Source organism: Dasypus novemcinctus, chromosome 7 (assembly GCF_030445035.2).
Source record: "Dasypus novemcinctus isolate mDasNov1 chromosome 7, mDasNov1.1.hap2, whole genome shotgun sequence".
Taxonomy (NCBI): domain Eukaryota; kingdom Metazoa; phylum Chordata; class Mammalia; order Cingulata; family Dasypodidae; genus Dasypus; species Dasypus novemcinctus.
This window is the reverse complement of record NC_080679.1, coordinates 87976641-88086037: the sequence shown is the minus strand read 5'-3', so window position 1 is coordinate 88086037 and position 109397 is coordinate 87976641. Positions and strand designations below refer to the sequence as shown.

The following is a 109397-nucleotide window of genomic DNA, read 5'->3' as shown; positions in this document are numbered from 1 at the left end:
ATAGCACATAGGCTATAAGCGAGAAGAGATGAATGCCCAAACAAAAATCTTGATACATTTAGGAGGAGGAAAGGGAACTGTGTTGCATGGACAAAAAAAAATGATCTTGCTTAAATTATTTCCCTCTGCAAATATCTTCAATACTTGTATGAATTTACATTTCATTTTATAGGGACAGTGAAGACAAATATACTCTCATGTAGTAGTCACCATGTGCCAGATGCTGTTTTAAAGCTTTACGTATATGAAGTCATTCAATCCTCATAATTACATATGAGTTAGGCAAGGAGCTAACAAAGGGCAGAGCCAGGATTTGGAATCTCAGCAATATGGCTCCAGTACCTGTGTCCTTAACCCTTCTGTTAGACCGCCTCTCAACAAACAGCCGGATTTTAATTCCTCTGGTGTGCTACAGAAATGCCATTGAGCTTGGTTCTGTGGCTCTCTCTCTCCCCAGCTGTGACCAACTGATGAATGAAGGAGCAATAAACAAGACACGGGTAGGTGTTCCTAGAGGGTTTTTTCCCCCTATTAAACAATACTTGAAATCTGAAACCCAATGACAAGGAAGAGATAAAGCATACAGGCCTTTCACCAATAGAGTACTTTTTAAAAAATTTCTCTGGTCACAACACACTCGGCCTCCAAATCTTAACATCATCCTCAAAGTGTAAAGTCAGAGATGATCAAGTATTAATACTTTGAAATTAAGACCTTTAATGCCAGTGGAAATCTGTCAACACCAACAATTAACTGTTTCATATTGAGTAAACCATGGTGTTTCAGTTTCCTCTCTTTGAAGTGTAGGGATTCAGGCAGTTTATCTAAAGAATAGCATGCACATACACACATACAATTATTCCTACACTTTTAGCACTACCTCAGTCTTTTCCCCTTCAAACAATAGTTTGTGGTTTTACTTGGAACCCATATTTCTTGAATCCTGCATCATAGTTCTGGCATCCCTCCAAATATGATCAAATTAAAAGGGAACTTAACTGATGAACCAAAGAATAAGTGACACACAAGGAACCTTGAAATCTCTCTGCCAGCTTTACTGTGTTAATCCCACCCCCCTAAAATCCTCCAAACTGAGAGTCTGTCTTATTTTATTAGGGTCATAGAAGAAAAACTGAGTTTGTGGATTATCTTTTCTCTCTCTCCCACATTTCTCTTCTTCTCTCAAATATCTCTTTCACTGTCATTGTGCCTGACATATTTTTTATCTATTCATTTATAGAATTATATTTATGAACTATTAATCCTACTAATATTAGAAACTGTTTCAGTACTAAATTGCTGTACTGTGCTGTATGCTCACAAAGAAAGTTATTGATGACCTTAGGCATCTGACAGCAATTTCAATTTCATGAATTTATAAATTCAAAGGAAATATACTTCAGATAAGGCAAATTTGTTTCCTACAATTTATAAATTCTCAACCACTGTGAGGGTGGCCAAGTAATTTCTTTCTTTTTTTCTTAACAGCTGAACCACTTTTCTGAGTTTTTCAGTTTAGTAAGAAAATGCCTGTGACACTCTTCTTTTGACTGGTTGTTTTCATTAACCTTAAGAGAAATCCTAGTACACAGATTTTTTTTAAAAAAAGGGGGAGGGTGGTGGTTTGGCAATGAAATAAATATATTGCTTCCTTGGCCACTTAAAGAGAAAGTAGAATGTATAACACCTGAAACAGACCTTTCCATGGTAAGGTACCTTCATCCCCTAATGAAATTCTATCAACTAATAGAGATTTTCATATGGCAACTTAGAGTTCACCTTGTACCCTATAGAAAGTATCATAGTTTTGTTTTGTTTTGTTTTTACTGATATATGCATAACAGATTAGAAAGGAAAAAACTGAAGGATGAGTAAATCTACAGAAATAAAATGTACCCTGTCATCTTTCCTTAACTAATGGCATTGAATCTACTCCAAGGTGCCCCATTTTCTGACATTGGTATTGGAAAAGAGGCAGCAAGTCTAATTCAGCCCTTCCACTTCCCAACAAGAGCATCCCCTCCCTTCTGCATAACTTTCCTATTCCTTTCCCACCCATTTGCTCTCCCCACCTATACCATTCTTATATGCCCATTTCAAGACCAAACTGGTAGAAGTTGAAGCAAGGATAGGAAGTGATATAGTCTCAGTTCATTAACTCTTACCAGGCTGGAAGCTTTCAAAATCATAAAAGAGTTTGAAGTGGTAGAGAAAACATCTGAATTTCTTCCACCTGCCCTAAAATTCCATGGATTCAGCAAATGAAAGAATCTGCACTAAATAAAGTACACTATAGTGGACATTCTAGTTGCACTATAGTAATAGTAAAATTGTTAAGAGCATAGACTTTGGAGTCAGATGCCTGAGTTTCTACTTACTAGCTTGGTGTCCTTGAGCTTTATACCTCAGTTTCTTCATAAGTGAGTATCTACTTCATTGAGTACTTAAAAGGATTAAATGAAGTAAAACATGTAAAGTGCTTAGAATTGTTCCAGGACCATAGAAAATGCTATATAGGCGTTAATAAATACTGTCTCGTCTGAGATTTCAATCCCCTTTCAATATCCCTAAACAGTGGCCATTAATCTTATGCTTGATTATTCCCAGGTACAGGGAATTCATTAACTCCCAAAACGACTTATCTTCTGACTATTGGAATGTTGATCTTTCTATAATGAACCAAAGTTCATTTTCCTTATAATTCCTACTCAATGGTTTGAGTTCTACTTTGGAGTTATATAGCAGAATTTCAACAATATTCAAAAACATTTTTTCCTTTCCTCTTTCTCCAAGATAAAAATCTTCCACTTCTACAATCATACATATGTAACATGAATGAACATTTAGTAACTGGTTTGTCTATGGTCTTCTTAAAGAATTCTTAAAGAATCTAAGAAGATCAGTCTAAAAGCAGGAGAAGGGCTTCCCACAGCCTAGAGGGAATTCTAAGACCCTATTAAATTTGCTATTTTTTTAGCATACCCATATTACCATCTCATGTAAAACTTCTAAGTTATTTTTTACCAACTGCTACTGAACTATATCTTATCATACTCTTTCTGAGTTATGTAATTTTTTTGGTTTGATTGCTTGATTTCACGTTTGTGGGATGGTGATGGGGATAGGGGCAGTAATTAGAGAACTTTATACTTACTCCAGTTAAATTTCATGTTGGTATATAACTTGAGTTCATGAAGATATTTTTAGATTTTGATTCCATCAATCTTCATTTTATCATACATCACGAGGTGTCCTCTTTCTTTTGAAAGGAACAATGCTGGGGAACTAAGGATCCTACATTTATTCCTAATCTCAAAAAGAATAGTCCTGGGAAGTGGATGTAGCTCAAGCAGTTGAGCGTCTGTTTCCCACATAGGAGATTCCAGGTTTGGTTCCTGGTGCCTCCTGAAAAAACAATCAAACAACAAACAACAGGCAAAACAAATTTTAAAAAAACAACTCAGGGAAGCTGATGTGGTTCAGCGGTTGAGTGCTGGGTTCCCACATACAAGGTCCTGGGTTCAATTCCCAGTCCCTGATAGCTCGAGAAAAAAAAGAATAGGGCTGAGTTGCTTCTTAATTGCACTATTTGTATACCTCACAGATTTATTTTTTAAGGATAGATGCCAAGAACACTAAAATGATATCTGTCTAATGATCATGAAGACTATAAATGATCCTCTACAATGTTAAAAAGCAATTTATGATTTTTAGAAAAATTTTCCTTATAAAGCTATGGGTATACAAATGTTCAAAGCAGCACTATTCACAAGATCCAAAAGTGTGGGGAGCCGCCCGGAGCTACGTGCATTTGCGATCTCCAGCAACATGGCGGTTTTCATAACTACGCCTACTCCACCCCTGTGCTCTGCCTTCTTCTTCCCCTTTCCCCAGTTTCCCGGGCAAAAAGTGTCGGGCCTGCGCAACAAGATGTTGAAGCCATGACCAGCATTGAAGACTTGCAACCTATAGCAAGTGGTGTAACAGCATTTTATTGCCTTATATGGAAGAGCCGCTTCATCAGCCTATCACCCCCTGCTAATACCCTCCCCTTAGTATATATTCTGATGCTCTACCCTCAATAAACGGAGACTTGATCAGAATCCTGTCTTGTCTCCGTTTCTCTCGCCTCTTGTCCCCCAATTCCCACTCCCTCTTTCAGGTGCCGGTTCGTTTGACCTGCGGGCCGGGTCACAAAAGGTGTAAATAACCCAATGTTCATCTATTGATGACTGGATAAACATACCTTGTATATACAACCATACAATGGGATATTATTCAGCCATAAAAAGGAATGAAGAACCAATACATGCTACAATGTGGATAAACCTCAAAAACATTACACTAAGTGAAAGAAGCTAAATACAAAAGGTTACAAACTACATGATTCCACTTACATAAAATAGCCATGAGGGAAACGGACTTTGGCCCAGTGGTTAGGGCATCCGTCTACCATATGGGAGGTCCGCGGTTCAAACCCCGAGCCTCCTTGACCCGTGTGGAGCTGGCCATGCGCAGTGCTGATGTGCGCAAGGAGTGCCGTGCCAAGCAAGGGTGTCCCCCGCGTGGGGGAGCCCCACGCGCAAGGAGTGCGCCCGTGAGGAAAGCCGCCCAGCGTGAAAAGAAAGAGCAGCCTGTCCAGGAATGGCGCCGCCCACACTTCCCGTGCCGCTGACGACAACAGAAGCGGACAAAGAAACAAGACGAAGCAAATAGACACCAAGAACAGACAACCAGGGGAGGGAGGAAAATTAAATAAATAAATAAATCTTTAAAAAATAATAATAATAAAAAAAATAAAATAGCCATGATAGGTAAAGCTGTACAGACAGAAAGCAAATTGGTAGTTGCCAGGGGCAAGAGGGATGGGAAATGATTATTAATGGGTATAGGGTTTCCATTTGGAATGATGAAAGGTTTTGAACCTAGATGATGGTGATGGCTGCACAACACTGTAAATGTACTAAACGCTACTGAATTGTACACTTTATGCTGGTTAATTTTATGTTATGTGAATTCCATCTCCATAAAATTAAATTAATTAATTAATCAAGTAAGTTATGGAAATTGGCAAAAGCCACACGCTTAGGCTAAAGGAAATCAGAGTGAATTTAATGAAATTCTGGACAAAGATATAAAATTAAATTTTAACCTTTTATCATTTTACTTGCTCAGTTCCTTTGAGTATCTAGTCATTTCTTCATGAGCAGCTCCAGCTCTGAGAACTGCTTCTCTGTCCACTTTGTATGCATCTATACCATCATCTTGATCAATGGGCAGAGTAGAATGTTGTTCACATGTCTCTTTGTAGTGGGTTGAATGGTGGTCCCCAAAAAGGTGTCCACGTCCTAAACACAAAACCTGTGAATGTGACCTTATTTTGGAAAAGGGGTCTTTGCAGATATAATTAAGTTAAAGAATTTGAGATGAGATCATCCTGGGTTATCAAGATGGTCCCTAAATCCAATGACAAGTGTCTTATAAGCAACACAAGAGGAGAAGACCATGTGAAGTCAAAGGCAGAGATTAGTTAAAGATCCACAAGCTGAGGAATGCCTGGAGGCACTAGAAGCTGGAAGAGTTTAGGAAGGATTTTCTCCTAGAGCCGCAAGAGGGTGCACTGCTCTGTAGAAACTTGATTTCAGGTACCTGGCCCCCAGAATTGTGAGAGAACAAACTTCTGTTGTTGTAAATCACCCAGTTTGTGGTAATTTTTTACAGCATCTCTGGGAAACTAATATACTCTTATGAAAGTACAAGAAAAGCACTTTCATAACCCCTGCGTCCAGAACAGAGCCTAGCACACAATAGATAATAAGCATTTAGATTTGATATTGAATAAACAAATGAATAAGCATGCTAACTTAATGTACCTACCAATATAAGGCCAGTCATCAATTTATGTGACAACTTAAGTATAAGAATTATAATGAGTAAGTACATTTCCCTGCCCCTCTCCCTGTTGTGGCAGAGAGAAGTCGAGTGAGTGCGGTATTGAAGGCCAGGATGTGAGAAGCTGAGAAGGAAGATTTAGTAATAGCAGCCAGGCTCAGCGGACTCCTGTCCTAATAAAAAACCGAGCCCCGAATAGGATTTTTGGGTCCCTTTTATACAGATGATGTAGGAGTGGGGAGTCAAATGGTGCTTTTATGCAAAAGGACTTTCTTTGTTAGTTTCTTAGAGTTTTAAGTGTTTTATCTGAGTACCAGATAGGTCTTGAATTAGCATGCATCCCCCACATTCCGGATAAATTTGAATTAACACATATCCCCCACATTCCAGGTAAGCACGAATTAACACATTTAGTTTGCATCCTTCCTGAATATCCAAAGCCTATAGAGCCTATATCTCTTAATTGGCTTTCTGGGAACTAGGCATACTTGGATATAGAATAAGTTTGAATTTATGCACAGGCTATATTATCCCTACTTCTACCAAATTTCCTTCACCCATTTATTGTGGCCAGAAAATCCACTAAATGGGGACACCTTTAATTCTACAACTCTCTAAGGCATAAAATGCAATAATACCTGCTGAAGAAGCAATATTTTAGCATAAATTTATGTTACATGCAAATTAGTGATCCGGTTAATCTCCCCAATACGCAGTTTTATAGAGATTAGGGTGGTAGAAAAGAATGAGTATCCATCATCCCTGCAGGTCCTAGCCTCCATTTATAATGAGATCTTGCATCTCAGGGTCAGCCCAGCCTCAGCTCCTGAGCCAATAAAATCCTGGAAGACCAGCCCCAGCAGTAAATAGAGGCTAGAAAATTCTGCTGCTCCCACAAATACCATGCCTGGAGCAGGGATTCATCCCTCAGGTACTATGTAATCATCAATTAAACACCTAACAAATGCCAGCAGGTAACCTAACTTGCTTCTTGACCAGATTCACAACTCCTGGGTCTCCCTCCAACTCCCTGAAGGAAGCAAGTTCATCCCTGAATTCCAGTCAGAAATTAAGGGGCTTGGTTTCTTGCCCTCCAGTTTCCCCTAGGAAGACTTTTCTTTCCAGGATTCTTCCTAAGGTGGCCTCTTGCCTAGACCAGCCCTGAGAGTCCTGCTGCCCCACAACTCCCTCAACCATTTGTCTCTATCTAAATAGGAACCTGAGTTTTGCCTTCCACTCTCTGGCTTGGGCTGGGAACCACTCTATCCCCTTCCTGCCCTGGTCATTGTATCCTAACCATCACCAAATCTGCTGGGTGCCAATTTGCTCCTTCCTCCCTGGCAAGAACTTTCTGCATTTCTATTTGCCCTGGTTACATGGTTAGTGACTCTGAAAGGAAAAAAAAAGGGGACCAGGATAAATAGGAAGGGGAACCACTAGACACAACAAAGACAAATACTTCCATCTGCCTCACGTATTTTGCCTCGGGTCAAAACAGGTCACTGGTGTAGGTTTTAAATTCCTGACACTCAGAATTTCCTTGAAAACGTGTCTCTAACTATAGCTTCTGTCTTTGCAGTGCACACCAGACTGAAGTAACATAAGCAGTTCTTCTGACACTTGGACATCAGGCAAGTTCACACGCCAAAGTAAATAGAAGAGGGAGGGTGCACAGCACAGGTAGATCAAAGAAAGGGGCATTTCTCAGTAAAGACAGGAATATTACGTTTTTTAAAAGCTATGTTTTTTAAAACCTGCTCATTCAAAAATGTAAATTATTGAGAAAGTTTTCCTTTCATTAGTGACAATCTCATTTTTTTAGTTGGGTTTATTTTACTATATGCACAATATTAGATAGATTTTATTTTTTCATTGTACTCAATAAAATTTTTTGATATTTCAACAGTAAGATACTTATAAAACATGGTGCTGAAGGAAATGAATTCTTCATTATATGTTAGATGAGTAATGGGATGTTTCTAATCATAAATTAATTTACCATTTAGTTACTTTTGAAATTATTTCCTTTTTATAGACTAATTCCATCATGAATAGCAATATCTCAGGTTTATTTAACATATAATTTGAGAGGGCAGTGTTTTAAAGCAAAAAAGAAGCTAGACTAAAAATTAAAAGCTCTATGAAGTATCACATACTGTTTTCTGTTGGCAGATTATAAAATGGCCAAAAATCCTTCCTTCTTTGTATACCCTTGCAATATAATTTTTCAGCTCCTCCCATCAAGAGGTGTAGTATATTTATTGCACCCCTTGAATCTAGGCTTGGCTGCGTGATCTGCTTTGGTCAAAGGTGTGTTAACAAATGTAATGCAAACAGAGGCTTGAGGAGTGTCTGCCTTGTCTTGCTGGGGGAATTCTTCTGTCACCATGTGAACAAGTCTGGGCTAGTCCTCTGAAGAATGAGGGACCACATGGAGAGAGACTCCAATTGTCCCAGTAATCCCAGTTAGATGCCAGATACATGAGAGAGATGGCAGATCAAAAGAACCGCCTCAGACAACCCATAGAACTGTGAGAATAAATGTTTTAAACCACACACACAAGCACACAAAGAATCAGAAGCTCTAAATTCTAGTCCTTTTACTGTCCTTTTACTAGCCAAGGAACTTTGGTGAAGGTTTCAGTCTCCTCATCTGTAAAATGCAGTTGAACAAGGAGACTGCTTGACTGCTAAAGTCTTTTCTGGTGCCATATTGGGACAAGCAGAGAGTACACTATAGTATGCAGTAAAAAAAGAAATGCACTCTGATTCAAGGGGCTCTCAGATTTTAATCTGTCTTATTTCTAACTTTCTTTGTGTCATTGGGCATTCGCCCTCTCCTGTTTCCTCATCAGGAGTAAAAAGGAAATGGAACAGATGGTGACTAAGGATATTTACAGGTCTCAATTTCTATTAACAAAGAAAAATTCCTGTGGTACATATGCTGCCTTCCATTTGCATGTAAAACTTGATATTTTACTCCAAGTAGCCTGAGAGAGAAATGCATGCATTTGTCCCAATGTGCTGGAATATACACTCACGCTTGCAAACAGAGAACCTCACTTCTTCAAAGCAGAAAGACTGTCTCAGAACCTTCAGGCCGAAGACAGCTAAGACCTTTGCTTAGCCCTGCTTCTAAGCACCTGAGGTCGGGCTCTGGAATCCAGCATAAACCTTATTATTGCTAGGCTTCATCCAAGAGACCACTTTAGTCCACGACGCAAAGACATGTTTAGGTCAAAATTTGACTTTTTAAAGCCTAGAGGGGCCATTTAGCAAATAAACTTACTTTAAAAGTTTTTTTTTTTTCATAAAAATATGCTTCCTCCAAAATATTTTTTATGTTTACAGTTTCTAAATTTTTGTTAAAATGTCCTAACTGTTCAAGTAAAGTACCTTTGCTTCGAAAGGAAGTCAGAACTAGTCACGGGTGGTTTACAGAATAGTTTCTGGTAGTCTTTGCTTCATTTCAATATCTTGCCATGATTGGCTGTTGATAGCAACAAATAAGGAAGTCTTCAAGTTAGGGGATTTCTCAGTGGAAGTTCCCAGTTCAACACAAGGGAGAGCTCAGGACATTTTGTTAGATGGCCTTGCTGCTACAGCCTGTGAATAAAGCTCCAAGACACTGTAACTGCCTAGATTTTAAAGAAAAATAGTCTACAAAGGAAGACTTCTAACCTGGAGAAGAGGTAATTCAGACCTTAGTAGTTCCTACCAATTCTCAACATAGCAAGGTGGCCTGTATGTTTTAAATGGGCATACTACAATTTTTTTCTACTCTTACTTTTGCTGGTAATTTATGACATGATTCAATAATGCCTTTTGATTTGTTGTCATAGTTGGAAATTTGGCCTTTAAAAAATGGGGTACATAATCTATATCCAAGAAAACTTAAAACACTATGATCTTGTTACTTTCCAACTTTTAAAATAGAATTTGTCTCTACTTGAAATTTCGTTGTTTTTTGTTGTTGTTGTTCATGTCTGGAATTTAAGCCTTCGCCAATGAGTGGCTGATAATAAAATACTATAAGACTGAAAGATACGTATTTGGCCTAAGTTAAGTTGTACATGGCTTACTAGGTTGTGGTGGAATTTTTTTGTTTGTTTCTGAAAAGTAAATTAATACTGTATGTATTCGTACTTTTTTGGTTATGTTTTTCAGAATTCAGTCTTACCCATCCTGTCCATTCAAACTTCAACTCAGGTTTAGAATTTTTCCATCTCATAGGAAACATATGCTAATGAATAGTTCTTTATACTAAAATATTTTCCTTATAGGACAACACTGCATGTCCTAGCTTAGAACATTTAAATTTATACAATTATAGTAATCGTCTTATCTGTTATCTATTGGTTGTTTTATTTTCACTATCAAAAGTGAACATTAAAGATTGTTTAGTATATTCTTAAAAATAGTCCTAGGGAAAGTTAATAATTCAGAAAAAGTAAACATCAAGAATTATGATCCCCATCGTTACTTTAATAGTTGCCTTTTACCTAGTACCTGCCAGGACAAGAAGATCACAAAATCTTCTAGCTAGTAAGCGGCAGAGCATGGGTTTAAACATAAACTCATATAAGTTACTTTCCATGATTCTCTGTTACCACTGGCCTGCCTTCATAGGTATTAAAACAGTTTTGGGGGGATTTCTTATCCAAACTGCAAGATGAGGGAGGAAAAAATGCAGGGTAAAAAAGGAAGATGACGTGCCCAAGATCACAGAGCAGCCCAGTCAGTCCCAGGAGCTAGGTCTCCCTTCTCACTCACCCACCCTGTCTCCACACTCCCTCTGGAGTCATTTCCACGTGCACACAGATACACACACTATTCCAACTCAATGCAGTCAGCTTCAGAGCCAGGGACCGACGGTGGAGCTATGTACCTGGTCCAACCTGTCAGAGGCTCCCAGCCAGCAGCCAAGTTAAGCATCTGGGTTTCAGTGCAGAACTGGGTCCCCAAAGCAACATCCATCGATTTCTCTAAAACACTTGTGACAATGAAAGAAAAGTCTAACTGGAAGATTTAAAATAAATGTATTAAATCCCCCAAAAAAAGTTCTGCTCAGAATTTCATTGAAATTTATACACTAATTTAAGGGAAATTATCATCCTCATAGCTTTACGCCTTTCCATCTGTGAACATTCTGTTTCTCCATGTGTTAATGCCCGGTAAACATGCAGGTTCTGTATGTTTATTGTAAAATGTATTCTAATACATTTTGTTTTGTCTTCTTGTTCTTCTATGTGGTGGGAGAGGGTAAGGGTGATTTTTTTCTGACAGATATTCTTTCTACTGTATTTTCTAATTACTGCTGGCATTTAGGAAAGTTATTGATTTCTATAATTTTATCTTGCATCTGACCATTTTATTAATGCCTTATTTGTTCTAAATAATTTTAAGTTGTTCATGTGTAGTGTCTAGAGAAAAAAACCATAATTTTATCCCCTCCTTTTTTCTTCTCACCATATTGGCCAGAGCTTCTAGAACAGTATTTAAAAATAGGAGCTAGCACTCAAACTTGTCTTGTTCCTGGTCTCATTGGGAATTTCCCTAGCGGTTAACATCAATAAAGACGTTGGCTGTTGATCTGAGATAAACACATTTATCATAAATACCAAATAAGTACCAAAGAGTTTTCCAGCCTTGTTTATTAGAAGTATATTTAAGAAAAAAAAATCTAGACTTCATGTTAAACTATATTCAATGTCTTTTCAGTATTCTTAGAGATGACTGGCTTTTCTACTTTAAACTACATAGAGGTCTGCTATCTTCCAAAACAGTAATTGCATTTTTAAAAAATTCCATGTTATCCAAAATCATGTTATTGCTATAATTACTTCAGTAATAAAGGTAGGGTTATAGTAATAAAGTATATTTTGTTGTTGCTCTGGTTAAAATAATAAATTGCTTAATCAAAATGAACCAACCCAAACTTACACATTTCCTCTTTTTTTTTTTTTTTCTTCAATTCACATGCTTAGATGCCTCTCTTTTATCATTTTGGCTTTATAATTCAGTCCATAACTCAAACTCACACCAAAGAACAAAAACAGTGTGGCACAAGCCAAGGAAACCTATCCAGGCAAAGCAACCAGATACTCCAACAAAGCAACCATTCTACGCTTTGTGCAAAAATACTCTTTTCCTATTGTAACAGCACATTCCTATTATAACAAGCCACAATTCAGTTACAACCAATAATGGTATGCAAAATGTGTGTCAAAAATTAATTTTGTATACAATTTATATTTTTTAATTGTATGCTGATAAAGAAATGCCTGAAATTCAGTGAGAATTTTTGCGTTCCTATTCATAAGTGAAATTAATCTGTATTTTTATTTTCTGGTACTATCATTGATAGGTCTTAGTATTAATTTTATGCCAGCTTCATAAAATAAAATTCCAAAAATTCCAAACTTTTCTATGTTCTGAAAAAAAATTTAACTTAATGGCAGTTATCTGCTCCTTGAAATTTTTGAAGAAAAAATCCGTAACAGTTTGTTGTTGGCACCTCTTCGGGAAGTAATACTTTAAAATCTTTTCCAATGTCTTCTATTGTTATTGGTCTATTCAGGTTTTACTCTATTTTTTCACCCAGTTTAGGCTTATTTTTTGTTTAGAAAAATTATCCTTTTTACCAATTTTTCCAAATTTAGTGCCCTTTTCTTTAGGTATTTTATTTTTCCTTTACTCAGTTTATGAGTTGAGTGCTAAGTTCATTTATTTTTATTCTTTTTTGTTTTACAAAGAAATTATTTAAGGTTAGAATTTTCTCAGATTACCGTTTTGATTACATTTTGCAAATTTTGATGTCACTTTTACATTAACCTTATTTTACACATTTAAATGGTAGTTTTCTTTCCTCTTTAATCCAAGGGTTATTTAGTAGAGTAAAATTTTTAAAGTTATTTTAAAAATTTTTATATTTTGAAATTGTTGGAACATAATTAAAAAAATAAAAAGGAATGCACATTATAAAATGAGTCTCCCTCCCATGCCTGTACCCCATCTTATAGTCCTCTCTCCCAAGGCAATCACTGTTATCAGCTTCTTGCCTTCCAGAGTGACTCTGTACTGTTTTACTTTTTCACTTAACAATGTATTTTTGAAATTGTTCCATATTGATACATGTTAGACTTGCCTTATTCTTTTAAACAGCTATACAGTACTCTTTTGTATGGGTGCCCAACATAATTTATTTAACTAGGTCCCAATTAATGGATATTTAAGCTGTTTACAATTCTTTGTTATTGCTATATGTTACAATAAATACCTATTTTATAGTGGCAAAAAACACACAACATAAAATTTACCATTATTGATATCTAGTACACTTATGATATTGTGCAACCATCACCATTATCTAATTTTAGAACAATTCCAACACCCCCAAAAGAAATCCTACATCCATTAGCAGTCACTCCCTATTCCCCTCTCCCCGCCAACCCTTGGCAATCTACTTTCTGTCTCTATGGATTTTCCTATTCTGGGCTTTTCATACAAATGGAATCATATAAGTGGTGGCCTTTTTGTCTGGCTTCTTTCACTTAGAATAAGGTTTTCAAGGTTCATCCACATTGCAGCATTATCAGTACTTCATTCTTCTTTATGACTGAATAATACTCCATTGTATGGATATACCATAATCTTTTATATCACTCCTCAGTTCACGGACATTTGGGCTGTTCCCACCTTTTGACTAGGAACATCTTTTTAAGAAAATAATTCTACACAAATGTATTTATAAACAAAAATATCATATTTAGTATTTGAGTGATAGTCCTCCATGTTGAATGAATCGGGCATACCAACCTCCCCTACATTTGAAACTTTTATGATTCATTTGAGGGATCTGGCTTTCTCTGCCTCCTCTGGCATGTGACTTCTTATTTTTGGAGCACACAACTTTTTATTTCTCGATATATCATAGTGTAAATGCTTATGGACATTTTATTTCCTGATACATCACAGTGTGAACATTTAAGAACATTTAAATTAAAATCAGCAGCATGCAGAACCATCCATTTAAGGGACAGAAATTAGGTATAATAGTTCCTCCCACAAGTCAGGCCGTATTCATAATATATCTTTTTTTTTTTTTAAGATTTATTTTACTTATTTATTCCCCCCTTGTTGTTTGCACTCCTGCCTGCTCTCTGTGTCTGCTCGTCTTTTTTTTAGGAGGAACTGAGAACCAAACCTAGGACCTCCCACATGGGAGAGAGGCTCACAATCACTTGGGCCATCTCCATTCCCTGCCTGTGTGTCTCTCATTGTGTCTCCTTGTTGTGTCATCTCTTTGTGTCAGCTCACTGCTCTAGCCATCATGTCAGCTCACTGTTTTGCTCATCTTCTTTAGGAGGTACCAGGAACTAAACCAGGACTTCCCAAGTGGAAGGAAAGCACACAATTACTTGAGCCACCTCTGCCCCTGTTTGTTGTCTCTCTCATTGTGTTTCCTCATTGTCTCCTTGTTACATTATCTCATTGTGTCATCTTATTGCATCAGCTTGCTCCACCAGCCCATCATGTCAGCTCTCTGTCTTCCTCATCTTCTTTAGGAGGCACCAGGAACTGAACCTAGGACCTCCCATGTGGTAGGCAGGCACCCAATGACTTGAGCCACATTCACTTCCCCATAATATATCATTTTACCCACATATATACACAACCTATGAGGCGAATACTATTAGTATCTGCATTTGACAGATGAAGAAACTGACGCACAGGGTTAGTAAATTTATATGATTCGTAAGTGGCAATGCCAGGATATGAATCAGGCAATTTTAATACAGAGCTTTCATTGATAGCATAGTTAGAATGAGAGCCTATCATTTCCTTACTTCTACATACAGAAAATAAGAAAATGAACAAATTAGCAGAACTCTTTCACTTCCTGCCACTACTTTCACATCCAACTGAGTTTTTATTACTATAATCAGGAAGATTACACCAAATTATTATTATTAAATTACTTATTTTTATTTGTACCTTGTCTCAAAACTTATAAAGAAGAATGAAGTACCGATATATGCTGCAATGTGGATGAACCTTGAAAACCTTATTTTATTTTATATTTGCAACAAGTTTTTACTTTTTCTAATATTATAATTATTTCAAATGTTAAACAATATTTCCTTTATATCAGAATTTCACCCTTCCTGAGTTTTAAATTTTGATTCCCTTCTTGACTACCTGGAGTATAACTTCAATTAAGTGTTTCAGGAAATTGGTGGTATGGCAGTTTGAAATTATTTTATGAATACCAAAAAGAAAAAGATTATGTTTGTAAAATAATCTATTCCTCTGGGTGTGATACTCTTTGATTGCATTGAATTCAGTTGAAGGGCCATTGATTAGGTTACTTGATGAGATTGTTCCAGGGCTTTTGATTGTAGTATGTCAGTGAGGCATGATTCAGGTTGCATCTCTGCCCCTTGTTGGGTCTAATATTAATGGACACTCACTCAAACAAAGAAAAAAGGAGCTGGCATATGTTTGATTCTGCCATGTCAGAGAAAAGAATCCAGTTTTGTCCACAGATGAGCTGCAAGGACAGCAGTCCTAAGAGACAAGCCCTATGCCAGGAAGAGTGAGAACTACAGGATCATTAAGCACAAAGCCGCAAGAGGCTTGGCCCACTGAGCAGCTCAAGAGGAAGGCAGAACCCTCACAGAGATAAGCCATCTTGCTTCATCATGTGGTAACACATCAGGAACTGACTTTGGTGAGAAAGCATCTCTGCTGCTGCCTCAATTTGGACATTTCATGGCCCCAAATAAATCCCCATTATAAAAGCCAACAGATTTTTGGTACTTGGCATTGGTACCCCTTTGGCAAACTAAAATATGCAGTATGATTTCTGAACCTTGAGATATCTGAGAATGTCTTTCTTTCGCCTTCCCATATGAATGATAATTGAATGGGTATAGATCTTCTAGGTCAGACCTTTCCCAGGCAACTACAGATGTTATTCTATTCTGCATCTGAAGTTAGAAACTATGTCTGAAAAATTAAAACCCCAGTGAATCAAACACACAGTTCAGTATCCTTAGTCCCTTTCATTGCTGGTTTTACAACCCTGGGTATGGAACATCACATCCATCCACTCATAATGGAGCCATGTTGGTATACTCCAAATCATAGCTCCAAAATGGATAATAGAGAGGTGATAATAGGGGACATGATGATGATGGGAACGAGTGTTGTTGGGGGGGGGGAGAGGGGGGGGGGGTGGGGTTGAATGGGACCTCACATATATATTTTTAATGTAATATTATTACAAAGTCAATAAAAAATAAAAAAATTAAAAAAAAAATAGGGGACATGGAGGCAAAGAGGTATAAACTACTACTGGTAGGTCTCACATAATAGTGAGGTAACTGTCAAGTAGTAGGAGCCATAAAGCAGGTAGCCTTCTTACTATCCTTCAGGTCATTAGGTTTGCTTGCTTCAAACAAAGTTCATGTCCATTTCAGTCCCACAGGTCTTGCAATTGGTAGAAAATCTGGTCAGATTCTGTTACAAGGCTGCTTATCAGCAGAGTTACAAGTACTCTTCTGGGGCCTTTGTATGAAATTCAAAAAAGGCATACCTCTAAGACAGAGGTTCTTAACCTTTTTTATTCCATAGACCACTCTGCCAGTCAGGTGAAAACCACAGACCCCTTACTAAGTCCACACTATACTCTGTATTATTTAATAAATATATCATACCCACACCAACACATCCCCACAAGAATAATGTTTTTTGAATTTCAGTTTCAAGCTCATAGACCCCTTGTTAAGAACCTCTACTCTAGGAAAACCTCAACTTAACAGGATATGGCTTGGCAAGTGAGCACCTCCCTCAGCTGGATGTTCTGTGCAGGGCATAGCCTATTCAACCATAAACAGTGGTCCAGGTTGTCAGTCTTGCCTTTTGATGCTATTATGATTTCCCATATTTTCTTCTTTTTCGTAGGCATTTTAGTTGGAGAGTCTGAGACACAAATAGCTACTCCCACACCATCTTCAGTTAGCAGTCAACCAGATTCTATTAATAGTTTTTTTTCACATGAAAGATTTAATTGAGGTTATTGATGCACATCTGACATTCCAAGTTGTCGTATTATACTGGAAGCTTTCCTTGTTCTCAGATTCATTTTGAGAACTCTCAATAAAATATTAAGCAGTTTTAGGTTCTAAAATACTTTTAATATTTCTCCATTTTAACCCCACCCTACGCCACCACCAATACCATAGTACTGCTTCCTAACAAGAAGTATATAATACCATGAGTGATGGAAAATTGGAGTAAAATTATATCATTCTTTTAAAGTATTATTCCTCAAATAAATGGCTCAGATAAATTCCTAACCTTAATAAAATATGCTGTATGTCAATTCTAAAATTTCATCATTATAGAAAAAGGTTTGACACCATTTTAATGCAAAATGCATCGATCTAAAATAAAGGGGCTAATGGCCTTAATATGTATTCCATATTTGGTAGAAGAATGTAGCCACTTTTCTTCATGGGAGTGCAGGGAGAGAAAAAATATATATATATACATATTTTTAAAATACATATATTTAATTTTTCTTTCCTTATTCAAAGTTTTTAGCAACTCCATATTTCAAAATGCTTATCCATTCAGTTTCAGATTCTAAATTTATTATTAAATTCTATTTTAATTAAGAAATCTTTAAAGCAGTTCCTTCAATTTATTCAAAAGCAGTGCTAGTGCTGTATTGTCATGTTTAAAACCCAATTATTTACTATATCTAACTGGTTAAAATGTTAGATATGAGAAGTTTCTGTTAAAAAAATAAATTTAGGGGGGCAGATGTGGCTCAAGCAGTTGAGTGCCTGATGGCAGGTTCTGGGTTCGGCCCCAGTGCCTTCCAAAGAAAAACCAAAAACAAAACAAACAACAAGCAAACAAAGGAAAAAACCAACTCAGGGGAGATTATGTGGCTCAGGGGTTGAGTGCTGCTTCCCACATATGAGGTCCTAGGTTCAATCTCTTGACCTGGTACCTGAAAAAAAAAATAATTGGAACTATGTTTTCGGCTTTGACTTTTAATAGTAAGCCCAATATTCAAGATAACCCATGTAGAATGCCTGCAACTTGGTAGTTTTTAAATTCTTAGACTTACTGGCCTAAGAAGTGTATAAAATCCACAGTTCTGAAGTATAGGGAGAAATTGGTGCAACCAGATCCTGATATTCCTGCTCTGACAGGAAAAAGTATTATCTTAGGGGAAATGGATATGGCTCAAGTGATAGAGCTTCCACCAACCATATGGGAGGATCTGGGTTCCATCCCTGTGGCCTCCTGGTAAAAAAGAAGAGAAAGCATGCCCACACGGGGCGCCAGTGCCCGCGTGAGTGGCCGTGTGGTGAGTGTGAGTGGCCATGCGGTGATCCAGTGCCTGTGCAAGTGAGTCACACAGCAAGATGATGATGCAACAAAAGAGAGACAAGGGGAGAGTCAAGGTGAAGCACAGCAGAAACCAGGAACTGAGGTGGCGCAATTGATAGGGAACCTCTCTCCACATCAGGAGTCTCCAGGATTGAGCCCTAGAGGAGAGAAAATGAGAAGACAACACAGCAAAAACAGCAGGGCGGGAGGAGGGGAAGGGGCGCAATAAGTAAATAAATAAATCTTTTAAAAAAGTAGTATCTTAGGAGCAGCAAAATGTTGGGCCTCATATGACCAAAAGAAAGAGAGTGCAAGAACTCTAAAGCTATGCTTTAGCCTTTTGGATTGAATAAAGAATCATGAACTGAAGACCTATTCAGGCATGGCTGGCCAAGAACTCACAGTCAGAAGAAGCATTTTCAACTTTGAAAATTTCATCAAGTATCTGGATTCAAAGCTATGCTCTAGAACAAGCGCTTCCTGCCAACAATAAATGGCATTCATGGTCATTTTAATATTGGCTATCAAACTGCTCCTTCAATGTCAATGTGCTGGTGCTTGTGATGAGGTACCAAATACCATTAACCCATGGTAGACCCTATGGGAGAAAATAGTGAGAAGAGTAAAAATAAAGAGATTGTGGTATGTAAACCTTTCGTCAATAAAGTTATTAGCATTAAAAAAATAGATCATCATCAAGGAAGCTTCTGAAAGTGCCAAATGCATTCAGTCAGAAGCCATCTTTCTCCGAAGTGCAGAGTACGGCTTTCAGGGCTCTCAGGAAGCTTCCACACATGCTGCAGATTTGACTGCTCCTTTTTCCTGAGAGGAATCTCAGGGACGACCTTGGCGGTGGGAAGGAGTCAGTGACAGGAGTGACTCTGGACAACACCTTTTCATTTGCACAGCAGTCTAAACTTTACAAAGAGCTTTTGCTTACCTTATCGAATTTGATCCTCTATACCATCCATCCAGTGAAGTACATTATCATGGTCCTCATTTATCAGACAAGAAAAGGAAGATTCATTTAGGTTAAGCAACTTGCCTGAGCTAAACTGTGAGTACTAACACGTTTTTTGCAGCAGCTATCTTTAAAATTTCTCTTGGAGAATATTCAGGCATGGCTAGAAATGGGGAATTTTTAATTCATGGAAATTTTCTAATAAAGGTTTACTTCCATAAGGTCATTTACTAACCACTCAACTTTAGTAAATTTGTTTAATAACAAGGTTAACTAGTTGGGGAAAATCTAAATGGGTGTGTGGGGTGGGGCTGTGTAAATACGTAGTGCTTCTCAGAGTGTTTTCCTTAACCACATTCACATGAGGATCTGTTAGAAACTGCTGGTGCCTGAATTTTGTCAGTTGTTCTGAACATGAATTTCTAGGGATGCGTTGGTGAACCTACATCTTTAACAGCCTCTCAGAAGATTCTTGTGTACTGACATACAGGAACCTAGCCAAGACCCTTAGGTGACCTTTAAACTTGACAAAGGATTCCTTTCAGTCGTAGCTGTTTTCAGTGAGAGGTGGCGAAACAAGATCGCGCGAGGCCCGAGAGGGCTTGCTCAGGCCTTGCTGAGAGCAGGGTAAAGGGTTAATAACTCCTCGCGCAAGCGCCGCCCTCCGAACTGGAACAGAAAGCAACTTCCGGCTGGAGTCACTCGGCCAGGCGTAGCCGACGTTTGGCGTGAGAGTCCGACGCTGAATCCCTCAGCTGTAAGTAAGAAACTTCGTGAGCGAGTTGGTGTGTTCAAATCCGTGTGGTACGGGGGCGGAAAGCTTGTCTGTGTGCGCGAGAGCGCCGACAGCACGGGCGCCGCGGGGAGAGAAGCCGAGGAGCTGTGGAGACAACCAGTTCTCAGAGTAGGAGGAGTTTTGTGCGAGAGAAGCTGCCCTTGGACCCGGTCCCAGAGCGAGCCCAGAGGGGTTTGCCCCGACTCCGGTGTCGGCGCAGCGACGTCGGCGCCTGCCCCTACGGCTGCAGGGGAGGGACCCGACCCAACGCTGCGTTAGCGGCTCTCGGTGACTGACCTCTTTGCCCGGGAAATGGGGGCGTCGGGGCCTGCGGGTCGGGGTGAGCACTGGACACCCTGTCAGGAGGGTCCCTTGCTTCCCTGTGGGACAGGGACTGCCTTTCAGAAGCAAGTACTATTGTGATTACTCTTTCGAAAACTTAAAAGGTTCTTTCTGTTGTTTTTCCTAAAGCCGTTGCACAATTTGGTTCTCTGCTTTCCTGTAGTGTGTCACTGAGAGGTTGGGTAACTTCTCAGAGGGTCGCGGTGGGATTGGATGGCCCAAGCGGAAAGAGCAGAAGCACATCCTCCTCCTGTGGGAACCCAGGCGTTAGGTAAAGTCCCCACCCCGGTGTAATTTAACGCTCATCGAATTACAGGCTATGTAAAATGCTTTGCTCGTGGAGTAGTCAAGAAAGAAGGGTAAAGATGCTCGAACCAAAAAGGATTCCGTCTCTTATTATGTAGTAATACGCGAAAGTAGAGAGCAGCCTTCCTATGTAAAGTACGCTTTATCCCACGGAGATGCTTTTGACAAGTTATGAAAAGGGAGAAATCGTAATAAAGGTCATACTTTCTATGAAAGGAAATGTCCTGCTTACCTAACACGATTGGAGTACATATTTCAAACGGGAGGTAGTAGAGAAGCAAGCACTGCTTTCTGTTGAGAAAAAAAGAAAATTGTCACCAGTATTTGGGAGGGGGGTAAAAAACTTCCTATGATCAAAAGATACAGCCATGAATAAAGCAGAAAGTGAAACCCCTTCCCAGCTATCTCCCCAATCATAAGTACTCCAAGGCCTTATACATCTCTCTTATATGTGCATAAACATCCTATTTCTCATTCTTATGAAAGTAGGATTATCTACACATACTATTCTATAATTTTTGCCTTTTTAGATAAGAAATATATGGTGGGGAGTGGAGGTGGCTAAAGCCATTAGCTCATTGGGTGCCTCCCTCCCACTTGAGAAGTCCCGGTTGGGTTCCTGGTGCCTCCTAAAAAGAAGACTACCAGACAGCTAGCGCAAAAAAAAAAAATGTGGGGGGGGAGGGGAGGGGTAAAAAATAAAATAAATCTTAAGTATATGGTGGAAATCTTGTGCTATGCCTAGCCCTACTTTTATCTTTTTAGTGTCTGAAGGGTATTTTCTGGATATACCATAGTGTAATTAACTGTTAATAGTTCTTAATATGCCCTGTCCAAATATTTTGCCTTTAGTCTTAAATTTACTTATCTATTTTTAATTAGAATACAGATGTAGTTATCCTTTGTGAAATATACAGCAAATATTTTCAAGAATTATCAGTCATTTCATTCATTTAAAATGCCCAGATTTTGTATCTTACTGAAGAATGCAGACCCCACTCAGAAATTAAAATGTTCTCCAGTATTTTCAGTTAATTCATTTTATAATTTTTATGTTTTACTCATTATACCTCTGATAATTATTTTTGTCCATTGTATAACATAGAAATTTAACTTTATTTCTTTTCACTGATTGGGTAGTCATTTTGTCTAAAATTTTTTGTTGAAATCTGTTCTTGCCGAACTAATTGGAAATGCCACCTTAATATATCTCATGTGTATTTAGGTCTCTCTTTGCACTTTATAGTTGCTTTGATCTATTTTTCACTTTCTCTACAAATACCAGTCTGTTTTGATTATGGTATTTTTTAGTAATTCATAGGGCAATCCTTCTTCGTTTTTCTTATTCAAACTTTTCTTGATTGATTCATTCTCTTTCAGATAAAACTTAGAACAAACTGTGTTCCATTAAAACAATCCCTTTGGGATCGTAGCCATTTTATTCCCTAATATTTTGTGGCTATTATGTAGATGAGTGTTTATATATCTGGCCAACTTTCTAAACTGATTAGTTTTAATAAATTGTTTCTCTTGAATTTTCTAGGAAAATAATCTTCTAAATATAATGATAATGTTATCTCTTCCTTTATAATTATTTCTTTGGCTTGATGAATTGCTGTCTTCTCCAGAACAATGATAACTAAAAACAGTGATGCTGACCACCCTTATCTTGTTTCTCTCTCACCATTAAATATGAGATTTGCTGTTAATTTTCCCCAAATGCTATTTATCAAGCTAAAGAAGTGCCTTTTAATATTTCTAGCTTACTAGAATTTTTACAGAGAGCAAATGTTTGAATTGTGTCCAAAGTCTTGTCTTTTTCTTTCTTTTTTTTTAAAGAGTTATTTATTTATTTATTTCTCTCCCCTTACCCCCACCCCACTTGTCTGTTCTCTGTGTCTATTTGCTGCGTCTTTGTCGGCTTCTGCTGTTGTCAGCAGCATGGGAATCTGTGTTTCTTTTTTGTTGTTGTTGAGTCATCTTGTGTCAGCTCTCCGTGTGGGCTGCGCCATTCCTGGGCAGGCTGCACTTTCTTTCACGCTGGGCGGCTCTCCTTAGGGGGCACACTCCTTGTGCGTGGGGCTCCCCTATGCGGGGGACACCCCTACGTGGCATGGCACTCCTTGCACGCATCAGGACTGCATACGGGCCAGCTCCACACAGGTCAAGGGGGCCGGGGGTTTGAACTGCGGACCTCCCATGTGGTAGACGGACGCCCTAACCACTGGGCCAAGTCTACCGCCCATGTCTTTTTTTTTCTTTCTTTCTTTCTCTTTCTTCTATTTGTTTTCTTTTTTGGGGGGGAAGGTTTGGGGGATTTGAACCTGGGACCTCATATATAGAAAACCATTGAACTGCACCCACTTCCCAACTTCTTGTCTATTTGAATTGGCTAACACTTTGAGAATAATATTAAATAATAGATGTTGGGTATCCATTTGATATATATTTCTTGTTATGGTAAGGCAATGTCCTTTCATTTATGCTTAACTAAACATGTTTTATCAGGAATGGAAGTTGAGTAGTGTTTTTTTTAAAGATTTATTTTATTTATTTCTATTTCTCTCCCCTACCCCTGCCTCTCGTCTGCTCTCTGTGTCCATTCACTGTGTGTTCTTCTGTGTCCGCTTGCATTGTCAAGTGGCACCAGGAAACTGGATCTCTTTTTTTCTTGTGTCATCTTGCAGTGTCAACTTTCTGTGTGTACAGTGCCACTCCTGGATGTGCTGTGCTTTACTCATACAGGGCAGCTCTCCTTGTGGGGCACACCCCCTACACGGGGGCGCCCCTGCATGGCATGACACTCCTTGCATGCAGCAGCACTGCGCATGGGCCAGCTTACCACACGGGTCAGGAGACCCTGGGTATCGAGCCCTGGAGCCTCCATATGGTAGGCAGACGCTCTATCAGTTGAGTCACATCCACTTCCTGGAAGTTGAGTTTTGCCACATAGCTTTTCAGCATCTATTATGACCTATTGTATGCATTTTTCTTCTTTGAGGTACGAGGATGGTGATTTTTTTTTTTTTTGTAGAAAGTGTGTGAACTAACCTTATACTTGGTCATTATGTAATATTTAAACATATTTTTTGTTTGATAATTCTATTTAAAATAAATGAGCTTCATCCATAGTCATCTTTTTCTATGCTGCCTTTGCCAGGCTTTAATATCAAGGTTATGCTGGCTTAATATAAAGAAATTGGGAAGAGTTCTTTCTTTCACTGCTCTGAAGTTTAAATAGCAGAAAAAATTGCTGTTTTTTGAAGATCTGAAAGATTTCACTCATAAAACCATCAGAGCCTGAGGTACATTGCTCATAGAACAGCAATATTATTCAGCAAAAAGGTCCAGAATACAGTGGCGGACTTGGCGCAGTGGTTAGGGCGTCCATCTACCACATGGGAGGTCTGCGGTTCAAACCCCAGGCCTCCTTGACCCATGTGGAGCTGGCCCATGCGCGGTGCTGATGCGCGCAAGGAGTGCCGTGCCACGCAGGGGTGTCCCAGCATAGGAGTGCGCCCCTTAAGGAGAGCCGCCCAGCGCGAAAGAAAGTGCAGCCTGCCCAGGAATGGTGTTGCACACACGGAGAGCTGACACAACAAAATGACGCAACGAAAAGATACACAGATTCCCGCGCAGCTGATGACAACAGAAGCGGGCACAGAAGATGCAGCAAACAGACACAGAGAACAGACAACTGGGGTAGGGGGGGAAGGGGAGGGAAGTAAGTAATAAGTAAGTAAGTAAATAAATAAATAAATAAATGATCAATGCACACACAAAAAAAAGGTCCCAGAATTAAAACAATCAAAAACTCCTCAGAGTAAATTTAAATAAATGAAAGGCTCTGAAACACCAGTAATGTTAAGAACAGAGAAGAAATGCAGTACTGAATCCAGCCATTTTTACCACCCCACTCCCCTTTTTTTTTCATGGCCAGGGAATATGCTGTAGGTAGACTAAGGCCTTACTGTTTTTCCTCTCCTGTACTCCAGTTACATTATTAAAAAAATAAATAAAAGGATGCTGCTTCCCCTAGGCAGGTTCTTCTATGACCTGAAAGAAACTCAAGAATGAAACTCAACTGGCAAAGCATCAGTTTCACTTTGTTGCCACTAGCTTCCCAATTTTACCTGGAAATTTTTTACTTTAGAGATAGTGAACAAGTGATACTCTATATACTATAGCAAGATCCCATAAGGGAGTTTCAAAATGAGTGTGTGAGAAAATACACAAGCTCAACATGCTTGTATTTGTTTAACATGAAGTGAAAACCATAACACAGTACAGGTATATGTGTGTGCTGTGTGCACAGGCATAGAGCAGGACTGACTGACTTCTACGGAATACAAAACTAGCCGTCTAGCCAAAACTCATCTTTTTACTTGACCAATAGTTTACTGTTAATATGTAGATAGTAGTGTAGTGTGTAATACTTGGTAGGATTAATTTTTATAGGTTATTGTTTCAAACACTTTTGGATCACTGTCAAGAATATGATCTTAGGTAGGTAATGTAATTTAGTAATAGACATCTGTGAACTGTGGAAGATGCCTCATGACACTCATAAATGTTATTTACAGTAGGATGCAGGCATATGAATGCTTGGGTAATAGTATTTTATTCTACGGTCCATTAGTCTGACAAAAAATAATTGTTAACATGATTTGGACAAGGACTTTGCATGTTTTTAGAAACCATACCCATTATTCAAAAGTAAATGGTAAAAACAGCATGTTAATGTAAAGGTTCACTATTCTAATGTGATGTTTTAGCTAATTAGCTGTTACTACTCTTTATCCTTTTACGTTTTCTAATTTTCTTGTAAGCATGGATCCCCTAGTTTATATGATTTATTAAAACTGATTTTTAATATTAAATAGCCATTCTTAAATTTCATAACTCTCTGTCCATCTCCAGATACTAACATTGTTGCTGCTCAGAGGAGAGGATATTCCTTTCACATCATTCAGGTGGCTGAGCACAGCTGACTCAGGGCTGCCATGTTTGTGTTTACCTCAGAGGGATAGAATATCACATGCCCAGTTTCCCTTGTGGCATTTCAGTTTACTTGTGCACTTGAATCCATTGCATTTGATAAACAGGCTGAGAGATCGGGGTACCACTGGAACCACTAGAGGAAAAAAGACAGTGAGGCAGCTGAGACTCCAGGGTGTGGTCTTCCTTCTTTTAACTCTAGGGAGGTAGCATAGAAAGTTTAACCAATGTCTAACATCCAGCAAAATGCAGAACTTGGGCTAAGGAGCTTTCAGTTTAATCAGTGATGTTGTCTTACCTTTGTTATCCTGAAGTGTTTGACTAACCAGCATATGGAAAAACCACAAAATCCAAATTATATCACTATTTAAATTCCTATTATATCAGCTGCCTGATTGGAGTACAGTAACAGTATAGTGCAATGCATATATCCATTAGTGAAGTTTACAACCTGGAAAATGAGAATAAAAATGCAAGCTGTCATTTTGGGAATTGGCTTCTTCAGTTATAGACACTCCTAAAAGTAGTAAACAGTTCTCAGTAGATGTTAGGAGTGACAATTCTCTTCCATTTCCTTTATTTAAGGAAAACATACTTACATTTTGAGCGTCTTTAATCATCCAAGACAGAGAGTGACATTTTATTTATGTATATGTACTATATCACTGATTGACTTTCAGCTTTTTGCTCCTGGTGTTTTGTTGTGGGTGAGGAGGTCAACATTAATTTGAGAATGTGTCTCTCTTATTCACCTTTTCATCTGCTCAGCTCTAATATTAGAAGCCAACTTTTCTGAAATAGAATGTAAAATCCTCTTATTCAGACTCCAAGGGGTTAGGACAATCTGGTGGCTTTCTTTTCTAGGGCAAAGTGGAAGGGTCAGCGGTTATTCAAGGTGATTTCCTTCCCCCATCCTGAAACCACTTTACATTTGTATTGGCCTTTCACCACAGGTGTAAATCCTGGCTGAACACTTACCCAGAAGCCAAATAGGCTCAGGAGTGGAGGAAACCCAGCACTTTCCCACCTTCCAACCATCCACACTTGTCTCTATCACCCCACAAAAAGTAGACCTTATTAAAGAATTATTAACCATCCTTTAGTGGAAGTGGTGAGAAACTTAGCCTTAAGCTTATGGTTCTTTTCAAACTTGAAATCCCAGTATATAAAAGTGATCAAAGTTGAGGTGCTCTGCCGGCTGAATAGGATAGTTGAGGTTAGAACATAACCCCAGCCTCAGAGTTGCTCCAAAAGCACCACTACTTGCCCTTAATTTTCAAAAGAGTGGTTTAAAAATTCAACCTTGAACCAGTATTAAATAATATCTTATTACTTTCTTTATTCAGGATTGATTGACAATCATTTGACCGCATAGTGTTATAGTATTATAGAATAAATCAGGCTTAAAATATTGTATCCATGAAATAGATCATTTTAAAGGGAGAAACTGGTTCGAGACCAAAAGAACTCTTAGAAATAAAAAATATGAGAAAAAATGGAAAAATTTGGTAATTTAGAAGCTATCTCTCTTAAGAGTTGAGCAAAGAAATAGAAAATAAGAAAAAAGGTCTGAAAATTGGAGGACCAGTTCAGGAAATTCAACATACAGATATACAAATTCAACATACAAAAATATGTAAATTAAAAGAGCTCACCAAAAACCTATTGCAGTAATGTGTTAGTGGATGGAGTATTGTATGGAAATTCCACACATGTACACTATTGTTTTGTAAGTTTACAACTTCTCTAATTAAAATATATATATTTTTAAAAGAACCACTTGCCACGAATGTAAATAATTATACCAAGAAATATGGTCCTGAAATTTCAGAATACTGAGTACAAAGAGAAAAAAATCCTACTAGTTTCCGAAGAGAAAATGAGTGGGTTAAGTACAAACTCAGAAATCAAAATGGGTCTGGACTTCAACAAAAACAAATGGAAGACTTCTGGGAAGATAGCAGACTAGAAAGACAAGGAACTCTCTCCTCTCCCAGAAAAATAGCTCGTGGACAGGCAGAAACGGCCTGGAAAAAAATGTTCTAGAGTTTAGCACACCAGGAGAAGGCTGTGTACCTCCCAGAGGAGAGAGGGGAAAAGGAAAAGAATCTCTATGGCAAAACCGTGAGTTAAAGCTGCAGCTCAAGCTGCCGGCACCCTCACTCACCCTATAAGTAATTTTGAATTCTCAGGTCTTGGGCCCGCTGCTACAGAAAAAAGGGGCCTGCAGGGATCCACCTCTCCAGGAAATGGGAGAGAGAGGGACACAGCCTAAGGCTGACTCAACTTTTGACCACAAATTTGGTCTGCTAAGTCCCAGGAGCCTAGGCCAGAGGGACTACATCATTGTTAGCCCTGGGAGCTAGCATAGGACTAAAGAGATACAATCCTCACAAATGCCCTCCCTACTAACCAGGACTGGTTGTTGAGGATGCAGAGGGGAGTGGAATTATTTCCTACCTGGGAAAAGAGGGGACTTCCAGCAAAGGTTGGAAAACCACATAGAAACAGGAGTAAAGGGAAATGGAAACTTTCCCTACCTACATTTGAATTACGAGGCTCTTAGCCTCTAAGCAGGATCCTCTGTTAAATTGATCCGGTCAATGTTGCAGTGAATACACTTCCACCAGGTGTTGAACCCAGAGGGATGCTGAAGAGGGAGGGACATCTGCTGTTCCACCAAGGGTGTGCACATGAGGAAATTATAAGTAAATAAGTAAGAGAGACTTTTCCCAGCCTTTACAGCCTACCTCCCCAAGGCTCTTGAAAATGGGTTCGTAGCCCATTACTAGGTCCAGGGCCCAGATTTGAGCACTTACAGGGACAATCCTAAAGACCCAGCACAGATTGAACAAAGAATCAAAGAACACCAGTAACCACACAGCCTCCCACCTCTAAATTCCTACAAAAGAGAAAGAAATTGAACAACTTACCATCATAATCACCATCACCATAAACTCACCATCATAATCAGAATCCTAAACATCAGCAAAAAAATACAAGCTAACTAAGAAAATGGAAGACTTGGCCCAAGCAAAGGAATATATCAAAGTCTCAGATAAAACACAGGATCTGAGACAACTAATCAATGAGCTTCAATATGAATTTCCAAAATCAAATTAATGAGGTGAAAGACAATATAGCTAAAGAGATAAAGGACATCAAGGAGACAGCACAAAGAACTTGAAAACCTGAGTGGAAAAGTAACAACTCATATAGGTGAGATCAGAAACACATTAGAGGCATACAGCAGCACACTTGAAATGATAGAAGAAAGAATGAGTGATGCAAAAGGAATGGAAAAAATTGAGCAGGGGCTCAGGGAGTTAAATGATAAAATGAAATGTAATGACATACATATCATGGGAGTTCCAGAAAGAGAAGTGAAGGGAAAATGGGCATAAAGAGTATTCGAGAAATAATGACTGAAAATTTCCCAACTCTCAGGAACAAAATGAACTTATATGTCCAAGAAGCACAGCGTACCCCAAGAAGAATAAATTCAGATAGATCTGCTCTAAGATATATACTACTCAGAATGTCAGATGTCAAAGATAAAGAGAAAATTCTGAGAGCAGCAAGGGAGAAGCAAACCATCACATAACAAGGGACGCCCAGTAGGACTTAGTACAGATTTTTCATCAGAAATCATGGAGGCAAGAAGATAGTGGTATGATATATTAGGATACTGAAAGCAAAAAATTCTTTATCTGCTAGCTGAGAATTCTTTATCTGCCAAAATTGTCCTTCAAATATGAAGGTGAGTTTAAAATAGTCACAAATAAATAGAAACTAACTTCCTAAAAAAAAGAATCTGCCTTTGCACTGTTAGAGGTTTGCAATAATTAACAAGCTGTAGCTCAGTTTCCCCTGATATGCTTTGGGGAAAGGCTAACCCCATCCCCCATAAGCCTACATGTCCAAGGCATGGCACTTTCTGCACAGGTTAAACCAAGAAACCACATAGAAACAGGAGTAAAGGGAAATGGAAACTTTCCCTACCTACATATCAGAGGGAGATAAAGTTCCTACAGAACAAAGAAACATCTGCTCCTGCAGCACTCCAAGAAACCGTAACTCCCTAACCCACCGTCTTCTAGTCACTGTCAGGGAAAGTTTTCATCTCTAGGGCTCCCTGTTGGCCCCTGCATTTTACTCAGACCCTCATCCCCCTCCCACCAACTATCATTTCCCCGCCTAGAAAAGTTCTGTATAAGTTCAAACCCCCCTTCCAGGAGTGGCTGAAGTCTCTCTTCAGACGCCCACCAGGGGGCTGAAGTCTGTTATTCAGACCCCCTCCATTGGGAGAGCTTCTCAATAAATTTTCTGACTGTGGTCAATCAGTCTGTGTGTCCCAGTAAGCACCATATTTTCTCCAACAGCAGGAAATATTAAAAGGAGCCTTAACAGCCTGAAAGAAAAAGGAGAGAGAGGTTTGGAGGAGAGTATAGAAGGCAAGAATAACAAAGTATAATCAAAAGAGTAAAAAGACGAAAATAAAAAAGACTTACAAAATAAGAAAGACAAAGACAAAAGAATAAAACAATGAAAATGAGTAATGCATTTATAGTAAATCATTGATGATGAATGGATGAAACTCCCCAATCAAAAGATGGAGGCTGACAGAATGGATTAAAAAAAAAAAATACATGAGCCATCCATAAGCTACCTACAAGAGATTCACCTCAGACCCAGAAATAAAAAATAAAAAAAAAAAGAGACAATCCACTAATAAGAAATAACAGGCATAAATATCTGTGTACCTAACCAGGGTGCCCCAAAATACATGAGGCAAACTCTGGCAAAATTGACAGTAGAAATAGCCATCTCTACAATAATAGTTGGAGACTTCACACCACTCACATTATTAGAACAATTAGAAGATCAACAAGTTGACACATGAGCTAGACCTAACAGGACATAGACAGAACATTGCATCCCATGTCAGCAGGTTCTTCATTCTTCTCAAGTGCCCATGGATCTTTCTCCAGTATAGGCCACGTGTTAGGCCACAAGGCAGGTCTCAATAAATATAAAAAGATTAAAATTATACAAAGCACCTTCTCAGATCATAATGGAATGAACTGGAAATCAATAGATGGGAAAGGGAGAAATTCACAAATGTGTGGAGGCTAAACAACACACTCCTAAATAATCAGTGGGTCAAAGAAGAAATTGCAAGTAAAATCAGTAAATATAGAGAAATGAAAACAGGAACATAACTTATCAAAATTTATGGGATACAGCAAAGGCTATGCTAAGGAGGAAATGTATAGTCTTAAACACATGTATTAAAAAAACTAAAATCAAAGATCGAACTGAAAATTGGAGAAACTAGAAAAAGAACAGCAAACCATTCCCAAAATAAGCAGAAGGAAAGAATAAAAATTAGAACAGTGTATTATTCAGGGTTCTTTAGGGAAACAGAATCAACAAGGGATATCTGCTGATAGTAAGAGATTTATTATCAGATTCTCTCATGCAGCCATGGGGTTGTACAAGTCCAGGTTCCACAGGCAGGCTGCAACCAGGAGTCCAATGAAAGTCCAGTAAAGATTTTTGACAAGTCCTGGGAAATGTTGGTTGTCCGAAGATGAGCTGGGAAATTCTCTCTCAATGCTGCAATCACTTCCCCTTTTAAGGAGTCAACTGATTGGGTAAAGCATCACTCACTGCTGATGGCAGTCTCCCTGACTGATATAATTATAACCAGCTATCTATGATTTACCACTGTAGTAAAGTCAATGGTGATTAAAGTCCATAAATGCCCTTGTATTACGGTTAGCTCAGTGCTTGCTTGACTAAACAACTGGACACAATTACCTGGCTGAGTTGACACAATAGCCTAACCATCACAAATAGACATAAAATGAAATTGAGAATAAAAACAATAGAGAAAATTTACAAAATCAAGACTGGTTCTTTGAGAAGATTGATAAAATTGGGCAACCCTTAGCTAGACTAACAAAGAAGAAAAAGAAGATGCAAATAAATAAAATCAGAAATGAAAGGGGCAACATTACAACTGACCCACAGAAACAAAAAAAAAAGATCACTGGAGGATATTATGAGAAACTGAATGCCAAAAAACTAGACAACTGGATGTTATGGACAAATTTCTAGAAATGCACAATATATTCTGATGGTATAAGAAATACAAAAACTTAACAAACTAGTCACATTTAAAGAGGTTGAATCAGTCATCAAAAATCTCCCAAAAAAGAAAAGTCCAGGACCAGAGGGCTTCACAGTGGATCTATCAAGTATTTCTGGAAGAATTAACACCAATCAAGTTAACTTTTCCAAAAAAACTGAAGCAGAGGGAAAATTAACCAACACATTTTATGAAGTCAGCATCACCCTAATACCAAAGCCAAATGAAAATACTACAGGAAAATTACAGACCAATCTCTTTAACGAACGTAGATGCAAAATTCTCAACAGAATGCTTGCAAATAGAATCCAGCAGCATATCAAAAGACTTACAGATCATGACCAAGTGGGATTTATTCCTAGTATGCAAGGATGGTTCAACATAGGAAAATCAATGTAATACACCACATTTACAAATTGAAGGAAAAAAGCATGTGATCACCTCGATTGATGCAGAAAAAGCATTCGACAAACTCCAGCATTCTTTCTTGATAAAGATACTTTGAAAGGTAGGAATAGAGGGAAAATTCTTCAATATGATAAAGGGAATATATGAAAAACAGCCAATATCATACTCAATAGAGAAAGATTGAAAGCCTTCCCTCTAAGATTGGAATAGGGATGCCCACTCTCACCACTGTTGTTCAACATTGTGCTAGAAGTTCTGTCTAGAGCAATTAGGCAAGAAAAAATAAATAAAAGGCATCCAAATAGGAAAAGAGGAAGTAAAACTCTCACTACTTGCAGATGACACTATCCTATATTTTTAAAATTCTGAAATGTCTACTACAAAGCTACTTGAGCTAATAAATGAGTTCAGCAAAGTGGCAGGATACAAGATCAACACACAAAAATCAATAATGTTTCTTTATATTAATATTGAACAATCTGAGGAGGAAATCAGGAAAAATTCCATTTCCAATAGCAGCGAAAAGACTCAAATTCCTAGGAATCAGTTTAACCAAGGAAGGACCTATATCCAGAAACCTACAAAACAGTACAAAAAGAAATGTGTGAAGACCTAAAAATGGAAAGACATTCCATGATTATGGATTGGAAGACTAAATATCATGAAGTTGTCAATCCTACCCAAACTGATTTATAGATTCAATGCAATGCCAACCAAAATTCCAACAGCCTTCTTTACAGAAATAGAAAAGGCAATTAACCAAATTCATTTGGAAGGGGAAGTGCACCCAAATAGGCAAAAGCATTCTAAAAAAGAAGAGTGACATGGGAGGAATTTCACTGTTTCACCTAGAAACATTACAGAGACGGTGGTCAAAATAGCATAAAGATAGACCCATGGATCAGTGGAATAAAATTGAGAGTCCAGAAATAAATCTTCATCTCTATAGCCAGCTGGTTTTCAAGAAACCTACGAAGTCCATGTTAACGGGCAAAACAATCTCTTCATCAAATGGTACTGGGAGAACTGGATATCTACAACCAAAGAATGAAAGAGAACCCCTATCTCACTCCCTATACAAGAGTCAACTCAAAATAAATCAAAGACTTGAATATAAAAGCCAGGACCATAAAACTACTAGAAGAAAATGTAAGGAGACATCTTAAACATTTTGTGGTAGATGGTGTTTTCTTGCTTTGCAACCTTATACCCAAAACACGAGTAACAAAAGAAACAATAGGTAAATTGAACCTTCTCAAACTTAAACATTTTTGTACCTTAAAGGACTTTGTCAAAAGGGTGAAAAGGCAGACGACTCAACGGGAGAAAATATTTGGAAATCATATGTGCAGTATGAGTTTAATATCCATGAAATATAAAGAGATGCTACAACTCAACAATAAAAAGACAAACAACCAATTAAAAAATGGGCAAAAGACTTGAATAGACATTTGTCCAAAGAAGAACTACAAATGATGAAAAAACACATTAAAAAAATGTTCAACCTCATTAGCAGTTATTCCTGTGTAAATCAAAGCTATAATATGATATCATTTCACATCTCTTAGAATGGCTAGTTTTAAAAAGACAGAACTACAGGTGTTGGAGAGGATGTAGAGCTATAGGAACATTTCTTCATTATTAATGGGCTTGTAGAATGGTACAGCCACTGTGAAGGACTGTTTGCAGTTGCTAAAGCAGGTGAATGTAGATTTGCCATGTGACCCATCAATACCACAACTGGGTATATAACCAGAAAGCCTGAGAACAGTGACATGAACAGATATCTGCATACGCATGTTCATAGCAGCATTATTCATGATTACCAAAAGATGGAAACAACCCAGGTGTCCATCAGCCAATGAATAGATAAACTGTGGTGTACACCTGATAGAATATTATGCAGCTGTGAGAAAAAAAGTTCTAAAGCATATGACATGGTCAGACCTGGAGGACATTATGTTGAGTGAGGCAAGCCAGACACAAAAAGACAAATATGGTATGGTTGTGCTATTATGAACTAAATATATTGGGTAACCTCATGGAGTTAGTAATTTAAATATGGGTCACCAGAAAATAGAATGAGGTTAGAGAATGGAAAGTTGAGAGTTAGCTTGTGAAGAATTGTTAAAAAGGGTGTGTGTTAATCTTTGGAAATGGATAGAAAAGGTGAAAGCACAACATAATGTTTGTAACTAGCAGGGCTATTTTATGGTTATGACAGGTTGAAAGGGAACCTCTAAGGTCATGTATATTACTAAAAGAAATGCCATGTTACATGAGGTTTTACTATGCTATACATAAATGGGACTGTATAGCATAGTAAAACCTCATGTAACATATGAATAAGAGTAATATTGCATATATGACTGTTTTTCACTGAACAAATGTATGTTAATGTTGTAAGATACTAATATCAGACCAAAAAAGCAAACACTATGCTAAACCAAAGAAACAGACACAAAGTATTATATATTGTACGATACCATATATATAAAATGCAAATATAAATTAATCTATAAAGATGAAATTAGATTCATGATTATATAGGGCTAGGGAAGGATAAGAAGGATTGAGAGGTGATTGCTAAGGTGTGTAGAGTTTTTCTTTTTGGAGTAATGAAATTGTTCAAAAATTTTTTGCGGTGCTGAATGCACATTGTGATTGTACTAAAAGCCATTGATTATACACTTTGGCTGGATTGTATTATATGGGAATATATCTCAATAAAACTGCTTTTAAAGAAAATGGAAGCCAGAAAACATCATAACAAAGCTTTCAAAGTTCTGAGGAAAAAATATTTCAAAACCAGAACCCCTATCTTGACCAAACTATCAGTTAACTCTAAAAGTAGAATAAAGGTAGTTTCACATAAACAGGTTTCACTCTTTCTTAGGAAGTTACTGGAGGGTTTGCAACACCAAAAGGGGTGCAAGAAAGAGGAAGATTTTGGATACTGAAAATGAGGACTTCAACCAGAGGGAGAGCGATGGACTAAAAGCATCCCCGAAATCAAGGTGGAAGAAGGTCCCAGAATAAAAACTTTCTGCCAGGCCTGAAGAGCAAGCAGTCTAGATTGGAGCAAGTTAGAAAGCTCAAGAAGAGATGCTTCTAAGATAAGGGAATTGATCGATTACCTCATGTCTGACTGTATTGAGTAGCAGTATTAGTGTAATAGGAAATAAAGCAAATAAAATTTTTCAGGGTTAAAGTTTTTCAAGAAAGGAAAAGCAGCCATAGTATTGTTATGTGGCCCAGCCATGAATATCATGACATAGTCATAAAGTAAAAGCTAAATGTTAGTTTCACCAAAAATAGGACTTAACAATATTGGGAGAATGGGGAAGTTAGGAAGTATGTGTGTATTAGAGGTAGAGGGAATGTTTAAAGAGAGCCGAATCCTTGTTTTACAGAATGGAAAGACAGCAGGTAATCCCAAAAACTGAAAAATCTATACTGGAAATATTAGCACATTTTTTAGAGAAACAGGTAAATACTAAAAGAATCGGCAAAAAGTTGAAAATTACTGCCATGGCAAAGCAGGAAAAGGGAGAGAGCAGAGGACTATTGTTTTTCTATGTGACTCTTTAAAATATATGTATGTACATTGAAAAAATTAAAACTAAATTAGCAGAAGAATTAGAGATTGCGCTTTAGCATCAGAGATTTATGTTGTTCTTCCATTTTCTATTTCTGTGACCTTAGGCAGTTTGACCTTTCTCAGCTCAGTTTCCTCATTTTTAAAGGAAAGATAATATTTGCTACTGCAGAGAGAATATTAACAATGAAATCGTTTATGTAAAGCACCTAGCTTTTTGAAACATTGTGAATTCAACAGGTATCAGTTCCTAATCTGTCCCCAGTGTTTCCCAAGAGGAAATAGGGAGCCACCACCTTCATTGCTGGGATGCTTGCCTATTCAAACAGAAGACTGAGATTGGCCTTTTGGTCCTTGGGTGTGTGCCTATTTGGATTAAAAGCATGTAGTTAGGGTCTGTGTCTTCTCTCACCTATCTGCAGATAGTTTGAGACTTAAAATAGAATTGGGATGATTAGAGTTTTGATGAGCAAGAACATCAAGTTCAAAGGGTCACTGCTGCTTAGTGGAAGAAAAACTGTAGTCACTCAATTTCTTTCTCCACATGAATGCCAGCGTAAATACCAGTAATTCTCTTCCATTAAGAGATAATACATTTGTCATATAGACTGATGAGTTGTGGAAATTTCATGGAACCAATATCAATAAAAGTGCTGTTGCTCTGGTCCATCTGTCAAAATTTCAAAAATTTATTTATTTAGTCAGTCAATCAGTCAGTCATCCTTAGCAACTACTTTTTTATTTCCAGATTCTCTATACTCCTTCTGGAACAATACAAAAAGCAGATCCCTGTCGAACAAAAGGATACTTTATGGAAGCCTGTTTCCCTTCCTTGGTGTTTATTTGTAAAATGTTTTACAATGAACAGTGATTTCCCAGCAATGACGTGACCCACGACAGCAGTGATTCCTAAATCTTCCTCACATTTTTGGCACACACACACACATACACATATCTTTCCCCCTAAAATTATGATCCAGGAATTCCTGGTTAAGGTTTACTCATGTGTTTTTTAAAATCATCCTGAAAAATTCTAATATACTGACTGGTTGGGAACCAATGTCCTATAGCATGACTACCCCCAAACATTACTATTGCAGATGAGAGAACTGTGGTCCATGGAAAGATTAAGTAACATATGCATGAGCGCCCAGTTTCTTAAAGTCAGGATGCATTAGAATCGGTATCTCCTAACTCCTACCTATTGCATCAAACATGTCCAGGCCAGACATTCATTCTGCACTCCAACTTTGATTTTATCCTTGGTAGACTAGGTTTTTTAATCCAGATTCTCTAATCTACAAATTGTCTTAATAGAGAAATGTATACATCTTACACAAAATGTGATCTAAGTTAAAAATGAAACTTGGATCTATATATAATCTTTTAAACATAATTTTTTCCCAAAAACAAAAGGAAATGAAACAGGAAACAAAATTTTAATAAGCTCTAGCTTCTGCACAGTAGGATGGCACAGTACCAGTTTGAGGATTTACTAGGTCTCAGTATTCACATTTTAGAAAAACTGGTATTGCCCTGACAAAGGTGGAAACTTGGGAATCTCTTGCGCAAGTGCAGGTTTGAGAGGTTGGTTTGTCAGGCTACTCAGGGATTTGGGGGTCTTGTCTTCAGGACTATTTAACAGTAGGAGCAAGAGAGTGTGTTGCATGCTATAGAAATATTGTATCCAGTTTTAAACTTTTATCATATTGTACATTTACAATCAGACCCTAAACATCTTGGGAATGACTGGAAATGGAAATCTGGAAATCTCTGAAACGTTATTTATTTTCTTATTGGGGTTATCACAGTTACTTCTAATAAAACAAGCTGTGACTTGCAGGCATTTGCCCAACAGCCTCTGGGTGTCCTCAGGGAAATTAGAAGCAGGAATATGAAGAGTTAGAGTCCTGTGCCAGTGCCAGTGGTTAAGAGCACAGAGTATGCCTTCCTAATAATGTAGGCTTTTTCCTTTTCCCATTTATCATTGGTAATATTCTCAAGGCTAAATGACTGCTCAGCAATTTTAAACTGTGATTTAAAGAGAAAACTGACCATTTTGTGAAAGGGTCCTCTATTTACTGAAGTTTCACTCTCTCTTCATAGAGGAGCTCTCCTTTTATAGTGGTTTTGCTTTGATAGAGTGATGACTCAGGGATTGACTGAGAAGCAACCAATCTGTTAACTCATAAGATTTTAACTACTTCTGTTTCAAAACTAGCTTTGCCCTTTATAAATCTTGTGCATCCTGTGCCACCTCTTACATTATTGCCTTGTGTTTGGAGGGAACCTTTTAAGATGACTGATTTTTTTTTTCAAATTCTCTGTCAAGACTAGAAAATTGGTGCAAACATACTCTTGTGAAAATTCATTCATAATACAGTTTTATTTTTGTAAACTCTGTGGATTAAGAGAGAGAGGCTTAAGAAAAATGACACATAAACTGCCAAAGAATTAGTTCTCATCTGTTTAACAGTGGGTAAGGGTAAGTTTTAACAAAACAGCATTAAGTGAGATTCCTACCTATTTGACTAATAATCTTTTTTTAAAAAAATAAGAACAGTTGTGGGTTTACAGAAAAATCATGCATACAATACAGGGTTCCCATACACCACCATATTATTAACATATTATTTACAGCCTTGCATTATTGTGGTACATTTATTAGAATTGATGAAAGCACATTTTAAAAATTGTGCTATTAATTATAGTCCGTGATTTACCTAGGGTTCACTGATTGTGTTTTCCAGTTCCATGTTTTTTTTTATTTTTCTTCTAATATATACAAACTAAATTCTCCCCTTTTAACCATATTCAAGTATATAATTCATTGCTGTTAATTACATTCCGAATGTTGTGCTACCATCACTACCATCCCCTTAGCAAAACTTTTCCATCATCTGGAATAGAAACTGCATACATTTTAAGCCTTAACTTCCTATTTCCTACCCCCAGCCCATTCCTGGTAACCTATATTATAGATTCTGACTCTGAGTTTGCTTATTCTAATTATTTAATATTAGTGAGATCATACAATGTTTGTCCTTTTGTGTCTGGCTTATTTCACTCAACATGAGGTCTTCAAGATTCATTCATGTTGTCTCATATATCAGAACTTCAGTCCATTTTTTTGCTGAATAATATTCCATTTTGTATATGTACCACATTTTGTTCATCCATAGTTTGATGGACAGTTGGGTTGCTTCCATCTTTTGGCAGTTGGGAATAATGCAACAGTGAACATCACTACACAAATATCTGTTCAAGTCCTTGAGTTCAATTTTTTGAGGTAAATACCTAGAAGTGGGATTGCCAGGTAACATGGTAATTCTCTTATCAACTCTCTGAGGAACTGCCAAGCTATCTTCTACAACAACTGTACTATTTTGTATTCTGACCAGCAAAGAATGAGTGCTCCTGTTTCTCCACATCCTCTCCAACACTTTTAACGTTCCATTTTTTAATACAGCTATTCTGCTGGGTGTGAAATGGTAGCTCATTGTCGTTTGATTTGCATTTCCTTAGTGGCTAATAATGTTGAGCTTCTTTTCATTTGCTTTATGGCCTTTTGTATATCTTTGGAGAAATGTCTTTTTAAGTCTTTTGCCGATTTTTTAATTGGGTTGTTTGTCTCTTTGTTGTGGAGTTGAAGGATTTCTTTGTGTCTGGCTATTAAACCCTTATTGGACATGTTTCCAAATATTTTCTCCCATTCTGTATAGGTTGTAGTTCTACTTTCATGATAAAGTCCTTTGATGTACAAATATTTTTAATTTTGATGAGGCCCCATTTATTTGTTTTTCTTTTGTTGTTTGTGCGTCAGGTATAAAGTCTAAGAAACTATTGCCTAACACAAAATCCTCAAGATGCTTCCCTACATTTTCTTCTAGGAATTTTATAGTTCTGGCTCTTATATTTAGGTCTTCAATTCATCTCAAGTTGATTTTTGTATTTGCTGTGAGATATAGGAGTCCACTTTCATTCTTTTGTGTATGGAGATCCAGTTCTTCCAGCACCATTTGTTAAAGAAACTATTCTTTCCCAATTGAGCGGTTTTTGGTGTCTGGTCAAAAACCAATTGGCCATAAATGTGAGGGTTGATTTCTGAGCTCTCAGTTTTATTCCATTGGTCTATATGTCTGTTTTGCACTAGTACCATGCTGGGGTTTTTTGTTGTTTTGTTTTTTTTGTTTAAAAAAAATTCTTTTTTAAGATTGATTGATTGATCTCCCCTTCCCTCTCCCCACCCTGGTTGTCTGTTCTCTGTGTCTATTTGCTGCATCTTCTTTGTCCGCTTCTGTATTTGCTGCGTCGTCTTTGTCCGCTTCTGAGCAGCACTGGAATGTGTGTTTCTTTTTGTTGCGTCATCTTATTGTGTCAGTTCTCCATGTGTGTGGCACCATTCCTGGGCAGGCTGCACTTTCTTTCATGCTGGGTGGCTCTCCTTACAGGATGCGCTCCTTGTGCGTGGGGCTCCCCTACGCGAGGGACACCCCTACGTGGCAGGACACTCCTTGCACGCATCAGCACTGCGCATGGGCCAGCTCCACACGGGTCAAGGAGGCCTGGGCTTTGAACCACGGACCTCCCATGTGGTAGACGGACGCCCTAACCACTGGACCAAGTCGGCCGCCAAGATTTATTTTTTTATTTATTTCTGTCCTCTTCCCTTCTGTCCCCATGCAGTTGTCTGCTCTGTGTCCATTTGCTGTGTGTTCTTCTGTGTTCGCTTACATTCTTGTCAGCAGCACCGGAAATCTGTGTCTCTCTTTGTTGAGTCATCTTGCTGCATCAGCTCTCTGTGTGTGCAGTGCCACTCCTGGGCAGGCTGCACTTTTTTCACACTGGGCAACTCTCTTTACGGGGCACATTCCTTGCACGTGGGGCTCACCCCTTGCACGTGGGGCTCACCTATGCGGGGGACACCCCTGCATGGCATGGCACGCCTTGCATGCATCAGCACTGCATGTGGGCCAGCTCATCAAACGGGTCAGGAGGCCCTGGGTTTGAACCCTGGACCTCCCATGTAGTAGGCAGATGCTCTATCTGTTAAGCCAAATCTGCTTCCCAGTACCATGCTGTTTTGATTACTGTGGCTTTGTAATACGTTTTAGGACTGGGAAGTAGGAGTTTTCAAACTTCGTTCTTTTTCAAGATGGCTTTGGCTTTCATACAAATTTGATGATTCACTTTTCCATTTCTGCAAGGAAGGTTGTTGGAATTTTTATTGGAATTCTGCTGAATCTGTAAATTGTTTTGGATGGAATTGGCATCTTAACAAAATTTAGCCTTCTAATCCATAAACACAGAATGTCCTTCAATTCATTTAAGTCTTCTTTGATTTCTTTTAGCAGTGCTCTATAGCTTTCTGTGTACATGTCCTTTATGACCTTGGTTAGTCCTAGATATTTGATTCTTTTAGTTTCTATTGTAAATGGAATTTTTTTCCATCTCTTCTTCTGATTGTTCATTCTTAGAGCATAGAAACACTACTGATTTCCAGGTGTTGATCTTGTGCCCCACCACTTTGCTGAATTCGTTTATTAGCTCTAGGAGCTTTGTTGTGCATTTTTTAAGATTTTCTGTATATAGAATTATGTCATCTGCAAATAGGGTAAGTTTTATATCTTCCTTCCAATTTGGGTATCTTTTATTTCTTGCCTAATTTCTCTGGCTAGAACTTCCACTTCAAAGTTCAATAACGTTGGTGACAATGGACATCCTTGTCTTGTTCTTGATCTTAGAGGGAAAACGTTCATTCTTTTCCAGTTAAGTAGAATGCTAGCAAGGGGTTTTTCAAATATGCCCTTTATCATGTTGGAGAAGTTTCCTTTTAGTCCTAGTTATCTAAGTATTGTTATTAGGAAATGTGCTGAATTTTGTCAAATGCCTTTTCTGTGTCAATTGAGATGATCATGGGTTTTCTTTAAGTGCTGATGAATTTGGTTTACTAGCATTTTTTTGAGGCTTTTTGCATCCATATTCTTAGGAGATATTGGCCTTAAATTTCCTGTTTTTTGGTATCTTTATCTGGCTTTAGTATGAGGGTAGTGTTGGCCTGATGGAATGAGTTAGGGAAGTATTCTCTCCTCTTTTAAAGTTTGAGCAGGATTGCTGTCAGTGCTTCCTGGAATGTTTGGTAAAATTCCCCTGTGAAACCATCTGGTGGTCCTAGGCTTTTCTTTTTCGGGAAGATTATGATTATTGATCCAGTCTCTTTCCTAGGTATTGGTTTGTTGAGATCCTCTATTTCTTATTTGGACAGAGTAGGTGGTTTGTATGTTTCTAGCTATTTGTCCTTTTCATCTAGGTTATCTGATTTCTTGGCATACTACTGTTCATAGTATCCTTTTATAGTCCTTTATAATTCAGTGGAGTCTGTAATGTTCCACTTTTCATATCTAATTTTTGTTATTTGTGTCCTCTCTTTTTCTTCAGCAATCTCACTAAAGATTCCGCCAATTTTATTGATCTTTTCAAAGAAGCAACTTTTAATTTTGTTGATTCTAATGTTTTTTAATTCTCTATTTCATTTATCTCCACTTTAATCTTTGTTGTTTCCTTTCTTCAACTCATTTTGGGGTTAGCTTGTTCTTTTTCTAGTTCTTTCAGTTTTGTGGTTTAAGTTTTTTATTTCAAGTCTTCTTTTTTAATGTAAATGTTTAGAACTATAGTTTCCTTCTTAGCATTGTCTTTGCTGCATCCCTTAAGGTTTGGTATGTTATGTTTTTATTTTCGTTCTTCAGGTATTTCCTAATCTCTCTTGTGATTTCCTCTTTAACTTACTGGTTTTTTAAGACTATGTTGTTTAATTTCCACATACTTGTAAATTTTCCATTTCTCCCTCTGTTAATAATTTCTAGCTTCATTCCATGGTGATCAGAGAAGATACATTGTATGATTTCAATATTTTTAAATTTATTACTGAGACTTGTTTTGTGACCTAAGGTATGGTCTGTCTTGGAGGTTGATCCATGTGCACTCAAAAACAATGTTGATTGTATTGTTGTTGAGTAAAATGTTCTGAGTATGTTTGTTAGGTCTGATTGGTTTAGAGTATCATTCATTAGAATATTGTTCAAGTCTTGTATTTCCTTATTGACCTTCTGTCTAGATGTTTATTGAAGGTGATGTATTAAATCTCCTACTATTAATGTAGAACCATCTATTTCCCCACTGAAATCTGTCGATATTTGCTTTATATATTTTGGGGCTCTGCTGTTAGGTACATATATATTTATAATTGTTTCATCTTCTTATTGAATTGACCCCTTTATCAGTATGTAATGACCGTCTTTGTCCCTCATAATAGTTTCTTACTTAGAGTCTATTTTATCTGATATGAGTATAGCTACCCCAGCTTTCTTTTTGTTACTACTTGCATGGTATACATTTGTTTCCAATCTTTAACTCTGAACCTATTTATGTCTTTGGATTTAAGGTGAGTCTTCTGGTAAACAGGATATAGTTGGGTCATACTTTTTTATCCATTCTTCCAATCTCTGTCTTTTTACATTTTAAGTCACTACTGATAATGCAGGACTTTCTTCTGCCGTTTTGCTATTTAGTGTTTGTACGTCTTACTAGTTTTTTGTCCCTCAATTCTTCCGTTAATGCCTACTTCATATCTGTTTGTTTCGTTTTACCATATTGAGTCCCTTCTCATTTGTATCTAGATTTTTTTTTCATGTATTTTCCTTGTGCTTACCATGAGGTTAAAATTTAACATCATAAACATATAACAATTTTTTAAATTAGAAAAGTTTGTAGATTTACAGAAAGCTCATGCAAAAAGAAAACTTCCATATAACGCCCTATATCTAACACCTTGTTGTAGTGTAGTACATTTGTTAAAATTCATGAAAGGATCTTTTTATAATTGTACTATTAATTATAGTCCATTGTTACAATAGGGTTCACTATTTGTGTTTTATAGTCCTGTTTGGTTTTTATTTTTTTTATTCTAGTAACATGTATACAACCTAAAATTTCTTTTAACCACATTTACATATATACATATATAATTCAGCACTATAATTACATTCACAATGTAATGCTGTGCTACCATCACCATCATCCCTTACCAAAAGTTTACAGTCAACCCAAATAGAAACTGTGTATAACTCAAGCATTGTTTCTACATTCCCTACCCTCAACCTGGCCCTGGTAACCTATATCTTAAAATAAGAATTGCTTATTTGAATTCTTTCATATCACTGAGGTCATTTATTTGTCCCTTTCTATCTGGCTTCATTCAACATGATATCATCAGGGTTCTTCCATGTTGTCATATGTATCAGAACTTCATTCCATTTTAGGGTTGAATAATATTCCATTGTTTACATATGCCACATTTTGTTTATCCATAGGTTAGTGGACACTTGGGTTGCTTTTCAACTTTTGACAATTGACCATAATGCTGTGATGAACATTGATGTGCAAATAACTGCTCGAGTTCTGCTTTCAGTTGTTCTAGGGATATACCTAGAAGTGGTATTGACAGGTCATGTGGTAATTCTCAACTTAACTTTCTGAGAAACTGCCAAGGTTTCTTCTACGACAGCTGCAGCTGCACCATTTTACATTCGCATCAGCAGTGAATTAGTGTATAACAATCATATTTGATTTGATACCACCTTCACTTCTTTAGCGTATGTATACACTGTTCCTATACCCCTACATTCCCCCACCTTTTTTGTGCTTGTCATAAATTAGATCTTTGTACACTGGCCAGAAACCATAAATATATCATTATTTTTTAAGCATTTGCATTTTAGCACCTATAGGGAATAAGAAGTGGAGTTACATACCAAAAAGTACAATACGCTAGTACTGGCATTTATAATTACACAAATGGTCTTTATTTCTTTATACCACTTTGAAACACTACATAGTATCCATTCCTTTCAGTCTAAAGAACTGCCTCTAGCATTGCTTGTAGGGCAGGTCTAGTGGTGATGAACACCTTCTGCTTTTGTTTATCGGGGAATGTCTTAATCTCTTCCTCACCTTCCTCATTTTTAAAAGTCTCACCACATAAAATTCTTGGCTAATGGTTGTTTTCTTTGAGCACTTTAAGTATTCTAACCCACTACCTTTTTGCCTCCAGGGTTTGCAATGAGAAATGATAGTTCATCCAGTTGGAATTCCTTTGTACATGACATGTTGCTTTTCTCTTGCAGCTTTCACAACTCTCTCCTTGTCCTTTGCATTTGGCATATTTTTTTCCAGTTTATCCTTTTTGGTGTTCTCCAAGCTTGTATTTATATCTTTTGAAATGTTTGGGAAGTTTTATTTATTTCCTTAAATAATTCTGTGTACCTTTCTCTTTCTCTCTCTTTCTTTTCCTTCTAGGACTCCCATAATATATATATTGGTACACTAGATGGTACCTTGGTGATACCTTAGGCTGTTTTCGCTTTTTATGATGCTTTTGTGTATGTGTGCACGTGTGCGTGCTTCTGAGCCTGACTCATTTCAATTGTCTTGTCTTTAGGTTCGCTGGTTTTTTTCTTCTGCCAGCTCCCATCTGCTGGTGGAAACACTCTTGGGAATTTTCCATTTCAGTTATTATGGTCTTCACTCCAGTAGTTCTGTTTGGTTCCTTTGTAAAATTTCCATCTCTTTATTGAGATTCTTAAATTGTTCATTAATTGTTTTCCTTATACCCTTTAGTTCTTTTTTTTTTTTTCAAAGATTTATTTATTTATTTATTTCTCTCCCCGTCCCCCCCACCCCGGTTGTCTGTTCTCTGTGTACTTCTGTTGTCAGCGGCACAGGAATCTGTGTTTCTTTTTGTTGCGTCATCTTGCTGTGTCAGCTCTCATGTGTGTGGCGCCATTCCTGGGCAGGCTGCACTTTCTTTCGCTGTGGGCGGCTCTCCTTACAGGGCGCACTCCTTGTGAGTGGGGCTCCCCTACACGGGGGACACCCCTACACTGGGGACGCCCCTGCGTGGCAGGGCACTACTTGCGTGCATTAGCACTGCGCATGGGCCGGCTCCACAAGGGTCAAGGAGGCCCGGGGTTTGAAAGGACGCCCTAACTACTGGGTCAAGTCCATTTCCCCCCTTCATTTTAAAAGCAAGGAAAAATCAAGGTCCATAAGGCTGTGGAATTTGTCCTTTATTTTATTTTCAACCATCATGGTAAAAGCACTAACCTATTTCTATAGCAGTGTTGCCTAGGCTGCTTCTCCTACCCCAGGATTGTTTGTTTCTTTGTTTCTTTGTTTGTTTTTAACCAAGGTGTCAGTAAAAGAGAAAGTGGTCTGCTGTCCAGGGATATTCCTGGTACTTTATCCTGGGCAGACACACCACAAGCACATACCCCTCATGGGAGGCCTGAAAGGAACTGCCACCCTCCATTTAAAACAACTACTGTGAGAGGGACTAAAGTAGGGGGCTGGAGTTGTGGTAGAGTACGCAGGCTTCAGGAGGATTACTTGCCCCAGCTACCTTTTGGAATGTGGTGGAAGAAACACAGCAAACCAAATTCAGACATAATAGAAGTTAACAGTGGATGGTTTTCCTAAAAATACATTTAAAAGAATGAAACCCTATTTCCTAACTAGAAGAACATTTCCAAGCTAGAAATTGCTCTAACTTGGGTCTCTTGGGTTTGGAGGATGGGAGTGGCAATGAGATTTGGGCTTGAGCATATGTGTACTGTAAATAAAAGCAGTCTCCAGAGCCTGGCAAGTTTTGCAGAAGAGTGCCAGTGTGTAATTGAAATCTGACTGCCTCTTAAATTGTGAGATTAATTTTGCACTTAAAAATGTCCCCCAAATAGAGGAATAAGTGGCTTCAAAATTCAGGGCATTGATATTTTAAATCTTTCCAATTTAATTAGCTGAAGTCCAACAGTTTCCTTTCACTTTGGTCAGTGTCACTGATGTAACATCCAATTCTCTTCTTGGTTGTGAGATAGGAATTAAATGTATCATTTATTTGGTTGTAACAACCTGAAACTTATTTCCCCAGCATACATTCTTATTCAGGAAATGGGATGCATCCATGTAGAATTTCCTCAGTAACTCTTCTTTTGACATCTGTGTGATCTAATTCAAGGGCCTGAAGTAAAGGCTCCACATGACTTATTTGCACAAGATGCAGGTATTTTTAGTGCTGCATTTACATTTTTAAAAACAAGAATGCACCTTCTTGATGGAACAGGCATATATTTTTAGACTCAGACTCAAGTACTGTAGAACAAAGGAGTTCCTTAGAAATCTAGTCCAAACATCTTTTTATGGTAATAGAGAGAACGCAACTTGGGTCACAAGAGATTTAGTGGCACCTAACCAAAGTCAAAGGGTCAATCTGTGACAGAACAAAGCAAGAAACTAGATAAGTTCCCATTCAAGGATCTTATTTCTCCCAAATTTAAAAATACAGGTATGTTTTAGAAATGACAATTTGTTATGACATCTGTAGCTTTTTAAGACCTGACTACTTAAAACTCCAATTTCTGCATTATAAAATACTCCTGTATATGGCTACATACCGTTATTTTCCTTTATGTTTGCTCCTTGCCTTTTTTTTTTTTTTTTTTTGAGGTACCAGGGCTGGGGAATGAACCCAGGACCTACTTTGTGGGAAACCTGCACTCAATCACTGAGCAACTTCGGCTCCCCTGAGTTGGTTTTTTCATTTGTTTGCTTTTTGTTGCTTTTGTTTTGTTTTGTTTTTAGGAGGCACTGGGAATGGAACTTGGGACCTTTCATGTGGGAAGCAGGCACTCAACTGCTTAAGCCACATCACTCCCTTTGCATTCTTATTTTAATCTCCTATGTATATTTTTTTGAAGGACCACAAGTCTTTTTGAATGAGATATTGTCTAAATAAGTAAAATGCCTAAAGTGAGACCTGGATTAATGCTAATTGCTTTTGTTTCCACAGTGTCTATGGATAGGCAGAAATCTTGGCAAAGTTGATTGTCCTAAAGTATTTCATGGTTTCCATCTGCCAGACGTAGCAGCAGAAGCTAATTTCCTAAGTGGAATGCCCAAAGAATTATCATTCCTTCAGTTCTTTAGAAAGGAATGGCACTGTGATCCTAAAAAAAAACTTGAAATTATTTTTAGTAAGCCTGGGAAATGACTTTGTGTGTTTAGTCTCTTAAAATAAAAGTTCTAGGATTGAAATATTACTTGTACCTAGGTGTTATAGTTTAGAGCCATACCCCAGAAAAACATGTTCTTAAACTTAATCCATTCCTGTGGATTGGATTAAGTAGGATCCTTTGTAAATAGGACCTTTATGTTGAGATTACTCCAGTTATGGCATGGCCCAAGTCAAGCAGGATGGGTCTTAATCCTATTACTGGAGTCCTTTATAAGCAGAATGAAATTCAGACAGAGAGAAATCCACAGGAAAAAAGTTGCTTAAGGTCAATGGAACTGGAAGAGAAGGGAGAGGCTAGGAGGCCGCCATGTGCATTGCCATGTTACAGAGGATCCCAGCAACAAGGATCACCAGCGGCCAGCCCCAGAATACCAGAATATGAAAGTGAAGAAAGCACTGCCTTGAGGACACCTTGATTTGGACTTTTTCATAGACTCAAAATCATGAGCTAATAAATTCCCATTGTTTAAGCCAACCCATTGCATGATATTTGCTTGAGCCCAGAGAACTAAAACACTGGATATTTAAAAGAGCATTGTCATTTATGGTCAATTGATTTTTTTTTTTTTGCATTTTTTAAAAAATTTATTGAAGTATAAAATTCATACATGAATGGGAAGCAGATGTGGCTCAACTAATAGAGCATCTGCCTACCATATGGAGAGTCCAGGGTTTGATACCCAGGGCCTCCTAACCCATGTGGTGAGCTGGCCCACGCGCAGTGCTGCCACACTCAAGGAGTGCTGTGCCACGCGGGGGTGTTCCCATGTAGGGGAGCCCCACATGCAAGGAGTGTGCCCCACAAGAGCTTCCCCATGTGAAAAAAGTTCAATCTGCCCAGGAGTGGTGTTGCACACACACAGAGCAGACGCAGAAGAACACACAGCAATTGGACACAGAGCAGACAACAGTGGGGAGGGGAAGGGGAGAGAAATAAAGTAAATCTTTAAAAAATAATGATAAGTGTATAGTAAAAGTTGTAAACTTAACAAAACAAACATGCATAATATCATACAGAGGTCCCATACATCACCCACCACCAACATCTTGCATTGTTGTGAAACATTTGTTATAAATAGTGAAAGAATATTTCCAAAACATAACCACCAACTATAGTCCATATCTTGTGTTTGGTGTATTTTTCCCCCAAACCGCCCATTATGATTTTTTCTTAAATATATTTTTATTACATAAGTTGTGATCTTACAAAACAATCATGTACATGTTTGGAATTCCCATACAACACCCCTTCACCAACACCACACCCGGCAGAATATTGTACAGATTATAATTTAATGTTATAGACTATAACCACCAACCATGGTCCATAGCATACATTTGGCACTCTTTTTCTATATCCCTCCATTATCAACACAGTATATCTTTGGCATTGATGCAAGAATATTACAGTATTGCTCTTAACTATAGTCCATAGGTTACATTAACTGTATTTTCCAGTGCTTCTCCACATTCTCGCCACCCTGCAATAGTGACATACTTCCACTCTAGCTCACAGAAGGACGCTCTTGGATCTATACCATCAACCACAATTCTCATCCATTTCTGGGTACACTGTGTTATTCAGTTCCTAGATTATTTTCTACCTTTCTTTCAATTGACATTTACATCCCTACACTACCCTTTTCAGCCACAGTCCTATTTATAAACTAGCTGTTACTCACTATGATGTGTTATCAACTCTATCCATTTCCACACTGTTACAGTCAAGTTAATTAAAACTTCTACATGCATTAAGCATCAGTATTCTTGGCCCTCCTCTTATTTCCTAATAACCTATACTCTAGGTTTTAACTCCATGCATTTATTCTTCATAGTTTGTTCATATTATTGAGACCATGCAATATTGGTCATTTGAATTTTTACAAGGTTTCCAAGACCATTGAATGGGGAAAGAATAGCCTTTTCAACAAATGGTGCAGGAACAACTGAATATCCACGTACAAAAGAATGAATCTGGACTCCTACCTTATACCATGTACAAATACTAACCCAAAATGAATCAAAGACCTAAATGTAAAAGCAAAAATTATAAAACTCTTTAAACATACATGAAAATATGTGTGGCCTTGGATTATGTGGTGGTTTCATAGATAAGATACCAAAAACCCAAGCAATGATAGAAAACAAAAAGATAAATTGGACTTTATCAAAATTAAAAACATTTGTGCATCCAAGGACATTATCAAGAGAGTGAAAAACAACCCACAAAATGGGAGAAAATATTTGCGAGTCATATATATGACTTATAACTAGAATATACAAAGAATTCTTATAATTCCATAATAAAATAAAAAAGGTATAAATTAAAAAATGGGCAAAGGATCTGTCTAAACTTTCCTCCAAGGAATTTAAACAAATGACAAATAAATGGCACATGAAAAGGTATGTAGGGAAGTGGATGTGGCTCAACTGATAGAGCATCTGCCTATCATATGGAGAGTCCAGGGTTCAATCCCCAGGGCCTCCTGACCCATGTGGTAAGCTGGCCCATGTACAATGCTGCTGCACCCAAAGAGTGCCGTGCCACGCAGGGTTGCCCCAACGTAGGGGTCCCCCACACATAAGGATTGTGCCCTGCAAGGAGAGCCATCCCTCATGAAAAAAAGCAAAGCCCGCCCAGGAGTGGCACTGCACACACGGAGAGCTGATGCAGTTTCCCAGTGCCACCTGACAATGCAAGCAGATGCAGAACACACAGCAAGTGGACACAGAGCAGACAATGGGGGAAGGGGAGAAAAATAAATAAAAATAAATCTTAAAAAAAAAAAAAAGATATGTAATGTCATTAATCATCAGGGAAGTACAAGTTAAAACCACAATGAGATAACACTTAACCTACTAGAATGACTATAATTCTACAAAATGGACAATGAGTGTTGGTGAGGATGTAGACAAATTGGAATCCTTGGTACATTACTGGTGGGAATATAAAATGGTATAACTGCTGGGGAAAACAGTTTGGCAACTCTTTAAAAGTTAAATATGGAATTAACATCTGACCCAGCAGTTCTGCTCCTATGTATACACCAAGAGAATTGAAAACATGTTCATGAAGAAGCTTATACACATACCAGTATTCATAATAATAAAAAAGTGGAAACAATCCAAATGTCCATCAGCATTGGAATGGATAAAGAAAATGTGGTATATTCATACAATGGAATATTATTCAGCAGTAAAAAGGATTGAAGTACTGATACATGCTAAAACATAAACTTTGAAAATATTATGTGAAGTGAACGAAGCCAGACACAAAGGCTCACATATGATTCCATTTATATGGATATTCAAAATAAGCAAATCAGAGATAGAAAGCAAATTAGTGGTTGCTAGGGAATGGGATGGGAGGATCTGGGACATTTTAAATGCTAATCATACAGGGGTTTCTTTTTGAGGCAGTGGAAATGTTCTGGAATTAGAAAGTGATAATGACTGCACAGCAGAGTGAATATACTTAAAACCACTGACATACTTTGAACTCATAAACTTTGTTATATGAATTATATATATCTCAATTTTTTAAATGCTAAAATTAAAAAACATTGTGTACTCAAGGATAAAATGGACAATGTTATGACAGTTAGTATACGGAGATTGAAGGGTTTAAAAAAACTGAAATAATTTGCTGCCCCCTATGACAGGGATAAGTGATAGAGAACTTTTTTCTATTCTGTGGCATTTAAAGGATGAAGGAAAAGTCTTATGTTGTGTTTTTTACAGCTGGAGAGGAAGAATCAGTCATTAGATGGCTCTCTGCTCAGATCCAAGGAATGTGGTTAGAGATGTTATACAAACTGTGATAAACCAAATTACCTCCACTAAACAAATTACCTATAATTCAGAAACTTCAGGGAGGTTGGAAAACTAGTAGGAAGTGGGGGAAAAACTGAGGGATGTGATTTTTCTTTCTTAAGTACAATCCAACAACAGCTCTCCCTAGACTTTTGCTAAAATAAGAGCATTTTCACACATTTTAATTGCTCTACAATAACTACGGTGTGAACTCCTTCCACAAACATTTATTATCTATTTAATTTTGCTGTAATTTCAGTGTAGCAAGAATTCACCTTGTAAGTAGAGGTAACTGTCCATTTAATGAAAAGAAATCATTCCCATGTTGCTAATATTGTTGTGCATTTCTATAATAAAGTATTACTAATAAAATGGCCTTTTATGTATTTCTCCATTTTTTGGTTGCATCTATAGGTTGCTGGGTTCAAAGTAGCATCTTTATGAACTAGAATACCACTTGATCCTTGAACCTTTGAAAATGTTTTAAAAATTATGGAAGTTACATTTTCACAGTATTTTTGGTCAAGAGTTTAGATGGGTGCTATAATGTTTATGGTAAATTTTTATGGGACTATATTTTAGTCTCATTTTTAAAATGAGATTTATGTAACTACATAGATATCTAAATTGTTCTGATTATTTTTCCAGATCTCTCCTTTACTCTATCCTTTATAGTGATGCTACAGACAAAGAGGAATGGACAAAAACATTGGCGAGCAACTCAATAAAGCTTATGAAGCCTTCCGGCAGGCATGCATGGATAGAGATTCTGCAGTAAAAGAACTACAGCAAAAGGTATGTGGTTCTAGTTTTGAAAGTTGTTCTTTATGCTGATAAATGGAATTTGAGAGTATTTTGCAACTGAAAACTTTTACATTGTTAGACGCTGCCTTGAAGAACATTACTGAAACATGGGGATATACTAATAGATGAAATTTGAGATTTTTACTTGTTGACTTATTTAAGAACATTATGATATGTGGGAAGAGTTGATTTTTAAGGTGTTTAGGAAAGATGAAGAATATTGCCTTCCATAAATCATTTAAAAGCATCAGTGTTTAAGCATGAAAAAAGTGTAAAAATTAGTTTTATGATCAACTGAGAACTAGAAAGTATTGCTGTCTCAGTTTCTTGGTTTTTGCTTTTGCTTTTGCTTTTTTTTTTTTTTTTTTTTGCATTATTTGGCTGGTAGGAAGACCTATACAAATCCTAAACTATACTAAAATTAAATTTGTTATTAATTTATAATAACCTTCCATCCTATAACTGTGATACTTAAAAATAGGTAGACTATTTCAGGGATTCTTTGATGACTTATTAAAAGTTTCAGATTTTTAAAATTATCCCTGTACACCTAACATTTCTGTTTAGTACTTTCAATTTTAAAAGTAAGTAAAATGGAAGAGAGGTATATCCAGGCAAAAGTTACTTTGCATAGTGGTTCCCAAACACATGTCTGTTACTTTCACTGATTAGCAAAATGAGAAAAATGAGGTTAATGTATTGAACTTCTCATAATACTAAACTTATTCAATTTAAAATCTTGCCCTTTATTCTGATATTTTTCCACATGTTTCCATAATATAAGGACAAAATTTTGGTAATTTACCCTTCTGTGAAACGATGATTGTGGTTTTAGTTTGCTTATGTAATATCATTACTTGGCAAAATTTGGGGGTCCAAGACTACCCGTAAATTCTGAGATTTGAAATCATGGAACTCAGCATACAGTATATTCATAGCTAAGATTTATTATCGTGACATAGTAAAGATACACAGCCAGAACATTAATGGGGAAAAAATCAAGGCAGTGTCTACAGGAATCCGTGTATAGGCTTCTTGTGCTCTCTTCTTCCATGAGGGTTCACACAGAGTGTATCCTCCCTCCAGCAACAAAAATTCAGTCACCTGTGTGCAATGTTTTTGCCCAGGGAAGTCTGAGATTCAGAGTTCAGGGTTTTTATTGAGGGCTGGTCACATAGACATCCTCTGTCAACCAAAATTCCAGACTCCAGGAGGAATGTAGGTGTTTACCATAAATTTCGTTATACAGGTCTAAGCAGGCTGACACAGCAGGTACAACCTTATTACTTAGGAAATGTTTCAGAAGTCAAGTTACCAGAAGCCAGGCAAAGGCAAGCCTTGGATGCAGGTCATTCTAAAGATAGCAGCCTAAGGCCTACTATGTTAATATGTTCCTGCACAGGTAGCTAAACGTGGAGACCTGTATATTCATTCTCACAATTAAAAAATAAAATTTTACTAGCCTGTGAATTTTGAAGTCTAAGAAATATGCTAGCCTTACATTGGAAAAAGAAATATTCTTCCGTAAATATAGAAAGTACACAATTCCCTTCCTCCTTTCTAATTGATATATCTACTATAAAACAGCTGTTAACATACTTCTTTGCATTCCTCAGAAACTATCATTATTCTTTGTGAGTCTTCTGTTGGTTTACAAAAGAATACTCCCAATTATATAGGTAGGGAGCTGTCAGTTTTGGACAATAAATCTCCATGAGAGATGAATAGGAGAAGCAGAGGCTTGATGTGACAGGGAATTTTCTCAAACGATTGAAATGAAGTTTAGAATTTGGGTTTCTTTTCCTTTCCAGTTTAGGTTTAAGGCATAACAACCAAAAAACCACTTCCAGCCTTTATTCTTCTTACTTTTCCATTAGGTTCATTAAGAACTTTGATAATCCTGTACTTGTACTATGAACATTAGGAAACACAGAATTACAGAAGAGGAGCATTGAGAGTCTTTGAAGTTAAGGGTAGAAACAGGAATTTGTCTAACTCCTCCACTTCCTGTACTGGTCTGTTAGGCAACTGAAGACTTGTAATTTAACCCTTCATCTGCCAGGGAAGAAGCCTTCTCTTACACCACCAATTATCCCAAAGAAGGGAAAAGGAAATTTTTAAAATATTTTTTAGGAATATTAATATACTGTTTTTTAGAACACATTTAGGTTTACAGAAGAATTGGGCAAAAAGTATAGAAATCCCTTATACCCTTTCCTCACAAATACACACAGACAACATTTCTCCTATTACTAACATCTTGCATTAGTATAGCACATATGTTACAGGTGATGAATCAATATTAATACAGTATTATTAACTAAGGTCCATAGTTTACATTAGGGTTCTCTGTCTGTATGGGTTCTATGGGTTTTGACAAATGCTTAATGTCATATATCCACCATTACAGAATCATAGAGAATAGTTTCACTGACCTATAATTGTCCTGTGCTCCATCTGTACATCTCTTTCCCTCTCCCTCTTCACCCCTGGCAGCCACTGATCTTTTGACTGTCTCTCTAGTTTTGTTTTTCTCCAGAATATCATATAGGTGGAATCGTGTGGTATGTATTCTTTTCAGAGTAGTTTCTTTTGCTCCATTATGTGGATATGCCACAGTTTGTTTATCCATTCACCTATAGAAGGATATCTTGGTTACTTCCAGTTTTGGGCAATTATAAATAAAGCTGTGTACATATGTGTGCAGTTTTTTGCAGGGACATGAGTTTTTAACTCATTTGGGCAAATACCTAGAATTGCTATTGCTGGATCTTATTAGAAGCCTATATTTAGCTTTGTAAGATGGGCTGCACAATTTTGTATTCCCAGTAGCAATGAATGAGAGTTCCTTTTGTTTCAGATCCTCACCATTTGGTATTGTCATTGTTTTGATTTTAGCCATTCTAATAAGCATGTATTGCTATCTCATTGTTGTTTTAATGTGTAATTACCTAATGACTGTGATGTTGAGCATCTGTTCATATATTTATTTGCCATCTGCATGTCTTCTTTGGTGATGTATCTATCCATTTTGTAATTGGGTGGGTTGTTTCCATATTAATGAGTTTTGAGAGTTCTTTGTATATTTTGAATACAAATCTCTTATCAGATCTGTGTTTAGCAAATATTTTCTCCTAGCCTGTGGCTTGTCTTTTCATTTTCTTAACATTGTCTCCTCCAGATTCGAAGTTCTTAATTTAATGAAGTCCATCTTATCAATTTTTTCTTTTATGGATCATGCTTTTGGTGATGTTTCTGAAAATTTATCGCCAAACTCAAGGTCACCTAGATTTTCTTCTATATTATCTTCTAGAAGTTTCATAGGTTTGCATTTTACATTTAGGTCTAGTATATATTTTGAGTTACTTTTGGTGAAAGGTGTAAAATCTGTGTCTAAATTCACTTTCTGTTTGTGAATGTCCAATTGTTTCAGCACCATTTATTAAAGATATAATCCTTTCTCCATTGAATTATCTTTTGTTTCTTCATCAAAGATCAGTTGACGATATTTGTGTGAGTCTGTTTCTGAATTCTTTAATCTGTTCCACTGATCTATTTGTCAGTTATTTTATCAATATCATTGTATTCATCTTGAAATCAGTTAATGTCAGTCTCTCAACTTGGTTCTCCTTCAGTAATGTTAGCTATTCTCCGCCTTTTGCCTTTCAATATAAATTATAGAATCATTTTGTTAATACCCACAAAACAGCTTGCTGGGATTTTGATTGGGATTGTCCTGAATCTATAATTAAGTTGAGAAGAATTGACATTTTATTTATATTGTCTTCCTATCCATGAATATGGAATATCTATCTACTTAGACCTTTTTTATGTCTTTCATTAGTTTTGTAGTTTTCTCATATAGATCTTGAATATATTTTGTTAGATTTATACCTAAGTATTTAATTTATTTTATGCTAATATAAATAATGTTTGTTTGGTTCTTTTAAATTTCAAATTCCAATTCTTCATTACTGGTATAGAAAAAAGTAATTAACTTTTATATATTAATCTTGTATCCTGCAACCTTGCTGTAACTGATTATTAGTTCCAGGAGTTTATGTTGATTCTTTGGGATTTTCTTCATAGACAGTCATATCATCTGTGAGCAAAGTCAGGTTTATTTCTTTCTTCCCAACATACTTATTTTTTAAAGTTATTGTTTTGTCAAGTATTAAAGCATGAAAGAAGAAAAATACATACTATATATTCCTTATTCTTACATATTAAACTCAAAATATCCTGATGTATTTAAGAAACAGTTATTGGGTGCCTACCACGTCCTGGGTCCTTGATGAGGTTTTGTGAATTCTGAAATAAAACATAGTTTATGCCCTAAGGAACTCTCCAATAAATAAGACAGAAAAGATCAGTGGTTACCATGTGTACTAAATGCCAAAATATAAATCTGTATAAGATAATATCTAAGCACAGAGAAGAGGCATCTAAGGTAGGCTAAGAAGATCAGGTCATAAGTTGAATATGAGTCAATACTTGGGCTAAGATTAGGAGGACTAAGATTAGGGGAGAAAGGCCTTGTAAGCAAGGGGAGCAGCATATATTTTAAAAACTCAGAAGTGAAGGAACATATGGTACATTCCAGGTATCACAAGGTGATCCCTATGTCCAAAAAGAAAAACAGGAAAAGCTATAAAGGTAGATCAGGGGCTAATCAAAATAAGTATGGCTTAGTAGTTGATACTGTATCCCTTTTTCAGTCAAAAGTTACTGAAGGGAAAATGGATATAGCTCAAATGGTTGAGGGCCTACTTCCCATGTATGAGGTCCTGGCTTCAATCTTTGATATCTCCTAAAAACAAAAACAAAAAAACCAAGTCTCACTGGGGAGCAGATGTATCTCAGTGGTTGAGCGCTTGCTTCCCATGTATGCAATCCTGGGTTTCATCCCCAGTACCTCAACCAAACAAACAAGTTACTGAAGGGTGGCGGACTTGGCCCAGTGGTTAGGACATCCGTCTACCACATGGGAGGTCCGCGGTTCAAACCCCGGGCCTCCTTGACCTGTGTGCAGCTGGCCCATGCACAGTGCTGATGTGCACAAGGAGTGCCCTGCCATGCAGGGGTGTCCCCCCCGTAGGGGAGCCCCACGCGCAAGGAGTGCGCCCCGTAAGGAAAGCCGGCGTGAAAGAAAGTGCAGCCTGCCCAGGAATGGTGCCGCCCACAGGGAGAGCTGACACAACAAGATGACGCAGCCAAAAGAAACTACAGATTCCTGTGCCGCTGACGACAACAGAAGCAGACAAAAAAAATGCAGCGAATAGACACAGAGAACAGACAACCGGGGTGGGTGGGGGGAGAAATAAATAAATAAATCTTTTTTTAAAAAAAAGTTACTGAAGGATTAATACGCACTTTAGAAAAGTCTTCCTGACAGTGGGATAAAAGATCAGATAGCAACAATGTAGAATTCAGCTCAACAAACATGTATCAAGAATATACCTCATGCTAAGCAATGTTTTAGGAGCAAGAAATGTGAAATAAAGTTGCACTTGATGCAAGTTATGTGTATGTGTGTGTGTGATATATTTTTATATTCAATGAAAAAAGAAAAAATGAATGGCAGTTATATTGAACAATCAAAATGAGGAAATGGGGAGAGATTTAAGATTTATTTGGGAGATAGAATAGAAAATAGTTGGCACCTACATGTAGGCCACTTCTGAGGGAGATGGCTTACACTCTAGGATGATACCTAGGTACCTGGAAATTTTTGCTTGATTGATGGTGCTGATAACTGAAACCAAGAATGAAGAAAGTACAGATTTCAGGATAAAGAAATAAGATGTTTAATTAGGTTTTAGTTATTAGATTTCATTATCTGTGAGATATACAGTTGAAAATGTCCAATAGATGATTGCAAATATATGTGGATCTGGAAGTATAGAAAGAATTCTGAAGTGGAGATTATTGATATGGGAATAATGGATTTTGTTGAAGTCTTGCATGTGGATAACATTTCCCAATTAGTGTGCATAGGTTTTGAGAGAGATAGGGAGTAAAACCTGGAGAAAACCAGTATTTTAAAGAATAGGCATAGATGTGGAGGCCATAAAAAAGAAAACCACTCTAAGAGGCAGGAAACAAATTAGAGAAAAGTGATATATCATAGAAGCCATTAAGAAAAGACAGTTTTAAGAAAGATGGAGTAGTCAGCAGCACCAAATATATGAAAAATCTAGTAAGGTGATGACTGAGAAGCATCCATTGTATATGGCAATATGGAACTGGTTGACACTTATGGGAGCAGCTAAGTGGAGTGAGGAGGGCAGATTGTAGTGGACCAAGGAATGAAGAGGAAATGAATAAGTAAAGACAGTATAACCCTCATAATCACAAAGTTTGGCTATGTGAAAAAGGGAAGGAAAATAGGGTAATAACTGGAGGGTTTTTTTGTGTGCTTTTTTGTGTTTTTAGGATGAGAAAAAATGCTAACATGGAAATATGTTGAAGAGTAACAGCAACAGAGAGGAGAAAGTGTTTGAGATAGAGTGAAAAGAAATAATTGATATCCTTCTACAGTCAGTTCTCTGCACAAGAGCCAGAGTGATCATTTCAAAAGGGATCATTTAAATGTTAGTCATATCCATCTCCTCAAAATTTTGCAATAGCTTTTTAAAAATGAATCCAGAGTCTCTACTATGGCCTACCTTGCTGCTGCCAATCTTATCTTTTTCTCCTACTCCTCTCTTCTCTTCCAACGGACTTCAAGCACATTTCTGCTTCAGGGTATTTGCGTGTGCCTTTCTATTTGCCTGAAGTAGTTTTCCTTTAGATCAGGGTTCCCTCCCTTAACTGCTTTCAGGTTTCTATTTAAATGCCACTTCCTGAAAGAAGCCTTTCCTGACCATCCTGACTATAAGGGCAGCCTCTATCATTCTTCAACCTTGCTTTCTTTTTTCCCCCTCAGAGCACATATCACTTTGACATTATATCTTTTTTTTCTTTTTTTCTTTTCCTGAATAAGAAAGTAAGCCCCTATGTGGGCAGGGGCCTTTCTTATTCACTGTTGTGTTCCCAGTATCTAGCAATAGTTAAGTGCCCAAATATTTGAAGGACAGAAGGAAAGAGGAGAAGAGGAAAGAAAGATAGAAGGCCAACCAGGGCCACTGGAAATTCAGAACATAGGTTAAGGAATTGACTGAACAAGAAGAGAAATTCCTGTTCCTTTGAGGACTGGAGGGAACAAGAGAAAAAAAAATGGATGCAAATGAGGATAGGCTTAGTGATAGGGGATGTTGGTGACAAGAAGTTAAAGGAGTTACCATGTAATAGTTGATTTTTTCTGTGAAATACAAGGTGAGGTCATCTACTAAGTAAGTGGCTAGAATTTTCTGAGGTTGTAGTAAAAATTGGAGTGTTTAGTATTGTAACAGTCTAAAAGTTTGTAGGAATTTTTTCAGTGGCTTTATTGATATAGAGATAGAACAGATGGATGGCTGAATTTAGGATTAGGAGATCAGAGTAGCAGAATGCAGGGTAGCCAGAAAGTACTTACAGAAATGATTGGAATTATATACTTTGAGGTGTAAGCTAAAATCACAAAGAAATTAATCTAAGGGACATCTGATAGACTGAGAATGAAAAAGAGAACTTGAGGCTGAGGTCTCTATGAAGTGAGTAATGTGAGAGCTGAAAGGATGGGTTATTGTCAATGAGTAACAATGATATTTAAGAACTTTTGTCTTCATAATGAGTCACGAAAGTAGATAGCTAGCTGTCATGGAGATAAAGGTCAGTGGAGTTGAGGAATTCAAGAAACTGAGACTAGAACACTTTTAGAATAGTGGCAGGACTAGAAACTTGTAGTCCCTGTGTGTGAAAGAAAGAACAAAAATTCTTGAATGCCTGATATGTCGGAAGATAACAGTTTTGAAGACAGATAGTGGTATAACTAAATGCCTGTGGAAGACTTTCTGCTTAAGGTTGAAGAAATAATGGCCCAGAAGTGGCCTTGATAAACTGAGATAGTGCTTATCATTTTGTTCTCTCACACTCCACTCCATTCCCCCAACCCCTTTGGTTTGATAAAACATTACATCTCTGCAAGTGAGGCATCTGTATCCTCAGTGGGCAAGATGATAATTCCCTTTTAATTTGAGATGTCAGGCTTTCTGAAATTCAGTTAGCCATTTCATTATCTAAAGTATAATGAGATAAGAATTCCTACATTAGGTTTCATACTTTGATCTTATGTATTATCTTTTTACCCTCTTTGCATTTTTTATTTTATTGTGGTAACATATATATTACAACATTTCCTATTTCAACCATTTTAAAGTATATTCAGTGATATTAATTACATTCATGAGGCGGTGGACTTGGCCCAGTGGTTAGGGTGTCCATCTACCACATGGGAGGTCTGTGGTTCAAACCCCAGGCCTCCTTGACCTGTGTGGAGCTGGCCCATGCTCAGTGCTGATGTGTGAGTGCCGTGCCACGCAGGGGTGTCCCTGTGTAGGGGAGCCCCACGCACAGGGAGTACACCCCATAACGAGAGCCATCCAGCGTGAAAAAAGTGCAGCCTGCCCAGGAATGGTGCTGCACATGCGGAGATCTGACACAAGATGATGCAACAAAAAGAAACACAGATTCCCATGCCGCTGACAACAGAAGCGGACAAAGAAGCCACAGCAAATAGACACAGAGAACAGACAGCTGGGGTGGGGGGGAAGGGGAGAGAAATAAATAAATCTTTTTTTTTTTTAAATTACATTCATGATGTTGTACTTCCATCACCACCATCCACTGCTAAAACTTTTTCAAGACTCCAAACGGAAACTCTGTACCCATTAAGCAGCAACTCCCCATTTTTTCTTCCCCTGCCCAGCCCTTAGTAACCTCTTATCTACTTTCTGTCTTTAGGAGTTTGTTTATTCTAGATATTTCAGTTTAGTGAAATCATACAATATTTGTCCTTTGTTTTGCTCAGCATAATGTTTTCAAGGTTCATGTTGAGGCAGGTATTAGAACTTCATTCTTTTTATGACTGAATAATATTCCATTGTCTGTGTATACCACATTTTGTTTATTAATTCAACTGTTGATAGATACTTGGGTTGTTTCTATCTCTTAACTATTGTGAATAATGCTGCTATCAAACATTGGTATACAAGAATCTGTTTGAGCCCCTGTTTTCAGTTCTTTAGGGTATATTCCTAGAAGTAGAATTGCTTCATTCATTTTTTTTTATTGTAGTAATATATATACAATTAAGAATCTCCCATTTTAACCATTTTCAGGTGTCCACCTTAGTGATATTATTTACGTCCACAATATTGTTACTGTCACTAACATTCATTACCCCAACTTTTTTATCACCTCAAGCAAAAACTTTGCACCCATTAAACAATAATTCCCCTTCCCCTTTCCCTACTCCTGGTAACCTATAATCTTTCTGTTTCGTAAAATGTGCTTATTCTAGGTATTTTATATAAGCGATTTCATAAAATATTTGTGTTTTTGTGCCTGGCTTATTTCATTGAATGTGGTATCTTCAAGGTTCATCCACACTGTAGCGTGTATCAGAACTTCATTCTTTTTAGGGCTGAATAATATTCCTTTGCATGTATATACCACATTTTATTTATCTTTTCATTTGCTGATAGACACCTGGGTTGCTTCTGTCTTTTAACTGTTATGAATAGTGCTCCTTTAAACATTAATATACAAATACCTGTCTTAGTCCCTGCTTTCAATTCTTTTGGGTATTTACCAAGAAGTGGGATCACTAGATCATATGGTAATTCTCTTTTCAACTTTCTGAGGAATTGCCAAACTGATCTCCATGGTGGTTTTCATTATCTTTAAAATTAACTTTTTTCTTGAGAAGACGTATACTTTTTCGCATTTCCTAGGGTTTTATTTTATGGAGTGTTTATTGTTTTTTAAAATATAGACTCACTTGTATCAAGTGGAAATCACTAATTTGTCCTCATCTATGTACTTCAGGAAATAAGATAAAGTACTATTGAACTTTGAGGTATGGCAAGCACATATGGAATCTGTAGTACTGAGATGACATATACAGGTCTTCAGACTTCTAGTATGAAGATAGGAGCAAAGACTTTGAAGTCAGACATGAGTTTTGTTTTGTTTTTTCTTCCCCTTCCCTCCCCTCACCCTGCTGTTTTTTGCTCTGTCCATTTGCTGTGTGATCTTCTGTATCTGTTTCTCTTTTTGTCTTCTCATTTTTCTCCTCTAGGATTCACCAGGATTCGATCCTGGGGACCTCTGGTGCAAAGAGAGGTTCCCTGTCAATTGCGCCACCTCACTTTCACTCTCCCCTTCGTCTCTCTTTTGTTATGTCATCATCTTGCAGCATGACTCATTGCGTGGACACTGGCTTACTGCATGAGCACTCAAGTTGGCTGCGCAGGCACTCAGCTCTCTACATGGGCACTGGCTCACCATGCAGGCACTGGTTGTCCACACAGGCACTCAACTCACCATGCAGGCACTCGGCTCTCCACATGGGCACTGGCTTGCTGTGCAGGCACACTTTCTTTTTCTTTTTCACCGGGAGGCCCCAGGGATCAAACCCAGGTCTTCCCATATGGTAGGCAGAGGCCCTATCACTTGAGCCACATCCACTTCCCCAGACATGAGTTTTTAAATACTGTCTCTTCCATTTCCAAGATTTTCAATGTATATGATTGGAAAAGAGATGATGCATCCACAGAAATAGAGAAAGTTGATTTTGGTAAAGGAAATAATTATTAGATTTGGATATACTGAGTTTTAAGTGTCAACCAGGGTAAGATCAGCAGGTAATTGAAATGTGAATTTTGATCTTTGAAGAAAGGTACCAGTTAGAAATAAAGATCTGGGAGTCATCTGCACAGAGATGATATTTGGAGTAATAGGAGAAGAAGGTACCAAGGGGAAGAGAATAGAGCAAGAGAAGAGACCCAAGAGGAGAACCTTGGAGATGCTGACAGGCATTCTGATGGCAGAAACACCTCAAGGGCCTCACTGCCCTTCCAATGTCATGCTTACAGAATTGGCCTAGCATAGATTCTCTTACTATTCATGTTTTATTGCTATTCATCTGTCATCCATCAGTTTGTGTAGACTCCCCAGGCTTTTCAACTTAGCTGCCATACTGCAAGTCAGTTCTTTTCTCCTCAGCGTTTCTTCTAGTTCCCTGCAATTTAACATTCAGAAGCTCCTCTTGGGGAAGTCAGTGTGCTACATCCATTTAAGAACATTCTGTCAAGCAAAGGCATCTGAGTGTTCCAAGTTAATAAGGGAGACAAAGATAAGGCAGGTAAGTGATTTTTAAAATATTATTGGCTTAAATTACAAAAGCAGCACATGCTTATTGAAAAAAATGGAAATAATATAAAGTGTACAGAATACAAAATTGAAAATTCTCTCCCTTATTCACCAGGGTTAACCATTGTGAATCGTGTTTTTGGAAAATAGAATTATGCTAATCTGGAAAAGTTTTTAAGTTTTCTAAATGTCATTCTCATCACTAAAATCATCATCATCGTCATCATCACTAAAATTTATTGAGACTTATCTTTGCCAAAGAGCTTTATCCTCATCTAATTTAATCTTATAAGGAAGTATTATCTCCATTTTACAGATGAGCAAAATGAAGTACAAAGAAGTTAACTAACTTGCTCATAATCACACAACTAGCAAGTAGTAGAGCTGAGATTTGAAAAAAATGGTTGACCATAAATCTCATATCTGTAACTTTGTTGCCAAAAATTATAGAAAGCCTTTGTCTTAGTTTGCCACAGGCTTACCAATGCAAAATACTGGAAATGGTTGGCTTTTATAATGGGAATTCTATTAGGGGAAAATCTTACAGTTCTGAGGCCACAGAATTGCCAAATCAAGACACCCTCAGGGAAGCGGATTTAACTCAACAGATAGAGCATCCACCTACCACGTGGCGGTCCAGGGTTCAAACCCAGGGCCTCCTGACCCGTGTGATGAGCTGGCCCACGTGCAGTCCTGATGCACGCAAGGAGTACCCTGCCATGCACGGGTATCCCCCGGATAGGGGAGCCCCATGCACAAGGAGTGCATCTGTAAGGAGAGCCACCCAATGCAAAAAAAGTACAGCCTGCCCAGGAGTGGTGCTGCACACACGGAGAGCTGATGCAGCAAGAAGACACAACAAAAAGAAACACTGATTCCAGGTCCTGCTGACAGGAATACAAGCGGACACAGAAGAACACATAGCGAATGGACACAGAGAGCAGACAACTGGGAGGGGGGAGGAGGGAGCAGGGAAGGGGAGAGAAATAAAAAAATAAACATAAAAAACCTTAAAAAAAAAAAAAAAAGACACCATCAGAGATGCTTTCTTACCAAGATTGCCTGCTGACAGATCCTGTAGTTGGCCATGTGGCAAGGCAAGATGTCAACCATCTCTTCCAAGGTCCTACCTTCGCCTTAAGGCTTACTGTCTCCTGGAGCTCAGCTGTGGATGTTCAGGCACATGGCTTGTGCCTAAGCTTCCACTGCTAGAGATCCTCAACTCCCCTCTCACATGACAGGGTCAAAACGGTGGCTTCCTTTTTCTCTCTGTGTGTTCTCTGTTTATATAAAACTCCAGTAAGAGGGTTGAAACCCAACCTGTGTCAGACCTCACTGACATATATCAAAAGAGATCTTATCATGTACTCTAATTAAGGTCCCTTAACTGAATCTTAATGCAGCCAAAAGGTCTCACACCACCGGGAATGGATTAGTTGAAAAACAACCTTTTCATGAAGTGGATATAGCTCAAGCAGTTGGGCGCCCACATACCACATGGGAGGTCCCAGGTTCAGTTCTCAGTGCCTCCTAAAAAAGACAAGCAATACAACAAACTGACATGGTAAGCTGGTGTGATGAGATGACACAATGAGGAAACACAATGAGAAACACTGCAAGCATGGAACGTAGATGGTTCAAGCAATTGGGTGCCTCCCTCCCATATGGGCGGTCACAGGTTCAGTTTCCGGTGCCTCCTGAAAAAAGGAAGATGAGCAGACACAGAGAGCACACAATGAACAGACACAGAGAACAGACAATGAGTGCAAACAGTGAGGAGAGTGGGGGAGAATAAATTTTAAAAATAAATCTTAAAAAAAAAAATTTATCTGGAATTCACAAGATTCAAACTGTCACAGTCTTTCAGGTACATACATATAAATCTACCTCAGTCCATTTAACAGCTGACAGTATCCTTTGTACTACCTCTTTTTTCTTAAAACACTTTTCTTTAACATGCAATACACCATGTTTGATTTTTCTCCTCCCCTCTAGGGCTCTACTTTCTTAATCTCTTTTACAGGATCATTCTCTACTACCAGGCCATTAAATATTGAAGTTCTTTAAAGACTTCATCTCTTCTTTTCTGTTCCTGTATGAACCGTCTCATCTTCTCTTATGTCTTCAGGTATCTATTCAGTGACTCCCATATTTATTTCTATAGTTTAGACCTGTCCTCTAAATTCTAGTTCCATGTGTCTTATTGTTACTTGGAAAGCAAGTTAAATTGTTCAAACCTGAACTTACACATCCACTATTATTTCTTATCTGTATCATTTCAGAGCTCTCTGAATGGCTTTGTGGAGTATTACTGTCTTTTATTTATCCTAAATTAATCTTTCTTAAATTTCAAAGGGTGAGCCCTCATACTAGTACTGTGAATGTCCTAGTATTGATCACCACATCTGCTTATTTTCTCTGTTCCTTAAGAATTGCTTTTCTTTTTTAGTTTTATACCAAGTTTTCCAATGTTATTCTTAGGCAATCCTGACACCATGCCATTAAATTGTTTCTCTTAGAACTTCTAGTCTTTAGGAAAACATTACTATTTTTAACTGGTTTTAACTTGTTCTTTAGGTATAACCCTCATTACAGGCCATACTAAAACGCGTACACTAAACAAGTTTCATCCTCTACCCTCTTGTCATTCCCTAAATCTTCATAAAGCAGGAAAAAGAATTAATATTTAATGAATGAGTATATTTTACAAGTGCCACATATTTTACATGAAAACTGAGACTCAGAAGTAAGTTAATTTTCCAACTTTAAAGTGGCCAAATCTGTACTGAAACTAGGTTTATCTGACTCCAGAGCCCATATTCATTATACTAACATTATACTAACCTAGTTAGGTCATAGCCCATTCCAAGTTTTCAAACTGTTTTATTCTCATTGCCATTAATAACCTAATATTGTACCCTCTCTTCTTGGATGAATTGTTACTTTGTGTTTTATACATCCTTACCAAAAGAGGCTAAAATATAAAGCTCGCTATTAATACTTCTTTCACTCATCCTACAAACAATCCTTGATGTGCCAGCACATAATAAATGCTAGGGATTCAAAAATAAGTAGAACACAGAGCATATATTTAAAGATTTCACAGTCTAATACTGCTTATTCTCTTTCTTGCCTCCTGTAAGCATTTGATGTAGTTACACTAAATTATCTTCTGGCTGTTCCAAAGTCAAAGGAGTCTTTTAATCACAATAGTCCCCGACATAGGCAACTTTTAACATCCTTGCAGAATAAGAAAAGAGACTGTCATGTAGGGCAGTGGCAGAATGGGCTTGGCCCTTGAATTCATTATGGTGTAGGCTAAGCTCCTGTTACAAAGAGACTAAAAAACATGGTACTCAAATAAGGTAGAAGTTTACTTCTCTCATTCTACAATCCAGAGATGAGTGCAACAGAGCTAGTATGGTACCTCTACCATCCTTAAGATGTGGCATTTCTGTCTGGTATCACAGCGGCTACTCCTCTTATTACCATTTCCCTGCCGATGAGAAGAGGGAGAAAAGAAGTAAAGAGCAGACACCTTCCTTTTTTTTTATTTTTTATTTTTAAGATTTTTTAAAAATTAAAGTTATTAGATCACAAGGAATGTTACATTAAAAAACATTAAAAAAAAATGAGGTTCCCATATAACCCAATCCCCGCCCCCACCACATCATTTTTGTAGATTGTATTTTTTTTGAAGATATATGCTTCACAAAAAAAAGTTATATTAAAAAATATAAGAGGTTCCTGTGTACCCCTAACCCCCCCCCCCCCCCCCGACTCCTCCCACACCAACAACCTCCCTCATCATTGTGGCACACTCCTCATACTCGGTGAACACATTTTGGGGCACTGCTGCACTACACAGATAATAGTTTACCCTCTAGTTTGCACTCTCCCCCAGTACATTCAGTGGGTTATGGCAGGATATATAAAGCCGAGCATCTGCCCTGCAATATCATTAAGGACAACTCAAAATCCCAAAAATGCCCCCACATCATATCTCTTCTACCCTTTCCCTGTCCTCAGCAACTACTGTGGCCACTTTCTCCACCTCTATGCTAAAATTTCTTCTATTATTTCTCACAATAGTTTTACAGTAGAATATCAGTAAGTCCACTCTAGTCCATATTTTATTCCTCCATTCTGTGGACCTTGGGATGGTGATGTCCTCTCTACTTCTAGATCAAGAGGGAGCTTAGATTCCACATAGATGATGGATGCAATTCCTCTGCTTACAGTTGTAAGTACTCTTGATTCCCTGGTGTGGTGGTTGACCATCTTTACCTCCCTGTTAGCTGACCTGGGCAAGACCAATGAACCAGAGAGTAGGAGTTGCCAATCTGCTGCTGAGGCTCAGGGCCCAGCTGGCACATAGGCAGTCCAGAGATTCAAGTCCCCTGACTATGGACCATCCCTAGCTCCAACTACAGATTCAGTAAAAGTGGCAGAAGAGGCATGTGTAGAAAAGTCACGTCTGAGTCCAGCTCCGTCATACTCAGGAGCACAAATTCCAAACTAGGGCCCTCTGACATGGCACAGAGCTCCAAATCCATCTGCCATGACTATATACCCTGTGGATCTCCGTAGCCTTCAGGAGAACCAGTACATAGGATTGTATCTACATAGGCTTTTTCTGGGGTCCTGCTGAGGTGTGCGTAAGCACAACCCCTCTGATGACCTCCCGACTCTTTTTGGAAGACTCTTAGCCATATCAACTCATTTGTCTTTGTTATTTCCCCCTTTTATGCAAGGTCAAAGAGCAGTTTTTAACACTTGATCCAACATGTAGGCTGAGATATTCTGCTGGTCTGAGTTGACCCTTTTATTCGAGGTCTCTTTCTAGTTGCATCTCCAGTTTGTGATTGGTAGTAATCCCTCAGCACCAGGGAGGCTCATCCCCAGGAGTCATGTCCCATGTTGGGGGGAAGGTAATGCATTTACATACTGAGTTTGCAGACAGCTTCCTTGTAATGATATGATCTAGAATTTATGCAGGTCACTTCTCATATTCTTTATATATATATATACCACATTTTATTTATCCTTTTATCTGCTTATGAACATTTGTTCGTGTTATTTCCACATTTTTAATATTGTGAATAACGCTGCTAGAAACGTACATATACAAGTTTTTATCTGGACACATTTTCAGTTCTCCTGAGCATTTACCTAAGAGTGGAATCAGTGAGTAATATAGTAACTCTAAGTTTAAATTTTCAGAAACTGTCAAACTTTTTTCGAAAGTGACTGCACCATTTTACAGTCCCACAATTATAATCCCATATTACAATCACAGTAATGTATGAGGGTTAAAATTTCTTCACATCTTTGCCAACACTTGTTATCATCTATCTTTTTTTTTTTTAAGATAATTTGATTGCATAAATATTAAATTAAAAATATAGGGAATTCCCATGTGCCCCACTCTAATATTCTTTTAGCAAGAACTTAGTCACATAATCACACCTCATAGTGAGGAAGTCTTATAAATGTAATTCTGTAGCTGGGTGACCATGTACCCAGTTAAAACAAAATACTAACAGAAGAAATGAAAGTGGATATGGGGGGATAATTAACAGTCTTTGCCACAACACCTTTTGACTGAATAAGCTAAAGTTGGCTGAAGAGTTTCGAATATCACAGTGTTTCATAATATAGAATTAAATATTTTCTCAATTTTATAACATACCAATTTGCTTGTCATCAGTTTCAGCCACTGTTACAAGTTTCCGTGGAAGGAACCAAATGTATTTAACAAAGACTTAAGTAACCTCTCTTGCTTCTTTGACAATCTTTTCAAGAGAATCTATAATAAAATTTATTTAAAATTCTGAAAATCCTTAAAAACGGATTGCTGTTTGAGAGTCAGAGCTACCATAATCATAAATGATTAGGTTATTGGGTTATTGAAAACTTCCTACAGTTGGCCTTTCCTGCTTATCCCAAGATCCTCTGTATTACGTATTCAGAAGATATCAATCTCCTTGTTAAGAAGGGAAATATGGAAAAATAATTTTTGTTCTTGCTTAGTTTTGATTAAAAGAAAAATGGAGAAAGTCTTGTAGAAAGGAAACAATCTCCTTTATTTTGTAGTTAAGTGCTATGCTATAAATTATTTTTTCTTTGTACCGACAAGAAAGGTAAAAGGATACAGATACTATCCAATTTGCTAAGGAAAGAGCTTTTTTGGCTAACCATTGAGGCTGAGGTGAAAGCCTCAAATAAGGCCTAAAATCCTCTCAGACATTTTTTTTTCCCTCACAAATGTGAAGGAATAAGGACTCTTTTGTTGTCATATTTCTTGATTCTGGAACTTGTATTGATGTATATGAAATGTAAATCCTTAGCCTCAAGGCTGTGTTACCTCTAAAAACTTATTTTTTTAATTTATTTTTTAAATTAGAGAATTCATAGGTTTACAGAAAAATTGTGTAAATAATATAATGTTCTCATATAATCACCCTCACTCCTCCTCCAATTATTAACACTTATTCTTGTACAGTGTCAGGAAAACTGAAGTCTTAGCAGAAAGTCTTGTATAGCTAGCTCTGTGTTGAATTTTAAATGTTTGTATTCTTTTACTCAACAGAAATCTGTCCTGGCAAAACTTTTATACAGGTATGTTAGGATATATGTTAAATAGAGAAAGTTTAAATGATGGTATTCACTAAAAAATACATTGAACACCTACTACATATCATGGACTGTGCTAAGTACGGTACTGAACTTACAATGATAAGCAAACAGATGTGCTCCCTGACCCATGGAATGCTGGCAGTCTAGTAAAGCAGACTAATGTCTCACAAATGTCAACTTTCAAATTCTAAGTATCATCAAGAAGAAAGGTATACTGCTATTAGAATGTCTGTTGAGAACTTGACCTCATTTGGGAGATCAAAGAAGACCATCTTTATGAAGTGATATTTCAAAGAGCAGGACTGAGGGGCTTTCCAGGTTCAAGGACCTGTGATATAAAGAACTCAAAGGAAGCTAATATATCTAGAATAAGGAAAATAGTGGAATGAGAAGAGGCAGGGGTCAGACTACATAGGGACTTAGAGGCCATATTAAGGATTTTTGGTCTTTATTCTAAGTACAATAGGCAGCCATTTAAAGTTTTTAGAGGAAAGAGGTGAAAGGAAAGAATGAGGTGAAAGCATTTGGTAAAGAATACATGGTGACAGTGTAGAGAATAAGTTGGTTGATTTAGGGAGAGCAGTTAGGCTATTGCAGTAGTTCATTAAGATTGTGATGGCTTGAACTGTGATGATTGGATTGGAGACAAAAATGTAGATAAATTTTGAGAGAAATTTCAAATTAAAATTGATATTTGATAATTGATTGGCTATAAAAGAACAAGTAAATGTCAGGGGTGATTGCAGTTTTCTGGATAGGTAGTGATGCCACGTACTGAAGACATAATATTGGCAAAGAATCAGATTCAGAGGGAAGGTGGTTTGAGATGGAGTGGTAACTGAAGGGAGGACATCATCAGTTCTGAATATGTCAAATTTAAAATCCCTTCCCTATTGGCTGCATAGATTCAAAGCTCTGAAGAGAAATCTGGTCTACAAGGGGAAATTTTGAGAATTCCTGGCAGATAACTAGCCACTGACAATGAACGAGATTGTGTGGGGAGAGAGTATATAGCAAAAAGAGGGCTTGCTAGAACTAGATATATTCATAGGATATGGCATAGTGGTTAGTTAGGAGCCTGGGCTTTGTAGTCAGGCAAGCCTGGATTCAACTCCCAGCCCTCTTCTAACTACTTGGAAGCCTTGGGCAGGTTGCTTTGTACCTCTTTGTGCCTCAGTTTCCTCATGCATGAAATGTGTGAAATAGTCTCAGGTAGTTGGTGTAAGAATTAAATGAGATAAAGAAAATAAAACTGAGCTTGGTGCAAATAGTAAGTATTCATTAACATCATATGATGATAATGTGTTGTTGACTTGAAAAATTTAATTGCTGAACTGTTCTCACTTTTTAAAAAGTGAGACACATATACACATGTACACAGAGGTTCTAAAAGGGTACCTACAAAAATGTTAATAGTAGTCACCCATGAGGAGGAATTGGAAGGCAAAGCAGACTGTCACTTTTTACTCTGTACGTTTCCAGGTTTGGGGGTTTTATGCTGGTACTGGTGGTTTTTGTTTTTACTACATTTTTTTCCAACAAGCATACAAAAATGACAAAGTACTTTTGTAATTTTTTTTAACAGCCATTAATTCTTCTTAAATCACTTCTGTGTTCTTTTTGTCTCTTTGTAAACTTTGAAAAACAAGCATTTTTTTGCTCGACGTTTTTGATTCTGTGGCAATACCACACTGATTCCTCAAAGAGAAACTTCTGAGTCCTAGCTTGCAATGGTGTAGAAGAAAGACTGAACGAACTGACTTAGAATTATGGAGTGGTTGCGTGATAATCTGATGATTTGCCTGTGATTAGTGGTAATCAGAACCATTTGTTGATAGATATATGCACAGCATGTATGGTTATAGATATTATGTAGATGCCTTGCTCAATATTAAAGGAAAGGAACTAACATTTGCAAAGGGCTTATTGTGTGCCAGATATTATATATATGCTCTCTCCTTTAATCCTTTAGGTAAATATTACTTTCATTACAAAGGGAAAAAACCAAGGCTCAGATTGGCTATGTAAATTATCAGAACCAAATGCAAGATTGTAAAAGAAAAATAGTTTGTCACCGTTTACCACTTGGCATGCAGAGAAATTGGTAGCAGTACTGTCACTCAATAGTAGATAGTTAGATTCATAATCTGATCTTTCAAACCCATCTTGGGGGGTGAGAGGGAGAAACATTGTAACCCAGTGGGCAGAAAGTGATTGAAGAATGAGTTATACGTAACTCTGAGTTGCTAATCCTATATGATCTCATACTTTTTTCCCTTAAAATTGAAGTCAGTGCTTAGCTTACCAATGTTGAGATGACACAGTTAGTTCGTGTTTAAAGTGCTATGTAATGGGATAATTAATAATTATCTTCCTTTGTGAACTGTGGAGCTCCCTATTGAGAGCATTCATGGTAGCCAAGCAAATCTTTCCATAAAGCTTTCATTTTCCTTGCTAATTTTGGAATAGTTTGAAGGGTTTTTAAATTGAGACTATTTCTTGACTTTTTAAAATATATTCACCATTTATTAAATTCCTTTTCTTATGACACCTGAAGGAAAGCAATGTTATCTTTCAGAATAGTTCTTGATAAAAAAAAAAAAAAAAGAATAGTTCTTGAGGATGAGAAGAGATAATGTTTGACCTATTCTGAGTATTATAGACAATTTAAGGACAATCGAAGAACTTTTTTTTTCTGAAGTAGGAAATAAGGCATTGTGCCTTGGAAAATATGAAAAAGTGAGAATTTACAGTGTTAGCAATAGGGAAAAAAATCAGTCTATATAATTTTATTTAAATACTTATGAAACTCATGAAAACTTAAGCAGCTGTGTGTTCAAAATTATCGGGAATATGCCACCTTTGTTTTGAAGATAAAGGATTGAAATTTTGCCTTGAATAAGTAAGCAATTATTAACAAGATTTTTGCCTTATTTATGATAGTTGAGAGTATGTATGGACAACCACTTTTAATAAATTTGATATGTATCCTATATTTGATCACCATTGTATTAAGTTCTGCTTTTGAACACTAAGAATAAGAATACAAAGTACATTATTATGGCACAAATGTCTAAGTACCTGTTTACCTCATTAGATGCTGGTAGACCACTTGTTTTGCTAGTCATTGGAATTGGAAGGAGTGTCAAATACACAGAAGCCAGAGTCATCTCTGCCAGATGGTGTTTGATACAGATGGATGGTTAGTTGTCATGCAGATCTCCTAGTTGGTAACTTGTTGCTGCCATCTGACTCAAAGAATCATTCACACACACTGGCTGTCAAAAGCATCTTTTCTTCTGTCTGTTTTAGCTGTCATGTCTGTGCTCTGTACAGAAGTGTTGACAAGACATTGCTGTTGTACATTTTCAATTTAGTTGTTACGGATTTTTCTGTTTCCTGGGGTCTTTGGTAGTCCTGGGATGTACTTTGTAACTGTATTATTTTTTAAAAAATACTATAAGAGTATAACCATTATCTGACTTTTTAATAGGACTTTTCAGATTGTCAGTTTATTCAAATCTGCTAAATGGACAGAAGCATTTAATAAAAAGGGGGAAAAATTTTTTTGTTTCATTGAGTTTCCAAACTTTATAAATAAACTGAATTTTCAATTTGATGTAATACCCTTCTCTCGAACTTTCCCTCTCATAGCCTTGTGGTCAAAATCTTTACATCTTCTAAATATGTATTTTTTCTTCTCAAATTGTTACCTTTTTTTCTGACAACATAAGCTTCCTTTTTTCTCCCCAAAAAATCTTCAGACTTTACTTGTCCTTTATATCCATTTTCTCAAACTTAATTTCGCTTTATCTGATGCACCTACTCACTTTGTCTTCTTTTCACAAATAGGAATATAATAAGCAAAGCCATTTCTCTGTTCCTTCAGATGACTTCTGAAGGCTTATCTATTTCCCTGACATTTATTTAACAACTTTATTTATTTATTTATTTGACTACAATTTAGTGAGCATCTCAGTATGTACCAGGCACTCAGCTATACTCTGGAGACACAAGGAAAATATAGTTTCTGACCTTGAAGGATTCATAGTCCAGAGGGAAATCAAACAAACATGTAGACAATTAGACTAGAATACTATAATTGCTATAATGTAGGTATGTAGTAAGTGCAATAGAAGAACATGAACCATTGCTATTGTTTCCCCTGCTGTACTTTATCTCTTTTTAAAATTGCTACAGAATTTGCTTGAGCTTTATAATAATACTTTTAAAAATAGTCAAATATTTCAACTTGAAATAGCCATGGAACTGTTGATTTTCCCAGTATTATTCATTTATTCAGTATTATTCATTTATTATAATATGTTGTTTGCAGATGTGCTAAAAAGTATGTGTTTAAACCAGGGACTAGAAGATGAAAATTAACTGGTAGAAGCTTTCTGAGATAGTTCCAAATTTAATATATTGTCATTTGACGTAGAGAATGGGCTGAGGCTTTAATAGCATTCATTCTGGGCCTATCTTCAATTTGCTAAGTTTTTTTTAATACTGTTTACTTAATTCCTGGACAATAGAAGTATGTACCTATCAAAATATAGTGAAAGAATGGTTAGCTATTAGTTGTTGTTTACAAAAAGCTCTAAGTTCTTTGGAGAAGGTTCACAATACTCAGAAATAGAGAAATGTTTGCTGATTCCTTAGCACTGGTGACATTTTATAGCCTAGGTAAATTTAAGGTATTAAGAATTTACTGTCGACATTTGGATCCTTCTTTCAGTCATCATACCAGCTCTATGGGTTTGGGTTTGAATTTATGTAAGAATAAGATTTCTTGCCTGGGAAGGCTGGCCCTGGACTAAACGTTGATATCTAAGATTCAGTTCTGAGTCTCATATTCCAGGACATATTTGTCCTGATGGACTTGAAATTCATTCTTACATTAATAAATAATAAAATTTGCTTGGATTCTTTATTGCCTTTAATATTTTTTTCAGTAAGCATGTATATTTAAGTTCTTGTGCAAAGTTCTACGGGGAATACCATGTTATCTAAGACTGCCCTCAGCTAACATATAAAGATGACACACCATTTGGGTTGCTTATCTACTCAGTCATTCATGTTTAAATTATATTACTTATAAAATGTCACCTTTTATTTGGGAAAAAAGGATATTTTGTTAAGCTCATTTATTTGAAGGAATCTAAGAGAACCTGCTTAATTTATAAAAGAATTTAGGTATATTGGTCTGAAAATATTAGTGCTTCACTAATTTTAAACTTTAACATGCAATTCAAAATCAGACATTTACTACCTACTGAAAGACATTGCAAGATTATTAGGACTCCTTTCCATATTTCAAAGAATTTACAATCTAGTCCTTTATTAATTTGTTCCTCCAGTGATAGAAATTGATAAATTATTATTTTTTGTTGACTTAACACTGTATATTAATTTGGTGATTGTAGTACAACATTTTCAAACTTGCTTGACAATTTACAATGTCTTTATTTCCTAATGCACTGATGTCTTTTTTCAATGCTTAATTCTCATATCCATTGAAATAAAATGGCAAGATGAATGAATTAAAAATATAGGAGAAATTATGGTAATATATACACTAAAGATTAGCAATGGTGGTCTCTTGACTTCTTAAAATTTAATTTTAGAAGTTTCTAGTCAATATAATTTTATAGTTTTTTTGTCCCTTTCATTTTTATATTGTTTTAATTGTACCTACTTCATTTGGTCTTTTTGTACCCTAAAAATAAATTCATTTATGGGTTTATTTAAAAGATGTCAGGCCTTAGTTTTGTTTTATATTAGTGGTTTTCATAAAATATCTTAATTTTATCATTCATGCTTCTCATTTGTTCCCATAAAGGATTAAATTATACATTAAAAAATTTTTTATCCTAACTGAAGGAACAGGAAACCATATATCAAACTCTTCACTGAAATTTCAATTAAAATAATTTTTTAAAATTTTGGAGTTGCTGTGTTTTAAACTCCCAGTGTTTGTAATGATAACAAACACATTCCTAGAGCCACTTTCTAACTCAAATGCTTAATAATTGGAAATTGGCAATATGGGCAACCCATATCTAATTATTAATGGAGCGTAAATGTGTATATGTGTCTTTCGGTAAATACCAGGATAACTGGTTTATATGTCAGCAGACTGAGAACTATGAGCAGAGAATACGTGAGCAACAGGAACAGCTGTCGCTTCAACAAACTATTATTGACAAGCTAAAATCACAGTTACTTCTTGTGAATTCCAGTCAAGGTATGTTCATGATAATTTTTTTATGTACTTCTTAAACTCCTTGAAGAAAAGTAGAAGTCAAGTTTTTCTGTTTAATTCCTCCATTATTTATCATTAGTTCTGATATTTTAATAATGCTGTATAGTTGCATATACATTTAAGAAATGAATACTTCTATGATATGGGAAATGGGCATTCACATATTCTATGTGATGGAATTCTTGAGTTGATAAAACTTCCTATATGGCAGTTTGCCAGTAATGCCCATGTCTTTTGAACCAAAGATTCAAATCCTAAGAATTTATCAGAATATATAAGAAAAATTTTGTGAAGTAGTCAGAGATATATGCAAAGATGCACATCACAGTTTATTTTTAATAATGAAAAATTAGAAACAAATGTCTAACAGTTAAAATACAGTTATTCATATAATGAAAACCTATGTGACCAAAAAATGATAATTGTTCATTTTAATTTGCTAACATGAAAATATGGTCTTGATATATAGCAAAATGAGCAAAGAAGGAGACAAAAATTAATTTAATGTTATTTTATTTCTACACACAAAAATTTCTTGTGAGAGTTTATATTTAAAGGAAAAGAAAACTCTGATGGAATATAAAACATGTTAACAGGAGTAATTCACACCGATGGTAAAAATTGTGGGTAGCTTTTATTTTTTATTCTTTTTTGGCACGTCTGCCTTTCTAATTTTCCTACAATAACCATAGAGTCATTGTGTAAATATTTTAAATAAGAAATGCATACCTGAAAATGACTGATGGAAAGGTTTAATTTTCGTTGACAGTAAGATGCACAGAGTATACTCTATTTTTCTAAATTGTACATACTTTGAGAGAGTGGGGGTTTTGTGTGTTTTAATAGGCATGAAAAAATATATAAATGGGCAACTTGTTAAAATAACTGTTACCTAAAAAAATTTTTTTAACTCATGATTTAAAAACCCTTATTCTTTAAAATTATGGTGTTTGGTTTGTATTCTTTTCATTTTTTTCAGCTGGTACCTAAAACAGAGGTTTCTTACTGATGCCCAAGAGGTTTTGTTTTGCAGATAAGTGTTATGGCTATGTTCCCCTGCTTGAAGACAGTGAATCAAGGAAGAATGATTTGACTCTTGATCAGCTGCATGATAACGTGAAATCAGGAATACCAAAAGAAAAACAATTTAAGGTAGGTTGCACTGCCGGGTTATCACTAAACAAAATAAGAAATGAAAATCAGATTCCATGTACTTCCTGAATTATGTACTTATTATTCTATCACAATTTGAGTGGGCAGCAAGGAAGGGGGCACAGAGAAAGTGGGCAAGGTTCTTTGAACCCTTATTTTGCTCCTCTTCAACATTCAAATGCTGATAAATAACACAGCTTGCCCATTTTATTTTCCTAAGGTGGGTCTACTACTGGAATTCTCTCTCTATATATGACTGTATGACTTACATGTTCCTTTTAAATAGAAGCACTATTTCTAAGTGAAATAAAGGCTTAGGTTTCATATTTCCTAGTGTTCTCTTTGCTATACCACAAGCACATAACTAAAATAAAACATTAAACTAAGGTAGGTAGTAATAAAGACTTAGATGACCCTAGAATAGAAAATGGTATTCTAGTGGGTTTTTTTTTTAATTGCCTGTGCTTAGTAAAACAAAATTCATCTAACTAGCTTAAGCAGAAGTCTACATTGAGGGAGTATAAAAAGGAATATTCCATACCTGCAAAGAAACATAAACAAGGATGTTCACGCTACATTGGTCTGAAAAAACCTAAATATCTATGGGTAGCAGATTGTTACATCTTTATAATGAAACGCTTTACAGCTATTACAATAAACTAAATATTTATATATCAGTATATAGAGGTCTCAAAAATAATGAGAATAAAATGGAAATTACAGAATTACAAAATGGGCATGATTTATGTAAATATTTAAAACATACAGAACATTCAGCTTTAATGTTATAAAGATATAATACGTAGTAAAAATATAAAAACATGGGCAGGAAGGGAATACACCTTTGGAAAAATGATCACCTCTAGACCTTAAGAGTCGGGGAGGGAGAAGACTGATATCTGGGAGAGGAATAAAAGATACTTCAGTTTTATCTCTAACTTTTATTTCTTTAAAGAAAACAAGATTTATAACAAATATAGCAAAGTATTAGCACATTAGATCAGGGTGGTGATGGGTAAGTTTAAAAAGAAATTTTAAAAATGAGATGAGTGGAGTTTTAGTGGGATGATGCATCTTTTGAATAAAATTAAATCTTCTAACAAATAAGGGCACTTAACAAGATGAATTAAGGCAAGAGTGCTGTAGATTTTAGCTTTGCTTATCAGGGAAAATAGTTCAGGAATGCTTTAGAGAAACACTGATTCCATAATTAAGACTATCTTACATTTCTATATTAAGAAATTATTATTTAACATAGACTCTAACAAATCCAATTTTGAGATTTTTATCAATAAAAAATTTAAATGAAATATTATCTATAGTATCCCCGTAATTTTTTTCATTCAAAATCATTTTTAAAATTTGAATCATTAGTTCTCCGCCCATACTCAATCTCCCCACCCAAACTCAATTTCCATTCATCTATATATAAACCTATAAACTGACAAACCATAGTACTAGAATATGTTCAGGTTTATTTTGCAAGATGAAATTCAGTAACAGTGGTCTTACTTTTTGTAATACAACTTTGTGCTTGGCCATATTATACTATATGACAAAAATCATTGAACTATAAGATGCTGGCTTATAAACTTAGTGCTTCAGTAAATAATATTTACAGTCTGTTTTCCTATATCAAGGATTTCAAAATGCCATTATTTGCCATTATTTATTTTTTTTTAAGGAGGTACTGGGGATTGAACACGGGAGCTCAACTATCGAGCTACATCCACACCCCATTAATTTTTTTTAACAAATCAACTTTATTGATACATACTAATAAAGCATAAAACCATCCAAAGTATACAATCAGTGGTATTCTGTGTAATTACATATTTGTGCATTCATCACTTCAGTCAGCCTTAGAGCACTTTCATTATTCCAATAATAATAATAAAAAATAATAAAACTCTTCACCTCTCAATCTCTCTTTGCTTCTCCTGCCATACATAACTGCTATTCTTTTTCCTTCTCTCTAATGTATTTGTGTTTGTATTTTGTAAAAACAGTCTTATATATGCAATATCATCACCCATATTCATGTTTTACACGTAGTTTTACTATCTTGTACAATCCCATGTTTCAATATTTAGCTTACCTTAGAGTAACATGCATGACCTTAAACTTGCCTTTTCAACCATGTCATACCCATGTACTAGTTCTGCTAGTTACAAACACCATGATATGCTTTTACCATTTCTATTCATTTCCAAGATTTACAAACAACCTTTTTATCAATTCTGCACACAACCCTCAGCTTTCCCTTCTCTACCCTCCTTCTATTTTCTGATAACCTGTATTCTTTTATTAACTTAATGAGTTTACATAATATATTTAGTTCATAATACCTAGTCATACAGTATTTGTCCTTTTGTGTCTGGCTTGCTTCACTCAACATAACGTCCTTCATGTTTATCCATGGCGTCATATGCGTCACGACTTCATTTCTTCCTACGGCTACATAATATTTCATCATGCGTATACACCACAATTTGTTTATCTGTTCATCAGTTGATGGGCATCAAGATTGTTTCCACCTTTTGGCAGTCCTGAATAATGCCACCATGGACATCATATTTACCATTAATCTTTAAGCAAAATTCTTATATTTATCTCAGTTATAACTAATATGTTTTAAGATAATAGAATATCTCCATTTCAAAATATATAGAAGGTATTTTTGAAAATACCATTCTTGGTTAGAACAAAAGGCTCTAAAATACAAATTTAGTTTTTTAAATATTTGAGTAATTTGTGGTTATTAATGAAAGTTTTAGGCTTTAATTTTTAGTTTTCAAATGGAGAACTTCACATATCTTTTTTTAAATTACATTTGTTTTATTTTTATAAGTCTTTTATTTTATCTATAAAATCTGGTTACCTGGGCTGAAGTTATGTGCAAGTATCAGAAATTATGTCAGAGATAGCTTATTTCCAAAGAATTAATAGTGCTGCATCAATTGTACCTAAATTGGTGGACAGGCGGTACAAGAAAAAAAAATAAAGCTCTGAATAAGAGATTAAATTCAGCCAGTTATCACAATTATCTTAATAGGTCAAAGGTTTATGTGATACATGCATTTTAGTACTTCAAATGATTTATCAGCTCAATCTTTTCTATACTGGAACCATTTAATAAAAATCAAAATTAACTTCTTGCATTTCTTCTTTCTGTTCTTCCTATAAATATCTCTAGCCAATGTGCTATTAAGCAATGTATAATAGATTCAGGAGAAGAAGAAATATATTCTAAAAGAATATATATATTAGATTTATTGCATATTTGAGAGCTGGCTATATATTCAATATAAAAGATTAATCATGACATGGCAGCTAACTTCACTCAAAACAAGTGATCTGAGAGAGAGAGTGAGGAGGAAGTCACAGTGCTTTTTTATGATGTAGTCTCTCAACTTACACACCTTCACTTCCACTTTATTCTGTCCATTCGCTGTCAAAGATTTTGTAGACATATTTTAAAATGTCTGTACAGGGCACTCACAAGCATTATGGATTGTTGATGATGTGCAGAAGATGGTACCAAAGATCAAAAGTATGCATGGTGGTGGTATTTAATTTACTGTGTGATAAGTATTGATGAAAAATTAAAGGAACTTGATGTGAATTCAGTGGATCCTATCACTATTAATCACAGAAGAAAGAAATGTCGTAGCCTGACATATTAAGGACAATTTCAGAAATTCAAATATTAATATAAACTTTCCAGAGGAGAATAATAGTTGAGCAGTGCTTTAAGGAGCCAAGAAACTTGTATGTTATTGCTAATTATTTTTTATAGCTCATTTAAAAAATTGAAAATATATGTATTTAGGAAATCCAATTACACAACAATGTACACTCTTACTCTTAGAGTCTTGATTTAATAGTCAAAGTAGACATAATTGAATGTTGCTAAGTTAATTCAGATTCTAGGGTCTGAGATACTAAGTAAATATAGTGTGAGTTTATCTGAATTCTTAAGTGTTTAAATAGAGATTATGTGTTCAAGTGTCTAAATAACTGGTTTTTTGCTTCATTTCTGATTTTCTCTATATATTCCTAATTCCTTATATAACTTTGTCTTTCCATTGGAGTTTTATGCTTTAAGCAAAAGCTCAAAAATACAAATAGAATTGTTAGTGAAAGATGCCAATTAGACATTTTGCAAATTTCTAATGTAACTATCACTGTGATTAGCTCAGCTTTGAGAAGTAGAAAATGTTTTATAGGTTTAGAATAGTAAAACAGTGATATTGCTGTGGAACTGCCATTAGAGCTAACATAAAGGAAATAAGATGTGCTGTACCTGGCAATTGCAAGTAAATATAGAAGCTCTGACATGTTTGAAGAAAGCTGATGTCTAAAAATTGACTTGTCAATCACTTAAAAAAGAAGTATTTACCCAGCTTTACTAGTCATTGACAGGAATACCAAAAAAAGCGGTGGTGGGGATTCATCCCCTTTAAGAAACTGAAGTTTGGTTGGGAAGACAAAGAATTGAAAATCCAAAGCAGTGACCAAGCATTATAAGACACCTGAAGTTCTGATTCTCTGACAGAAAAAAAAAGTCCTAATTATAATTTTTGGCACAGATAAAATATATAGGACCTTCATTTAAAATTTTAAAATTCCAAGCCAGCTGAAGGTGAACTTGACCAGGGGGGTCAAGTTTAAGTTGGAAAAATAAAACAAATGTATACTTGTCTGTATTTTGCTTACATGTGTAGATATGTAAACTTAAAATTTTTGTGTTTTTTAAACTTTATTTTGTACATTTAATAATTTAAAGTATAAACAATAATTATAAAATAAAAAGAAAATACAGTTGAATAAAAAGACTTTGATGAAAAATAAATTCTAGACAAAAACAAAATTAGAATGGGTCATTTTAGAGAGTACTATATAAACTAAAGGCTAAAACAATGAAATTTGATTGAGCAATTTCATTTACTGTAACTTTTTTAAAATGACATAATTGTAGTCTCAATGGAGAGAACACTCCCTATACCCTTGTTACTTTATTCAATAGACAGTCCTTCAGTAAAGGCATATACCCATGGTGTTTTCCTCCAGTTTCTATAGTGTCAGCAGGCAGTGTTTGAACTTTAACGCTCTAGTTCTTTCTGTCTTCCTTATAAAATCTTACCTTCACAATTCTAGGTCTTGATCTTGTGGGATCTCTGTAGTAGATTATATTACATACCCCGGATAAAAACATGTCTTTAATCTAAATCCATTCCCGTTTGTATGAGACCATTGTAAATAGGACCTTTTAAAGATGTTCCTTTTAATTAAGATGTGGCCAGCTGAATCAGAATGGGTCTTAATCATATTACTGGAGGCCTTATAAAGAAGGCCTCAGAGAAAAAGCAAGAAGCAAGAAGGGAAATGAAGAGAAAGGAGAAGATGCTACTCTGTGCACTGCCATGTGACAGAAAAACCAAGGACCAGGGATCACAGGCAGCCAGCCCCAGAATCTCCGGTGTTCAGGGAGAAAGCATCACATTGCTGAAACCTTGATTTTGGGCTTTTTCTAGCCTCAAAACCATGAGCCAATAAATTCCCATTGTTTAAGCCAACCCATTCTATGGTATTCATTGTAGCAGCTGAGAAACCAAAACAGCCTCCAGCTAAGTTTTGGGCCCCCATTGTTCCTCTCACACTCTGGATACTTTTTCTATTGCAAGTCTCTTAAAACTAATGGACAAAGGGTATGGGGAAAGGCAGGAAGAGATGAGAGGTGGAGGCGTCTTCGGGACATGGAGCTGCCCTGGATGGTGCTTCAGAGGTAATCACCGGACATTGTAAATCCTCACAGGGCCTACATGATGGAATAGAGGAGAGTATGGGCCATGATGTGAACCAATGTATATGAGGTGCAGAGGTGCCCAAAGATGTACTTACCAAATCCAATGGATGTGTCATGATGATGGGAACGAGTGTTGTTGGGGGGGGGGGAGAGGGGGGGTGGGGGGGGTGGGGTTGAATGGGACCTCACATATATATTTTTAATGTAATATTATTACAAAGTCAATAAAAAATTAAAAAATTAAAAAAAAAAAAAAAAAACTATATTTGTTTAAATTGCTACACAGTGTCCAGGTATATGGTTTTAAATACATTGTAAAAGCTTTAAGAGAGGAACTTGCCATAAATATTTAACTGGTTATGTTCATTATGCAACTTTTTAAACATTTCCCCTGTGTTCTTTTAATGCTTGATTCTTTCTTTACATCATCCCTTATGATGATTGTGCCCGCTGTACAAGGGCACATGCCAGTCTTGGTCAGGTCTTACAGAGGACTAGCATCTCATAGAATCCTTGCCTTCTCAGTCACAATACATGCCCCATTCCCCCTGGTTTTGTTATTAGAGAATGATATAAATATACCCTTTTTATATATAATACTCCTTTATTCCTCCTCTTTGAAGATTAGTCTTTGTTTATATACTTTCTGTTAAAATAATAATTAGAAGAAAAAAATTGTCTTCAACCAGTTCATTGAAGTTCAGAGTTCTTTTCCAAAGTTTTATAATAAAGATCTCCCAAACTCTAAGAAAAAAAAATTGATATTCAAAGGATTTTATGTTTACATTGAAATTTTTATTATAGAAATTGTGTTTCTAAATCTGAATTATTAATTCATCCTCTTTCCTGCTCTGGGTCTGTGTTTTTTTAATTTAGTATATCATTTGGGGATTTTTGCCTTGTTGTAATACTGGAAATAGTTTTTGAGGAGAAGAAAATGAGAAGTGACATACCACTTTTTAAATTCTCTTCCCTTTTTCTTCCCTAACTTCTAAGCAAATATGAACATCTCTAACATGGCCTTCTTCCCCTTATTTTCTCCTGTTATTCCCTTTCTCATATTCTCCTTTTTCTTTTTTTTCAGTATCTTTTTGTTTTTCTCCAAAGTCCACAAAATACAATTGCTTATATTCTGTCTAGCCCTGATTTCTCTTGACAAAGGCATGAAAGATTATTCACTACCTCAGTATATTAGGGATAGCTCCTCAAAACAACCTTAATTTTTCTTATTAATGTATTATAATCTATCATTCTAAAAATTTTCAAAATCTGTTTTGAGTATATTTGTTTTTTATCAATGTTATGGAATGCTTCTGCATTTAATCTGTTGTGATGTTTTTTTGGTTGTATTATATGCAGAAAATTCAGCCTCACACAGCTGTGTAGTTTGAAAAAGGAAGAGTGTTTTAACAGCCTTATTAAATAATTGTGGATATTCTTCTGTGATTTTATACCAAAACACAACAAGAGGTAGATTCTTAAATGCTTGACTCCATATGGAATATGAAACTATATCAATGATTTTTTCTGTTACATTAAAAGCCATTGGTCTGTCTTGTACTTTGAGTGTATCTTTTACCTATGCAATATTTTGTAAATTCATACAATAGTCATTTGGAAAATACTGGTTCCAGATCTTCCAACTGTTGACTTACTTTATTGTATAATATTTAAAAATCACATTGGTTTACATCACCACTGATCTCATCAAAAAAAATCATAAGTATTGGGCAGCTCTCAAGCTTACTGTGACAGGTACAAGTTTTCTAAAATTTTCATCTTCATTTGAAAGCTCAAATTTTATCTTTGGCAACAAAAAATCTTGTCAGTTGTTTGCCTTAAAATGACAGACTAACTTCATTTGCTTTTGAGAAAATATTTGAATAATTATAACTTGTGTGTCAGTCATTCTTTCAAGTAAAAATGGCACTCCATTAAAAAAGTGACCAGTTCAGGTTGCAACTCAGTTGCACAAGTGTTTTTCCCAAAACAGCCATTGTACTTTACTTCGTAGTAGAATTCCTTTATCCATACTTCCCATTTTGTCACACACAGAATATTAACGAGAAGTTAACTCAAGAATCAAAATTCAGTAAAATCAGTAATTCTTACTGCTTCGTCAAAGATATTCTTAGGTGAAACTAACATCTTTTTTTTTTTACTGGGTTTGGGGCATTGAAGAATAGAGTGACTACTGCACAATTGAGTGCCATGGCCGTGGTTCATTCTAGGCATCAGCAGTGTTACTCACCATTGTTTTTAAATTATCAGTGCAAATGCCAACACAGTAAAAAAAAAAAGCAAAAAGCCTTTTAAAATTACTATGAAAATTGTTTGACCTCATGGGTATCAGGGTCTGGGATTTAATTTTACCCTTCTGGATTGACCTGGAATTATGTATCCCAGAAAAAACATGTTCTTAATCATAATCTGTCTTGTGGATGTGAACCCATTGTAAATAGGACCTTTTGAGGGCGCTGTTTTTAGTTAAGGTGTGGCAACTGAATCAGGATGGGTCTTAATCTTACTAGTGAAAGCCTTATAGAGAAGGCCAGAGAGTGAAGCCAGGGGGAACAGCCAGAAGCTGAAAGTCAGTGGTACCCAAAAGATAAAGGAAAAGACACTGCCATGTGACAGAAAAGCCAAGGAGCCCCCAAAGATTCCAAGCCAACCAGAATTTACCAACCCCAGGAGGGAGCAAACCTTCTAAGCCTCTGAAACCATGAGGCAATAAATGCCTGTTGTTAATCCAACCCATAGTGTGGTATTTGTTTTAGCAGCTGGGAAACTATAACACCTTCTTACAAGCTAGTAAATTAGCCTGTTACTGTGTCATGCATGATGGAAGAAGATACAAGGCTCCTGGGTCAAAGAAAAAGGACTTTTTCATTCATAGCATAGTAAGCAGCAAGAGCATTATATTTGCCTGGGTTCTTTCTTACCCATTCCACACACACCACCATCCCCCCACCCCCCCCCAGGTTCCACGCTGATGACCTGGATGGACCTAGATAAATGCTTGCACATGCAATGGGTTACTTTAAATGACAGCAACACTGATCTTGGAGCACCCGCCATTTTATAGGAAGCAGTAAGCAAGCCCATAGTCCCCATGGATGACATTAGCTCATCCCTCAAGTTCACTTGCTGCGAACACAACTGAGAAATGTCCCAAGTGAAAAACAGTGAGAGCCTTGCATTCTTGGTATGTGCGGTGCAATTCAGGGCCCATGGTGGCTTCTTCCAACACTGGATGCCCTGAAAGGATCTCAATTCTCCTAAGGATCCTGGACCATATTTTGAGAATCTCTGGTTTAGGTAGACTGTGATTTCCTGTTAGAAAAATCATGTCACCTCTATCTTAGTAATTTATTTTTGTCTTATAGAAAAAATTGTCATGCTTTAAGAATACTGTAGCATCTCCTCAGGAACCCTTATTTATGAATGGAGGTCATATTGATTTAAGTCTAGAGCATACTCTGAATTTTTACTCTAATTTGTCAAACAACAATGTGGTAGCAAGGATCTGCCTGAGGAATTTTCCATAGAACCTTAGACCTGTGAAATGTTGTATACCTTGTAGTCTTTGAAGTATTTTTATTTTTTAAAAATTTTTTTAAAGATTTATTTCTCTCCCCTTCCCCCGCCCCCCCCCCCCCCAGTTGTCTGCTCTCTGAGTCCATTCGCTGTGTGTTTTTCTGTGACCTAGTCTATCCTTATCAGCGGCACCAGGAATCTGTTTCTTTTTGTTGCATCATCTTGTTGTGTCAGCTCTCCGTGTGTGCAGCACCATTCTTGGGCAGGCTGCACTTTCTTTCACGCTGGGTGGCTCTCCTTACAGGGTGCACTCCTTGCACATGGGGCTCCCCTATGCGGGGGACACCCCTGCATGGCATGCATCAGCACTGTGCATGGGCCAGCTCCACATGGGTCAGGGAGGCCCGGGGTTTGAACCGTGGACCTCCCATGTGGTAGGCGGACGCCCTATCCATTGGGCCAAGCTGCTTCCCTGAAGTATTTTTAAAAGGTATATAAGACTGTATTACAGTGTAGCAGTTTGATATGGTTATGAATTCCAAAAATAGATATTGGATTATGTTTGTAATCTGGTCTGTACCTGGGCATGATTGAGTTATGATTAGGGCTTTGATTGGGCCACATCGTTAGGGCATTGAGTCCCCACCCACCAGGGAGTGGGGACTTACAGGATTCACAGATAAAAGGCATGGCAAAGGACAGAGTTGAGAGATTTTGATGCTTAAGTCTTAAGCTGGAGCCCCAGGAAGTAAGCACACAGAGGAAAGAGAAGCAAGCCCCAAGAAGAGAGGACCTGAGCCAAGAGAAGAACACAGAGGAATAGAGATGGCTCCTTAGACATGGCAGAAACTCCCGGGAGAGAGACAGAGCTGTTCACCTGATAGTCTACAGCTGACCTTGTAGAGAAAACAGAGGAGGTGAGCCCAGAGGAACCCAGGAAGCCTGAACCCTCATAGACGTCGGCAGCCACCTTGCTCCAACACATGAAAATAGACTTTGGTGAGGGAAGTAACTTATGCTTTATGGCCTGATATTTGTAAGCTCCTACCACAAATAAATACTCTTTATAAAAACCAACAAATTTCTGGTATTTTGCATCAACACCCCTTTGGCTAACTAATACATATAGGATCTGAAATTCAACAGTAAGAATATCTTAGCTTTGTTTAACCAGAAGATTTCTAGCTGACACTTCCCCACTATTGCATTTTAAAATACTCTTAAGTAGATTTGGAGTCCCCTTTAAGATAATACTTTAAGATAATAAGAATTTGAGGGGCAGGGAATCCACCTAATTTTTAATTCACACCTATGTTATACTCTGAACTTCTCTGATGCCATATTTTTTCCCTGAAAGATTTTTTTCTTTGCTATTGATCATCTTTCCATATACTTGATATTTTTGCTCTACCTGTTGTTATCTCCATCCCTAATCACTCTTCACTATTCAGCAATATTTCATCCAAATAATGCTACAGGTAGTCACTGACTTGTCTGCATTCCTTACAGGTATTACCTGGACAGTATTCCTGCTGGATGGCCAAATGGCCTCAGTAAATCTCACTGCTCCTGATTGAACATTCTCTCCTGCGTCCTCTTTCTCCTTGCTGTGACTCAGGATCCTTATCCCTATCCAGCTCTTGCTTCTCATCTTGTACTAAGGGCAAAGTGATAATTAATTCATAAAGTTAAATTTAAAACTCTTCTCTTGCCTACTTTTTTGATAAATGCCCACTCCTTTGTTATAAAGAAGGTAATCTTGGTACATGTTTTTACCAAGTTCTTTCTTTGCAAAATTAAGAGTTGGTAGCCCTTTGCCCAACCCTCAGTTTTGTTTTGAATTTTATGACTCCAGGAAAGCCTAATCTCAATTTTTTTTCCTTTAGATTTTCTCCTGCCCTAAGATCATGATGCTAAAGAGAGTGACCTTACATTAAAGAAGGAAAAATAGACATTAGAAGTACGCGCAGATTTGAGAAGCTAATTATATTGTGCTTTTAAACTTGATAGTCTATTACCCAAATGAATTGAAGACTTATGGCCACACAAAAACATACTTACAAATATTTATGGCATCTTTATTCATAATTACCAAAGATTGGAAACAACCAAGATGCCCTCTCATAGGTGAATGGATAAATTATGACACATCCATATAATGGGATATTATTTAGCGTTAATAGGAAATGACCTATCAAGCCATGAAAGATATGGAGGAATCTTAAATACATATTGCAAAGTGAAAGAAGCCAGCTTGAAAAGGCTACATCCTGTATGATTCCATCTATATAACAGTCTGGAAAAGGCAAAACTATAGCGACAGTGAAAAGGTCAGCAGTTGCCATGGATTCAGGGAAGAGGGGAGAAGGGATGAATAGATGGAGCAAAAGGCATTTTTAGGCCTGAGAAACTATTCTGTATGATACTGTAATGGTAACTACATGACATGCATTTGTAAAACCCACAGAACTGTACAACACAAATAATGTGAAGTATGGTTTTAGTAAATAATAATGTATCAATATTGGCTCATCAACTGTAAAATTTTGTTATATATGTGTGTATACATATATATGTAAAATAAATTTATAACAGTAAGAGGGAGGCTGGACCTGAAGATACAGACTTTAGGAGATGAACAGAATAGAGTTGACATGAGAATGAATAACATAACTGAACCAAGGCATATAGTGAGGGAAGAGCAGTGGACCCAGGTCTGAACCTTAGGGAATGCCCACATTTATGGCCTAGGAAGAAGAGAGACCAACAAAAATACCAAGACTTAAGATGAAAACCTAAGAATTATAAAGGTAACCAGGGAAACTTTCAAGGAGAAGGAACATTCAGCAGTGTTGAATGTTGCTGAGATATTAAGTAGAATGAGAGCTTTAAGAAAAGCAATTGAATTGGTGATTAAGACTCTCTAGAAAATCATGGTAAAATCTCAGAAACACAGAAGGATGAAAAACTAAGAAATCCATTTGGAGGAGTGAGTATTCAACAAACCAATTAATCATCTACAAATAACAGCTATAAACTCTGGATAACATACAAAAAACAGCTACCTGAGGACTTTGAATATTGAGCACAGGCTCACATGTTTTAGAGGGGAGACAAAATGTAGAGCAAGTGATCAGCTCAGACTGAATTCCCAGTTTTCTGTGGTTTTGTCCCTAGGATGACCACAATTGCAGTGGAGGCACAGCACTGACTAAAATTCCAATAGGAAGCCTGCCATCTTTCTGGTCAGAAGAACTGGGAGAATGAGCCCAGAGCCATCAGGGTCACTGAACAATGAGGAGAAGAGCCCCAGATAAGAAAGAGCTAGAAAAGAATCCCAAATTCTGTGTTTAAACTCAGCCCAAATCTCTGGCTATCCCCTGAACTCATGGCTGTGCAGGATAATCTGAAAGCAGTTTGCAGCAAAGGCTTAAAGGAGTGAACTGAGATCTGAGCTTCCATCCTCCATCAAAGTGATGTTTTGGAGTCTGAACCTAATTAAGGTAATTGCCTTCATAAACAAAAACAGCAGTACCCTTCAGCACCATGTTACATAATAGCTCCACAACATAATATTCACAATGTTGAGGATACAGTTAAAAATTAATCAACATACGAAGAGCAAAGAGAACGTGACCCAGGTTCAAGAGAATAGATACCAACCCTGAAATGATCCAGATATTAGAATTAGGGACTTTTAAACTAACTAAAACTATGCCAGTCTTCTGTTAGGAGAGAGTTAGGGAGGCAGGGAGAGTTAAAAATTTTGAAAGAGGATAAAATTTACAGATATTTCATTGACATAGTTTGTCAAATGGTTAATTTCTAATAGTAAGAAATACTTATTTTGATTAAAGAACTATTGCCAAATTGCCTGATCTGAGCTGGCAGAACTGGAGTAAATCTAAATTATTTTTTGGGTGTACTTTTCTACTTGGACATAGTTGAGCACAAATGCCATACCATCCCCAACCCCCACCAGCAATATCTAAACATCAAAACTTGGCTTATGAAGAAATGGATGTGGCTCAAGCAATTGGGCTCCTGTCTACCATGTGGGAGGTCCAGGGTTCAATTCCCAAGATCTCCTGGTGAAGGCAAGCTGGCTCACACAGCAAGCTGGCCTGAGTGGAGAGCTGGCACAGCAAGATGACACAAGAAGAGACACAGAGGACAGACAATAAGAGACAGCAGACCAGGGAGATGAGATGGAGCACCTCTCTCCTACTCCGGAAGGTCCCAGGATCAGTTCCTGGTGCGACCTAAAGAGAAAACAAGCAGACCCAGAAGCACACCCAGCAAATGGACACAGAGAAGGGGGCAGGGGACAGAGAAATAAATTAATTAAAAACAAAAAAAAACTTGTGACTGCTTCTCAGAAATATATTTTTTGTTGTATGACAGCTAGGTTCTAGAATCTTAAAATTAGTTTGCACTGGTGTGATGTATAATACAACTATTACAATTCTGTGACTACCTACCCATGCTAAATAACAGGGTCCCACTTAGCTTGTCTAGCAGCCAAGTTCTATGACTGAATAGTTAGAATTGGAACAGAAAGGTTTGGGTTCCAGTTGCATCTAACCCCACCTACTGGACTGTAGGCAAATTATTTGACCTCTCTAAAACCTTATTTACTATAGTAGGCTTTAAAACTAAAGTATTTAATTCACAAGATTATGGAGATTAAGTTTTAAATAATACATGCAAATTGCTTAAATAATAGCTATTTTCATGAAGCTATTGTCTGTTCACCATGGCAATGATATAAGATTAAATTTGTGGTTAAGGAAAATGATTATTTTTCCAAATCAATCCATTTTTAATATAGTGTTTGGGGAGTATAAGAAACTTTACTTATATAAATTGGTCATGTAAGTTAATCGTTTTCCACTTTGCTTGAAAAGGCATCCCCACAATTAAATGTTTTCTTCCTTTTAGAAAATAAATTGAAAAAGATATATGCAAAATGTAACTAGTACAAAGTAAAAGACAAAATACAGAAAGTAGGAAAGTATTAATTTTACTCTGCTTCACATTAACTACTTCATAGAATTGAAATTCTAATAATTGTAGCAGTACTGGGAAAAGATTTTAACCTTTTTTATCTTTTTTTTTTTAAACTACATAGATCACATAAAATGTTATATTAAAAAATATAAGAGGTTCCCATATACCCCCACTCCCACCCACCCCCACTCCTCCCACATCAACAATCTGTCTCATCAGTGTGGCACATTCATTGCATCTGATGAATACATTTTTGAGCACTGCTGAACAGCATGGATTATAGTTTACTTGTAGTTTATACTCTCTCCCAGTCCATTCAGTGGTTTAACCATTTTTTTAAAAGATTTATTTATTTATTTACTCCCCCCCTTCCCCTCTTCCCACCTTGCTGTTTTTGTTGTCTGTGTTGTCTTCTCTTCTCATTTTCTTTCCTCCAGGATTCACTGGGATTCAAGCCTGGAGACCTCTGATGGGGAGAGAGGTTCCCTGTCAATTGCATCACCTCAGTTCCTGGTTTTTGCTGCGCTTCACCTTGACTCTCCCCTTGTCTCTCTTTTGATGTGTCATCATCTTGCTGTGTGACTCACTTGCACAGGGCATTGGCTCACCATGCGGGCACTCACGCAGGCACTGACTCACCGCGCGGGCACTCATGCAGGCACTGGCTCACCACATGGACCCTGGCTCATCATGTGGGCACTGTCTCACTACGCAGGCACTCACATGGGCACACCTTTTTCACCAGGAGTCCCCAGGGATCGAACCCAGGTCCTCCCATATGGTAGGCGGAAGCTCTATCACTTGAGCCACATCCACTTCCCAGTTTAACCTTTTTTTAAGATTATGATTTACTATAGCATTGAGTTGATAAAGATTTTGGAGGGATTTACATTAAACCTGAATCCTGTAAAGAATTTGATTGTAATTGGGTTAATTTTATTTCTGTATTGTTTATTTTCTTGCCTCTTCCTTTGGAACTCTGGGATGAGTCCCATTTTGCCCTGAAGTTGTTCCCACATTGGCATTGGGTTTGCCTAGCGCCCTGCTTCATGCAGAAAAGACAAGGCTCATAGGATTTGTGTTATGTTTGCTTTGTTAGATTTTCAAGAATAAGGGTGAGAGCATCACAGATTTCTTATGGCCATAAACTCTATTGTATTAAATACAGTTTCTTTGTAATTCTTTTATTTGCCTTTTGTCCTCAAACTCTTATTTCTTTGCTTTTGATTTTATTCTTAAATCTCTCTATTTTTTTTTCTGGTCCTCTTTCTACCTTAATTTCTTCCCTTTCTCAGCCTTTCCTTTCTTTCTCCTAAATTCATCTGTGTCCAATTCTTTTTTTTTTCTTTTTTTTTTTTTAAACAGAGAATTTCCATATTTACTAAACCCAGGTTTCCATACTATAACAGATAATAATTGTTGTAAGTGTGTGTCCAGTCCTTGACTTCAACATAACAATTTTGGTCTCAGGATATCTAAAACTGATAAGGAAATAGTCAACCTCAGTTTCTCCATTAACATTTCATTCTTATGCTTCAAAAATGTAAGTGGTAAGTGGATCCTTATTTTCAGTTTCCCTTTTCTACTGCCCATCCTTCCTTTTTCTATAGTGAATTTTATCAAGCTAATATTTATAACTATTCTACAAGCTAATATTCCCTTTACCAATCCATCCCATATTTGGTTTACTTTTTCATTTACATTGTTTCAAGCGAGAATATAGTTCTTTTTTCTGCTTTAAAAATCATAATTCTTTTAAGCCTTATGAAGAAATTAAGTCAAATATTGACTTAATGATATATATATATATATATGTATACACACACACACGCGCGCGCGCAAGGATCCCAACTAAAATTTACAGGGATTCTTTGATATCCACACAGGAATTTATTAAAATGTTTTCATTACATCTCTGTATTTTTCAAATTGTTTTATAAAAGAAATAAAATGTTCTCACTTTTAGTGCCAAATATAACAGAGGCAGGCATTGAGGAAAATATACATTTCTTTGAGATGTTGATATCTAACAGATCTTGAAACTTAACACAAAAACTACTTCCATCATCCTTACATTAACAATAAACATGATTTTCAGCTAATGAAGTAACTACTACTTTTTCTTGAATACTGTGTATTCAACTAGCTTTGGAACATATTTTTTAAAATATAATATCTATTTAAGAGTTTAAATATACTTACACTAAAGCAAAACTTTCCCAATTTGCTTAAGAGGAAATTTAAGGAATCATTTAATGTCTTTCAACTGTTTCAAATGAGTTTATCTTAATGGGTCATAATGAAATATATATATATCAAAAATAGTACATTTGAAACTCATTTCAGCATTCATTGCACAAGTATAGCATTTCCAAATTAGTGCTTGGAATAGTTTATGAAGGCAGGTATTTTAGATTTTAGTACCACTTTAACTCATTTATTGAATGATTTAACAATTAAAACTCCTAAAATATAATATTCAAAAGGTTCTTTGCTTTCTTATTTGCAAAATAGTAGAATGTCAACCTCTTTGAGTGCTGGGTCCACTTGAGTAATATTTGAGAATAGAAAAATATATTATCTCTTTCTAATGTTTACTTACTGTCTGAGATATTCAACAGTAAACTTTATTAAATAACATAAACACTGAAAAGAAAGTTTGAGTTTCTAGGAAGTATGGAGTTGACATTGACTATAACTAATCTTAAATCCTTTGAAGAATAAATCACTATTTGCAGAAAGTTGTGTCAGACTGCTATTATGGAAAATAGCTTTAACAAGTTGTACGCATTTTAGTTAAACTACTTCAAAATGTCTGACAGTGAACTACTTGCCATTTTTTCTTTGCAACTAATAAGCCCCTTTTTGAAATTTTTTCTTAAAATGCTAGGAACCCAAAACTTTCATTTAAAATATAGTAACAGATCTGTTTGGTGTGATTGATAGAAGGTGCAGTGTATTGGTTAGTGCAACTAGTAATACTTTTCTTCAACAATAATAAGAACAAAAATAATAGTAAGCAGACTTGTGTTCCTAACTCCAAAGAAGGTGAGGCCCTTAGATATTTCATAGAAATTCCTCAGTAATGAATCCTCCCTTTACCAATGAATCTTCCCTATCAGTACACCCAAGGAATCTTCTCCCTATAAATTCACTCACACTGGTTATCAACTCTAAACAGCACAGCAGCAAATTAGCATCATTATTTTGCCATAGCAAGTAGAAATTTATCATTCTTTTTCTACCTTTTCCTTCACACATACCCAACCCATTAGTTTTTAAGGCTTCTTTTACTTTAGAAGCCATCATTCCTAATTTTTATGAAAACCAGGATTTTGAAAACTGGAATAATTCTTCCTTGCTACTTTCTATAACTATCTCCATTTTTAGGCTAAAATTACACAGTACTTCTAGCTCCTAAAACGTTTTTTTTTTAATATTAAGAAATTCTAGTAGTAATTTTTAAAAGGTGGTCAATCATTCCATTTAATGTAATTGCTTATTATGATTTGTTTTAACATTAAATTGTCAGGCTTTTCTATTTTCATAATATACCTCTTATCTGATTCTGATGATAAAAATTTAAGAATAATCTGTAAAAGTTTATTTTCATTCCTATATCCTGAATGGCTAGCTTTAAAATGTTGGGTTTTTTCCTAGTCCATGCTCAAACCCATTGTGTTCTAATTGCACATAGCACTTTAAAGAAAAAAAGAACTTGTCTATAACTTTTTACTACACTTGATCTTAGCCAAAAGGCCGGGAAGCGATGTGTCTATAACTTCTTAAACTGTGAATTTGAAAATGTCTGCTGCTGAGACCATCTTATAAAGCGCAACTGAAGTTTTAATCCAGAAGAAGATATAGCCTAAATGTTTTTCAAACAGTATGCAGCAACAAAATGACCTTTATTTTACCACAGTCTGACAGTACTGTTTGACAAATTATTTGGTTGCCAGGATTTTATTTTACTTATCAGAGCTACTAGGTAATAATTATTTTAGAAATGTTAAGCAAACACTGGTTTTCAGGGAAAGCTGGACTATGAGAGCAATAAAGTAAAATAAATTAGACAGTAAATTTTAAGAAAAACAATCTGGACTCGAGTCAGGATAAATAAGACTCCTAAAATATTGAAAGAAATACTTTGAAAAGCAAGATTAAAGGTAGAATTACTCAGATGATAGAAACAATGAATTAAAATGTTCCATTTTAATAATAGTTAAAATGACCTTAGCTGAATAAAATATTAAAAGTCATAAAATATAAATGACCACTGGTTTGAATATGAATTTAAATAAAAGAAGAGTACTGTTGTGGCTGAGTTGTAATTTATGACTATATATTATTAGGACTTCTTCAAATATCTGTATTTGTCAATTTGTAGCTTCAGAAGGTACACATATTATAGAAAGTTTTCTAGGAATGATTAAAGATTTTAAAAATTTTAAACCATAAAATAGATTATACAACATTCTTTAATGTTGACTTTTAAATGTCAGAATAAAATGTAATACCAGTGTAAGCCACAGGGTGGGAGTGAAAGGTAAGAACTGGTGTTGAAGTAGCTTAAATATATAATTGCTCTATCTTTATAAATCTTTAAAATGCTAAGGAATTGCAGCTTGGTTTTCCTTCCTCTAATATAACTGCATTCCTCATCAAAACATCTGTAAAGCAAAATACAAAGACATAGATTTAGATCTCTAGTCCATAATCAGTGAACATACAAGAAGCACATACACAGATGTATTTGTTTTTATAAAGTTTTGTTTTATGTTTTTTTTTTAAGATTTATTTATTTATTTCTCTCTCTCACACACACACACAAGAAATTTTTTTTCCCCTAAAGTTCTGGTCATATCAGGTGCTTGGTGATCAAATAGGAATTTTGATCTATAATTGAATTTCAGAAATCTCTTCATTTATCAGTACTGAAAATAATTGACAATGTTATAAGTGTTTCATGTTTTCATCCTATTTTCCTTCTTTGTTCCCTGATTTTTTTCTCACTAAAAAAATTCTATTGTACATTATATATATACACACATATGTATATTACATGTATATAAATGTACCTATATAATATATAAATGCATATTATACCTTAACTTGTTTTTCAGTAAGGAAGATAAATTTCCCATTATGTGTTCTGTTAACCCATTGAGTTTGGAAGCAATTTAAAGTGATAATCATTTTGTGTCTTAAAGATAAGAAGACAAGAGGTTTCTTCTTCTAGAAAAGAAACTTCACCAAGGAGTCTTGGCATTCCTTTAGTCCATGAAAGGTAAATCTATATCCTTTTTGCCAACTCTAAAAATGATAAATGTAGAAAGATACCTTACATTTCTTTCTATATTTAAATTTTTTTCACAACTGTAAAAAAATCAGCCTCTTTGAATTTTAAGAGACTGACAAAACTAGGAACCTGAGGTTCCTACATGTTAAAATGACCTAAATAAGTCTTATAGTTAATAGCAGACCTGAACCTAAAAACTGAATTTTCTAATCTCTGTTTCAATGGACCAAGTATTATCACTACATTGTTTTCTATGGATCCTAATGTAAACATTACCAAAGTTAGGAATAATATTTAATTTTCTTCTGTTTAAGATGTTTACAAAGAACAAAAGTCAGTGCAATTAAGACAATGAAATTTCCAATATACATAAGAATAAGACATCCAACATAACTGTAATATATGATTAAGTAGATATAGTAGCTGGTATTACATTTATGTATTGGAATTTTTAATTTATCCCCTACTTTGTACATGGCTTTCTAAACATTGGAGTTACTTGCGGGGGACATTTTCTAGGAATTTAAAATAACCTTTTAAACTTTTTAACCTTTCATTAATTATTTTTGTGGTACATATAAAAGAGCTATATAAATATTCCACTTTAATTTTAAAAATTTGAGAATATAGCCTTATATTTTAAATTACTGATTTATTTTAGGAGTTGTATAGAAAAGACTTTCTGGGATCTGAAAGAAGAATTTCATAGAATATGCATGCTAGCAAAAGCACAAAAAGACCACTTAAGCAAACTTAACGTACCAGACACTGCAACTGGTAAGGTTTGATTTTTTTATTTAACTTACAATAATATTAATTTTGTTAGTACTTACATGATACTGATTTCTTTTTGAATGTGAAAATATTTCTAAATGCTTAAAACGCTAAAAATTTTCACCTTGCTCCCTCTTTTTCTTATACTTGAATAGGTAAGTACTGTATAAATTCTGCAATATATTACATTAATGTACTACCTTGATTGTGGTCCTATATAGATCAAATTGAATGACATAATTACTAATCACCTTGAGGAGAGGTCCCACCTTGGAAACATAAAATAAATATAGGTTATCTTTCTCACAGTTTTCTATTACAATTTGAAGATCTTATGAAACATTAACTCATATGTTAGTAAAGGACCTTGAGGTACCACTACCATGTATGAGCTAAGTAAAATTGTAATATCAGGTCTGTTTTTAACCTGAAGGTTAATTGAAACTATGGATAGATTCTTCTAATTTGGTTCAAGAAATAAACATTTCACATTTCCCGAGTGCCAGTTATATTGGAGGCACAAAGTACAAATTTAGAATAAAATAAAATTTAAAAGGAGCATCTGTTGTACACATGTGTTGCAGTATGTTTCTTAAAACCTCCACCCTTCCTTAAAACCCCAGACTGCCTTCCTGGTGTTTACTTCCCTAGTTTGATATGAACAGCAAAATACCAGGGATTGAATCTGTCAAGTAAGCACTGCAGTAAACAAAAGAAAGATTAACCGATCACTTGTAATGATAAATTCCCCCTCACCCTTATGATTTGAGATATTCTACATTCAGCTTCCAAGAGATGTGATTTACAGTCTTCACTCTGAGAGATGTTGCAGCAATCCTGACTAGCACCCCTATAGTTAAAGTTATAACTTCCCATTTCTTACAGCTCTTATATTTACAGTTTAAAAATTGTCTTATAATGTAAATTCACTTTTTTGCTTACTACTATCATTTTATTTTCAGAAAAGGTACACACCTGGTATTAGAGAAATAACACATTTTTGTAAATATTTATTTCTTCCCTCCCTTCTCCCTACCTCCCCAAAAAGAACTCTAGTTTCTCCACCTTAATTTTTGTCATATTGTCATGAGAAATTGACCTTTTGTACAGACTAAAGACATGAAGTACTTCTGAAGTTAAGAGTTTTATTTAAAATATACCAGCTATAGAGATCTAGTACTTAGAATTCATAAGTAAGCTTTTTTTGAGCATCAACATCTTATCAAAACATTGTAATGGTGATACATTCTTTGTTATGCAGAGAACTTACCCTATTATCAATGGCTTAATACTTTGACCATTTTTAAATTGCACAGGTCTAAATCTGAGTATGTACCTGTCAACTAGAACACTGAGTGTTTAACTTCTATTTTTCCCACTAAAACTGCTTCCTAACTTTATTCTTATACCTTATATTAACTGTATCACAAATAATAAATGCAACATTATTCATGAAATGTTTTAGATCTGTTGTGCTACACACTGCAGTGAGGTTTTGCTGGGTACAAACAGGAGCCAGAATATCAAATATTCTTCTTCTGACAGTAGTAGATCAAAAGAGGAAAGAGAATAAGAAATATTTTGGAAAAAGATGCCTATTCAGGATTTCCAAGTTTGGCTGCTACATTGAATAAAAATATAGAGGAACTATTTCAAATATGATTTGAATATTTTGGGAAAAGTATATTTAACATTATTATTTCATAACTAATTTATGAAAAATAATTTCATGTTATTAATAATTTCACTTATTAAAGTTTAATTGTAAATGACCAGATTTAATTCATGAAAAATTGCTGAGTTAGTAGAGCTCTATATTTCCTTTTATTACTGTCTTTTTTCTACTTATCTACATATGGCAATAGCTTTGAGAGAAAATGAAAATAAAACATATGCTTAGGCAAATATGGCCTTAAAAAGTGATAATTTTTCCATAAAGGAGGGTCCTATTTGAATAGAAATTAGGAGAAAAGGATATAGGAATAGGGATTTCAGACAGCCATAAGGTATTTTTTTTTTTTGTCAAATACAAAGTAAACTGAGAATAATCAAAGTTTACCACCTATACTTAAAATTTGAAAATTTAAAAATCTTCTCATTTTACTTTTTTTCTGCAAAAATAAGTATTCTTGAAATAGACAAAATGGAAAGCAGTTTGCTCACTTGCTTATGTGCTTCCTGTACCTTATTTGAGTTTTACATTTTTTTCTAAGCTTCAACTTCAAATAGCCTTAGGAATCTTAGGTTTATATCTTTTTTTATAGATAGTAACTCATGGCTTCTACAGATTAACTGGGAAGATTGTTTTAATGTGGCTAAGGTTGTGTGCCAGCTAACTACACTGAAAGAAAATATCAGCTTTATTACAGCTGTTTGATTTCTCCATGTTTTGTTCACAAGGGGAATGGTTTAACTACTGGGAAAGTAATTTCAAAGCACATTTCAATGAATTTGATGAGTCCTCTCTATATATAGAAACCAGCATGTTCAATTTAGAATAATGGTTCTGAGTACAGACTCTAGAGGTAGACTGCCTGGGTTCTAGTGCTAGATCTAACCCTAACTATGGTTTTGGGATTAACCTCTCCTTGTCCCACTTTCTTTATATGTAAAATGGGCATAATAACAGTGACTACCACAGTATTATTTTGAGAATTAAATAATCAATGCATATATAATGCTTATAACAATGTTTGGCACATAGAAGTGCTAATAAACATTAATAGTTATTGCCATCATCAGTAGCAGCAACACCAGCAGATTCTTCAGCATTTACCCTGTTCTCTTTGTGAAGATCATTTTGACCATTATTTCCTCCTTCTCAGGTTTAAGAGAATTTGGATACCTCAATACCTCAATAGTTTTCCTGATTTGTTATTCCTATTTAGCAAATATTATCTACAAAAAGTGCTGTTTCCTAGAATTTCCAGCCCCTCTCAAGTCTACTGCCAGGAAAAATGACTGCTTGAGAGTTAATGGACTTTAAGAACCTCAAAGTTCAAAGAAATCCAGATAAACGATTGAGCTTATGTAAGATTTCTGCTCTCCTAGTCATCAAGCACAAATAGCATATCTAGTAAATGTAGAGTAGTATATTAGGAACTGTGGGGAAGAGAATATAATGTCATTCAGAATGCATTCGCTGTAGGTATACTATGTGCCAGACACTGGGCAGGGTACTGAGTATAGGTGGAGAATAAAACATAGTCAGGACCTCAAGAAATATATTTGTAAATACAATACAGAGTGTTTGCTTCAGGACACGCAAGAGGCTTACCTAAACTAATCTTGGGGAGTTGGGAAGAACCATCCAGAGAAACCAATGTCTAAGCCAAGGTTATGAAAGGCAAATAAGAGTTAGGCAAAAAGGAATGGGAGGGAACCCTTCAGGCAGTCTTCACAGTATGTGCTAAGGTCCAGAGACAAGAGAATATGACTGTTCCAGAGAACTGTACAAAGTTTGTTATAGCTGCAGTAAGGAATGAATTAGGTATGGTTAAAGATAAGCTTGAAGAATTGACCAGGGGCCAATTATGAACAGTCGTTTATGACTTTTCAGAGGACCCAGGGTCTTCAAGAGCCATTAAAAGGCTCTATTAGGAAGGTTTACAGGAACAATTTAGACTTAGGAAAAAAGTTCTCTGGGAAGGGGGAAAAAGCTGAATTGTAGAGAATGGATTTGATAGGAGATAAACTTAGAGGCAAAGATGGAGTGCAAAGGCTATTGTTACAATTCAAAAAAAAAGGAAAAGATAGGCATTGGGTATATAACTGAGAGGATGAAAAAAAGTTGGTTGCATTGCACTGCACATCGTATCCAAACAGAAAGTATCTTGTGTTGGAATATGCTGTGTCAAAGATAGTTAGCATGACACTGCAAAGACTAAAGGAAGATAAAAGAACTGATGTTTGTTAATTGCTTACTACACTGTACAAACACTGCAAAATGTTTTTTATATCCTATCTACTTTGGATCATTGGTAAAGTCTTCATTTGTGAATTTAAGACTTCACTAATGACGACCTTTTTAAAGTGCTAACTTGTTTTTGCCATTTATCCATTTTAAATCTTTTCAAAATATCACTTCATTGCCCTCCTGAACTGACATTGTAGAACATAATTTCACTTTTTTATTGTCTCAGGATTATCAACATGGAGAGTATTTTGATATTATTTTTTACATTGGAAATCTAGACCTTGTTGACCCTACACTAGACAGCAGTTTTCTCAGTCCCTAATCTGCTTTTTTCCCCTTTGTCTCCTCCCATGCTTTCAGCTCTTCTTGTTGATATTTCTATCTGCCTTTAACAACTCATATCCCCTTTTAATTTGATGCTTCTAACCAGCTTTGAATTAGGGAAACATCATCAAGCTTGTTAGAATAAATCTAAAATGAGAATAGGAATTAAATTCATGTATCTATGGCCTATATTTCTACTTCTGCCTCCATAGAAGCCCTGTTTGTTTCCTTTTTAGCTTTTGCCTGTGTTTCAAGAGCTGGTTTTGTTGGATTTATAGATAAACTACCTACAGAAGCCCTGGTATCTACTACTGTGTTAAAGTGAAAGCCTTTTTTTATAAGATGGGAAAAAAAGCATATATTCACACTCAGTTTTCTTAACTTGCATCCCAAAATTTCATCTTTCTTTTGCCTCTACCATCTTGCTTCTCCCCAACCCCCACCAACACCACCCTTTCAAATGGATTACTAATTATAGACAATGGCTAAATTGATTGGTGGTATACTTCATTACATAGTAATTTGAGGAGGTATAAGTGACCTAATTCATACAGATTTTTGACCTTTATAATATAGATATTCTCAGTAAGGGTTTTCCGTTTTACCAACTTATTTGTCTAAGTAAGTTCACAGTGTGCAGCTACCATTACTGACAGAATGTTTGAATGTATATACTATAAGTAAATGTTTTTTAAGTGTGGCTCAGAATAACTGTGAAAAAGATACAAAGCCTACAGAAAAAAAATAACTAGGAAAAGACTAAGTAGTTAAAACTGCTACTAATATGCTGCGTTCCAGTTCACCTGCTGGAGATGGCTAATATTCTTATTGTAATGTGGTAGCAAATTTAAAAATCCCAGATTTCTTTATTTGCCATAAAAAAAAAATAGAAAAATAATACTCATCTATCCCTAACTAATTGAACAGATTTTTAAGAATGACTTAAATTCATCTTTCTCTCTTGTGTTTTTCTCCCCTGCAGAAACCCAGTGCTCTGTGCCTGTACAGTGTACCGATAAAACAGATAAACAAGATGCGCTGTTTAAGCCTGAGGCTAAAGATGATATAAATAGAGGTGCACCATGCATCACATCTGTCACACCAAGAGGACTGGGCCAAGATGAGGAAGACACCTCTTTTGAATCCCTATCTAAATTCAATGTGAAGTTTCCACCTATGGACAGTGATTCTACTTTCTTACATAGCACTCCAGAGAGACCCAAAGTCCTTGGTCCTGCCACAGCTGAGAACAAATTTAACGTGGAGCTCAGAGACAACCCAGGAAACTTCGTTAAAACAGAAGAAACTGTATTTGAAATTCAGGGAATTGACCCCATAGCTTTAGCTATACAAAATCTTAAAACAACTGACAAAATAAAACCCTCAAATCTTGTAAACACTTGTATCAGGACAATTCTGGATAAAGCTCCCTGTTTGCAATCTGGAGACCATAATGCGTTATATGTAAATACCTATCCACTTCAGGACCCATCTGATGTACCTTATCCCTCACTCGATTCCTCAGGAAAAGCTATCCGAGGACCACAGCAGGTAAGTTTTTTGCATTAACAAATATGTGTGAACACATATTTTGTAATACATACCCAGATGTGCTTCTCTTTTAGGTTAATAGACGTTCTGTTTAAACTAAAGACTAGCCAAAGTTAAGGGTTTCAGTAAAAAAAAAGTGAGTCCTTTAATAAATGACATGAGATTATAAAACATGAAAATGGCAAAGCCCTGTAATAAACTTCCTTAAAAATTTATGATACATTTAAAAGTACATATAAAATTTATCCATATCTAGTGTGGTATCATGTTCTTAGTCCTTAATTCAGTTTGTCTACTGAACATCAATGTCATAAGATTCTTTATTAAACAAATAGTATTTTTAATTTAAAAATCTGTATATATCTTATTCATCTTTACAAGAATGCATAATTTTCCATAAATAAATAATTGAATTATATATTCTTGTGTATCAAAATAAGTGAACTGTCTTTCCACTAATACTTAAGTTGCATTCTTAGTTATATAGAACATAGGTCTGTGGAATTTGGTTTTGGTTTGGTTTCTAATCTAGCACTGAACATATAGCCTGTTGTAGTTTTTATATAGTCTCTGCATTTGTGTGATTTCAATCTAATAGCTTTTTTTTTTTTTAAGTTCACATACTACTTACAGCCCTTGGCACAGTCCTACTTTCCCTTTTAAATTTGGGTTCCAGTATAGAACAATTCTTTTAGTTAAAAAAAAAAATATATATATATATATATTTAGTGCCTGAAGGCAATGAACATATGTAATTGTTTTAATAATAAACAGAAACTCATGAAAATACAGATTGATATAAATGTCTACATAAATTGCAAACATTTGATTTCTCTGCCTTCAGATATTTAATTTTAAAAAATTAAAAACTTGATGAGTACCCTTGCACTTATAAAAGCATTTAAAGGAGACTTCAGTCATGCTGTGGTATATTTTAGTAGTAGGAAAAACTAAGCATATCTGACAGTAAGCCTTAATTATAAAATCACTTATTTTCTGCATTGTACCTTATTTCTCATCAGCTCATTTATAGTTGCTACTAAGTGAAACAAATTAAACTGTTTCATTTATTGTGAGTAGAATTCCTGTGGAGCTGTGAAGTGCATCAGTTCTAATACTTGTTACTTTTTTCTCCATTATATCTCTTACCTGTTCTTTGACTAGTTAGTCTGTGCATTTATGTTTCAGTAGATGGCACCCTGCATTGTGCATTTGCTTTCTATACTACAGCAAGGGAAACAGCTGGTATGTGATTACAACTTGATGGAGAAGTATGCAGCTTTAAAAATGCAGGAGAATTGGTGTTGCGCTGTCATGAGACATGGGGCATAAGGTTAGATAATTGATATTTTGGCAGAAAAAGCAAGAAATTAGCTTGTTTTGAAGGCCATGCTACAGTTTCGGATTGAAAGAATATTTCTTAAAATGGATTTTTAAAGTATGATATATCCAAGATTCTCATGTTGTTGATAGATAATACCAGAAAAGTGAAATTTTGGTTACATATTTCAAATTTTTATTTTATATTCATCATTATTACATAGTACCACTTTTTTACATTCCAATATAACAAAGTCTAAAATATATCTGCTTATTTTTGGTCTCTGTGATTTACTTTTCTTTCTTGCTTTTGCTGAGTCAATGATTTGTACTGAAAATGAACTCTTTGAAGAGATTAAATCTGAACTTAATAGCTCCTAATGGAGAAGAATAAATATGGACTTTGAAAGTAAATTGGCAGTAGAAGATTGGCTCACCATATTAAGAAGCTAAATTGTTTCTAAGTCCATTTCTCACTGTTTTATAGACTTAATAAGAATTATCTTTAAAGTGATCATCTTTTATATCATACCAATTTCTTTTTAAAGTTGTACATATTTATCAGTTCTTTTTATTTAAACTGCAAACAGTAAAATTTGAATCTATTTAACTCTAACTAGATTTCTGCTTGTATACTCAAAATTATTACTACTTTTCTTTTATCATGGAAGAAAAGTTTTTCTGAAGAAAACTATACCCCAAATTCTATAACATCTATTTTAAATACTACTATTTTCGTGATGAAATTGCTGGCTTCTTACAAAAGGAATTTAGTCAGTGTTATAAGCCCTTCTTACTGGTATGTGAATGTATCTTAGTGCCTAGACAGACTTTGTATATTTACACCAACTGTACACAGCTGTCCAGTAAAATGTTTATAAGAAGACCGTGATGTCGTGAAACCCAAATGTTTCAATTAGTAATATTCTGATTATGTAAATGATTGGTTAACTAGAATGAAGGAAGTTAAGGGTATAAAAACTAACAACGGTTCAGATATGGGATAGGCTGTATTACTCTAAAAACATATTAGTAATAGGAGCATGAAGAGGTAAATTGACTTTTTGAGATGATTCTCCTCAGTATAGCAGAACTTAGAAATTTTTCTTTGGACTTCTATTTTAAGGTAAGAAAGCAAATTTTAACGTTATTTGGCTTACACAATTCAGGAAAATAAAATATTCCAGTCAACAAACATTTATTGAGCACCTACTCTTGTACTAAATGCTATTTCTTTCTCTTCTAGCTTTTTTTTTTTTTTTTTTAAAGGACAAGTGCAGTTATTTAAGGGTGTTTATGTGTTGGCTATAATAGCAATGGCCCTATGGAATTATGATTCTCCATAATTCTTTAATTGGGCAATTATTGACAGGTTTCACTTTATCCTGACACAAGAAATGGTAAGAAGACCAAATTTTGCACTATATAACAGGAGCAAAGTAAGAAGTCAAAAGAATGCATCTGATGTTAGATTCTGTTAAATAATTAATTAAAATATTTGAAGTTTCACAAAACAAAACAAAAACCAGTCACTGAAATTAGTTTACCAGTTTGAAATTAAAATTTACCTTTAAAAAAATTATTCATATATGATTTTTATTACTTGTATATTTGCTTATAATGAAATTTAAAATTGCTTTTGATTAAAAGGCATGCACATACATACATCATGTCTAGTATACCATGTATTAATAAAGACCCTATGAATAAGGTTTCTATCATAAAATAGATGAAATGTAATACCAGAGCCTAAAGTACTAACTAGTATTCCAAATCTACTCCTGCTGTGATAATGAATACTAAAAATTGCTAGTCCTAAAGCTGGAATATTTTTAAATTTGTGAAGACAAAAATGCATGAACATGTATAAATGGTTTTTAATTAATGTTCAGTTGTGCCCTTTGTGAAAAAGAGAATTGAGTTACGTCTTCATGCTAACTATAAATGCAAAAATAATTTGCTTTCGTATTAGGGAATTTAAGCAATTAGTTGTTATTAAGGAATTTGATACATATGCACATAACTTATTCAAAATGCAACTTGATTTTAAATACAAATAACAATGTTTTTTTGTTTCCTACAGCCTGTTTGGAAGCCCTATCCTAATCAAGACAGTGACTTATTGATACTAAGTGGTACAGACTCAGAACTGCATATACCTCGAGTATGTGAATTCTGTCAAGCAGTTTTCCCTCCATCCATTACATCCAGGGGGGATTTCCTACGGCATCTTAACTCACACTTTAATGGAGAGACTTAAAGACTCATTCGAAAACAAACATATCAAGTTCTATGTGATGATTTTGGGTCTGTATGCTATAAATACTTGATTATTAATTTAGTTCCAGAACAGTTATAGAAAAATTTAGTGCCACAGCTACTTGAATTTTTCTAAACTTATTTTGGAGCTTTCTTTTATTCTCATTTAAAAGATCATTCTGTACAAAACTTCATTTCATTGTATTCATGTTTACAGTGTTATTACCATAATTCAAAATTTTATATTTGTCTTAGAGTTGTATAATCATAATTCAAATTTGTTTCAAACATAAAGCTTGGATTTCTAGTTAGAGCTATTGAATTTGGTAATGTCATTTTCATTTAAAATTATTTATGCTTTAAGATGGTGGGTTTTTTTTGTGTTTTTTGCATAAACTTTTAACAGAGAAGAGCCAACAACATAAAACATCTAAGTAAATGCCAAACCTATGACATTTGTTGGCCAATGATAAAATCACTGGTAGAATTATTTAAACACTTAAGGTTTTAAAAAATAATATACATGATTTTAATTTTTATTATGTATATAGCAATCATGATGAAATGAAATAAATATTAAAAGAATTACTTTATGTGATCATTAATGCTTTCTTTGCTCTTGGGTTAAAAAATAAAGGAAATTTAATCAACATTTAGGGGAAGTTCTTAAAATTCATGTTTTCTTTTCAGTAATCAGATAGAAGAGTGATCACCAGATCTGGCGACATTTTTATTACCATTAGTGGATTTCACTTTAAATTTTAAACTTCGTTTTCAAACTAAACTAACTTTTAAAAACATACTGGTGGGGAGCAAATATAGCTCAGTGGTTGCACTACTGCTTTCCCCATGTCCTGGAATTCCCGGTACCGCCTTTAAAATAAACAATAACATATTTGTATTTAATGGGAGAAATCTAAAACTCTATAAGGATTATGCATATTTATTAATTTAAATTAGAAATCTTCATGTTCTTGTTGAGAAATTTGTTATTCATTGCTAGCAGCCTGATTGATGGCCACTGGAAGACATTTGAGATAGAGGATACCAAATTCAGAAGGATTTTTTAAAAATATGTTTTTAAACATTTTTAAATGAAACTTCTCTTTTGTTTTTCTTCCCTGTGATTCTTGCTTTGGGTTTCTCTTTTCCCCTAATATTTTAAAATGTTTGAGGCATGGCTTCCATTTTATAAAGTAAATAAGTAAATATTGATTTGCCATTCTCTAACAGAAATGTAAGCCCTCTTGAAGCAAGTGTTTTAAGCTGGACGGTTTGGGATGGGGGAATTTGAGCAGTCCCTTGTTCCACAGTGAAGAGCCTTAACTGTGGAAGAATAAGAGTGGTGCCTCTACTTGACTTCTCAGGGTGCCAAGCACATCACATTGACATCTTCCTCACCAAGGTGACATCGTGATTATTAGGTATTCACTGTGAAGGGTTCTGAGGCATGTACAGCTTTCTTTCATTGCCACTGGGGCTGAATGAAAATGCCTAGACAATTATCCAAGTCTCTTCCCTTCCCCCTACCCCTCGCCCATTCAGCCTCCCCTCTCACCTACCCCTCCCACACACACTTCAGAATTAAAAATAAAAACTTCCCAGCATGTACCAGCCAGAATATACCACTGTACCTGTCTCCTAGAAGGGGATTCTTTCCC

At 36.1% G+C, this 109397-nt stretch overlaps 1 protein-coding gene and 1 pseudogene across 19 annotated transcripts; one reads left to right on the top strand and one right to left on the bottom strand.

Annotated features, from left to right (window-relative positions):
- Nucleotides 1-9461: 9461 nt before the first annotated feature.
- TANK (TRAF family member associated NFKB activator) lies at nucleotides 9462-108324 on the top strand. Of its 19 annotated transcripts, none has more exons than XM_058300778.2 (9): nucleotides 19941-20021; nucleotides 20511-20652; nucleotides 52458-52577; nucleotides 76659-76767; nucleotides 77819-77937; nucleotides 97504-97580; nucleotides 98254-98369; nucleotides 103589-104157; nucleotides 107561-108324. In XM_058300778.2, the coding sequence occupies exons 3-9, from the start codon at nucleotides 52479-52481 to the stop codon at nucleotides 107735-107737; spliced, it is 1266 nt and encodes a 421-aa protein (XP_058156761.1). In that variant the 5' UTR covers nucleotides 19941-20021; nucleotides 20511-20652; nucleotides 52458-52478; the 3' UTR covers nucleotides 107738-108324. The 19 variants fall into 19 exon arrangements, with proteins under 19 accessions (XP_071072471.1, XP_058156750.1, XP_058156766.1 ...); XM_058300776.2 differs by having other exon boundaries at nucleotides 76656-76767; XM_058300765.2 differs by having other exon boundaries at nucleotides 76635-76767.
- Nucleotides 95932-96064, bottom strand: LOC111765580 (U2 spliceosomal RNA; annotated as a pseudogene).
- Nucleotides 108325-109397: the final 1073 nt, after the last annotated feature.

What these genes read in the sequence shown, in the direction of transcription:
- TANK (XM_058300767.2), top strand. Translation starts at nt 52,479, where the DNA reads ATGGACAAAAACATTGGCGAGCAACTCAATAAAGCTTATGAAGCCTTC. An exon ending in TAAAAGAACTACAGCAAAAG is followed by an intron (nt 52,578 to 76,634) that starts GTATGTGGTTCT and finishes GGTAAATACCAG; the next exon opens with GATAACTGGTTTATATGTCA. An exon ending in CGTACCAGACACTGCAACTG is followed by an intron (nt 98,370 to 103,588) that starts GTAAGGTTTGAT and finishes TCTCCCCTGCAG; the next exon opens with AAACCCAGTGCTCTGTGCCT.